Source organism: Sphaeramia orbicularis, chromosome 21 (assembly GCF_902148855.1).
Source record: "Sphaeramia orbicularis chromosome 21, fSphaOr1.1, whole genome shotgun sequence".
In the NCBI taxonomy this organism is placed as follows: Eukaryota; Metazoa; Chordata; class Actinopteri; order Kurtiformes; family Apogonidae; genus Sphaeramia; species Sphaeramia orbicularis.
In genome coordinates this window covers 40,968,812-41,112,990 of record NC_043977.1, presented here as the reverse complement: position 1 = coordinate 41,112,990, position 144,179 = coordinate 40,968,812, and the positions used below count along the sequence as shown (strand labels likewise).

The window sequence follows — 144,179 nt, the reverse complement described above, 5'->3', positions numbered from 1 at the left end:
AAAACTTGGATATAGTTTTTGTTTGTTTTGTTTGTTTGTTTTGTGTCAGAAAAGGATTAAAATAAAACAAAACAAAGCACTGAGCTTCAGGTTTAAACATGACCACTTGTCTCAGTATGTGAAAATACACATACATTATTATTCTGTAATATCCATCTCAAACTATTTCCTTCTAAGGTTTTCCTGTATCTGATGAAGTCAGACCTTGACTTTTAGTCTTTCTTCTTGCATTTATTCATATAATAGAGGCGTGTAAATATGAGATTTATTTATTTATTTATTTTATGGCTGTCAAAATTAATGCATTAACGCAAATTAATCTATCATCATGATTAATCTGATTAAAATTTTTGACTCATTTAACCCATCTGCAGCACAGAATCACTCTGAACGTCTGCCAATGCATTTGAGTAGAGTTAGTGTCATGCATGAATAAATGGGCAGCTGATCCTGTAGTGACAGGCAGCAGAACCAACCCATAAAGATAGAAGACACTAAACAGCACGTCGGCTCTCTGGATGGAAACATGAGAACAAAAAATAAGCCAAGATGGTACAGCTGTTTCAAGTTATTTTGTTGAAACTGTTGAAGGTGTTTTATAAAAATGTTAAGTGCATATGTATTCCCTTCTCTCTTGAGTTGGTGTGCTCATGCAAAATTAAACACAATTAATATAGATTAAAATGAATGATATTTAATCGTGATAAATTGAAATTAATCCACAGCAACCTTGTGATTAATGTGATTAAAAATTGTAATCATTTAACAGCACTAATTAAGTTAAATTATAATCAGGTTAGAATCCCCTGGTGGGAGTTTGTGTTCTTTGACTTCCTTATGAATATTTGTACTGTAAAATCCTACATTTGTGCTTTAAAATAAATAAAAAAATAAAAACCTTGAAGAATCCCCTGGAGTAGAATATGTGGTGTTTCACGTCTTGACACTTCCTGTTCGGTTCACTTCATTCACCTGTGCTGTTCAGTTCAGAGGGGGTGAATAAAGTAACAATTCAAGTCAACACCTACAGCTGAGCATGAAGTGAAGCAACGCACTGCTGAGACAGTATCTACATTCGAATCTTTTAAAATCATGATCTATTGCAGGTAAAACCCTGACTATGGACATTTACACTAATGCACTAATCGTTGTATTTGAGTTAAATAAATGAATGCCTCCCCTTCTGAGGCCTAACTAATGCCACACCAAAGAAAGAAATTATAGTAAATGAGCATCAATCACTGTTGATGTTGACTGGACCTGGAGATGAGCTTTATGGTAACTTACTAAAGTTACACTAACAAAACTATAAAATGACTCAGTTACATAATGTCTGATTAAGTTTACTATTTTACCATATCAGTGAGGTATCCTGTGACTAATACCACTGCTGCCCTATTTAAGTCCACATCTGTGGGCTCCACAACTTGGCCCCTTTTGCCCAAATATGGCGACTTCACAAAAAGCCAATATGGCAACTGCCAAATCAAAAACAACTGGTGTCCAAACAGTAGCTCAGTAACCAATGGGTGGGCGTCAGTGTTCCTCCATCCACTAGTTATGTACAATGTGTGGTATAAACACAGTTATTCTTGTTCTTCATTCCTGAAAAGGTCAGTGTTGCAATATTTATACATATCCCAAAAAATCCTGTTGATATCCATGTCTCTCATAATCTTTAAAAGTATGTATATTTCTCCTTGTATGGGCAGTTCTTTTAACCCATAAAGACCCAAACATCTACCATCAGCTAAAAGCATCTATTGATCTAAACTGTTGATCCACTAATCCTATCAATACATGTAACTAATTGTTGTAAAACACAGTTTGTCATCTTTTCATGGTCATCAGATATGACCCGTTTGGATGTTCAGAGGCTCTGTAGTGAACATGGAGACACCGTCATTTTCTACAACACTGATTCACTAGTAAAACCCATGGAGTTGGATCAATGACAGTGGATGGACATACTTGGTTTATGTCCAGTTAATGCTATATTTTACTGAAAAAGTCACCTTTTCTTCAATTTTTTTCTGTTTTGATATAATTACCTTTAACTTTACTCTGGGTTTTTATGGACGTCTTCATGATCTGTCAATTAATCAAAGGTAAACAGACAGTTTTCTCTGGAAAAATGCTAAGTTCAGAGGATAATATTAAAATAAATGGTGATAAATCCCTTAGGAAAGGTTAAATAAAGAGGAAAAAACAGTTTGGGAACTGCCACAAACATCATACTGAGTCCTTATAGGTTAATCGTGGATCTCTATCCAAACAACCACTGTAAAGTGTTTGTGTTTCTGCATAAAACACACAGAGTTGACATAAATAGGCAAGAGGCCAAGTGACACAAAATGCAGTAAAAACTGAGCAACTGAGACACATATTCTCCATATACATGTCCAAAGAATGCCTCTAAATCCTGAATAATACTGGCATATCCAACAGCTTCCCACAAGGCATGTGCAATATCTGACATATGTTTTACATATTTGTCCTTTGTTTTATGCATGTATTAACGTTCCTTGATGTCCCACTGTCTGGTGGCTTCATGTTGATTTATGCCGTTACAGCTGCATGTAGCACTACTGCCCGTGCCAAATATCCTTGCTGGGACAATAAACATATATTTTATGAAATATCCCAACATACCTTGACTCAATAACGTAGCCAGAGCTGGCTTTTTTACACTGGTGTCATATTGTATGACAGCCTTCTGTTCTGCATTACGTTGCTAAATACAACAGGGGCTTATAGAAGTCAGGTTAGGACTTCTTCACAAAACACGTTTAAGAATGAAATTTACAGTGAATATGTACATGCTGAACATGTACAGTGGTGTGTTTTTTGAAGTTTGTTTAGTTTTTATGGTGAGTCTCTGATGCTTCTTTGATGTTTTATGTGTTGGAACCATGTATGCAAATAAGTGCTTAAACTTTAACATGTTGTCCTGTGAATATGTCATTCTCTTCTGGGGGGGCAGCCATGGTCTAGATGGCTGGAGAGTCGGCTTGTGACTGAAGAGTTGCTGGTTCAATTCCCTGGACTGGCAGAGAGTTGTTGGCTGATGTGCCCTTGAGCAAGGCACCTAACCCCCCAATTTGCTCCCCGGGTACCTAACATGGCAAAGCCCACTGCTCCTAGTGTGCAGTGTGTGTGATGCATGATATAGTGACGGGTTAAAGGCAGAAGACAAATTTCAGTGTGTGGTGCATGTTTACGTGTGTGACAATAACTACTGCTGACAAAATAAAGATTCTATTCTATTCCTTTTCATTGATAATCCATCAATCAATCAATCAATCCATTAATCAAACAGAAAATCCAATTTGTTATACTGTCATATTCAGAATAACTTTGGACCATTCAACTGCATGTAAACGTGATATGTGGCTGCTTATCTTAAGCATATTTTAGGACTGGAAAACTGTGAAATTCATAAATATCATGACTATTTGCTGTTAATAACGGAAGGAAAATTTATAAAAATGAGTAAGCAAATAGATTTTTTTTAAAAATGAAAAAGCATTAGCCACATACTGAAATTCAGAGATTTCCTCTAATGGTTTGTTCGTCTGCTTATTTCCAGCTTCTACATTCCTCCATTGGGTTTATACAGCTGCCTTCACCGGCCTCAGCGACAAGGGATTCGCACCCGCAACCATCCGGGGGCAGCCTTGACAAGCCCCTGCTTACTGTCCGAACTCACCGAACCCACCCACATTAATTATAATTACATTTCCAGCTTCCTCCTCCTCGTCTTCTTCAGCTTACATCTGTTCAAAACAGCTCACTGTCACTTCATATAATTGCTTGAATCATGCACCAGTCTGTCATTAAAGGCAGTGATTTATCCACGTCAGGACGCTGCAGCAGGAATAATGTGCACTAACTGCTCATTGTTTTGTTTTAATTGACTTTGTTGGACAAGGGAAGGTGGGCAGCTACTTCTCGGCAATGTTTTATTAGTTTTTATCACTGCAAAGACAAGAACGTGTGGAGTGAAAGAAATATGACAGCGCGGGACGAGCCAGGAATCGAACACACACAGTCGGAGTACATTTTTCCAGGCTAGAGCAGAGGGGGGAGCGACACTTGTGCGGTCGATTTTGGACCGACTGACCGACCCAGGAGTTTAATCACTGGCTCATCAGTATGCTCTTTGTCAAGCAGTTGCACAGTTCCAGCTGTAAGGTCACATTTGCTCTTGCACTGGACTGTAAATTTGTTTATATGAAAACTGCAAACACATGTTCCTCTGTAAATCTGTCAATAGTCAACATGGTGAGAGCTGCCCTGAGCCCACATGAGCTTCACAATTTCAAGTGGATGGCAAATTTGAATTCCAGGGCTGATTTTAGAAGATGTAACTTAATCGCATGATATACTATGATTAATTGAAGCATGTAATGAATATGATATATATATATAGTAGCAATAACAAATTTTAATAAAAATGTAAAATCACAAGCACAAGGCAGTTCAGTGTCGTCGCCCCCCCTCCGATCACCACCAAAATTTTATCATTTATTCCTTGTGCCAGTATCAACATTTCCTGAAAATTTCATCAAAATCCGTCCATAACTTTTTTAGTTATCTTGCTAACAGACAAACAAACAGACAGACAAACAAACATAACCTCCTTGGCGGAATTAATGAAATATTTACATATTTAATTAATAGTATCTATAAACTTTAAATACAGATTATGTCCAGTGAACAACAAATTTCCGATAGAGCTATGAAGGGGATCAAAACTGGAACATTAAATATTTCAAATTACAAATACAGTACTGAACTAAAGTCTTAAGCCACCCTTTAGGTTTGTTGTTTTTATAGGGTTTTCTCATTCTCCTTCAGACACAACAAGAAAATACAGGTAAAATGTGCACAGCATTAAAACACACACAAAAAACCTGAACTAAATGGGTTGTAAAGGTTAAAGTCAGTATTTATTGTGACCCCATGACAAGAAACAGCACAAACAGCTGGAAACATCTGACATGTGCGGAATGAAAGCTGGCCTAAAACACCAGAAAACTGATGCGATAAATCTCGTATTGTCTGAACAAAAGGGTTAAAGACATGCTAACTACAAAGGAGAAAGTACACAGTAAATACTACCACTGTTCTTTTCTTTTTACTGCTGTACAAACTTCACATATATCCAGATTGGATCGTAATACAGAGACTGAGAACTAACAAATCTAATGTTGGCCTGGGAAATTCTGCACAGTACTGTATATGCATTTTGATAGTGACAGCATTTCTTTTTTTTTTTTTTGGATAATTTTTTAAATTTATATTCATTGTGCATCTCCGAAAGTAGAGTACAAAAAAAAAGAAAAAAGAAGGAAATTCACATTTTATGATACAAGATTTTGTGACACACAAAGTACAACCCCCTCCCTCCCCCAAGAACCAATGGCAACCCCCATACCAACCCAACCTGGATCTCACAATACGAAAACCACTAAAAAAAATGTATATAGATGAAAGAGAATATAATTTACAGATCTAAACAGACAGGTGATCAGGATAGTCATAGACGATTGTTGCAATATTGACAGCCCTTCTGTGTTCTGTCTAAATATCACCACTTTTGGGAAAGCATGCTGATATGCCACTTTTATCATTTTATTAAAAACTTGATGTTTTTTTTGTCATCAAGAGGTGTCATTGTTGACAACAAATTAAAAACCCAAAAATAATCCTAATATGACACATTATTATCATGCATTATTGTCATGACCCTACCCTCCTGGTCATGTGGGCTGTCCCATATGTTTATGTGCGGGTGGAGTTTTTTTTTTTTTTTTTCCTTTTCTGTCTCCCCCCCCCCCCCCCCCCTTAATCTTCTTTCTAAACTATTATTTAACCCTTTCATGCAGGAATTATGAGTACCTTAGTCAAGATTTTTTTCGTGAGTGTTTTTATTCCTCCTTGGGCATGAAAAAAACAATGCAATCAAGTTTTTTTTTTTTTTTCATTGCGTTAGAAAAATGTCCGTGCATTATATTTTTGAAGTAAAGAAACGTGTTTAAATCCCAATATCAGAAAGTGATATGAAAACAGTGAAATAAAAACATTTTTAATGCTGCTAATCTGATGTTTTCTCACATTTTAACATACTCTAATGCTAGTTATTACTCACTTCATGGAGATAATATGCAAAAAAAAAAGTCTAACAATTAACAACTGATTTACATTTAAACATGTTAGTGCAGATCAGGTTTATCAAGAACAGGCAAAGTTACAGTAATGGTATGAATTGCAGTGTTAGGGATGATGCATAAGTGTCCACTGGGTGGCTGATATGGAACTAAAACATCCAAACCCATAAATATACAACAGTTTTGAATAAATGTCCACTGTAGTGACCACTATGCATGAAAGAGTTAAAACCTTTTACTGATTTCTCATTTTTGTATACTCACATCTTTTGACCCTTTTACTTATTATCAGTTTTGTTTTCATTCCCTCTTCTGTCTCCACCTGAATATGCACAACCCACACAAAATAATCATAAATAATCACACACACACACACACACACACACACACACACACACACACACCTGTAAACAGCCCTCTGTTTGCGCCCATCCTTGTTTTGCTCCATGTCTATGAACTATTTTGTCTTCCCTGGTGTCTATGAATTAGTATGCCAGATGTTTTGTCTTGTATTTTTTTGTTACCCCTGTCATAATGTTTGTCTGGCACTAAATAAAAGGAAAAAATGATGCAATATGGCAGTGGTCTCAAACTTCTTACAGAGGAGTACCCTGAAATATACAGTTTTGGCCAAGCAACGCCAACTCTCTCAGCATTCAGCATTTTTGACTGAAAACAATTTGGCAAAATTTGTTCCTGTCAAATGTGTCTGTTTATATTTTCAAAACAAACATATTTTTAACTTTTGTGTGCAAAATATAAACTGAAAAGTGCCCTCTTTCATTGGTAAGAAAAATAAATAAATTGGTCATTAATTAATAAATGAACCTTTAATCAACAAAAAATAATTACTTTGCTACTCAAATAAACTCATTTTGAATAATATAAAATAGAAATGTTCTTCACCAAAGCTTAAACAAGATGATTAACAATAAAACTAATATATGAATGTATTTATTGTGTTTTATATTTCAGCATTAATTCTCATTATTTATTTTGTATTCAGTACGTGATGATTTATTTAATGTATTTTTCCCAAAAAATTTCAAGTACCCCCTGGGTTTCTTCCAAGTACCCCTGGGGGCACGCATACCCCACTTTGGGAACCCCTGCATTATGGTATGAATTATTACAAATCTGAACCACAATAACAAAAAAAAGTCCACATACTGTTGCCACAAAATATTGTCTTTCCACATCAAAGTGAAAAAGCACTGGAATCTTGGCCTTTACAAACCTGTATTAGTCAAATCCGTCGTCATACATGAGCTGTTTATGCCACACACACACACATGCAGACAGTGTACCTGGCAGTGAAACAGCAACAAACCATACACAGAAAACACAGACGTTCTGGAGGACTACCAGCTCTTTACATCCTCTGACCTTTCTGTTTTGTTTTTCCTTTTTTTCCCCTCCTCCCTCCATCATGTCAGAATCTATCGACAGCCTCCTCCGTCTCCCTCTTAGCTAGAAATGGAAAGAGGCTTGAGGCAAGCAGAGGAAAAAGAAGAAAGAGGAGGAGAAGAAGGAGGAGATGGAGATGAAGAAGCAGAAGAAGGAGAAGAAGGAGGAGGAAGAGAAGATGAAAAAGCAGAGGAAGGAGGAGGAGAAGAAGGAGAAGGAGGAGATGGAGATGAAGAAGGAGAAGAAGGAGGAGAAGACAAAAAAGCAGAGGAAGGAGGAGGAGGAGGAGGAGAAGAAGGAGAAGGAAGAGAAGAAGAGGGAGGAGGAGAAGGAGATGAAGAAGCAGAAGAAGGAGCAGAAGGAGGAGGAGAAGAAGGAGAAGGAGGAGATGGAGATGAAGGAGCAGAAGGAGAAGAAGGAGGAGGAGGAGGAGACAAAAAAGCAGAGGAAGGAGGAGGAGGAGAAGAAGAAGGCAAAGGAGGAGAAGGAGAAGACAAAGAGGCAGAAGAAGGAGGAGAAGGAGAGAAGATGAAGAAGCAGAAAAAGGAGGAGAAGAAGAAGAAGGAAGAGAAGGAGGAGAAGACGAAAAGCAGAAGAAGGAGGAAGAGGAGAAGAAGAAGGAGGAGGAGAAGGAGATGAAGAAGCAGAAGAAGGAGAAGAAGGAGAAGCAGAAGGTGAAGGAGGAGAAGAAGAAGAAGGAAGAGAAGGAGGAGAAGATGAAAAAGCAGAAGGAGGAGGAGAAGAAGGAGGCGAAGGAGGAACAGAAGAAGAAGAAGAAGAAGAAGAAGAAGAAGAAGACTGTGTGATTTGCCAAAGGCTGACAGACCTTTCCAGCCGTGGCCTCTGCTGTGCTGTAGTCAGGTTAAGGTGCCTCTAGTTCATGTGGAAGGCAAATACAAACACAAATCTCATGAGGCTTAACAACCTTCAGGCTGTGTTTGAGGTTGCAGACAGCTGCGTCCAGACTCCACATTCTACTAAGCTCCGATAAACAAGCATGAGATAGTTCTGGCAGCTGAAGCCTTAATGTGATTCAGGGGAACCATATCTGCCTGTCTTGTGTCCTTTGACCGTTCTTGTCCACTGTGTGACCCTGTTGTCAGTATTCGACATCATCCACAAGCCCCCGAACAGACACTTGAATTCAAATACTGAAATGTAAGCTCCTTAAATGGACTTCTTGCTTGTCTTTCACCATATCATCTTGCACTCTATACTGCACTACATTTTGTCACAGCTTTAGTTACTTTTCTGATAAGTCCAGGCAGAAACATGCATCTCAAAATGTGTCGACCTTACTGCTGAGGTGGAATGTATAAACTGGATGCTGTTTTTGGGGGGGATTCCAACCACTCTCATTTCTATGTATCATATATGATTCTTTTGTTTATGTATGATATGGCCCCATCCCCTGTCGTTTTTGTTGTTATGGTTGTTTATGTGCTTGTTTATAGTGGTTTGTGTCTGTATATGTGGCTGTTCATAATGACATGTTGTATATGTGTAGGAACAGAAACTGTATTTTATTTTGTCACATATGGCATAACCTTCCATTCATGTGTCTCCAGCCTCTTGCTTTATATTTGTATTTATTCTTTTTATTTTTTTGTGTTATATGAAAAACTCAATAAACATATTGACTGTTAAAAAAAAGTGTCAAAATTAAATGTTTAATAATGAGTTGAGAAAATGATGTTCATTTATTCATTTATCTATGTAGTGCTAAATCCTCAGGAGCATTCCAGGGATGATGGAGTCTTTTCCAACTACCAACAGGCAAAGGCAGCTACTCCCTGGATGTGTTACCACTTCATTGCAGGGCTAGAAAATTATCCTCTCTAAGCAATATGCAAAATAAATTAATAAAAAAAAATGCTGGAAAATGTATGGACTTCAAGCTGAAATCAGGTCTATTTTTCTGGGCTTTTGAAAAGCTGACTTTTTAAAAATACATGGTTTTCACAAGTCAGCGATGCTAAAAATATATGATGGTCCTATAAAATATGATGCATTTCTGAATATTGAATTGCACAACAACACATACATAGCTTGAGCTGAACCTTAAATGTCTTTTGCAGTTGAATATAACACACAGGAAGGCAGCAGTAAAATGAATCTAAAACCATCATATATAATCATAATAACATAATAGTAGTTGACACTTTAATTCAATAATTTGTATTACTAATAACACATCTGTTTAACTTCACTGTTGCACTTTTATTGTCTATTTATTGTCTCCTAAAACCCCTACTGTTTATTGTTATATTCTATGTTAATGTTATATTGTTTCTTGTTGTCACAGCCTGGCCCCTATTTTGTTACGACCCGGCTCAGAGGACGGACAAAATGTGTAGACCACATGAGTTCACAGTATAAATAAATGCATTTAACCCACAAAGACCCAGTGTGATATTTGTGGCAGTGCCCAAATGAATTGTCTCTATATTTAACCATCCTTTAGTGATTTATCACCATTTATTGTAACATTGTCTTCTGTATTTTGTGTTTTTTTTTCTGTGAAAATCTGGTATTTTCCTACATTTAATTTACTAATCATGCAGATGTTCATAAAACTGAGAGTAAATTTGAGGGTTATTATATCAAAAATAGAGAAAACTGAAGAAAAAGTGACTTTTTCAGTCAAATCTATCAATAGAATATAAACCCAGTGTGTCCATCCACTGTCATTGATCCAACTTCATGGAGTCTCTGAATGTTCAAATGGGTCATATCTGATGACCATGAAAAGATGACAAAGTGTATTGTACACTAATTATTTACACGTACTAATAGAATTAGTGGATCAACAGGTATTAAACACTTGATGACAGTAGATGATTTTGGTAGATGGTGGATGTTTGGGTCTTTATGGGTTAAATCAAAATTAACATATGGGGCAGCTGTGGCTCAGTTGGTAGAGCGGGTCGTCCAATGACCAAAGGGTCGACGATTTGAATCCTGGCTCTGACTGTCTACATGTCGAAGTGTCCTTGGGCAAGACACTGAACCCTGAATGCTCCCAGCAGGGCCAGGCCAGTCCATTTATCATATGAGAAGAATTAACTTGTAACTTACAATCAGTTTATCAGTAATGTTTGGGATGTGTAAACCTTTCAGTAAACAGAAACCCAAAACCAACCAGACAACCCAGAGAGAGAGAGTAAACGGCTGTCCATGCACCCATACATAGGCTTGAAACCACAGCCAACCCAGGTGACCTCCATCACCAATCAACCAGTCCCAGGTAACCACCACCAGCACGACAGTAAAGTAAAGGCACAGAGGTCTAAAGCCGTCACATTGTTTATGTTGGGTGGCTGTGGCTCAGTTGGTAGAGTGGGTCGTCTAATGACCAAAGGGTTGGTGGCTCAAATCCTGGCTCTGACTGTCCACATGTCAAAGTGTCCTTGGGCAAGACCCTAAATTACTCCCAGTAGACCTGGCAGCACGTTGGATGGCAGCAGCCACCCACTAATGGGTGAATGTGAGGCTTTGTAAAGTGCTTTGGGCACCATGAAGGTGTACAAAATGTGCTTTATAAGTGCAGTCCATTTATAGTTCTATTCTATTTTGTGTTTTTTCTACTATGTTCTACTATGTATGTGGGCCTTAGAGTTTTGTAATTTCAGTTTTCTGTATGTGATGTACATATGGCAAAACTGTCCATAATTCTGACTTTGACTTTGACTAAAACACCAACAGCAGCTCTTTCACTTCAGCTAAAAACCAGATTTGTTCTATCACTAAACTGGAAATTACTCAAAGGTCAAGTCAACCCAACAACAACTGTTTTTCCCGGGCATGTCTCCGCCTGCTGGAGAGAGTTTTCAGCCTTCACAATTTTCTCCCAAGCAGCTGCTCATCTCCAAAAAGAGAAGACAAGGAGAAACAATTAGAGGTCATGAATGAAGCTAACTACTTGTAACCGCACTGAGACAGCGGAGAGGTAATGAGTCCCAAGGATCGCACCGCAGTTCACGGGTGAACGAAAGGGAGCGAGCGATGCTAATGGAAACGATGCACGCTGATCAGTGCATAATGCGCACCCAGCATGAGGATTGAATATCATAAGGAAACCCATATGGGAGGAGGTGGAAGGCGAGGGGTTTATCGTTTCGAGAAGGTGCGTCGGAGTGACACCACATCTGTGCATCAGCAGCAAACTGTTCCATCAGAGAGATCCGTCGTCTTTGGGTTCTGCGCTAATCAAGGCCTGGGTAAGGAAAAAAAAGAAGCGATTCGGGTCATTGGATCAACGATGGTATAACAGAGCAACGTTGCCTTGGGAACCTGAACACAGCCGATGTAAATAATGTGATCTATTGGTGCCATCTGGAAAAGATTGGGCTGAAGGGTGCCTCTTTTTCTGCTTTTTTTCTTTGCTGTATGTGAGAGGATCCATTACTGTGTTTATTTACGCAGCTAAACCTTGGTCGACGAATAGGATTATGTAGTAGGGGATTGAGAGTAGATCCTACACAAACAGTGCTATTAAAGCTGGATTTCTGATATATCCTGAACAATAATGGATTTACAAGGCAAGAGTTTTCCCTCTCTCCTTCTCACAACCTCTTCATTTTCCAGAAATTGAAACCAGACCCACAGAGAGGAGCGCGGCTCTTCTGCTATGTGTGCAGAGAGAGTAAGAGGAAGCAAGCCAGATCTGTATTTATCATAGCTTTACAACATTTTATATATGAGGGAAAGAGGAAGTGGGAGACAGACAAAGAGACTGTGCTGTTAACTCTTAGCTTGAAAAGGTATTACTGGATGCAGCAGCAGGAAGTCAAAGTATTTTAACCATTTTCTCTCGCTGAAAAAACAAAATCGCTTTAAATGCTTTCTTGAATTCCCTTACAATAAAAATATTTCAAACCCATTCATTCATATTAATGACAAAAACCTCAGCATTTTCCTCCACCTGCTAGTTCACACAATTTACCTAAATGTTTCTAGTTGAACTGTAAAGATGGATACATTACATTTTCTGTGTGTAATTTAAGGTGATTTTTTTTTTTTTTCCAGTTATTTTTTTTTTTGTTGAATTTTTTTACAGCAATAGTGCAGGAAAATGTCGAAACAATAAGAATTGTTGCTTTCATAGAGAACAGAACATACACAAAACACAAATACAAAACCAAAAAAAATAATAGTAATTTGCTAAACAAGCCACCTATCCTCCTGGACAAAAGTGATTTTAATGGAATCCTATTTAGAGCTTTGTCCTATAAGCACAACATAAATGTTTGTTGTAATATATAACAGAACAAAATACATGAATATACAGTCAAATTTAATATGCGACTTTCTGAGAATAAATCTTTTCTTCTGTTCCTTCATTGTTGTAAGCTGTAAATAAGTAAATTAATAATAATAAAAAAAGGTTTAAGTTAGTTTTACTGTCCTGTCTACAAGAACATTTGTCAAGATTGGGAAAGAAAGCATAAGAGTTTAAGACCAAGTATTTAAAGAACCTGTTATTTTATAATGAAATATGGTAAAAATGACTGATTCTTGTGACAGTACTTTTGGTGTCTTTTATGCATGACATGAAAATCAGTCACAACACAAAACAGGGAAAAAACAACAACAAAGAATGAAAAATTCACAATTAGAGAAAATACTTGAGCAAATCGAGCTATTTCTTCTAAAATACAGGTTATTGCTGGATTCTCACAACTAAAATACACACAAATTAAGGAACACATATAAATCAATTTACTGACACTTGTTTATTCTCCCAGGATGTGAATTCATGTGTAAATGATTAGATGTTTTATAGTAACTGAAGGTGGAGTGGATGTGATTTCAGTGTCAATACCATCAGTATTATTATCAGAATGAGTATGAGTGGCCAATTAAATATGACGGATTACTGAATGAATAAATGATCAGGTCAGGATCTGCCTCCAGATCATGATCATGTTGACAGATACTGTAACGCAGTAAGTGTCAGATTTTTTTTTCCAGAGTAAACACCGCATCCATCACCTTGTGAAAACAAAAGAAATGTCTTAATGTGCCCAAAATGTAAAATCCTTTTCCAGATCTTCTATGTCCTGCATCTTCGAGGAGGAATGATAAACAACAGAGACCTACTGTGTGAAAAAAAGTCCAAATCTGAAGGTGCTGTAGATTTTGGGGTTCTAGGTGTAGACAGAAAAACCTGAGAGGAAAATGTGGAATAATATATAGGCTAGTTTATCACAAAGTAAGTAGATGTACCTCAAAGTAACCATGCAGAACTGATGCAGTATAACATGATACTTGACCACACAGAGAGCTATCATCAAGAATACAAGATGCTGGATCCATTACTGTTCTGATGTCCAGACATTTCTCAATCTGTATTTTAGCAGAAGACCACTGTATTTTAATCAGCTGTTTTGTTGTTTTCGGTATTCTGCAAAAACTGAATTGTCATATTTACTATATACAGTATACACATGCAGTTACCTCACAATGTGCTTCATGAAACTTGTTTGATCTAGCCTGATTCTTTTGTTTGGCCACAAATGCAAATGTTATACTTTGTGGGAAATATGCTCCTTTCTAAAGTATGCAAAACTTAACCTTGATGGAATGTCATAACCACCTTTTTTACATGTTTACATAAACGTAGGAAAATCCCAAAAAATGCCCACACAAAAACATAACTCCGTGAAAATAGAGGCTACTGTAAGAACAAATTGTATGGTTTCTCCATTTCAGGCATGACAAAAGTCCTGCTGTGAGCTGTACTGTAGCCCGAATCTCAAACCAACGCCACAGAACCAAAGGGTCGTTCTGTCTCTGTCTTGAATCCCCTCATCTCTGTCATCACCCGGCTGAGCTTTGTATATCATGTGCAGCAGTAGCCTATGTAAACGTCCTTGTGTATTCATGAATTTTTCATTCACTGTTAAGAGCAAAGGGGTTAGAGCCCCACTCACATAATGTACTGAACTGTTATTATTTTAGCTTGTACTAAAAAATAAAAATAATAGGTGGAATTTACATATGATGAAATTCAAAGCTATACAACCTGTACTACTTTTTCTCTCCACTTCCTGTTAGAATAATAATGACCAACATCTATTTAATTCTATTTCTACCCTAAGACTAGAAGTAGTATATTTCTTATACGTTGTTTTGCTTATGTGACCATACTGTAGCCTATAGTGGAGTGGTTCCCAACCTTTTTTGGCTTGTGACCCCATTTTAACATCACAAATTTCTGGCAACCTCAGATATTCAAAACGGAGACAGTTTTTTTTTTTGCTAAAATTAATTTGTTTTTGATCATGTAATAGTTTGCTATATTATGTTGCAAATAAACGTTAATTTTAGATGACATTTAGTCTGTATAATGTATATTATTATGGACAGAGGCAGAAAAGCCAGGTGTAGATTACTGCACAAAGTGAGAATTTGATTTTCCTTGGTCAGGATATGTACAGTCAGTCCAGCTTGGATTTACAAGGCTGACAATTAATACTGAACAAACAAGAACTCAAACTATGAATTATGTAAGAGCTGCAGCATCTGAAACTGACTACAATGAACATTTGAAAGATAAACAGTACCACAGTGCTTCAGTTTCAGCTTCACAGTTTGTCATGTCTTTTATGGATTTTGATTGTCTCTCTCAACTCACCATATATTTTTTATTAAGTCTTCTTTTTTTTTAATCAATTACTAGAAATTTCAGGCGACTCCAAGGTTAAAAAACACTGCTATAATGGCTGTGCGTGGTGTTGTTGATGATAAACTTGTCTGAAGCTTGGTCTAAAATTAGGTCAAATAAGATATAGTAAAATACTTTAAAAAACATTTTTTCAGGTATTATGGGTGTCACGATAAAGTGTAAGTAGTATGTTTTTGTGGTTTTAGTTTTTAATGTATAATATAAATATCAGTTATGTTTGACTACAGTCTATTACAAACTAACATACTTGCAACATGGTGATGCTTGGTAATGGCACCACATTTTAACACACAGTGTACCCACAGAATCAGAATCAGAATACGTTATTAATCCCAGGGGGAAATTATTGTGTTCCAGTTGCTCCTTTCAAGTATAATATAAAGTAGCAGGAAAGAAATTATCAATACAACAAAAAAAAGAAAAAAATGTACATATATAAAGCTCTGAATATACAAGCATATATTTATAGCTCTGAATATATAGAGCATTAATTTTTGGCATGTATGGGAGGTGTGACTTTGTAATGCATGAAGTACTAGAAAAGCAACTTCAAGAAGAACGGTCAGGGGAAATGTCTACAATAACAAATTCAAAGACAGAAAATAGAAAAATAAACAAACCATGAAATGGGAGATGAACTGCAGTCTGTTGTGGTCTCCATCCACCTCCTACTGAGCTTTTTGCTTCTCGACCACATCACCTGGACCCTGATACCAACTTCTGACATCTAAGGACATACATCACTCAATACATGAAAAACTGTCGAAAAGTGACAGTATCAGTGTAAAATGGGAGTTGAAAGCAGTTGTCAATTGGTCAGAAAGTGACAACTTGGAAGTGAGAACCTGTACCTGTACCTCGCCCATTCCCAAACAAACACCAGACAAACAAAACCCAACAAAAATGCTATTCTGAAGAAATAAATGATAATATGTGGCAGCATACACTGTCATGTAAAAAACATAACAAGTTAATTCTCCAGCCTTCTCCCAGACAGATTCACTGACTCAGATTTCCTCTGCTCTGTGCAGCGACGGCAAACTGTTCCTAATACCCTCAGGGTAGAATGTCACACAGACTGGGTCATAACCCAGAGGTGGGTCACAGGAGATATTATTTACAGCGTAAGTACATTTGCATTTCAAGTATTTCAAAAACATTTAGATATAGGCATGTTTTTGATGGAAGTTAAAATTATTATATTCTGATAATTGGACTCTATTGTACTCTCAAATACAAAAGAGTACCATAGATAGATACATAGATGTACTTTACTGAACCCAGACTGGGAAATGATAGAATCCGTTCCAAGGACAGAAAGAATTTGGCCTCTTTGGATGCAACTGTCATGAGCAGGATGATGAGGAAACAGACTGAACACCTCTGGATTTATAGATACATCAGTAATGAGAGGCTGAGACAGACCTGTAGATTAACTGTAAATTACCACCATATATGTAATGTCATTTAGTTTTACTGATAATGCAGTCTCCCAGTATGTGAAGCTTAGCTGAATTTCTCATGATATTAACAGTATACCTTCACCCAGATTTTCCCGTGGGGCATTTTCCACAGCACATGTCCCAAATGTAATGTGAAGCTGTGTCAGTGTGGTGCTGAATAAATATTTGATTCTTGTTGTAAGAGCTAAGACATTTATTTTTATTAAATTACACAACTACTCACTGTGTGCGGTGTGTGTAAAGTCAAGCATGAAAATATACAGTATGCTGATCTAGACGTGTGTATGGATGGAAATTGATGGAAGGTGAGACCAAAAGGCCTAACATGAGAAGACACTGACCAAGGTCATACACTGTAAAAAAAAAAATCAGTAATTTAACAGAATTTTCACTGTTTATTTTACAGATTTTTCCTGTATTTTCAAGATACAGGAAAATATCAATGAAATTACTAAAATAGGCTGTGATTTTACATGTCAAATGTAAAATAACATGAAAAAATTGTAACTGAATAACCAAAAAATTTCCATTTTTTAAAAGAAAATTTTTCTTTTTTTCACAGAAAAATACAGTTAAAATACATTTACAAATGTATCATAATTTCACAAATATTTCTTTTCTATTTATGAGATTAAACTGTTCATTTAAAGTTTAATACTGTAAAAAAAATAATAAAACGAGATAAAATTACTGACAATCAACCATAAAAGAAGTATTTGTTCTGTAAGTTTAACAAGACTTGTTTGTTAATTGATAAATGTCTTGTGTAATTTTGGGAGGTTTCACAACAAAAATGTTGAATAAATGTATTTTTGTGAATGTATAACATGTATAAGCACTGATAAACTGTCCAAATACAGTTTTTATCAGTGGATTGTACAACTTTGTCTCATTGAAAATGATTTATATATATATATATTTATAGGTAATTTGATTGTTTTAATACATGTAAATATTCTTTATTAAAAATTAAAAAGTTAAAAAAAAAAAAAAAAAAAATCTCATGTAAAGTTAGGGCAAAAAACTGTATTTTAATTATGGAAAATTACCGTATTTTTATGAGATGGTTATTTTCTGTTATTTAACAGTATTTTTTTTTTTCAGCACCCCTACTTCCGGAATATTACTGGGCTTTTTTTTACGTTTTTTTTTTTTTTTTTTTACACTGTAGGTAATAGTCATCATACTTTTATTTATTCATTTATTTGTTTTTGATTTTGATATTCTCTCTCTACCTGAGGCCATTTCATCTTTTTTAGATGATTTTTTTTAACCATCCCTGAAGTTCAGCGTCTTTTTAAATACTTAATATTAGAATCCAAATAAACAGCTTGTATATAAAACAGTCAGTTTCATTGTTAAGGCATTTGCACATGAAGTCCAAATTTTTTTTTATCTGCAACTGTCAACTAACATATTTGGATAGTACTAATTAAGATAAATTAAATCCATAAAGACAGGCCACTATCTACAAACAAAGGAAGCAACAGGTAAAAGCCCTTTAGTATCATACAGTATTTACATTTTACACAAGCCGAGCAACAAGTCTGTGTGTTGCAAGAGAATAAGAAATCAAGATTGAAAAGTGTATAAGTGAGATTAAACAGGACAAGACGCACATGATTGAAAGACAAGTGAGGGAGAAAGGAAAAGCTGGAAACTGTCCTCAAATCCACAACTGAGTCTGGCCTGTCAGCAGCACCATCACCCCTCGACCCAAAGAGAGAGGCAGAGCAGCTCCATGAACATCAACCAAAGTGAAGAAACCAGAGTAATCAAGACACACACACACATAAAAAAAAGAGACACACACACACACACACACACACACAATGATTATGAAGACTGCTGATTTCTGGTTGTCTTTCTCCGATGATCTGTGGTTAGCCATCATCTGGATTATATTTCAGCGCTGTAATCCAGCAGAAGAGGGAGGGAGATGGGAGGAGGTTAAGGAGATGTAGAGATAAGGCAGACAGAGTGAGAGATGAGAGAAGTATGACGGATGAGGTGGCGCTCAGTTCTTTCTTTCTTTGTTTCTTTCTTTCTCTAATTTGGCTTCCACTGCAGAGCCGAGAGGAAGTGGAGCTGCCATGTCTCCTTTCCCCCACAATCCCTCACCCCGGCTGGCAGCAGACCGCCCGGGGCTGGGCCTCCTCCCTCCGGAGCTCCCTCTGAGTGTGAGGTGCCAGCTCCAATCTCGACCATTTCACTTCACTGAGGCGGCTCTGCCTCAGGGACGAGCGAGGGGCTTTTTTCCCAACAGGGGAACCAGGATTCTCACGGTGGTTATCCCTCCTTAACAGTGTAAATGAGTTGGGATTGACCCTCCTCCTGTTTCGCATTATGTGCCGACTTGTTAATGTGATGCCTTTGTGCTGACATAGAGAAGATGCAGGGATACAGTATGTGCAAAGACCGGTGCTGGTGGGGAATTAAAGTTTTTAGATTGGAGAAAATACATGTTTCAACTAACAACTGTTACTGTATTTGTTTATCAGACAAGTGATGCCGTCCACTCTTCATCTAACACACTTCATACAAAACACTCACACATATTCATCTCCTTTAAAAACACCCTACCCAAATCAACCAGTTTGTAGACTATCACACAAAAGAAGAATATTATATTATTAGCATGTTTGTCTACACTGCAAAAACAAATATGGTCAGTGGTTATTAAAAGTGACACATAATACTACCGAATACATAAAAATATTAATTAAAATGCATTTACTTCATGCAGCTGGCATAAACTATATGGACAAAAGTATATTTAATTCAGGTGTTTAATATTTTAAATTTTGATCCTTTCAATAAATGATCATATTTTGTCTTTAGGGTAAATGTTGTTTACAGTCATCTACAGTTAAAAATGCTGCAGAGTTTTTTCTTAATTTCACGCACTTAATTTTACCATTGTAATTGTTTTAGATGTTCTACCTGTGGATTTCATCATGTTCTGAACATAAATACTTATTTTAAAATAATTAATTAATCAGCTGGTTTCTTCAACTCTGTCTTTGGCAAAAAAAAAAAAAAATCTGACATTTCTCTCTCTCACACACACACACACACACACACACACAGAGAGAGAGAGAGAGAGAGAGAGAGAGAGAGAGAGAGAAAGAGAGAGAGAGAGAGAGAGAGAGACAGAGAGAGAGAGAGAGAGAGAGAGAGAGAGAGAGAGAGACAGACTATCACACAAAAGACAAATACTTTGTATAATTGTATAATCTCTGCACTAACTGAACCAGAATTTTTGTGCATTGCTTGTTCACTTTGTGCATTCTTTCATTACCCTGCCTATTGGTTTTGGTTCAGTTTGTTTGTTAACACTTTAGCAGCAAAACTATTGGTTGAATTCGTACCAGATTGGGTTTATACACAAAGTGGGTCAAAGTTAAAACCTTTTTATGAATTAAAAAAAAAAAAAAAATCCCCATTTACTTATAATGGCTGAAATTTGTCTGTGTTGTCTATGTCTATGCTTTCTGCTGATTTTACATAGATCTAATATTTCATACAGTAGTGTTGAATAAGGATCCACATTGACAAATATGAGGAGACATGATGAGGACTGTGATTGATAGGAGTATCTTTAGTCTTTATTTAGGTCAATTTCCTCAATAATGAAGTCAAATTATTATACAGTGTTCGTACAGTCCATATTTACACTACTAGTCAAAAGTTTGGACTCGCCTAGTTTTTCTTTATTTTCATGAATATTTACATTGTAGATTCTCACTGAAGGCATCAAAACTATGAATGAACACATATGGAATTATGTAGTTAAAAAAAGTGTGACATAACTCAAAACATGAACAAACGGTAAAGTGGAATGCTGCATGGACCTCCAGGCAGTAATGAAAAATAGTCATGAAAAATGGTAAAAGAGGTGCTCTTTGGTGAAGGGACCGTCAATGCACAAAAAATACAAAAAACAAGACACTCTCTTATAATTTTAAAATGCCTTTATTAATTAAGGCATGTCTCAAAGGACCTCACTGAGTCCCAATGTGTTTCAGCCTGCTGGCCTTCATCAGGAGGACAAAACATAAATCAAAACATGTTTTATATTTTAATTTACTTCAAAATAGCCACTCTTTGCTTTGATTACTGCTTTGGACATTCTTGGCTTTCTCACGATGAGCTTCATGAGGTAGTCACCTGAAATGTTTTGCAGCAGTCTTGAAGGAGTTCCCAGTAATGCTGAGCACTTGTTGGCCATCTGCGGTCCATCTCATGTCATTTAAATGAGAAGGAGAGTCCAAACTTTTGACTGGTAGTGTATATCCTGCACTAAACAATATGGTACAAACACCCTAGGGGAAGTATAGAAGATGTGTTTTTTGTAGTCCATCTCTAGACTATTGTAGTTTTACCACAGGTGACCCACATAAGATGCCTCTAATGCAAAAGCCGCCAGATTCAAGCAGCACCAGGGTCTTTATTAATTCTCCTTTCCTTAGTTTCATGACTTTTCCACTGAGGTCAAGAAAAAGTCATTTGGAAAAGTAAATAGGAGGTTTTGTTTTTTTACTTTTTATACATACCCCTAATCTTCAGGTGGTGTTTTTATTAAATCATATCATGGACTCTTGCCATTACACAGTCTTTGCTCTTTTTCCTTCTCACACACACCTAATTTCATTCATACACACATACACATGCATTAACACCAGTGAATACGGTACATCTCACACACATGTGGCACAGACTTCTGAGGCAGATTGATGGTCCACATGTAGCATAGTGTCCTGATCCTCAACCTGCTGTACAGATGTATAGATGTGGGTGAGGATGAAGCACTGAGACAGAAACAAGCACAGAGAAAGCGTCGGGTGCAGTATTTCGGACTACAACACACTACAGAAGATAAAAGTCAAGATGTGAGGCTTTTTTGGCAGAGCTAGTGTCTGACACTTTTGTGAGCTTTGACATAAAAACCTCAAACTGAGATATAAAAATGGATAAAGAGAAAATCTGAGATAAGATCTGGGAAAACATCAGAGAAAAGGTTCATAAATGAAGCTGTAAACTTGTAAAGCCACATAATACCACTCAAATTACACTGATACATGCCAGTACAGAGCTTTTTTTTTGTGATGAAGATAAAGTAATGCCGCTTTATTTTCTGCCAGAAAGAACCTCTCATAAAGTATTCAAAGTGATGTTTTCTTTTTCATTTTCATTTACTCTATAAAATGTCAAAATGTTAATGATCTAAAAAAGAATTTTACCCGTTCTCCACTTATTATGAGCCGAGCTGTGAGGTGATGTTGGAATAGTGGACAAACCAGAGGGCTGCCATACATGGGGTTGTCACGTGGTGCAAATTGATTCAAAAAGCATTTACGCATGAGCACTTACGGTGATCAGCGGTCATCAGTGGAGTTTTCTGTTAGAGCCAAGAGCAGACGGAGAAGCAAAGAGAGGAAAATCTTCAACAGCTTTCAAACACAAAAAAATCCCAAACAAAAAAATATAGCTCTGATGCTACTGCTTGTGGTTTCTGCTGCAACAGAATAATATATTAACTTTGAATTCCTGTCAATATAGGTCAGTGGAATTTGAAAATTCAGATAGTTTCTTCATATAGTTGTTTTTCAGAACAATGGAAACCATAAAGTAGAATGCATGATGTTCCTGCAATAATTTATAAAACAGAAAAGAGGCCTCTTTAACGCATCTTATTCTACTAGTCACACGAGAGTTGAGTTTTCTACAAATGTGACAAATGTGTAAAGCAAACTTCAATAATGAGTATGGCCCCAGTTAGTATCAATAACTGCAAGAGTTCCTCTCCTATTATAAAACTATTCCGGTTGCATTGCAATTTGCTAGAGAAGCACAGTTGTGGAATGACTGATGTTCAGCCTTCTGGTTCCAACTCTGGGGCTGTAACTAGACTGAAGCAGACTGGTGGCCATGTTCCTCTATGGTTATGTCAACAGTGGCATCCTTTCCAATATTATATGCTGATATTTTTAACAAAGGGACCAGACGCCATTCAAGGATGGTCAGAATGGAGCTCAGACAATGAGTTTTATATTTAAACTTTAAACATTGGAGACTTTAAGCCCTTTTACCATCTACATATGTTGTTATTTTCGTAGTGAAGTCAGGCTGCAAATGTTAATGGTTAAGTATATAAAAGTAGCACAGGATGATCTAAATCAGGGGTATTAAACTCATTTTAGTTCAGGGGCCACACTCAGCTAAATTTGATCTGCAGTGGACTGAACCAGTAAAATAATAACATAATAATATATAAATAAGGTCAACTCCAAACTTTTCTTTATGCTTTACAGTAAAAAAAGTAAAATTGCATTATGAAAATGTTTACATCTACAAACTATTCTTTCAAACAATGTAAATAACATGAACAAACTGAAAAAAATTGTAATTTTAACACTATTATGCTTTAGTTTATCATTTCCACATGTACATTATAACGTACAGATCACAGTAACTCTACAGATACACAAAATATTTAGTAACAGGTGGAATATTATTAAAATTGCATTTCTCTTAAGACATTTCAGGTTGTTCATATTTATTCCCGTTATTCAGATTTTTTGCGAAATTATACTTTGTTTTAGTGTAATTACATGAAAACATTAAATTTACAAAGAGAAAAATTTAAGTTGTGAGTATTTATAGGTTATTATGAGATTGAATTAGTCTGAATGTGGAACCTGAACTAAAATGATTGTTAATGTCTTAGTGTAATTTTTTCATTTCACAAATTCATCCCAAGGGCCGGACTGGACCCTTTGGCGGGCCAGATTTGGCCCCGGGGCCGCATGTTTGACACCTGTGATCTAAATAAAGAGAGAAAATCACAATTTTGGCTGTTTCACCATTAATGAGAATGGGAAGACAACAGCTTTATACCTCCCATCACATGTATTACTATGAACTGACATAGGATCAGTTCTCAAACTCAACGTTTTCATTTGTGACAGTCTTGTGGAGCATATTTCTTGACTGTGGAGGTATGTTTTGGTGATATGTTCACACCCTGTTCACAAAAATACTGATGTTTTTCTAAACAGGTACATTAGGTACATAGTCTCTCCATAAAAAAAAGGACTTTCACTTTGCAAAATATTTCTGTACATACTAGAACACAAAAATAACCAGCTGCGGCTTAAGATTGTTTATGTTGGTCTTTTGAATGTAGATAATATTGAACTGAACAGATGCACTTTAGTTGCGCAGCAACAATTTGCAAACTTCAGTAATTCAACTTACAAAGGGCTCATTTTGGCTGTTAAAGTGTATTCTTCATATAACATTTGTACTTGCGTCTGTCTCTTACATGTGTCTGTGCTGATCTTGATCTTAAGTAATACCCTTAAGGCCGGATCTATCAAAAGTTTGCGTGTATTAAAATGTGTGCAAACTCATTTCACATGCAAAAAAATGTACAAACTGATTTACTAACAGTGCGCAATAAGGGTTGCATCTTTCAAAGGTGCAAAATAGCGTGCCTGCATCCAGTTAGTACATTTGCCACAATGAATATGCAATTTGGGGTGTTTACATGCAATTGTGTGTGTGTGCTGGGAGGAGAAAATGTAAATGTATTAATTTAGCACACGAAAAGTGATTTATCAAACCCAAAAGCAATTTTGCTCATAGAAACTCTGTCTATATTCAACACATCTCAAAAGGAGGTGCAAACGGTTTGGATGTGTAATTGCGCACACATGGAAGTGGTTAGGAGACATTGAAATGATGAAACGAGATGCAGAGAACGCATTTTTCAACCTCGTGTGAACATTTTTGGAGTGATAGAAGAAAAAATAATTGAGACATATGCGCCCCCCCTTCTATGACAAAACTCCTCCAACGTTACATTTCCGTGCGTCTGGATCATTTCAGTCTCTGTTCCCATCAGTGCTGGTGTATCCCAGAGCAGTTTTTACAGCGTATTGTCTCCAGTAGCGCACGTAAAACCCTCATTTATAAAGGGCGGTCTCCAAGACTTTGCACCTGTTGTAATTTGCACAAGCAATCTTTGTAAATCACCCGCAAATCGTGGTCACACCCTACACGCAAAATTCTAGATTGTGCAAGAAAATTACCACACACAAATTGGGATCTTAGTAGATCCGGCCCTTACTTTTGCATCTATATGACCTGCATTTGATGTTTCATGTTTCATGTTCATTACACAAAACATTATGCATGGGTGTGTTGGGGTTTGATGCCATCATTTTTTGTTGTCTTTGTTTTCCATGTCCACACAGACACACACAAAGTGGAGTTTTTAAAACAATGTTGTTCATGTGTAGACGAGAGGCCCTTTCCAAAATACCTGTATCAGTGTGGACTAGGCATTAGTGAGTGTGATTATTTCTACCTTTGGATTCAATGATGTAAAGAAGGGAAGAGAAGACTGTATGTAGAGCTGCTTTATCTGATTTGTATAGCCGTACAGGTTTGGACCTCCAGAACAGGAATCCAACCAGAGGACACTGATCTGACCTCCCACCTCCATCTGCAAAACAACAGTATTGTCTCCATTCATACAAGTTGTAGTAATCACTAACAACCCAGCAAAATAAAGAGTGGCTACCAATGAATAACAAGGAAAAGCATTTTATCACTGCACTAAATAGTTTGTCTGTATAGTCACAGATCAATGTAGCATCCATCATCTGCACTTGACCATAAAAAACAGTTTATTTTTATGATTTATTATTCAATATGTGTCATAACTCATGACCTAATGTGTAATCAAGTGAAAATACTGAACACAAAAATGATAAAAACCAGTTTGATGGTCTTATTTCCCAGCTCAGAACTTAATAGTTATCATTCTTTTCACATGTCCTCAGCATTTATTTTCTGCCATGTGTTGTGTTTTTAGAAACAAATCTCTGGATTTTGTTTACACAGAGTTGAATGGTTTGTTCAGTGTGGTGGTCAACACCAGAAAAGTTATTTTAATGACTACAAAAAGACCAGAACATCCTGATTTTACTCTCTGGGGCAACATCACAGCCTTGTGGCAATTTTCTAGCTCCATTCTGCTGCAGCAGTAAAATGTAGAACTTGTATGATGGCCACATCTTCAGTTAAACCAGCAGGGGAGTCTCAGTACTTCCCCCTGAAGCGTCCAGGGCTGGAGCAGCTCCCACTGAGGAGGAACCCTGTAGAGTCAGCGCTGTAACTCAGACAACCACTGGCACAAAGGCAGCCCCGGCCCTTTGTCTGCCTTCTATGTGGCATACATATGTGACTTGGATTTCAACACTTATAACAATAACAACAACAACTATAACAGCAACACATGGCTTATGCATGACAGGATCGCATGTCCTTTTCGAGAGCAGACTCCACATCAAAAAATCTGTAAATATAAAATGTGACAGTAATGTGAAATACAGACAGAATATTAAGATGAAACCCAAACTGGCAGCCGGTGTCATTGCTTTCTGCACAGTTGGTTGATCAGAGTGCCTTTAAGTAAACATCCACTCTTGGATGTCTAATAATGTGATGAGGTTCTGCCTGTCCAAAACTATTTTTACAAGGAGTTCAATGGGATTTTTTTTACCCTCTTAACATTTTAATAGAGCAGATCTTTTAGATCTTTCCTTCTCTTCCCACACACATATGTACGCGCATAAAGCTTCAGAGTTTTCCCATATTGTTTGATGGGAAATATAGATAAATATGAAGAGGGGAAGAGGCAAGAGGTCGAGGACATGAGTACATCTCATCTTGGAGAACGCTCAAGACTCTCTATCAAAGGCACTTTCCTTCCGCCCATAAATACCAGCACAATGAATAATATCCCCATGCCACGGTGCAGGCATCACAGATCTGCTCAACACATGAGAGGCATGATCATCACTACAAACTCAGGCCAATGTAAGAAAAACTTACAGCCCACACTATATGTATCATCAAAGAGCACTTACAGAGATGTGGGTTTTATTACAACATATAGTCTGGTCATTAAGATAAGGCTTAAAATGTACATCAAACCTGCTGTCTGACTATAGTTTAGAAGAACAGTAAAGTCCACCTGGACAAAAGAAGCTGGAAACAGCAGCAGGAAATAAAAGTATGAAACTAATGCTGAGAGAGCTGATATTACCAATAAGCTGAAAGTGTGAACCAAGCATCACATTTATACATTTCAACTTAAAATGCATTAAAAACACCACGATATGAACATTTAAGGATACCTGGCCATGGAGTGTATTCAGGAAGTCAGCTGACCTCACTTTTTGGACACATAATGTTACAGAACCTAGACCTGACCAACTGAATCAACCCCACACTACCCCCACAGGCTTGTACTGTAGGTACTAAGCATGATGGATAATTGCTTCATCCACCTCTCTTCTCAACCTAATGCATCACTCTGGAACAGGGTCAGTCTGGACTCATCAGACCACATGACCTTATTCCACTGAAACACAGTCCAGTCTTTATGCTCTGTTTAGAGGCTACTCACTCCATCAGTCAAAGAGTTAAACAACTTGTTACAGATAGAACACATGAATCAGTGGAATAACTATCCAATGAAAGGATCTAAACCATCTGCCAAGTTAAAGCCTGGTGAGGACTTCTTAGGGCCAGGCTCTGTGTTATGTTAGTGTCTTTAACAAATGAATAAACACTCTGCCTTTTGTGTCACATCCTAGATCTTCTCACATGAGGCCTGTTGACTTAACATTACAGACCAGTGAAAATGATACAGTCACATTCCTTTGCCGGATTCAATCTTTGTGATATACGAATCTGGTTTTCTAAAGAATACATTGCAGATATCATATCCGGACCTAAGCATCTGTGATGGATCAGACCTTCTTTGTTAACTTCATGATTATGTGACAGATCCATAAACTAATGGATGTTTCTGGATACTGGTCCTTTGAGGTCAGTGTTTAGAAACTCATACAGTAAGTAAATATAAAACTGTTGCAATAAAACTAAATGGGGAACATAAATTTTATCCAGAAAAGATCAGAAACTGCCTGTTTTTTTGGATTCATTTTAAATATGTGCACCGTCTGTACCATTCCCCAAAAACACTATAAGGTCACGGACAACTTTTACTAAGCCTAGATCAAAATTTCTGTAAAGACGACGATAAAGAATAGTCTAATTAGTTCTTGCTTTAATTTTTCTTTCTGCACATTGTTATTTCATCTGATTTTCCTCCTTGTCGTCCTTGTTCCCATGCATCACTTGTACTTCTGCCTCCAATCTCAGATGTAGTTTTGTACATTTGGCAGGGTCTCCCTCAAGGACCTATTTTCCTTTCACTTTGACTTATCCGTTTGACGCACTGTTGAACTGAAACTTAAGGTTATCATGAAAGAATCTGCCAGCTGGACCAAGTCAAACATCATTCTGCAGAGAGAAAGTCAAACATCTGACTGAATGAATAAGAGAAAGAATTTGTTTTTGGGTGGAGGGGAGGACTTGAGGGAGCGAAAAACATTTCATTGTCCATAAAGTGAATTCTGTACATGACCTAGACTAAAATAAGATGCATATAGGCCTTTGCCACCACCCTCCAACATGACCAATAGGAGTACATAGTCAGGTCCATACATACAGTCGTGGAAAAAAATAGACCACCCCTTGTTTTCTTCAATTTCTTGTTCATTTTAATGCCTGGTACAACTAAAGGTACATTTGTTTGGACAAATATAATGGTAACAACAAAAATAGCACATAACAGTTTAATTTCAGAGCTGATATCTATCCATTTTCCATGGCTTTCTTGATAATAACCAAAATCACTTCAGTTCTTCCATCAATAGCTATGGCATTGTACTGACAAAAACAGTGCTTTTAGGCATTCCTTGTCTTCTTTCCTGTCTGTTTTAGTCACATGATACGCATAGGAGTTAGTACTTGATTGCATAACCACTGTTTTTGATGACTTTTGATGGTCTAATAATTTTTTTCATGACTGTAGTATTTCAACAGTAACAATAATTATGTAATTTGCCTCATGCATCACCACAGAAATTAAATGGTCAAGAGGTGATTCATATTTTAGCTTTAATTCAAGGAGTTTAAAAAAAAAAATTGCATTACCTGAGATTATAGCCAGTTTTACCAATAAAGACCCAAACATCCATCATCGACCAAAACCATCCACTGATCTAAACTGTTTAATATCTGTTGATCCACTAATCCTACCAATACATGTAAATAATTGGTGTAAAATACAGTTTGTCATCTTTTCATAGTCATCAGATATGAACCATTTGGACATTCAGAGGCTCCGTAGTTACCACGGAAACACTGTCATCTTCTACAACATTGATTCACCAGTAAAACCCATGGAGTTGGATCAATGACAGTGAATGGACACACTTGTTTTAGCATTCAGTCTTTGAAATCTTCGCTGAAAAAGTCACTTTTCTTCAGTTTTCTCTGGTTTTGATATAATAACTCTCAATTTTAGTCTGAGCTTTTATAAACATATACATGATCATTGAATTAAATATAGAAAAATACATGATTTACATTGAAAAAACCCAAAAAACAAAGAATATTACAATAATAAATCTTGATAAACCACTTAGGAAAAGTCAAATAGGGGAAAACTATTTTGAGAGTGACACAAAAGCAGCACTGGGTCTTTATGGGTTAATCATAGTCCCTCCATTTTCAGACACTCGAAAGTATTTTGACCAACTAAGATTGTTTCTAATAATATGATGAAAATGCCATGTAGTCAATTGCTGCCTGAAGTCTAGAAGCCATGGACATCATCAAACACTGAGTTTCCTCTCACTGTAAAAAAAAAAAAAAAAAAAAAAACAACAGTATAAAACGTTATTATTCTGGCAGCAGGGGTGCCGAAAAAATATTGTTAAATAACAGAAAATAACCATCTCATAAAAATACAGTAATTTTCCATAATTAAAATACAGTTTTTGCCTTAAATTTACATGAGATTTTGCTTTTTTTTTTACTTTTTAATGTTTAATAAAGAATATTTACATGTATTAAAACAATCAAATTACCTACATATATATATATATATATATATATAATTTTCAGTGAGATTAAGTTGTACAATCCACTGATAAAAACTGTATTTGGACAGTTTATCACTGCTTATACATGTTATACATTCACAAAAATACATTTATTCAGCATTTTTGTTGTGAAACCTCCCATAATTACACAAGATATTTGTCAATTAACAAACAAGTCTTGTTAAACTTACAGAACTAATACTTCTTTTACGGTTAACTGTCAGTAATTTTATCCTGTTTTCTTTTTTTCTTTTTTTTTTTTTTTACAGTATTAAACTTTAAATTCACAGTTTAATATCATAAACAGAAAATAAATATTTGTGAAATTATGATACATTTGCAAATGTATTTTAACTGTATTTTTCTGTGAAAAAAAGAAAACATTTCTTTTAAAAAATTGAATTTTTTTGGTTATTCACACTTACAGTTTTTTTGTGTTATTTTCCATTTGACATGTAAAATCACAGTCTATCTTTGTCATTTCATTGATATTTTCCTGTATCTTAAAAATACAGGAAAAATCGAAGTGGAATCGAATGTTTTCACAAAAATTGTGGGTAAAGTTCCGATGATTTTCCTGATGACAAGTGCACTGATTAGACCTTTTGCTGTGGTGAAGTCGTGATGATTTGTGAATTTTTGAAAGCGAACACAAGGGGCTTTTGTGGCTAAAGAGCAGCTACTGGCCAGCTTCCAGGAAAGTGTTGATTTTGGGGGAAAAAATAACAAAACCCTGCATTGATAGATAAACTGTGGGTTATAGTCTCTGTAGCTCGGACTGTCACAAAGTGTGAAATTATTTTTTTTGACCGACATATTTCCAACTCCCCAGCGCGACCGCAGTCTTCTGCTGATCATTTCCAGTCGACCCACCTTACTCTAAGTGGTGGATTGTGGATTTTACACGAGAGATTTTGTGATTTTAGCGTGTGGGCAGGAAAAGGGGAATTCTTTAAGAGGTCTTCAGTAGTAAGCCACTGGCCTTAAATAGCCTGTCAGAGGATTAGGGCTGGATCTCCTCAGAGCTGGGATGACAGAGAAATATGGCTTCCAACACCTTCATGCTGCTTTTATCAAGCGTGGCAACTCAGGCGGGTACTTGGACTTTTTTTTTCCTCCTTCATTTCTCTTTCTCTGCCTTTTTTTTTGGGGAAGATGGGATGGGAGGTGAGGAGAGGCGTGGGGCAGCGTTCCTTCTTTCCATCCGAGATGCGGGGCTAAGGACTTCTGCCAGCGAGCAGAGCTTTGAAAGTGAAACGTAAGAATGGCAGATCACAGAGGCCAAAAGAAAAATGATATTCTCCTCGTTACGACTCCCCTGGCCAGGCCCTTTGTTGTGGGGGCTTCTGCTTTTAACTGGAAACAGGTCCAGGCGTCTCCTGCACTTTTACAGTGTCCCACACACACACACTCACATATATATTCGTGTGCACTGGGTGTACAGTATATTTGGGCACACATCGACACACATTCAAAGCCGCCATCATTCGTCAATCCCCTAAAGCCTGGTGACAGCTTGTTAAACCTGATGCCACATGCAAAGCCTCTCTCTCTGTAGGAATTGTGTCCTCACCTGTCAGTGAAGGCACCCAACGGCCAGGTGGTGGCGTCCTACCGCTAAAAGCAGGTGGAAACCGAGGAACGCGAGCCACGTTGCAGGTATGATAACAGAATTCAGCACAGAGGGAGAGGAGCCTCCAACATCCCTCCTCTACACATAAATCTGTCGACACCATCCTGTTCTCACTTTCTATTTTCTCCTGAAATGTATTTCACAACCTGAGATCTGAGTCCATCTGACCTGGTCAGTGTTTCTTTTTGGAAGTATTTTTTTGCCTGTATATTTTGCAGAAAAAGGTGCCAAAAAAGGATGGAAGGAAAAAGCTATACATAAACCTGCTGATTCTCTCTCCTCAGTCCATTTCAACAGAGATGTAAATCATACTAATATTTTGCTCCGGAAAACGTATTGTTATACTGGCGAAACTATTAAAAGGAAAAAAATATTAGACTGAAAGTGTGTTTTTTTTCCTATTTTTCTGTCAGATTAAAATGTAGTTTCTGATCCTTCAAGTCTGAGATTAAATTAACTCATAAAGACCCAGTACCACTTCTGTGGCAGTTCCCTAATGAAATTTTCTGTAGATGCAACCTTTCTTAAGTGATTTATCACCATTCATTGTAATACGTATTCTGCATTTTTTCAGTGAAACTTATGTATTTTCCTATATTTAATTTACTGATCATGTAGATGTTCATAAAAGCTCAGAGTAAATTCAAAGGTTATTATATCAAAAACAGAGAAAACTGATGAAAAAGTGACTTTTTCAACAAAATGTATCAGTAACTGAAAATAAACCAAGTGTTTCCATCCACTGTCATTTATCAAACTCCATCGGTTTTACTGGTGAATCAATGTTGTAGAATGTTCACTATGGAGCCTCTGAACGTCCAAATGGGTCATATCTGATGACCATGAAAAGATGACAAACAGCATTTTACACCAATTATTTACATGGATTGATAGGATTAGTGAATCAGAAGTTATTAAACATTTTAAATTAGCAGGTGATTTCGGTCGCCAGTGGCTGTTTGGGTCTTTATGGGTTAGTATGATGTTAATGGACCCAGAGTGGAAACGTCTGTGGTTAAAATAGTGGGTGAATATTTGCTGGACCAACAGGTTAACAAAAACAAAAAACTAGTAATGATTTGCTACCCTGTGAATCAACATGAGAGTCACAGGCTGTTACCATGGATACAGATGAGGTTTGCTTATGCAGGTTAGATGTACCACTTTTGTCACTGACTATTACACATTCTTGTTCGGACAAAGTTCACAAAATTCACATGTTCTTGGCCTTGAAGTTGAAGTGGCCCCTTAGGTCTGCTTTTAGGTCTTGGGTGTTTTGCCACTTCCTTTCATTTTTGGGTGAGCATTTCTTTTACACATTTCTTTTTTACTTTGTCACAGATGTAATGAAGGAAAAACATCTCACAGTAAACACACTTAAGTAAATGAAATAATGAATACAGTACTATTTTGAAAAAAGCACACAAAAATCTCCTTCAATACAGTAATGATAGTAATTGCAATGTGCAGTTTTCCCATGCAAATTAACTCATTACTCACCAAAACATCTCCTTGAGACAGTGGAGCCATGTTTTCATTTGCTGACATTGAGCTGCTGGTTGTTTACTGTTGATGGTGCACACTCAGCCTGAAGTCTAGGTTTGGGTGTCTATAGATACAAAAAACATAAAAAAAAAAAAAAAAGTTAGTAATAGAAAGATTCAGATAGGAACAGAAAATTTCTCAACAAAAGAGACAGTAAATGCACTTAATGAATTTGCAGATTCTGAATTGTATTAAACTGCTGCTTAATGTCGATACTTGATGGATTTCCTTTATAGAGACAGCACTCAAATGAAAGACCCTAGAACTGAGACAAATTACATAAGCACATCATCCTGCTTTGTCTACACCAGCAAAACACACACACACACACACACACAAAACTCAAAATACACTTGTGCTTTCCATTTGCTATCTGATATGGTGTGTTTTGGGGGATTTAAGGCTTTGTTGAATCCAACAGAAATTGTGTAAAACTAATGTGGCGCCACTTTGAATTTGCTAAATATGTCTTTTGTGCCCGTCACCCTGGTTCCATATTTTGGGCGGAGGGACCAACAGGCTTCAGAGTCAGCGCCAGAGCCTGTGGCGAGGTGGGCGTAACGCTAGCATGTGAGCACTCATCTTTTTGAAATTAAAGGAGGAGGTGACTGACAACTCTTAGTGATGGCCAGAGGGGAGATTCAGAGACCTTATTCTGTCTCACACACACACACACACACACACACACACACACACAAAACACAGGGATCCATATACACAGGAAAAACATGCACACACATCCCAAGCCAAGCAGTCCTAAGAAAAGCCCACAATTTGTCCAGATTTCATCAAAGTGGGAAAATGAGAGTTTAGCATTCTGTCTGTAACGCATAACAAATTCTTGGTTTCTTCTGCCAAACCATACAATCAAAGGACTAGAATTGACAAAAACAACTTTAGTCCTTTTATTGTAAAACCCAGTTATTTCAGGATAAAAGGGTCTTGGGTTTGTAGATACGGGGGCTGCAGTAAAACATATTTAACCTTCAACCTCTTTAATGCGTACTTGAAAGTCTGCTATTGTCTCTCTCTGGATTCGTATTGGCGGTGACACAGTCAGTCAGTAAAGTGATTCCCATGCCTCCTGCCTCCGCCTCGTTCCACATCTGCTGCATATCATTAAATGGAAAAATCCAGTAAAAATATTTACATCCCGCTCAGCTCTTTGAGCTAAATATACTTTTCCAGTTGTCTTCAAATTGATTAGGCCCTGAGAAATGGTTTAACTTTGAGCAGCAGTCACAAATAAGGTGTCTGATTTTCATCAGTTATGTCTATCCTGTGACAGATTAGCGTTGCAGTAAAAGGAATGAATCAACATGTAGACTGTTGCCTTTTGCCACTTACCTCCACACGCACACAGATTTAATTTTATTTAATTTAACACTAAATGTTACCTCAGCTCCTCATACCTGTCCCTGCCATGCATTAATGTTCACATTACAACCCCTTCTGCAGAGGATAATGCATTATGTTTTAGGTTTCACTACATTTTAGTCATTTCTCCAAAGCCTCAAATGAATCTCCTAAATGAGGCATGTTACTTCTCCATCACTTCAGTAATGGGGAGGATACATTTGGCTCAAACTTTCTTTTTTCCTCTGAATTACACTGCATAATGTATTTCCAAAGTAGCCTAACGCTGTGTGCTGCTCCACAAGGAACACATTATGCTAAGCATATTCACAGCTGCAGTATTTATTTGGATTTGCTTTCACATCAGTAGATAATTAGCTCCAGGGTGCAGGACTTTAGTGTGGGTTTTTAATAGATCTGCATGGTATCATGCTGGAATACTCCCAAAGTGTACGTTTCAAGCATAACTTCTACCTGCAAGAAACACAAATCAAATTAAATACCAAGAGTGAACTTCAGTTCAAGCACATAAATGTGTTGGAACAAAGAATGTTTTAATCTGGGGCAAACATTGAGTTCATCACAAAAACAAATCCAGGTTCATTCTTGTATTCAACTGCCCATAGACTGCATATAAAGATAAACATTGCTTCCTGCTAATACAGAAAGGTGAGGACAAAATATTTTTTGTTACATGGGCTGTTATGTTGATTCTGTGATTAATTTTGCACCAAAGTTTACACAGCAGATTAAATCATGTACAGACTGACAGATTGTTGTCCTACTTTGTGTCTTATGTTGCAACAGCAAATGTCATGGCATCTATCAATCCCTGCTTTTTACACCTTAAAAATAACATTTTAAAAACAGTTATGAGAAAGATGACAACTTCAGTATGAACTAGCCTGATGAAATCTGGCTAGACAGAAATGATTTTTGGGAAACTTTTATTGGACATGGTTTTATTGACCAACTTGAGGGGGTGGAGTCTATAAAGTACACCTTTGCCAGCCACCGGGGAAAGCGATGTTTTGTGGTTTCACTCTACACAGATGTCCTGCATCCTGCATCAGATTATAGCCAACCACACCTCTCCTCACCCTCCCCTACAGTGTTCACTAAAAACACAAAATCATCTGTGTGTTTTGGCTGTTCTAGGTCTTTTATTTGAGGGCAGTGATTCTCAAACTTCTTTAGCTTGAGATCCAAGGAAAATCAGCTTTGAGTCTTTTACTGACTTGTGCACTGTCAAAACAATCCATCACGGATATCAAGATAATGTCAACATTCACTTCTAACAATCACAATTACTGTCAGTTGGTGATTGTTACCAACGCATAAAACAATTCACATGCTAACATACAAAAACACAACTGGCACTTCCACTGCTAAAACAGTGTCTGAAAATCTCTTCATCTCATCATTTACATGTTTGTTGGTTTTAAGTATTTCATCATTTTCCTCTTGTGTTTTTCAGGCCCTTCTAGTGTTTTTACTTCATTTTCCTTGTGGTGTATCTTTTACAACTGTGGCCTCTGAATTTTACATACCCTTTTCTACTAAATCAGGAAAATTAATTCACATATATTATTACTTTCCATTTTAATCAGGCAACTGGACGCCCCATGATGATCTTTATATTCTGATCTCATGTTTGAAAAGGTACGGTCCTAATAAGTCAACACATAAAAATAGTATGGACAGTTATACCCTTTAACACTAGATGCCATCAACCATGAAATGGAAAAACAGAAGTTTGCTCTGAGCTTCTGTGCAACATGTGGTAAAGACCCACTCGTTCTATAGATATGAACAGCTCATTCTACGGTAACAAAAACACAACAGCTCTTACTTCCCAGTGGATGTAGCCTAATGGCACAGAATAATGAATATTATATTTCATTTCTGCAGTTAGATTACAGTAATTCTTACAAAATGACAAATAAAAACAAACTATGAACTACGAACTTTGTATCTAAATAACCCTGATCCTTCTAGCCCCATTTTACAAACACCTAAATAAAGCCTGGTCTTATGGTTCTGAAACAAACCAGACCTTTAAATACAGACAGTCCCCTGACCTTTGTTTTAGATTATCAAAGTGGAGGTTGGCCGGTTAAATCCCAGATGACATAGTTCTCTGGAATAAATTCTGGGTCTTCTGTATCAGGAGCTAAATCTCTGGGAGCCACAAGTAAAACCAAAGTGCCCAGCCAGCAAAGAAAACCAGGCTTTTTCACCATTAATATAGGTAATATTTATGTTTGCATGTCGCCATGGGCATATTCATACATTGCTATCTATTCAGCCATAGTCAGTTCTCGGCCAAGGGAACAAGGGAAGGTCAAACTCCAAATAAACAGCAGATGTAGACAATCAATTTGTATATTGGCACAATGCAGCCCAAAGCCGCATCCCCCAGTCATGTACTGTGCCATGTGTCTTTTCTTTCTCCCTTAACTGGCAAAAAAAGCAGCAGGAATGAATAAGGAGTCTGATTTTAATTGGTCAGGTTATTGCTCTGTGATTTGCATAATTTCTACGAAGGGCACGGGGAGGCTCGGAGAGAACTGATTAGAGAAGTTGTCACAGTGGATTCGCATTTCAGCAGCAACTGATTGGACATGAAGCTTTCCAAATGAGCCTCCAGGGTACATGAAAAGTTTCAGATGATGAGCAGGAAAGAAGAGAAAACATGGGAAAGGGGAAAAGAAAGTGAAGAAGAGGGCAAGCTGGACTGCATTGTTATCCCGTTCTTATTTCACAGAGGCATTAAATCAAAACTATCTGGATTTCCAATGATCAGAAAGAAGTATCCCAGCGTATTTATTACATATTATAAAGTAGAAGAACTGAACGGCAAGACTTTTATGTGATTTTTTTTATATACAGTACAATGTCTTTGTGTCCCCAAAGAAAGTTCAAGTATTCACCCCAGTAAAAGGGTTCAAAAAGCCAGGCTTGGAGGACACAAAGTTTTAGGCAGGCTATTATTGCTCCCCAAACTTCAAAGGATTTACTTTTATTATGGAAAGTCATTCACTCTTATGAAAGAAATAGAAAAATGAAATGACAACAGCAAAAGTGCTAACAGTCTATCTTTACTCAGTTACCATCGACACTTCAAACACCATTTAACAAGTGTAACAGACAAAAAAAGATGGCATTATTCTCCAAAGAATCCACATCCAGCCTTCATTAATGCCTGTTTATCCAATGCGACATCCTACGTGCTTCAAGAATTACTCATCCTTAATTGCATAATTCATTCAGAATCCAAGATTTTTTGTTTCTAAACCATAAAAAACCCATAAAACTCCACAAAATAACTTGAAAATTAAAGAGCCTTCCTCACATTGTTGCTCAACACAACAAACAGGTGAAGACATTTATAGTTCGAAGCAAAAGAAAGCTGAGAAAATATGTTTCCAGGAGAGGAAAAAGAAGTTCTACTTGGCTTCATAAAGTTCAGATGAATTGGAGTTGTTTAATACAACCAGATGCAGCTTTTGGTGGACACTTGTGAACACACACTCATTCACTTGGATGCTCAGTTTCCTTCAGGCTGCGTGCACTGATGGGGTATTTAGAAATCTCAAAAGATGAGGAACAAGATATCAATTATTGGTAATGAGAGATGACAGTGAACTCTAACAACATCGAGGTTGACTAAGACAACAAGAAGAACCGCCAGCTGTGTTGACTTTTGGCCGTCTGTCGCTGCAGATTTTTGAACTACATGTCAGAACTGTCAAAACTTAGATCATCATGATGTATTTTGTACATCCCCACTGAAGAAATACCTTAGAAGTGGTCAGTGATGCCATGTATTGTCTTGGTGATAGAGCAGTCATTGCCCATATCAATATGTATTAAAACTGATCACTATATACAGCGGTGGAAAAAAGTCTTTGGACGCCCCATGCATTTATGATTTATTGAATTAAGAATAATTATTAAGTCACTGAACTTTACAAAGTATGGTTCCATTCTCCAAACCCACATTCTTCCTTCTGCACGTGTTCTGTAGAGGTCAAAACTGGATGTTTAAGCAAGATAATGAAACATATCCAGGGCCTGACATGTTGAATCTGTTGAAAATTTAGTTTTGCTATTTTTTTCTTGCTAACCATAAACTAAAAAATCATTTGCAATCGTTTGTGTCTGTCTGATGCAGCTACACCTTTTGAAGCACAAAAAAGATTTTTCTGCAAATATGTCCCTATAATATTTGAGATTGTGTAAAATTTTAAGGGTGTCTAAAAACTTTTTTCCACTACTGTAGATTAAATTAAAGGCAACTCAAAGCGACACATACCAAAAATCAAATTATGACAGACAAGAGAGTGTGGAGACAGAGACTCTGACATATATGATACAAACCAGTTAATTTAACCATGGTAACATTAAAATAACGATCATCTTTGAGGTAATAAAACCTCTAAAAAGGGGGGAGGTATGTATTTTTCTTTTAGGTTTTTAACATGCAACCCGAGTCAAGAGTTGGGAAAACGTTTTACGTGAAAAGACTTTTTTCTTTTTTTTCCAAAATCACAGCTTTGATGTTAACCAATAAATCGGACATTGCAGAAGAAATTTAGTGATATTCCTGCAGTTGTGGTCTTGACCAGTCTTGAAATAAAATCTTGAGTCCTCTGTCCAAAACCAAGACAAGACAGAGCAAAAATGCAGTCGAGTCAAAGACAAGACCATGACCAAGCTTGAGTAATATGACAGTAGTGATCTGACATCCAGAATTATGGATTGTGTGTTAAATAGCTTTCATACTGTATTGAAAGGCATGAGTTTTTAGAAATAAGTCATAGTTGCTATACCTCACTCTAGGTGTTTGTTTCTACATTATCTGGCATATGGGATGTAAAACTTATGTAGACCATGACATCAGATAATTTAAAGTTGAAAAATTAAAATTAACTGAAAAAAAGAAGAAAAAAAAAAATCACACAGTTAAGATCCAGCATATAATGACCAATAAGCTGTCCTGAAGAGATGATACATTTTGAGGATGGCTAAATGAAGTTGTGACTTTCACGGCTTTACTTTTCACCAACCTGTTTATCTTCCCTTTTAATGTCATATCCAACTAATGCCTTTCAGGAAAACACATTTCTCTGGCTTATGCATGAGCCATGTATTCACATTCACATCATAAGATAGAGTACCAAACATCACATGAATAAAGAGAAAACATTCATGTTATCTAACAAAACTATAGTGTAAACTACATAGAATAACTAGATGTAAGTAATGCATGTTCAATTTAAAAGCATGAATAAGCCAAATCAATTAAATCAATCAAAAGTCTTGACAAACCCAATAAGGACACATGCATGATTCAGGCCAAAACTGAGGAAAAAATGAGACTCTGAGAATTTACGGACCATGAACTAAAACATAGTCTGAAACAGCATGAGTGTGGACTGTAAGTTATGTTCCGCTCTGTCCCAGACATCAAATACTCTGGACGTCCATCAATCAGCTGCTACATGACATTTACAGCCTCTGATGTGTTTGCTCCTTCGCCTTTGCTGTGGCTTTGATAGAGGTTTTAGCTGATGTAAAATATGTTAAAATACAGCAGTTACACACTCCAGAAACTGGAAAAACTAACTTTTCTAAAGTAGAAAGAGAATCAGTTGACTTAACGGCTACAGAAAATAAAATTTTATATATTTTATAGCATCCAAATAATTAATCCTTCATTATTTGGTATGTCTTAGTTTTTTTGTTTTTTATTATACTATTATATTTTGGGTATTTTAACATTTTTCACAGGATTCGAACTTCACCGTAACTAAATTAAAAATCTTTCACAGAGGTATATGAATATTTCTTAAACTATTGTTAAAGCAGACAAGATTTGAATATATTTTCATGTCTTAATTAATTGAGAAACAGGTTTTCTTCTCTTGTAATTATCTTTTATTACATCATGTCTGTCTCTCATCTTGACAATACTTGTCTGTTTCTGTTGCATCAGTTTTATATGCTCTACATCCAGCTCCCCTGACTTGGGTCTTGGCCATTTTATGGGCCTAGTGGTTAACTTGCTTTTATTTTGTGCCATACACTTTGTTCAATCATTTCATTATGCCATTTTATTGCTGCTTTGCCCTCCTCGTGTGGGAAAGCTGGAAACAGCTGAATCAGAGCCAGTAGGTAATGATATTTAGCCATTTGTTTCATTCATTCTATAAATACTGTGTGTCTTTCTTTTTCACTGTGTGTGAAAAAGACGATGAACAGTCAGCGCTGGTTGCTGTGTCGAATCAAGGACCCGTGTCTGTGGATGGGGCTGTATTTAGTCTGATAATAAACCTGGGAGAGACAGAGGCGGAGGAGCTCAGAGCCTCGCCAGGGCATGATAACACCTTGACAATTCAACACACATGTGCTGCGGCGTGCTGGGCCGCCGCCTCGGGGCAGAGCCTCAACCAGCATGTGGAAGAGGTTTTCCACTCAGCTGAACGTCCAGTACCTCAATACGGCGGCCCCGGAGCCAAATCCGACTCCGTGGTATTAAACATCGAGGCCAGCTGTGGATTAACACAATTTGCACCTCCTCTCGGTGCAGGTAACACCCACACCTCCCCATGGAGGTCCAGCTCGTCACATGTAGCCCTTGGCTTCACCTTCACAGCCTTTGTGTTAAAGCCAAAATAAAACTCCCAAATTCAAACACACATGCACCAAGACAGACATCTCTGGAGAAGCCAGGTTTTGTTACCGAAGATATTACATTTACAAAAAGTAAATCCAATTCGAGGACCATAATGGAATAAGAGCAAGAGAATCTAATTTAACTTCACTCCACTCCACCGCTGTTTTAAAATGCTTGAACAACTTCTCTGGGCGTTTTGTTTCATTCGCGGTGAGCTGAAACACTGTGGCATTCATACCATTTTCTCTCACATCCTGCCATCGATCCATCACTTACGAACGGGGACCCTAACATAACAAGCTCATGATATCAAAGGTTGGGACATCTGTGTTTTATATGCAAAGACCTTCAAAACACCTGTCAAAGACCCCTGAAAGGTTTGACATTTCCAGGAAGAGCCTCCCAGCTTTTGCTCCTTTGTTTTTTCAAGCCTTTGTCTCCTATTTATCAGATCATGTCTATTATTCTAAAGCTCTGTAAAAGGGTGAGCGACATATAATCTTGCATAATGTAAATGTATGGCCTCATAGTTAGTGTTGATAGATTGTAAATAAGGATTTTTCTACATTACTGTAATTAACTACACACTAGAGGTACTTGTATTTGAGTATTTACAAGTAATAATGCAACTCTGCACGTCTACTCCACTACATCTCAAAGTGAAATGCTGTACTTTTTAATCCACTACATTTGTCTGACAGCTGTAATTACTTTTAATTTTATAGTTTTTGAGAAACAGATAAATGTTATTTATCTACAGGGGGAAATCGTGTTTCCATCACCTCAAGAAAACAAAAAAATCCAAAACAAATAAAAATAAAATGATACAAGCAATCATCACTCTATTAGTATATGGTCCTGTCCTGTCCTTTGTTTTGTTTTATTTTATTTTATTTTATCCCTGCCATTTTAATTTTCCATGTTCCTTTCTGTTGTCCTCTGTACATATTTTTGGTATCTTTCCCTGCCTATTTTTGGGACATAACTGCATATTTTGTGTTTTATGTAATTCTTGAGAACAGTGATGTAAAAAACATGAGATATAACAAAATGAAAACATTCCTGTTGTTTCACATTTTATAATTTAGTTAAGTTTAGTTTTTTACATTTTTTACATTTTTAATAATGTTGGAAAGTATGCTGGCTTTTAAAACATTAAATTAAAATACAGAAAATGCAAAAGATTTTAGTATACTCTCTACAATAATATTATAAAGCTAAAATACCATAAAAATATGAATATGTTAAAAAAAAAAAAAAAAAAACACTAACATTGTGTTTTTCATGCATATGCAAACAAAGTAAATCCTGGAAAAAATTAAATAAAGAAGCTTACCATAAATTCCATTGAGATAAGACTAACCATTGATTTTTTTATTTTTTTTTTTCATTATTAAATGCAATAGTTACTATCAAAATTGTACAACCTAGATGTGTTCATAAACCCCCAGAATTAAGTGCCAAAACAAAAGTAGAAAGAGGATGAAAAAAGGAAAGATTGTGAGGGCAATGAGAGTGATATTTGTGAAGAAATATAGGCGAAATAAATTCCAGAGGAAAATTTGGGTGAGTAAGTGATAGAAAAACAAATGAAGGTAACAATGAACAAGGTGTGGAAGAAGCTGAGGAGATTAGAGGAACAATGAAGGGAGGAGGGAAGGAAGTAAAAAGGAGAGACGGTAGAAGGAAGGAAAGGCAGAAGGAAAGCAGGAGGTGTTTGTATCCTTTAATAAACGATTGACCTGCAGGTTTGGGTGTGATTTCAGCACAAAGAGAGGCCAGGGCCCAGAGTGCTGACAGAGAGGCTTAGCTGGTGTTGAGCCACAGTGGGCGGAGCATCACACTGAGAGGGGCGGGGGGATGCGGGAGGTCAGGGGGAGGTGGGGGAAGGAGTGGGTGGGGGGGCTGGGGTGCCCTCTGACACGACCCTGTCACATGAGAGCGGAACCATCACGTACCGCAGGCCGGCCAAACAGCTCAGGTTAAGGTAAGACGCTGATTCCATCCACTTTTGGTTTTGTATCCACTTGCACTTTTAATGGATTCTGATTTTTATTTATCATTTGGTTTGTTTTCCTGTATATACACAGACTGTGGTTCTTCACAAGAGAAATCCAGGTAGCACAAAATTGTCAGGATGTGTTTAAGGGCACTCCCACTGACATAACAACAGGTCCGAGTGATGTTATAAACCAAAACATCACACAGAAAGTGACAAAATGGATATCATGTGTAGCTTTGGCCACTAAATACCACACACCAGGTATTCTAGAAATTCACCTGGACAATGTGCACTCAGCAGCCATTGACTGACTCTAAATATTCACAGTCTACACAGGACAGAGGCTCACATTCAGTACGCACATTAAACCACGCTGAAAATGGAGTAAAAACACATACAAAGTCCAGGTAAGAAAATTATTAGAGCCTAAGAGTGTCAGCCAATGGTAAAATATGAGATACTTGTATTATATTTTACAAAAAAGGTTGAGTCAAATTACATATTTTTGATAAAAGTTGGAAAGGATGGATTGGGTTGAGGTAAAAGGAGCATCCGCTATATTAAAACTCACCTGATACGCATAGATTTAAGTTGTTTCTGTTGTTATTGTTGTCTTTGTTGTTGTTTGGTTCCATCTTGTTTAGGTTTGTGTGTGTTAAGCTACATTGCACACTTTAAGAGGCTTTGTACCAGATCATTTAGCATTTCAAACAAAAAAGAATATATTAAAAGTTGATTTTAAAAGCTGTCACGACAAACAAAATCCTACGTCAGATGTAGATTTGTAAATAATTCTAAAAATCTTGATAATCTTTGTTTTACTATCTTCAAGTGTTTGCATTAATTTCAGTACCATATGTAAATTAAAGTTATAAGAATGTTTTCCTGTTATCTACAAGGTAATATTAAAAGTACAAAAATCAGGACTGGACCTGAAATAGAGACTGATGGTGTCATTATGGTCTCAGTTTGAGTTTTCCTCCTTTTTGGTTGTTTTTGTCTAATATCTAGACTGTTCGTCAGGGAAAAAAATGTATGCTATTTGTGTCATTAATAAGGATCCCATTGATTATGTTAATATGTAAATATACAGTATAAACATATTCTATACTCACAGTACTATTTGTATGTTACACATAATTTGATAAAAACTCAGAAATTTTTTCCTGGTGCTATTTTTAATTCATTCCAAACACCCCCACTGAAAAAAACAAATATATCTGGACTTTTGAACACCCCTCCAATCTAATAAGGTGACAGACATCTGAAAGAAAGGTCGTATTATACATTGCACTGTGTTTACAACACCAGCACGTGTGACATCAGAGGTCATGCATGTTACTCTATAGTGACACAGCCTGTGTGGAGAGCACCACTGACAAAACACGCAATAAATGACAGCCTGTTTGTGTTTAGTTGCTTTACAGATGTTGAATGAATGGACTTTCATTCAGTATTGCGCTGCCCTCAAGTGTTCACAGCTGAAAGCACAGACTGCAGGACGTGCACTATCTGCACTTAAGTATAGTTATAAACATTACCATTATTATTATTATTATTATTATTATTTTGTTTTTGTGCATAAATTAAAGTATTGCACAAATATTGTACTGAATCTCTCACTCTTGATGGCCATTGATTAGCATCACCACAATCACAAAGATACATAGATAAGTACACAGAATTATCAGTGTAGTTAATAGTAGCCTGGTAAATCTGCACCACATGTATTTGTTGAACAGTTTGGTCTGTTCACAGGTTATGACTCTGCCAGGAGAGAAGTGTTGCTGAGAGAGAATGAGCATTTGTTACAGGTGAGTAAAAAAAAGAAGGAAAAAGTAAAAAAACTGTTACTATTTCTTTAGGTTTTAAATCTCTTAACACAATAGGATACAGTGATCTACTTTTACGACCAAAATATACAATATACAGGCTTATTTTTTCATTTTATATTACATAAAAATCTGGACTTATTTACATGGTATAGTTTTAAAGTACAATGTCTTTTAATTGTGTTTATAAGTTTTATAATTGCATATCAAAATCTCAAATGGACTTCTACATGGCTTTGTAAAAACAGACATTAAAATAGATTATTTTCATCGACATTAAAATCAAACATTGTTCTCTAAGACACCTGTAACCTTTGATTTACAACTTCACCTCATGATGATTTATAGTGAAATATACTGAACATCAAAAGAAATTTATCACATATTCTATGTGATTCCATTTCATTAAATATGAAAACAAATTCTTTCTTGTTCTTAAAAAACATTTAATTAACAAACAAAATACAACAAACAACAAAACAGTGGATGAGTAATGAGGATAATGTAAAACATGACAAAAGGTAGTTCAACAAAGTTCACATTTAGCAACAAGCAACATTATTAATCCACAGCAAGTCAAAGATTGACCAAAGGGTCCAGATCAGTGTCCTCAGTGCTGGGTCTGTCCTCCCTGAGCCCCAACGAAGGCTGTACACCTTTTGACCATTTGGTCAATCTTTGACTTGCTGTGGATTAATAATGTTGCTTATTGCTAAATGTGAACTTTGTTGAACGACCCTTTGTCATATTTTACATTATCCTCTGGATACTCATCCACTGTTTTGTTGTTTGTTGTATTTTGTTTGTTAATTAAATGTTTTTTAAGAACAAGAAAGAATTTGTTTTCATATTTAATGAAATGGTGTGAAATGGCATCACATAGAATATGTGATAAGTTGTTTTTTTTTTTTGATGTTCAGTTTAGTTACTTTAATAAAACTGGATTTGTTTAGTTTTGGTTTTTTATTTTTGGCTTTTTGGGTTTTTTCAAGGAAAGTCGATTAGAGAGAGATTAAAATCCTATTCACAAACACTAAGCCTTTGCCTCACATTGCTCTCCAAATAGGTTGTCCTTTTCCACCCTGTTTGTCCAAAGTACACACTGCTGCTGGGGCCAACACATACAGTACAAGTACTCAGAAGTACACAGATCTGTACCAGGGTTTCAAGGCGCATTGGAGACATTCTTACCTGTTGTGTTTCACTGACTGGAGCTCACCTGACAGGTACTCAGCTCGACTTCCCTACCATCCTCAGGTTAGGAAAAAACAAAACAGAAAAACTAGCTAACTAATGTTGTTTTCCGGCTAATGCTAAATCCGATATGCCTAGCTTGATTACAATGCGTATAAATTGAATAAACGCCATTCACGGTACAAGTAAGCTAGCTTTTGTAGTTTTTTGTATACATTTCTTCACACACCACACATATATTTGTAAATTTACACTTTATGGGGCAAATGTCCACGACTTGCAAGGTCACACTGAGACAACTTCTTGTTTCATAAATAATATGCAAAGCTAGGTAGTCCTGTAGCTAGGTTGGGTAATGTGTGTAGCATTTATATAATCCAGTTCTGTTGATGTATCTACAATGACCTCCCTTCTTTGGCCAAACAGCATTTTGTTTTCTCATTGATCTATTTTACTATTTAATTATTACTGGCCTTCGATACCTTTAAAGTTACATGCGTTTAAGATAATTCGTGTATCCACATTAAAGTATGACGAGTAAAAATACAATTTTGTTAACTACAATTACCATACTCATGCAAGCATTATGCTACAGACATCTGAGATGAGAATTATTTCTTCGTAAGAACTTAATTCCTATTGTAGATATGTAAAGTAAGACCTTTTACACATCAGATGTTGGATTTGTAAAAAGAAGCAGCACATGTGTTACTGATAATGACGACGATGGCTGAGTACCATTTAGTTTACCCAGAAGGCCTTGCAGTGAACCATCATGCAACATTACAAGCCTGAAACTGATACACCTAAACAGGACGCAGCCGCTTTAATGATACCACTTACACTTGTGTGTTTTCAGGCTGACGTCACATATTGTGCTGTGACAAAAAGATTATTGAAATACTAATACATTTTAATGGCAAAAGGGAAGTCATATGTACAATAATGTCATTGTTGCTATCTGAAATGTAAATTTCATTTAAGAGGAATATCTGAAATGTGTCCTTTAAAATACTCATACTGTTTAAGGATTTTTTTTTTTTTAGATATGTTACATTTAAATTTGATATCTAAGATGATTAGATAGATGATTAGATATCAAAGATGAAGGTGATCATGGCTATCTTTAATTATCTTCAGAAAGAATCAATCTGGACTAATGGTATAATGTCTAAGGTTCAATTGTAGGTATGAGAGTGGTACAAATAGATGTTAAAATAATAATAATAATAATAATAATAATAATAATAAATTCTTGCATTACACTACTGGTCCCTAGACATTTAACATGATTTCCATCCTCCTACCTGAAGCTCTAGTGTCTCAGGTAGTCACAAAAAGTACAAATCTTCATGTTCAGTGTTACTTATACCATATACTATGATTTGAAAGCCATCGTTAGAGAATCCACCCTCTGAATCAAGTTAGACTGACACAGCTTGTTGGTAAAAATTAACACAAATTAATCAATCTGTTAGTTTTTCAGAGTAAATTTGTTGCTAATGGGCGAATGTATTTTGAAGTAAAAGGTAATGCAGTATTACCCCTTGCAGAATAGTTCTATGCGATTGCATGTCATAGACATCAAAAGGATATCATTATTGTTTAACTCAGTAGTTTCATGAGTCTGAATAAGACACTGTCATGTTGATTTGGTCCTCAGTGAGAACCTGCTTTTTTTTTCCCATGAGTTTATTGTGAACTGTAACCTGAATTTGTGTACAACGTACATGTACGTTTAGCTTGTACGTCTTTGTGTACATAGTATGTAAATATGTACCTATATGGACCACTGCATCTGGACCACAGTATACTGTGTCAGACACCCCTTGTGCTCACTATAGTTGGAGTCACCATCAGCACATTTCAGCTTGTGTAAACACAATAAGAGTAGGGGTCAGCCCCAGGTCACATACAGTGTCAGTGGTTTTCATCGTGGCTCTATAAATGTTTGATTCTGACTGACACAAAACCAAAACTGTAAGGCATGAGGAAATATCCCTGTTAGGAGCAGCATATTAATTTAAAAAACCTGAGCGTTTCTTTTGGTAGCTCAGATGCCAAAGGGCAGATTCTCTGCTGGTGAGTTGTTTTCAAAGTGACTGCATTTGGGGCACAGGGTCAAGGTCAGTTAGAGTTGATGTTACGACTTCACGCACTTGTGTGTGTGAGGGATTTGTATTGTTTTTTTGTTGTTGTTTTTTTTTTGTTACAAATCAGTCAGTCATGGTAAGTTTTGAAGCTTTTTGTTGTGTAATGTTCAGTAGTTCTTCTGGACTTGAAGTGTGTGTTCACTGTTAGTGCCTGCATATTTTTTTTTCTCACATGAAAAACAACAAATCAGGTTTCCAGACGACACCAGAAGAGTCTGATTATTAGAAGACAAAGCAGGGTCTAGTAGTTACATCATCGCATTTTTTCTGTTAAAAAAAACTGGATGATTTTACTTATGTGTCAGATTTGAGTGTCTCTTTTTCTTCACTGTATGATACATAAATGATTGCTAGGCTTTGCATGCTAGTGTCATAAAATGAAAGGACTTAATGACATTTATTTCTATGACAAATAATCATCAACTTCAGTTATATTACTGTGCCAGCCTTAGTATTGAGTTGAGATGTTTCGAATGCTGTATATAATTATTAGTTAGGATTTTTAAATACTAAATTACTGAATAATAAGAAATTCTTGATCTTGTGACTATTCCGATGGAAGCATACATTGATGTTGAAATTCCACTTTTACTGTAAATTCCAATATGAGACAGTGACAAACAAATGACTAATGAGCTTTTTTCTACACAGAGAGGGAGGTCGTTGTGCAGAGATGGCTATGGTATGCCTGACAGATTTTGAGCAGTATGCTAAGGAGCATCTGTCAAAGGCCACCTGGGATTATTATGCGGCTGGAGCTGATGAATGCTGCACCAGGGATGATAATCTACTGGCTTACAAAAGGTACAGTGGGAAAGTGAATTACTTATTACATTACTTTCACTTACTTTGACATTTAAGTACACTCTATCCGGTAATATACCATCATAAGTGTCTTCAAGCAGAAGTGCACTTGGTGAGTGACAGGTACAGTTTATAAGTGTTGTAAGAAGTCCTCAGATTCTTTGCTAATGTAGAAATACTAATATCACAGTAACAGTGTTCACTGAGTCATAAGTGGTTCCCTCAGTATTTCACAATGATATCATATATGCTGTTTTTGGATTTATATTTTTGCTGCTCTCATGTGTTTTTCTGTAAATACTTTATATACTATTAGCTAGTTTAATCTATAACCAAGCATAATAATAGATACAGCTTAGAATCTTACAGGAAATTGTCTAAATTATGGCTTAGATAGAAACCAAGATGTACAGATACACACCTGTATACACAATGTACACTACTGTACACCAGTAACACTATCAGTGTGGTATTTGATTACTTGTGTTATATTTGTGCCTTATTTAATCTCTGTTTTCCTTTACTGTCCTTTACTAGTATTTCACTACAAACACTAAAATACATTCCATCTGGTGCTTGTGTATAATTGTAGGTATAGTTGCTACCATTCTGTGAAGTTAATTAATCTAATACTCACACTTTTTCTGGTGTTGCTGTCCTTTAAGAACCACATATCTATAAAAAGTCAGTTACATGAGCTCAATAGGCCTGTTTTCAGCTTTGTGACAAACATTTTCTAGCAAATCTGAGAGGGTTTTTTCAAAGAGTTTATTTATCTGAAGAAAGAGGAGAAAGATAACTCATCCCATAAAGGAAACACTACATCCTTCAGTTTATCACAAACCTTCAAAATCACCACATTTGGAGATACATGGTTTTCACTGGACTGAAAGGAGATGGAAAAACTAGTCAGTGAAAAGTAACTGAAGCTGTCAGACAAGTGGAGTAAAAAGTAGAATATTATCCCCTGACATGTAATGTATAAAACTGAATACTGAGAGTATCTACATTCCACCGCTGTCATTTCCATCTATTAATTTGCTTGTTCTAATACATCACTGCTGATCCTGCAGTGTTCCTTGCGCTCCCTGTTGTGACCGAGGAACTGTTTCCAAAGATGTATTACTGATGGATCAGAGACTCAGAGCCATGACTTTTTTTTTTACCTACCCAAAACTTTCCCTCATGTGTCTCCTCATACATTCCTCTCAGCTTTCCTAATCTCTTTTTTAAGACTGATGGACTGTTTTTCCTCTCTGTGATGCTGTTGTACATTTATGTTTGTGCTACAACAGGCCTGTTACCAAGGGCTTACTTACTGATGGGTCTAGGGTCAAGTTAGAGATTTTCCCCTGTAGGGATGAAGGTTGTGCTTTGGAAAGATTGTATTTAAATTTTTGGGAAAATATCTATCTTTACAGATACATGCCTTGTCATGTATCTGTAAATGTAGAACATGCCTTTAAGACATACTGTTTGCAGTCTCTGAGTATCAGCTTAGATGGTTCTTCTCAAAAGAATTGTTCCATTTGGCAGCCATTAATTCTTAAATGTATAAGTGCAGTAATTGAGCATAGTGGTGTTGTGTTTAAACTATACTAGAATATTCATTCATCTCTCACACAAACATGGGGAGAACATGTGCTGGAATTGAACCTTCTAGCTGTGAGGCGACAATGCTATCCACTGCACAACAATGTTGCCTCCATTCTATATGATCTTAAATCAGTGTGATATGAATTTAAGGATTAAATGTTTCTCCATAGGTTGAGTTCTCCTTAATCCTCATCTGTCATTACATTGTTGCCCATAGAGTTGGAATAACATTTGTATGTCTTCCCATGAAATGAGTGTGACAAATGTGATTTATTCTTGATAGATAAAGTGTTACTGGGACTCAGTATGTAATCATTTTACCTGGTCAAAGATGATACTGATGTGTATAATTTCTATTCCTAGAATAAAAATATGAATGTGTGTGAAAACAAAATTATTCCAACTTTATGGGCATTAGTGTATGTGGAAGATTTGCCCTGGTTAAGCCTGGCACAGACATATGTGTGTAAGATGGATCATTAACAGCCACAATACACAGATTTCTGCTTCATTGCTCCTCAGTCAGTCTCATAGTCACAAAACTAAAAAATAGTACTGCTTTTTCAAGCTAATTAAAATTAATTTATAGAATATAATGCATTTGTGTAGATTAGACTAACCAACCAAGCTCAACCTTGCACATCTGTAGCAAATTCATTATATACTTGAATACATCAGTAAAATAAATCCAAAAGTATCGTAGAAAAATACCAACAGAAAACATTTCATTGCACATTGATAATTTACGACTGTTAAAAAGTGCATTTTGTTGTTAGTGGTTTTGTAATACTTTACTTAATTACAGGCGTCAGTGCACTGCATCTGTAATAGAGTATCTTCACAGTGTAGTATCACTATTGGTACTTAAATAGCATCTGAATATTTCCTCCATCACTGTTTAAATGACAGAAAGTGTTTTTGTAGCAGTGGAGACTTTTCTTTATAACCCGTAATACGTTCATCTCCATCAGCACCTCAAACCTTTCATCTCATTTGATAAAATCATCGGATATTCTTGTCCTTTTCTTATTCAGAATCAGGCTAAGGCCACGGATCCTCAGGGATGTATCAGTGAGTGACACTCGGACCACAGTCCAGGGGACAGAAATCAGCTTCCCAGTTGGAATTGCACCGACTGCTTTTCACTGCCTGGCCTGGCATGAAGGAGAGGTGGCTACAGCCCGGGGTAAAGACTGTCTTGTCTGTGTCTGCTGGTGTTTGTGGGTCAGTGAGAGGTGATGTATTATTGAGAAGGAGCATCCCCTCTTCGATCAGAATGACATCATGTGGATCATGAAGACTGTCATGCATTCCTTCATCTGAAGGATAATGGGTTTTTCTTGAGTTGAAAAAATAATGTAAACTTTCAGTTCATTGGACTTATATAATCTCATCAAGAAGAATAATTTTTTTCTCAAACAAGATCATATATTAGAAATTCAGTTCTTTAAATCTTTGAAATTGAGAAAAGGCTTTATTTTTTTATTTCAAAGTGGAGGTTGTGACACTAGATGGCAGCACTAACATTGGCATAGTCTTGAAGATGAAAACACCATGTAGGAAGGAGGGTTTATCTTTGACTTAATCCATCAAGACAATAAAACTTGTAACATTCAGTTTTCTGCAACCTGTGTATAAGATATTTTTCAACAGATTTTTGGAATTGTGGAGGCCATTAGCAGCTTGAAATCATGTACTGGTTTTGACTAATTTCATCATGTTAGTGCAGAGAGTGTAAAGGGTGGTTACACATTACACATCAGGTCATTTAATTTCAGCTCAAACATAACTCAACTTTTCACACATCCACCTATTTCCTTCAACAATTCATGTGAAAAGTTTAGTTTGTGGGACATTTCAGAATCTTAATACTTTCTGCAGTGGCCCTCTGACCCAAATATCATCACTACTGTGTGTGTTTTCACATGTCAACAATTATTTATTTTTCATTGAATGCAACTGAAATTTGTTCTGAACATCTGTTAAACCCAAATGATCATTTGTCACATGTATTTATGAAAACAGTTTTCAATGAAATCCGAGAATATTTCGTTTTCAGAAATTGATATCACTTCTAGTTTCTTGTAACCAAATGATATCTCTTTGTGGGTTTTGGTTCTGTCACATCTAGAAGTTATTTGGTCCCGCTTGTTATGTCGGTGGACATAAGTCCTTCAAACCTTTTCATGGGGAAGTGCTAATATTCACTGTATGTGTATAAAAATTTAGAAACTGTAAACTGGTAAAACTGAGGTTTGTTGACATTGAAATGACCCTGAAGGTTTTACCCCTATTTAACTTAAAGTGACAGTAATAAAATGTAACCTCTGACTCACACACAGCCACCGAGGCTCTCAACACCTGCTACATCACCAGCACTTACTCCACCTGCTCAGTGGAGGAGATTGTAGCAGCAGCACCAAACGGATACCGCTGGTTCCAGTTGTATGTGTACCGGGACCGTAAGCTGTCAGAGCAGATTGTGCACCGTGTCGAGGCTCTCGGCTACAAGGCCCTGGTCCTCACAGTCGATGTGCCCTATACGGGAAAACGTCGCGACGACATCCGCAATCAGTTCAAGCTGCCACCACACCTCAAAGTCAAGAACTTTGATGGAGTGTTCCAGGTAATGGAATTTCTTTTTTCTTTCTTTAGTTGGCGGAGGGGCTTTATATAAGCAACATGACGTGTGACACAGGTAACAGGTATTATTTTAGAATAATTTTTTGCAAATGCGCACAAAGTTGTATGTTTTTGTAGTAGTAGTTTTTTTTAATGTATTTTTATTGAACCTTTATTTAACCCATAAAGACCCAAACAGCCACCAGTGACCAAAAGCATGTACTGATCTAAAATATGTAATACCTGCTGAAATACTAATCCTATCAATGCATGCAAATAATTGGTGTAAAATGCAGTTTGTCTTCTTTTCATGGTCCTCATATATGACCCATTTGGACGTTCAGAGGCTCCATAATGAACATGGAAACACCATCATCTTCTATAACATTGATTCACCAGTCAAATTTATGGAGTTTGATAAATGACAGTGGATGGAGACACTTGGTTTATGTTCGATTACTGATGTCTTCACTGAAAAATTCACTTTTTCTTCAGTTTTCTCTGTTTCTGATATAATAACCTTCACCTTTTATTCTAAGCTTTTATGAACATCTAGATGATCAGTACATTAAATATAGGAAAATACCTGATTTTCACTGAAAAACTGCAAAATACAGAGGATAATATCATAATAAATGGTGATAAATAACTTGAGAAAAGGCAAATATAGAGGAAAAAAAATATTTTGGAACTTCCAGATAAGTAGCACTGGGTCTTTATGGGTTAACCAGGTTGGTCCCATTAAGAAGGGGGTCTCTTTTTTAAAGGAGACCTGGCCAAGATGGCAGTGCTACAGTCACATAATTAGCTAGTAGTAATTGTACCTCAGTTCATGTTTATTGAAATCTTTGAAGGTGCACACTTAATTTTTTTGTTGTAGTTCTGTAGCAAGTCAGACACTAAAATCAGAGGCTTATTACATGTCAAGACAAGTTAGAAATACTCCTTAGTAGAAGACGTGCAAGAACTATCCATTTATCCACTTTTGTCATTGTAGACAATAGGGTCAGTTGAACCATAAGCAGAATTATTCAAAGTATTGGTGGTACAGACACATTACCACAACAGACATTAACAGCAGCTACACTTGATTCATTTACACGAAAAGCAGGAGACTGGAGGCCCAGAGGAGTATGGGATCCCAGCCAACACCTTGGATCCCTCCATCAGTTGGAAGGACGTGTACTGGCTGCAGTCCATCACCCGCCTGCCTATTATCATCAAGGGTATCCTGACTAAAGAGGACGCTGAGCTGGCTGTAGAGCACGGCGTCCAGGGCATCATTGTATCAAACCACGGGGGTAGGCAGCTGGACGGAGGCCCGGCCTCGGTAACCACATTTTGCCATTTTAGTGCTAATTTATGTCATGTTCAGTAACTAGTGGTTGAATATTGCCAAGTACATTAAGTCAAGCAATGTACTTCTTTCTACTTATGCTACATGAGGATATATTTCAGAAGCAAATGTTGCACTCCAGTACATTTATTTAACACCTGTAGTTATTTTTTAGATAATAGACACATGATGTTATTAAGACAGGATGTAACATTATACTAAACTACCCAGTTATGTACAAATACTCTTACATGTGTATGGTAGTGATTAAAACGTTAAATGTTTTACCTTTGCTACATTTTACCATCAACAACTTCTTTATTTTTTTACTTGCATAACATTTTCAATTCAGGACTTTTTCTTGTAATGAAGTGCTTTTACACTGCAGTATTTCTACTGACTAAAGTATCTGAATACTTCTTACACCTCTGCAGAAGCAAAATAACTAGCGTTATTTTATGTAGGAGTCATTGAAACAAAAGTCGTGCCTAAACTGAATCTGTTATGAAGTTCACATGTTGGGATAGTCACTTTTACTTGTAAAAAGTAAATTACAAACACATCTACACTTATCAGCCTGTGCACTGTTACATAAATAGTCTTGTGCATCCTTGGTGCTCACAGATTGATGCGCTGTCAGAGATCGTGGACACAGTCCAGGGCAGGATCGAGGTCTACGTGGATGGAGGAATAAGGACAGGAAGTGATGTGCTGAAAGCGCTGGCGCTGGGAGCCAAGTGTGTGTTCATTGGCCGACCAGCAGTGTGGGGTCTTGCATACAAGGTACAAATAGTACTATGTGAAGTTTTTTTTTTACACTCAGCAAGCTGGTGAAAACAGTTTTTTGTCTGTAACATCATGTACCACCTCTACTGTCCTTGGCGGCTACAGTTTAGTCCTGGAAGTCCTTGACACTGTCTGAGTTTGGGTTCTGGTGTAAGGTTTATGTGGTGTGAAGTCTGTAGTGTTTGCAATTTGCAGAGGTGTTTCCGGAATCATTAAAATTTCCACTGAAGCAATAATTCTCATTTATTTGCAGACTGAATTTTACAGAAACGTAAATATATATCTGAAAAATACATATCTTATCTTTATATCGTCCTCAATAAGCCAATAGAAATAACAGAATATCATGTCATACCAATAGTATATTGGGTAAAATATGAGCAAGAGCAGACATTTTTATTGAAACTAAAATCTATATGAAGACTGTTTGTAAGCAATTGTACATTTTAACAGGTTGTGATTGGTGTTTCATACTAGTTTTGCTGTCTTTCAGGGTGAAGAAGGAGTGAGGGAAGTGCTACAAATCTTAAATGACGAGTTTCGTTTGTCCATGGCTTTATCGGGTAAGTCAGAGAAGTTGAAGTCTCATTTAAAAACAGATAATGATCTCAAGGTGACTCAATAATGTGTCTGTGCCCAAATAAGTACAGCAATACTTTGTGTGGACCTCAACAAATACATTTTTTATATATATATATATATTTACCTTATCCAGGTTGCAGGAATGTGGCTGAAATCAACAGGAACCTCATTCAGTTCTCTAAACTCTAAGACACCAGCAGAGGGCAGCACTAATGAAAAAACAGGACTCACTACTGGACCAGGCAAATTGTCAAAGACCACATCACGAAAAAGAAACTGAAGACATTTGCTTCTTTATCATGAAACGGAAGCAAAAAACATGCAATTCATATTCTGAACTTATTTAATTTGGAATGCCTTTATAACGATGTCTGACATCCAAGACGTGTTCATGAAAGAGTGTACGAGTGTAAGAAAGGTGAGGGTGGTGAAAGTGAGTTTGGTGGCAAATTTGGTCAGTGAATAACAAATGTATTTTTGCATTTGGTTTGGAGGGGGTGGAGGTACTTTGTAAAAGTCTGGCTTTCTGGGGGGTTGATTGTAATAAGTACAATACACGTCAGTTCGTGGTTGAATAAAAGCCTGCTGAGGTGATGAAGACCTATTGATCTCCTCTGGATTTATTTTTACTATCATTATTATTATTATTATTATTATTATTATTATTATTATTATTATTATTATTAACTGTGTATGTGAAGCTAAAACATGAGTAACATATTTCTTGTTTTTGTTTTTTTTCTTTTTCTTCATTACTTAACTTTCTACTAGTGAAGTTGAAGTTACATCTAGAGCTTTAATGCCAGTTCACATACAATAACCTTAAAAAGGCACCAGATGTGTGCACACTTAGACAAAAAGGGCAATAAATGTTACAAGAAGAGAAAAAATGCTGCAAATTGTTAGGTTCTAAGTAGGTAATTTACTATAAAAGAGAAAAAAAAGAATTGTGCTGCTCTAAAAAGGTCCACTGTGTAACATTTAAGTGGATCTAATTGCAGAATAATCACATGGATGAAAAGAAAAAAAAAACCTCCCACGCTCTGTCTGCCTTTTCTTAACCTCAAAGCAATGTCTCATCCTTACCTAGGTCTACGGAACTTTTCTCTGAGTTTTTTCTCAAAGAATAATCACCATAAAATGATGAGAACCACTGTTTGTTTCTACCCTTTAGTGCAGGGGTGTCAAACTCATTTTAGTTCAGGGGTCACATTAAGCCAAATTTGATCTGAAGTGGGCCGGACCAGTGAAATAATAACGTAATAATATATAAATAATGTCAACTCCAAACTTTCCTCTATATTTTAGAGCAAAAAAAGTAAAATTATGCGATGAAAATGTTTACATCTACCAACTATCCTTTAAAACAATGTGAATAACATAAACAGACTGAAATTTCCTAAGAAAACTAAGTGCAATTTTAACAATATTATGTCTCAGTTTATCATTTACACATGTACATTACAACTTACAGATTACAGTGGATCAACAAATACACAAAACATTTAATAACAGGCAGAATATTGGTAAACTTGCACTTCAGACATTTCAAAATGTTCATATTTGTTCAGGTTATTCGCGTTTTTCTGAATTGATAGTTTGTTTTAGTGTAAATATAGTAAAATGACATGAAAATGTTTACTTTTACAAAGAGAAAAACTTGGAGTTGTGAGTATTTTGGTTATTATGACAGTATTTTACTAATCCGACCTGCTTGAGATTAAATTGGTCTGTATGTGGAACCTCAACTAAAATGACTAATATCTTCAGCGTCATTTTTGCATTTCACAAATTCATCGTACGGGCCAGACTGGACCCTTTGGTGGGCCGGATTTGGCCCCCGGGCTGCATGTTTGACACCTCTGCTTAGTGTACTGTTTATACCTACAGAGGCCTCCACTACCATGTTGTACCACAAGTTTCAGCTGCAGCTCAGATTAGACTTCCTCTTTTTCTCCTTTTTTACATTTTGTACCAGATGTCATTGTGGTGCATTACCATCACATACCATGTTCAAGTGCAGGCCAGAGTTAACATCACCTTAACTATATAATGCAAAACAGACAAACCAAACACTGGCTTTAAAAAAGGCCTTTCACAGTAGGGAACAATGATATAAGATTCAGCGTATCTGCTACTTTACTGCTACCTGCCACTAAATATTACACAATTCATGTTTAATGAGAATGTTTTAACAAGAGAAATAAATGACCTGTAAGGAGACTCACATTCAGAGGTCATCTCTCTGATTTATTTACTATTTAGAACACAGGTATCAAACATGCAGCCCGGGGGCCAAATCCGGCCCGCCAAAGGGTCCAATCCGGCCCTTGGGATGAATCTGTGAAATGCAAAAATTGCACTGAAGATATTAACAATCAGTTTTGTCAATATCATTTTAATTCAGGTTCCACATACAGACACATACAGTCCAATTAGATTTCAAGTGGGTCAGACCAGTAAAATATTATCATAATAACCTATAAATAATGACAACCCCAAATTCTCCCTTTGTTTTTACAAAAATTGTGAATAACCTGAACAAATATGAACAAACGGAAATGTCTTAAGAAAAGTAAATGTAATTTTACCAATATTCTGCCTGTTACTAAATGTTTTGTGCGATTGTAATGCACATGTGTAAATGATAAACTGATAAACCAAGGCATAATATTGTTAAAATTGCACTTGTTTTTCTTAAGACGATTCAAGTTGTTTATGTTGTTCAGATTTTTAAGGAAACTTTGTAGATGTAAACCTGCTAATATAATTTTACTTTTTTCACTGTTATTATTTTACTGGTCCGGGCCACTGGAGATCAGATTGGGCTGAATGTGGCCCCTGAACTAAAATGAGTTTGACACCCCTGATTTAGAACATAAATATTCACCAGTATCACAAAATCTTTAAAATGTCTCTGCTGTATACAATTGTATATGTTATATGTTTTTTTAACCAGAACAAACTGAAACCAACCATATAAATGAATGTACATGGTTGTGTATATAGACAAAATTTACAAAAACATCTATAAATTAGTAAAAGAAATGAACTCCTACAGTAAATGTCATTGACTACTATGTGTGGTGATTTTGATGATGATCATCAATGACTGTATCCATTACACTCACCTTTTACTTTAAGAACAGACTCATGAAAAACATCAGTGAATCAATAATATAATGTGATCACACCAGATAGTGAAACAGCAGCTACCTTAACCCTCACAAACCCAAACAGTTACTAGCAACCAAAATCATCTACTGATCTAAAATGTTTAATAACTTCTGAACCACTAAAACTATCAATAAACACTGAAATATCATCAGATATGACCCGTTTGGACATTCAGAGGTACGGTAGTGAATATGGAAATACCACCATCTTCTATAACATTGATTCACCAGTAAAACCCATGGAGTTTGACAAATGACAGTGGATGGAGACACTTGTTTTTACATTCAGTTATTGGTATCTTTGCTGATAAAGTCACTTTTTCTTCAGTTTTCTCTGTTTCTCATAAAATAATCGTCAACTTTAATCTGAGCTTTTATGAACATCTACATGACGGCTAAAATTTACTTAGGGGGTCAAATGAGTGGCCATTTTTGTCAAAAAAAAAAAAGTAAGAAATGCATAGAATTGTGTTGAAATAATGCTAATACATTTGTGCACAGACTACTGATATTATTTGACAGTGGAAGCTATATTTTCAGAAATATTGGATTTTGAATAGCACGTGTATGTGAAAACTTTTGCTGGTGGACGGACGTGACATTACCCATGATGATCTGGTCAGTACCAGTACTTTATTAGTAATAAACTTATAGACTTACTATTGCTATTTATCCTCTTATTCATAAATGTTAGTATTGTGGATCCAAAACAATAACAGCTGACACAAAAACACAAAATGTGGCAGTGGACGGATGTGACATGGTTGTTACAGATCCCATCATACTGATGCTCGGCAGCCATGTCACCGTTTCCACAAATGATCCCTGTGCAAAAACTAGTATCAGAATTATTTATTGTATAGTTTATCATCATACTAAAGAGTAAATAACAATATAGAATTGTTATTTCTTTATAAAAATGCTTATTATTAGAAAACTGTTGATTTAAAAAGTGATGTGTGACATTCTTAATGTATGTATTCACGTAACATAAGCAGGATGGATCAGCACCATACTCCATATTGAACCTGTAAAAATAAAACATGTGATATGTAGGATAGAATCTTGGAAGAAAAATTGGGGAATCTAAAAGAACAGAATATTTGTTTTTCAGGTAAATTCAGTTAAAATATAACTTGGCCATTTGTGACATGAAAATATAGCATTAATTGTGATGAAATTGGACATTTTTGACCTGAAAACATAGTTCATATGACCATCAACATGTTGCAACAGAACTGAAATCCTGTACATTTGCATAACTTGCATTTACCAACACAAAGTTCCTTTGGGGATTCACTTATATTGGTTTCTTATGCACAAAGACATAAATAAGACCTCTAAGCAAATTTTGGCTGATAACCAGTAAATGAAATGTAGGAAAATACATGATTTTCACTGAATAAATGCAAAATACAGAGGATATCATTACAATAAATGGTGATAATTCACTTAGGAAATGTTTAATATAGAGGAAAAATTCATTTGGGAACTACAAAGGTAACACTGGGTGGTTATGGGTTAAATTAACCTTAAATGAGCTTATGAATTGTTTTCTGTCTTAAACAATATCGTAAGTGCTGCGGGTTGGGGAGCACCGAGATGCGGAAAAAGACGCAGACTGCAAGAAAGAGAAGTAGCACAGGAAGTGACTGAGGTCTCGGTTAAGGCAACAAGAAACGGTGATGCTCATCCAGATGTGTCAACTCTCTACCCAGCTGGTGGTGTGCAGCAGACATTTTCTGTTCTCTGTTCTTCTCAGAGTACTGTTTGGTTAGACGAACAGGCTGGAGGGGAGCCTCGGATACAGCCTGTTGAGGAGGATTTCCACCAGGTAAGTCGCCGTCAGCCTTAAATACCGCTCTGTGTGTTCACTGTAGATCGAGGTGTGTGAGGAACCTGCAGCTCAGTGCATCACAGTCAGGGGCCACACACTGGGCTTCAGGGCATTTCACCAGATTATGCAGGAGGTGGACTGGAGGTTCAAGGTTTACTTGTTTACAGCATCAGTACAGACCTACATTATGGAAAATAACATGTTGGATCCCTTTATGTATTTAAGAAATGTTAATAATTTTGGACCCTGGATGGTCACATGGTCACATACACACTTAACCTACACATTTGTCAGTATATTGATGTGTCAGGAGCAGAGATAGTCACCGATTAAGGTTACAGGCACAAGAAAATACAAGGTTGCAGATAATTCAAGGAATCTAAAATGTGTTCCTTGGAATGTGGAGTAAGTTCATAAATATGAAATCCTTGGTAATTCCAGTAGATCAGACCAGTATAGCATTAAGATGACCTTTCTGTCCAATAACTGCAGCAATCAGCTTGACATCCTCTTTGAACTGAGTGTCAAAAGTGTTGAACTCTTACTTAATAGTCATATACTCTTACAGAATAGTGTGTTATCTGCTAGTTGGGAAGTGATGTGCAACAATTTTAAAACAGGTTTATAGTGTCAACAAGCAAAGCTTACACAAAAAAATGATCACAGAAACAATATTACTGTGGAACCTTTAAACAGCTCATGTTATACAACAATGATACGCTTGACTGGAAGGGGAATGGAGAAGTGTAAAAGGTGACGTGTTGTAGAAAATCATGTCTGATAAAAAAGGAAATGTAGTTTATTAATAAGTTAAAAAGTACAAATATAGTCTATGTATCATTTGCTCTTAAGAATGATGAATTCTTGTATACAAGCCTGTCAAAAAATAATTTCTGTCACTTATGACAAAGTTTATCTATCTATCTATCTATCTATCTATCTATCTATCTATCTATCTATCTATCTATCTATCTATCTATCTATCTATCTATCTATCTATCTATCTATCTATCTATCTATCTATCTATCTATCTATCTATCTATCTATCTATCTATCTATCTATCTAATTGGTAATATATCTTTATACACCACCAAATGTTTACAATATCAGCCACAAAGGTTGGGGATGCAGCTGATTTTATTTGCTAACATACTGACCTAACCAATGTCTCACTTTGCAGCACAGGGAGAGTGACTGCTGTTCAGCAAATTAGTAAACAATACCATACAAAGCAGGATTTTGCATATATCCACGAGTAATATCCCATTTAAGGCACAATTTTTGTTTTTTGTGAGAACAGATTTACTGTTTTTCAGAAGAAAAAAAATGAAGGATGTTTTTTTTACTGTGAACAAAAAAGGCTAGAACCAAAACCACCGACATATTACTGTACATGATGTGAAAAAGGGAGTGACAACAGAGTGGTGCCTCCATATAGAGGAAACTGATAGTCATCTCTGACAATTGCTGCATGACACAAAAATGGTTCAGAGATGAGTTGCAAAAGTGAAGACTACAACAAATGTTCAGCCTACGTACGTAGGACATCTGGGGTCAAAACAGTACAATCTACGTCTTAGTGATTGTGTGTTGTTCATTAGTTTAGTTTAGTTTAGATCCCAAGTAGCTATATCATTGCATCAGTAACTCTTTGAGGAGTCCAAAAAAATGACACATATACCCTACAGCAGGGGTCTCAAAGTCATTTTCTTGCAGGGGCCACATTCAGCCCGATTTGATCTCCAGTGGGCCGGACCAGTAAAATAATAGCATAATAACCTATAAATAATGACAATTCCAAATTTTTGTCTTTGTTTTAGTGCAAAAAACCCTCATTAAATTATGAAAATACTTACTTTTATAAACTATCCAAACAAAAAAGATGTGAATAACCTAAAAAAACTGAAATTTCTTAAGAAAAATAAGTGCAATTTTATCAATAATATGCCTCAACTTATCATTTATATATGTGCATTATGGATCAGATCTATAAAAACACTAAACACTTAGTAACAGGCAGAAAATAGTTAAAACTGTGCTTCATTTTTTTTAGACATTTCAGGTTGTTCATATTTGTTCAGGTTATTCACATTTTATTGTTTCAGGATAGTTTGTAAATGTAAATATTTTCATATTTTAATGTTATTTTTCGCACTAAAACAAAGACAAAAATTTGAAGTTGTCATTGTTTATAGGCATAGTGTAATATTATTTTTTTCACATCAAACTGAGAAGAAAATATGGAATCATTATTTTTTGTAGGTTTTTATGCTGTTATTATTTTACATGAGATCATATTGGTCTGTATGTAGAACCAGAACTAAAATGAGTTCGACAGCCACGGGCCGCATTGGAACCTTTGGCCCCCAGGCCACATGTTTGAGACCCCTGCCTTACAGTGTTACAAAATGTCCAAGACAATGACACAATAACCGAAAATACACAATGATACAACTACAGACAAAACAAGGTCCTGACAATGTAATCATTACATTATTATTATCATTATTATTATTATTATTATTATTGTTATTATTGTTATTATTATTATTATTATTATTATTATTATTATTATTACATTTATCACTGTATTCATCTGTTTTGCTCATTCATGAAGAGGATCACAACAAATTGACTGAGTTATTAAACTCAACCAAGATTTTCCTTCTTTCTTTCTCCTAAACATAACATATCATATCTTCTTTAATCACATTTTGAAAACTGACAAATTCTCATTACCTTATATTAACCTGAAAATGTGATGACTTTCACTCCATTTTCCAGACTCACAACACAAAAAACCCTATCATACAGTCCAGCTGTGTTTGACAGATGCTGTTTTAATAATGTTTAAAATCTAGTTGTGTGAGTTATTTTTCCTTACATGTGTTTTGGCCCATATTTACTCATGTTTTGTCTCTACTTAGGAGGTCTAACCGCCGTGACAACAGTCCTCAACCCAGAGAGCCCGATGAAATGGGGTAAGATGTTCATTTTTATCATACTACATGTAAAATGTGAGTGAATTATCCTTTAATAGCATGGAGTGTGGTTTAAGTTTGATGAACAAGAGAAGCCAAAAGTTTTGAAGTAATTAATAGTTTCATTGTCTGCATCTTCAATTCAAACAATACAGGGCAATAGACAACATGAGCAAGTTTATTACCTCTGCCAAGGAGGTTATTTTTCTGCCGGCGTTGGTCTGTCTGTCTGTCTGTCTGTCCGTGTGCAAGATAACTCAAAAAGTTATCGACGGATTTGGATGTAAATTTCAGGAAATATTGATACTGGCACAAGGAACAAATGATTAAATTTTGGTGGTAATGGGGGGGCACTGATCTGCCTTTGCAGAGGTCTGTGCCCTCCGAGTGCTTTTCTAGTTTTATTTATGTATATATCATATGTATATTTTTATTGACTGTATTAAAGATCAATCTGTAACATGATATACGCATAAATTTCTTGTAATAATTTATGTCTATGAATTGTCATTGGTAAGCTTTATAATGTTAGTGATGTTTTAAGGCTTTTCATGTACAGACTAGAAAAGCACTCGGAGAGCGCAGACCTCTGCCAAGGCAGACCAGTGCCCCCCCCACCATTACCACCAAAATTTAATCATTTGTTCCTTGTGCCAGTATCTACATTTCCTGAAATTTTCATCCAAATCCGTCCATAACTTTTTGAGTTATCTTGCACATGGACGGACAGACGGACGGACGGACGGACAGACAGACAAACCATTGCCGGCAAAAACATAACCTCCTTGGCAGAGGTAAATATATAGTCAAGTCCTGTGCTTAAATCTTTATGGTAGCTCTATATAAGGCTCATTTGCCATTGTAGATTAGTAAGATTAGTCATTACTTATCATCTTAGAGTGTTTTTTAGTCTTAAACTTCACTTTGTGGTATGTATGCAAACAGATGGTCTGGAAAAGATAACCCAGATTAGCTCTGCAATTGGTCTGGGTAATTGGTGTATAAGATATGAGAAAAGTAGAAAGAGTTCTTTGCAAAACTCAAGATTATCAAATGTCTTGTTTTGTGATCAACCTAAACATATTGACATTATTGTTATAATGAAGCAAAGAAACCAGAAAATTACAACTTTAACATCACCATCATCATTTGCCTTCATGGGCCAGAATAAAAGAAAGGAAAGGATTAAAATTTAACTGGAAACTGAATTTTTACTTTGAAAAAACAGATTGTCGATTATCAGAATAGCTGATGACTCATTTTATAGTTGACGTAGGAAAAATCAATCATGTGAAACCTTGAAAATAATGGATGTTTTGTGAGAACACCACATTTTTCCAAGCCTAAACCGAAGTCATGTTGACCACACTGGAGTTTCCAGGATTCCATCCTGATGATTCTCATTGTTCTGCTGCGTCTCCGTCACCTTCAGGGGCAGTGATAACAGCAGCCCGTGGAAGCTGAGCCTCAGACGGTCTCGACGGGGTGGCGGGAATCAGTCCAGGGACCCTCCTAGACCGCCTCCTGAACCGGAAAGACCTCCTCATGCACCGGACAGACCTGTGCTGCAAGGTGTGCGCTCACAGTTACTGGTCATGTGTTACAGAGAGATGAAAAAGATAAAAGTTGATGAGGTTTATAATGAATCAGGTTATTCATAAAACACAACTGAAACTAAAACAAGATTAATACACAGAAAAGTGTTGTGCACATAATTCCCATTTCCTTGAGGGATTAGTAAAAGGGTATAAAGGAGTGTGGAATAAGGGTCACAATAAGGCAGCATTGTATTTAGGCTGCATACAAAGAGGGAGACACAGCACATGGCAGAAGGTTCAAGCAGAAAGGCCTCCCCCACTGTATAAGGATGTCCTTCAGCCTTAACCATGACCTTTTCTAAACCTAGCCACATATTATACCACCAAAACCTAACCATACTGTGACTGAAAGCTGAAAATATTAAGGGAAAAATTACGAAGTCATGGTTTCACTCGGGACTCAAACCACAGTTTTCTGCATGACCACCCATTCATCCACCATCATCTTGTCCAGCTGTGGACCTTTTCTCTCTGCTGGGTCATGTGATGTCCTAAAGCTAACTAACCATGAATAGAATATATCCAATTTGCTGTAAAAATACATACATACATACATACATGTTAAAAAAAACAACAAAAAAAACAAAAACTAAAAGTAAGATATTGACATACTTACTCCCTAGATTTGGAATCTGCCATCATCAGGTGTTTTTAAGTCACTTAGGGTGAAGCAGATGTGATTTTAGTGATGGTGCTATTATCAGACTTAACCTTTTATAGGGCAGTCAGAAATACTCCAAAATTCAAAATTTAAACCTCAGTGAGTTATTGGAGAACATAACAAAACTTTATTACTCTTGTGGAATTTTTCAAATTTTTTTATTGCTATGTAGAAAATCAAGGTTAATGAAGTTACTATATTTAGTTCCTTACCCATAAGTGGCAAAAAACAAAATCCAAGAAGTAAAAAATTCAAGAAAAACATATGTAATGTGAAAGGAACATGTATTTTAAAACATTAGAACATCACTTTTAGAACATTACAAGAACATCAGTGCTGGTCCAGACCCCTGTCCACATCCACATTCTCCCTTTGAACATCATTCCTTACGTTAGTACCATTACTTCATGGTACCTAACAAAGCAGGTCCACTCACTGTTCATGCAGAGGTGGACCTTACAGACCCTGGAGACCACATTGGACCTGAGATTGTTGACTCACTGTCCTCACTGGAACTGTTGCTGTCACTGTCTTGTGATACACGTGAAAATGATCAAAAATAATCACTTGCCCAATAAAGGGTAAAGTAGAAATGCTCATTAAATGTGTCAGATTTAGATATCCAGTTAAACTCTTCTGAATCATATTAGGGCAAGAAACTAATCATAACATCATTACAGAGATGATTATGCAGCATGTCTGTGCCGTCATTTCCAAGAAAGTGACAAAGATGTGAAAAGGTGCCCTTCTTATGTAAGTAGATCAGCCATAACATTCTGACCACTGACAGACAAAGTGGTATTAATGTTGATTATCTCATTTCAATGGAACCCGTTAGTGGGTGGGATATATTATGCAACAGGTGAACATTTAGACCCCAAAGTTAGAGACAGCAAAATGGGCAAAATCCATGAGTCAGAGCATTTCCACATCTTGTTGTTCATTCCCAGTGTAAAGTGTTTAGTACCTACTAAAAGTATCTAAGGAACAACAACTGGATCTCAATCAATTGATCATCTATGGGAGCAGAACATTATTACCACCTATCTAATATTCTGTAGGTTCCCCTTTTTCCACTAAAGCAGCTCTGACTCAAGGCCTAGACTCCACCAGATGTAGAGAGGTGGACCTCCATGGATCAGATTTATTTATCCAACACCTCCCACAGATGAGGAAACGAGAGTAGGATGTCCTTCCTTAGTCCATTTTTGGTCAGTACTAACCACTGTAGACCAGGAACACCCAACAAGACCTGCAGTTGTGGAGATGTTCTGACCCAGTCTGACCTGGTCAGTCACAGTTTGTTATGTTCATCATTTTGCTGCTTCCAACACATCAGCTTCAACGACTAAATATTCACTCTCTACCGAATATATCCAACCCAGTGAAAGGTACCATTATATCAAAATAAGTTGTATCACATTCACTTCTCCTCTCATTGGGCATGTTATGGGTGATTGGTGTAACTTTGCTGTCTATATTCTGACTACCAGTTGATATACTGTCTGGAGAATGTCTAAAACCAATGCACCTGACTTTAACCTTGAACACATTCATTCTAAAACACTAATGACATGTGCATTAATCAAGACATTTTCATTTTCTCATCTTAGACATTCTTGTTCATAGCAGCTCCATCTTAAACCAGTGAATTTCCACAACAGCAGTAGATTAGAAGTTCTGTCTGTCTGTCTGAACAGTCTGTAAGGGTTAGGGTTAGGGTTAGAAAAAATAAGGTTAAGGTTAAAAAAAAAAAAGGCAGTTACAGTCTGTAATAGGAGGTAGTCATCTCCAGTAAGCTCTCTTCCTTTCCCTGGTAGATGACAGACTCTCTCCACCTGCTCCACCTCCACCAGTTCCAGTTCCGGTTCCTCTGCCCCCAACCACGGCGATGCCACCAAAACGACCCGACAAAGCCATGAAACCAAAACTTCCTCCTCGACCGCTGTGCAAAGTGTTCAGCAGCACTGAACATGGAGCATCTGTGTTGCAGGTATATGTGCATCTTATTTGTTAAAAGCCAGTTATCTTCCACTAAACTTAAGGTGCAAAAGTACTACCATTTACCTTACTGGAAAGTTTCCCTCGAAGCTAGTAAAAATAAAACACTATTTATTATTTCTTTTTTCCAAAGGGCTTTGATTCCTTTCGGACTAGTGATGTTCTCTGTGATGTGATCCTGGTTCCTGGGGACAGTAATGAAAGATTCCCAGTCCACAGAGTTATCATGGCTTCATCCAGTGACTACTTCAAGGCAATGTTCACAGGTGAGGCAACACAGGAAACTGGCATGGTGACATTGAGCACGTGCCAAAAAAACCCCACAAACTCCTTTGTGCAATGCAAACCAAGAAAAGTGCAATGACATCCATGTCCACGTCTGTTTAGATGGTGATAAAGAGCATTTTAGAAGCAGAAATATTTTTTGCTAATGTATTTTTTTTTTTAGATGACTGAAGATTAAGTCTGTTATGTCAAGAAAACAAAGCTCTTTTTCCTCCAGGTTAATTTGCCCTGTTATGAAAATGAAACAAGCTTAGTTGTCTTTTTTTTTATTTTTCTTTTATTTATTTGCACATCATGAACAGCAAGAGAAAAATTTAAAAAACAATTATCATGAAAGTGACACCATTGTGCAGGAGAGGATAGAAGCCAAAAAAGGCTTATGTAAATACTTCCCAGGAAATAAACAATTACACAGGAAATAAAAAAAAAAGAATTAAAAATACGATACAACTGAAATAATAATCTAAAGTAAAATAATGCAAAATACAAATCAAATGATAGGTATACAGCCTTACATTTTTCATAAATTAGAGTCCTTTTCAGATGCTTTTGAAATAATGATAAAGAAGTTATGGACTGAAGTTCAGGTTGTAGATTATTCCAAAAATGTTGAATCTTGAAATATATGATCAGCTGTTGAAGCAATAAGATTAGACTTGATTAATATCTCATCTTCCTACACAATAAAAGCCTTAAAAAGTCTTAAATTTGATTGTCCTAAGTCAGTGCCATAACTATCCTTAAAATTGACAATTAATCCTTAAATCTGGAAAATTGCATAAATGAAATTTGCCTTGGAAGTCTTTTTAAATAATTTGTCAAATTTGTGATTAGTGTTTTAGCATTTTATCTTAACAGATGGGAATGAGTGGAGTCACCAACAGTCATTGATGGGTGGAGGGGTTCAAGTATGAGCAAACATAGTGATGGAGAAATGGAAATGTAATGTTAGCCGGACTGAAATATGATTAAGACTGGTTCAAAGCAATAACTATGAGGCCTGTACTTTTATTTTTGTGAATGTACGGTCTTAAATTTGACCAATAACGCCTTGAAAACATCTTTAAAAGTCCTAAATTTGACTTCCTCATACCTGCAGATACCTCATTTATTCCAAGAGCTCCTGTTCATTTATCATTTCTACCAGTCATCAGGAAGAGTCAGGTGTGATAAAACAAACTGAACTCTCATTTTTGAGCTAATAACTTTCAAAAGACACATTGTTTTCTTGCAATAAATGATCTTGTTTTTATGAGAAATGTGCCTTTTGTTTTATTGAGAATAAAGTTAAAGGAGGCAGGTATCAGAAGAGGAACAAGCTTTGTTTAACTTACAAAATAATTCATTTCTGTTCTCATTTAAAAAGACTTTTGAAGTGAGTAAGTGTAAAATGAAATCCTAACATTAAGCCCAATAAGAAAATACACTTATTGGAGATCAGTTAAAAGATGAAATGATTAAAAGCTACTTCTCTTTTCTCCTCTTTCTCTTTTGTCATTTTTAACCCAAAGTGAAATGTACTGTATGTTCTGGGTTCACGGTGCCACTACTCTACACTAATGTACCGAAATAGTCACAAATAATAGAGGAAGTTTGTGTTGGCATGTTAACTGACTTCTGCTAAACACTTCCTTCAGTTACACCTTGAATGAATATTTTTTATTTTTCTACTCAAGGAATTAGAAAACATTCAGAATATGAAACTGAATTTCCCCCTGGGGTCATTAAAGTTCATCTGTATGTGTATGTTTTTTATCCAGTGAAGTGTATGCGTGTGAGCAGACAGGCTCTCTGGTATCAGCTCTAAGTATGTTAATAATAAAATACTGCAGAATCATGTTTCACCTTGTCTTTATCCCTTTGTACTCTTTGCTCAGGAGGCATGAGGGAGCAGGAGATGAAGGAGATTAAGCTGCATGGGGTCACTAAGTTGGGTTTAAGGAACATCATAGACTTCATTTACACATCCAAAGTCAGCCTCGACATGGGGAATCTTCAGGACACACTGGAAGCTGCGAACTTTCTGCAGGTCATGCCTGTTCTGAGCTTCTGTAATCAGCTGCTGAGCAGTGAGGTGAGAAGTGATTATCATGTCACCTTTCAATGGCAGGTTACTATATTCAGCTATATGGAAAATCTAGTTGACGTAGTTGTACATCTGCATCACAAATGAATGCTGCATTGTCCTTCCTACTGCTCATTGATGATTTTGCAGTATCGCATGAAGAATGTGAGCAACGTGTATCTTTGTTAGTAGCTTTCTCATTAAAATAGCATATTGGAAAACATGTGTATGATACTTAAAATATCTGTTTCGTTCTGCAGGTGACCATTGACAACTGTGTTGAGGTGGAGCGTATAGCCACAGACTTGCATTTGGAAGATGTTCAGCTGAACATAGGTGAGAAATTGGAAATGAACTGTAAGAGCATTGAAAAAAAGCATTGTTTCTCATAAATCAGGACAAATAAGGTGAGTGGTTCAACAAACCACTGAACCACTGAAAGGGGTTGATTCTTTCAAACCTTGACAAAAAACAATATATACTGAGAGTCAATAGAAACTTTGAGGTAGAAATGTATGCATGTTTGTACTTGTAGGGGGTTGTAGTTATTCATTGTGGATTTATTGATGACTTAGTGCTCGGGTAGTTGAGATAATGATGTGTTGTCATGTTGTCACGGTTCATTGCACATGGGTTGGTCTCTTTGCAAAAGTGGACCAAATACACATTGAGCAATACTCAGTGGGTATCTGCACGATTTGAGGATTGGTTTTGAAGGCCTATATAAAGGCCCAAAAAAAGGCCACCATTGTTAGTCCAGTGAACGGCATCATGCCACGTCTATCATGTGAACAACGTCTCCGGTCACTGGGTATGGTGGAGGCCGGTTTGAGCTACAGTCATATAGCCAGGCCTATGGGCTGTTCCCAACTCACAGTCAGAAACCTGGTTGAACGCCACAACACCACAGGCTCTGTTGACAATAGACCGCGTCCAGGGAGAGAAAGAGTGACAACTCCCGACCAGGACCAGTACATACCCGGTATTGACTGTTGTGACTTTGTGTTTGGCAGGTGCCATTTTCTTTTGTTAAGTTTTTTGTTTTGAAATTATTCTTGAAACTTTAGATTTTTGTTTCTGTATGCCAATATCCTAAACAAATGATTCATATGAAAAAATTTCAGTTTAGGGTTTCAAAATAAAAATGATGTCAAAAAATATGGTCTCAAAGTTTTCATTGACTGTGAGTGTACATTGAAACCCATCAACAGTAAGCCACTAGGGCATAAAAATGCAGTTTTTCTACACATAATGTCCCAGTCCATTCACATGAATAAAATGTTGCATTCTGTCATATCAACATTAATTGATATGTGCATGTTAGTGTCATAGTGGTTTAACCTCTCACATCTCCAAAATGAAATATATACATTGAAAACATTTGGATTAATGTCAGTCAAGATTTCATAGAGACAGGAATCCACATAGATGTAATATAAAGGATTTAAAGCATATTTACTCCTATATTGAGCCACAATCCTTTCCTAACCCTCTGCAGTTCACATGTCTGCTACCTATCAGTGAAAGCATAAAGTACAATACTCATCAATGACAAATTACATTGAGATTAAACTTATCTGAATGCAGTGACAAAACTTTATTCCGCCAATTGGTTTAAAAGTTTTTTTTAATGCTTTAATGTCGGCTTGTGTTAATTTCTCCCTCAGGTGAGTTTGTGAGCCAGAATCTCTCAGCTTTGAGGCAGTATGGACGCCACCTCCAGCTCTCGGAGACCAGCATGGCCAACGCTCTGTCCAGCAACTCTCTGAAGGGTTTCTCTGAAATGGAGCTGTACCAAATCGCCAGAGAATGGCTGGACCACGACCTTCCCAGCCGCCAGTCTTCTGTTTATACTCTGATGCGTCACATTCGCTTCCCTCTGATGAGCCCCAGTGAGCTGATTCAGATCTCCCAGGATGACGAAGAGGGAGGAGACACCCTGATGCGTTCTGAGACGGCCTGTGTCAACCTGCTGCTGGAGGCCAGCAACTACCAGATGATGCCGTTCATGCAGCCGGCCCTGCAAACTGAGCGCACACAAATCCGCTCAGACGACACACACATCCTGGCTCTGGGCGGTGTGATGAGACAGCAGCTGGTGGTGAGTCGGGAACTCCGGCTGTACGATGAGAAGACGGGCCACTGGAAAGCCCTGAAGCCCATGGAGGTGCCACGCTATCAGCATGGTGTGGCTCTTCTGGGAGGCTTCCTCTTCATTGTTGGAGGTCAGAGCATCTGCTGAACATGTTCATTGATCTTTGATCTTGAATTAAGACGTGCAAATCCTCATAGACTGTGATGATAAATTATGCTGGAGACAATAAAAAAAATGCAGTCCATGTAATGTTGGTTAATCAAATTCTGCATACTTTAAAAGCCTAACATGCACTAACCTAAACCTGTAAACAGGCACGTGGAGCCAAAAACAAAGACAAACCGACAAACATTCCACTTCTGTGTTTCACTGATCCCACTTATCACTAAAGTCTAATCTAATGTAATATAATATAATATAATTTTAATATAATATTAATATAATATAATATTAGAAAGTCCTAATATATATACTGTATATTAGTCATCTTTAGTGGTACATTATAATGTTTATATCACTAGAATAGAATAGAATAGAATAGAATAGAATAGAATAGAATAGAATAGAATAGAATAGAATTTTATTGTCACTGTCAATAACTGTGCTTCTGCTTACTTATTACTTTCTTACTATTACTCACTAACAACATTTGTCTAACAGCTTTAGTTACTTATATGTAGATTTGATACTGTTAATCAAACTAGCTTTTAACATACAGCACATTTTCAACCTTATTCTTGTCACATACAAAAAGCAGTGTGTAGTCAGGCTCATGTTTGAGAGGTTTATGAGTTGTTAATAGCAAACAGTGATTTTTCTCACTAAAGTCACATAGTTTTTGCAAATCATCTTGTATGTCACCCAAAAAAAAAAGTATTAGAGAAAAAGTCCAAAAATTTGACAGCAGGTTAGTGTATGAAATCATGTTTTTTCCTTCTTTACTTTCATATTAATCATGTGATAAGCCCAAAGTTCACAGTTCAAACTAACGCCTATTCCAGCGGCTCCAACACTAACATGCTGTTCATGCACTGATCCTTTACTAATACTTTAGATTTTATTGATAATCTAATGATTTCAGATATAAAACATACTTATATCAGTCCAGAGACCACACATTTTGCTTATGTGCTTCCTCTTGAATAGGATTTTGTCATGTAAGACTTGTCATGGACTTATTTTACAATGTTGTAGTGATGTTTTTTTGTTAAGAACAGGATCTGAATACTTTTTTTCTCTACTGTGTCACAGGCCAAAGTACTTATGACACCAAGGGTAAGACTGCCATAGACAGCGCCTACCGCTATGACCCACGCTTTGACAAATGGCTTCAGATTGCGTCACTGAATGAAAAGAGGACGTTCTTCCATCTGAGTGCTCTGAAAGGGAAACTGTTTGCAGTTGGTGGACGACATGCTTCAGGGGAGATTGGTGAGCAGGATTACTATGACTGCTATGATATTAACTGCAGCTAATGATGCTGATCTCAATACTGCTCTTCTTGTAGCTCACAGTACTTCAAATTATTTATTTTATTTTATTTATTTAACCTTTATTTAACCAGGAAGAAAATCCCATTGAGATTAAGAACCTCTTTTCCAAGGGAGTCCTGCCCAAGAGGCAGCACAACACATAGTTACAACATACAGTTACAACATACAGTAATTTACAGGACCAGTTAACCTATGTAAAACACATGCAAGTCATTGAGATATTCTCTAACACTCTGAGTTTGGATTTAAAAGCATTCAGAGAGATCAGTTCAGTCAGTTTCCAATTCCCAGATTGTAATGTCATCAGCTAATAAAGATGAAATGCATTTAGTTTCTAATAAATTCTAACATTTCTTTGATTAGACTCAGTGGAGTGCTACAACCTGAAGAAAAATGAGTGGACTTTTGTGAGCAATATGGCAGAGCCACACTATGGACATGCAGGAACAGTCCACGGGGGTCTCATGTACATTTCAGGTAATCGGTTTATACAATCCTCCATTGTGCTGCAACGACACAAACAAAATGGTTGTTTATTCAGTAGAAATTTTTGCACTGAGTTGTTTTTGTTTGGCCCAAACAGCCTCTATGGCAGTGGTTCCCAACCTTTTTTGGCTCATGACCCCATTTTAACATCACAAATTTCTGGAGACCCCAGACTTTATTTTGGTTGCTAATATTAATTTGTTTTTGATCATGTAATAGTTTGCTGTACTATGTTGGAAATAAATGTTGATTTTAGACGACATTAGACGACAGGCCGTATAATGTATATTATTATGGACGGAGGTAGAAAAGCCAAGTGTAGATTACTGCACAAAGGGAGAATTTTATTTTCCTTGGTCAGGATATGTACAGTCAGTCCAGTGTGGATTTACAAGGCTGACAATTAATACTGAACAAGCAAGAACTCAAACTATGAATTATGAAAGAGCTGTAGCATCTGAAACCGACCACAATGAACATTTGACAGATAAACAGTACCACAGTGCTTCAGTTTCAGCTTCACACTTTGGATTTTCTATATTGTGATTGTCTCTCAACTCACCAAATATTTTTTATTAGCAATTTTTTAATTTTTTTTTTTTTTTTTTTATTAACCACTAGAAATTTCAGGCGACCCCATTTGAATTCCAGGTGACCCCGACCCCAAGATTGAAAAACACTGCTCTATGGTATATCTATATATTATGTTTATGTTTATGCATTTAGCAGACGCTTTTTTCCAAAGCGACTTACAGGGGAAAACCAATCAAATCACTCAATCAATCAAATTTTATTTATATAGCGACAGATCACAACAAAAAAGTTATCTCATGACACTTTATATATAGAGTTGGTCAAAACCACACTGTAAGCCAATTTACAGAAACCCAACAGAATCCTCCTGGAGCAAACACTTGTGACTGGTGACAGTGGCGAGGAAAAACTTCCCTTTAACAGCAGAAACCTGGAGCAGACCCAGACTCCTGGACGATTGCCGTCTGCCTTGACCAGTTGGGGTTAAAGAGAGAGGGTAAAGAAAGATATTAAAACTATAAGCTAGATTTTCTATTATATAAAGTTATTTTCAGGGAGGAATACAGTTGTTTACACTTCAATTCTGTGGTCGAATTTTCAAAATAGATCCTACTTAAAAATTTGCTCAGAAGTTTTTGTAGGTTTCCCCTTGGCTCAGCTTGGGGCCTCACACTGCAACATAACGGCACATATCATGTACTGACACAGTAATGATTCTGGATCGACCAATCTGTGATCTCTGTGATTTTACGTCACAGTTAGTACTGCTTTGGCTCATTTGGCTCTTCAGTGAAGGTCATACTAGAAACAGTACCAGATACTAGCAGGTGGTTTCTGCCCTCAAACTGTGGAAACACTGAAACAAGCTGATGCAGTCAGTGGAAAAGCAGCACATGTTACCCTCAGACTAAAAAGGGGAGTTCGTCTATGTTGTTTGTTTTTAGTGCATCCTTTCTGACTGATCCTTGAGGTTTCCAGGAGCTGAAATTCTTTCTGTTTTATTCCACTCATTTCTTTTATTTCTCTTTTGTTTCTGTGTCTACTTCATGGATATTCATAAAAACCTGCTGCACATACTTTATCTTATCCTCAGATTACTGTATGTTAAGCTAATTCACATGGCAAACTAAAAGGGACAACACAGCACTTATACGTCCACAAAAACTCTTCAACCCTATGATTCAATCCAATGTCATGATCTCCCAATGTTAGAAGGTTAGTCAAGAATTACTGGAAGAAAAAAAAAAAAAGAGGAACTCTATTTTAAGCTACTCTAGAAACATGCTTGTGAAACATGATGGACTTAGTTATACACCAAGAAACACTTTCATTTTCTGTCATTTATTCCATTTGTGCAGTTACATCTAATTAAAACTTACATACTTTTAATATAAAAGGTATTGATCAGATTTGTGCATTTGTGAAGATAGAATCAAATAAGTGGCATTAACTGTTTGATTAAAAATCTTTAAAACAACTGACTAATTATCAAAATAGCTGCTCATTACATTTCTTCTGACTAATTGATTATGTTCCAGATGGTTTCATTTCTTATCACAGATTAATGAGGACATTGTGTACAAATAAAACACCTCTAGATCACATTGAACAATTCAGCCCACAGGAGGATTTAGGGGGATCTTCAGGTCTAGAATGTGTGTGTTCTCATGAAAACTGACTTCATTTGAATGATGTTATAAGAAAACAAAAGGTTAGATTTGTGCAGGCTGTATTTCTTTCTTTCTTTCTTTCTTTCTTTTTTTTTTTTTTTAAAGGCTGTATTTCAGTATGTTTGACAATGCGTGGCTGACCTATTTGACACCACATCCTGTTTAGCAGAAAACCCTTGTCTGCGCTCCCATGGTCGTATTATAAGGCTGTTTCTTAGCAACTTTGGACAGGAAATGGTTTCGCTCACTCAGAGAAGAAAGATGCTTCTCAGATATGACTGAGAACCAGGAAATGCTCAAACCTGTGGTTCATGTGGGTCACAGCAACTACTCTCATATCCACACGGTGTTATTATATTTACCAGAACACAACACATACTTCGACCTAACAAACTGCATTTTTTAAATTTATAAATTAATTTCAGTGGCTAAGTATTGAGATGTTTAAGACCTCCGCTGCATTACCCATCACCTGTAGGTATTTATGTCAAAAGTCTTAAATATCGAACTTAATTAACCCATAAAGTCCCAGTGCTACTGATGTGGCAGTTCCAAAATAGTTTTTCCTCAATATTTATCTTTTCTTAAGTGATTTTTCACCATTTATTATAATATTAGCCTATGTATTTTGTGCTTTTACAGTAAAAATGTGGTATTTTCTTCTATTTAATTCACTGATCATTTAAATGTTTATAAAACTTCAAGTTAAAGTTGAAGGATGTTATATCAAAAATAGAGAAAACTGAACAAAAAGTGACTTTTTGGTAAAATACTTACTGAACAAAAAAAATAAGCATCTCCATCCACTGTCATTGATCAACTCCACAGGTTTTATTGGTCAATCAATGTTGTAGTAGATGACGGTGTTTCCATGTTCACTACGAAGCCTCTGAACGACCAAATGGGTCATATCTGATTACCATGAAAAGATGACAAGCTACAGTTTACACCAATTATTTACATGTATTGATAGGATTAGTGGAACAACAGGTATTAAACAGTTTAGATCAGTAGATGGTTTTGGGCGTCAGTGGCTGCTTGGGTGGATGGGGTGGAGAGCAAGTTCACAACTTTTGTAAGAAATGCTTTAATGATGTCAATGTTGTTGACATGAAAAAATGATAAATAAAGTTGTAAAAAAAAAATAAATAAATAAAAGGCACAGAAAACTTTTGAAATGGAGAATTAATTTTTTTGTAACATTAATGATACAATGAATATATATTATAGGTTTATTTCCAAGTAAACATTTATATGAGAAATTATACAAAGAACTCCTTTCACTGGTCAATTATCACAAATATCATTAATAAATCAGGAAAAAACAATCTAACCACCAAGCCACTAACACAGATCCTGTGACAAGACAAAGTCCTGGCATCCCAGTCTTTCATCACAAGACTCAAATCCATCTTTATCTTTTCTGCCATTTAGGAAATTTTGCCTGGACAAAACAGGAGGGGAAAAGCCTCCAAATGTGTACACATACATGTGACGTATCCATAACAAAGAAACCTTGTTTTTTGAAGGCACATGATCGTCATGCAGCACTTTGATCCGAGTTATTTAACAATGAGCAAAGTTCATCTACTTAAATAACTATGTCAGCCAACAGTTGTTAATGATACATACTTGAATAAATGATAAACTGATTTTACAGTTATATGTTAAAATAAGGCTATAGCACATTATTTAACATTATCCATCCATCCATCCATCCATCCATCTTTTTCCTCTTAAGTGACTAGCTGGACAGAATTGATTCTTTTGACCTGTGGTAATTTACATCAATTGGCACAATAATAATCAATAACCAACAGTTAACCAATGTGTAAATGTAAACTTTAAATCATTTATAAATTAATATCTTAGTTAACATGAACACATTAGCAAATGATTACTAGACACATTAGTTAACTGTTAATTAATACGTATTACTGCATTGACAAATGTAATTTAATGCACCCTTATTGTTAAGTGTTTTTAATTTTGCTTTTGTATAAAGTAAACTCCACTGTATGTCCTTATCTGGACAAAAGAGACATTTGGGTGCTTCTCTGATAATCACTCTAACTATTATACAGAAGGAACCAGATCTGTGACTTTAAAATATATTAGCATTAATGTTATTATCCAATTCAGTGCATCTGAAAAATTTCTTTAGGCTTATTTTTTACCTCCGCCAAGGAGGTTATGTTTTTGCCAGGGTTTGTTTGTTTGTTTGTCTGTTTGTTTGTTTGTTTGTCTGTTTGTTTGTCTGTCCGTTAGTGTGCAACATAACTCAAAAAGTTATGGACAGATTTGGATGAAATTTTCAGGGTTTGTTGGAAATGGGATAAGGAAGAAATGATTAAATTTTGGTGGTGATCAGGGGTGGGGGGGCCCACGGGGGGCGCCACTGATCAGCCTTGGCGGAGGTCTGCGAGTCTCCGAGTGCTTCTAGTTTTGTTCTGCAACAGCTGGAAGGCTTTCATTAACTACATGTTTTACATTGACACACTAGGTCAGTTGCTAACAGATTTTACTGACTTTTAAAAAATATAAATCATATTGTATTAATTTTCTGTTGATACTGTTAAGGTTATTAATTGTTCATTTTATTTTGACATTTTAGAATGGAAACACACACAACCTATGACATTCACTGTTTCTGTTTCATTTCTGTAAAATGAAAATCTGGATCTTGACTTTAGGACATTTCCTGTCATTATGACACTTCCACAATAGGTGCTGTAAAAATGAGTTAATATAGACTGATGCGTAACAATCAAATATAAACAAAAATAAGTTTGCGTTGCCTTCAGAGTGTGACAGGAAATTGTCTGTTTAGTGTCTGCTCATCATGAAACCTCATTTCCCCCTCAACAGCTTTGATAAAAATGTTACATAATTTTTTCATAGATAAATAGTCTGACTTCTGCAGAAAGCACACATGTTTTTTAAAGTAACAAAACTTTTCTTCATGCAAATAAACTGTTTTCATTGGTTTCACTTGTTGCACTTCTCTCCTGTCTACCAAACCTGCTCAAAGGATTTCAACCGACTCATATAGACAGTCAGCTTATTAATAATTGTACAATATTATGACAGGACAGAACACCAAGAGCTCCCCAGGGGAGGTAGAAAGGCTTGCCAGGGGGGGCATGGGATTATTCCTGGGTGTTTTTTCTCTTCTTCTTCAGGTTAGAACATGTAGCAGGTGGAACTAATGTTTTAGTGTTGGAGCACCCAGGACTCATTTTAGGAACAACAAACAAATCTACTGCCATGGTGATCTGTGACTAGACTAGACAAAGAGTTCAGGTTTGGAGAATGGACAAGGATTGGACTGGAAAAGAAAAATGTGCAATGTTTCTGTTTTTGCACAGTTTGTATAATTTGCACTTTAATGTTCTGAAATGTGCAATGTAAAGTGGTTCATTGCAGCCACTGATATTGTTAAAAAGCTCATCTTTGTTATCAAAATTTGTTTGTTGTTCTAAAAAAAAAAAGTTACTTTATTGTCGTAGTTGCAAGATAATTGTGCATTTCCTATTTTTATTTGGAAAAATATTGTCTCAGGGAACAGTCATGTTGAGGTTATTTGTGTTATTCAAACAAAAATCTGTTATTTTCAATTTGCACAACAAATTATTCAAGGAAAAGCAAAAGGTATTGTTACAATATTGATGTTTCTTTCAATAAGTTATAATTGCATCACTGTTACAATGTTGCTGGGGTTGAGGGGGGCCTGGAGATTTTTCATCCTCCAAAGGGAGGCCTGACAAAAAAAGACTGGTTTAGAGTATTGTTGCATGAGGTTTTTTTTTTTTTTTTTTTTTTTTTTTTTTCATAATTATTGACAGTACTCACACAGATCATGTCCTGTACATCATAAATTGGACCGAATAATGAATGGAGAATACAAACATTAATCAAAATCTGTTCTTTTCCATCAAACAGGTGGCATTACTCGTGACACTTTCCAGAAGGAGCTGTGGTGTTACGACCCTGTAGCTGATACTTGGAGTCGACGGACTGACATGACAGAGCTCCGTGGGTTACACTGTATGTGCACCGTAGGAGACAGACTCTACGTTATGGGTGGGAATCACTTCCGCGGCAGCAGCGATTATGACGACGTCCTGGGCTGCGAGTACTACAGCCCTGAGACGGACCAGTGGACGGTGGTGGCGCCCATGCCTCGAGGCCAGAGCGACGTCGGTGTGACAGTGTTTAAGGAGCAGATCTATGTGGTGGGAGGTTACTCCTGGAACAGCCGGTGCATGGTGGACATTGTGCAGCGGTATGACCCTGAGCTGGACGTGTGGGACAGGGTGTTCAACGTCCTGGAGCCCCTGGGGGGGATTCGAGCTTGTACAATGACTGTTCACCTGCCGGAGGGCTCCGTGGACGAGGCTCAGATACAGGAGTGTCCACTGCCTACTGTTAAGAGCTGATGGAGCACTGCTGACGGGGGGGTTTCCACCTTTAGCCGCTGTCAGACCACAACATGCAACGCAATATTCACATTTAAAAAACAGAACAGGAACTAGTGTGGGTAGAATAGCAAGTGTAGGGTGCAAACGTGCTCATGTAGATATCATTGGTTTTCACAGTCAGTTTAACACCTCTGCCACAGCCATTCTTCTGTTTTTGTTGCCCTTTTTTGTCCATTCATTTCCTGCAAACAATGCAGCCTCACTCCTGCTCTGCTGCTGTAAAAGCCAGTTTCATATACCATTTACTGAGTGATGATCAATGATGTAAGACCCCTATCCAGCTCAAAACTTCTTTAGTTTGTTGTTAAAAACATCACAAACAGAGCAGTGAATATAAAGGCTGAGGAATATCAACAAATCCCATGAAAAGAGTGAAAAAGGACAAACCTTTCTTTAAGTCTGCCACCAATAATATGCCGTATAAAAGGCTAAACCTTATCAGTATGTCTTTATTGATTTGCAATCATTATTAAAATGTGTGTGATATTTAGAAGAATATAACTGCAGTAATATACTATGATATTCATAATTACTTTTTATTAGTGTATAATCAGTGGTGTTTTTTGTCCTGTTTATTACTTTTTCACCTCGCTATAGAAGAACAACGTCAAATGATCATTTAGAGCTGGAGTCCACTGAGTTGTTTCACACAAACTAGATGTTACTTCACTTTCTATCCTACAACTGGCAACCTTCTTGGCCCGTAAAATAATATTAGAATAAGACAAACATGATGTTGGCACAGTTGAAACAGGATTTTAAAAATGATTTGTCTCACTCCACTGACTGTTGGGGCAGACGGGGGACGAGGGGTGGGGGCTTTGGCTCTCCGTTAGCAGCCACTGTAGGGTGTATTCAGTTAGTTGTAATCTGCAACTTCACCACTACATGGCCCTAAATATCACATACTGAGCCTTTAATTAAATAATTTTCATTTAATCAAAACTCATTCTTTTTTCCTCAGAATAGTTACAGTGAATGAGTTAGTGAGGAAAACACCAACAAATGAAAAGACTGTAACCAACAATTTATTCACCCTTCCATCTCTCCTGCCAGAACATCATGTCAAACACCTACACTTTATCCATATGTCTTTATTGGCTTGGTATGATTACTAAGGTACATAAGAGGGAAAGACTAGTAGCTACAATGGCTTCATTTACATACACAAAATATTGTATATTTTGCCAGCATTCCAAAAATGACAATACTGTATTTAAGCTGTTTATGATAAAATTATACTAATATTTGTTTTTCCATGCAGTCATACATAGTCCTGGTGACCCAGGGTCAATCTTTCAAAGATAAGTAGGCTTATATTTGAAAGATTAACTGTTGGAGATTAGAATTATGCAGTTTTTCAAGATACAAAGAGTAGTATTCATAGAAGAAAATTCATCGGTTGTTACGGTGACACTCCCCTTATATACTACATGGAGTCTTTTCAACCCAAATATATGGAAACCGAAACTCCAATTTGCAGTGTAGTTCCACAAAGATGTCTGGTGCTGGTAAGTGTTTGGTTTATACATATTAAACAATGGCAACAAAACTGTTGTAACTTCAATGGAGATCTGAAGATCTGAACAAGGGACAAATATTCCAACAGATGGCTGGGGTTGGTCACCTTTTCATCCAAGTACAGACCCTCCAAAAGTGTGGAAATGTGTATCCAAAGTGAACGAACCCTGCATGAACTGTATCAAAAAATCAGAATAATGTCATGTTTGAAATTAAAGTGATTTATTGGTATGCATCTAATATTTATTGTATGTCTTGCAGGTTTTTGGGACAAATCATATCTTGTGTTGAATGAAAAAGACAAAGTTAAACCTTTTATCCTTTTAAAGTGACGGCTAAAGATTGTTGATGTTGTAAAATAAAAATTTAAATAAAGTGTTTATTTTTCAACGAAAAGTAGAAGAATCACTCATTATGTCCATGGGAATTTCCAGACAGATCCAGTAAATGAGCAAAATGTGTATGTTTTCAACAGCCCCACACAAACATTCACAGCCTTGAGACATCATCCTTCAACCTCCAGATAAGAAGACCAATGTTATCCCAAGGACTCAGAACAAGAGCCTCTACAGAGCAGGAATGGGATATTCCCAAAAGTAGAAAAAATGTGGTATCTGATGATTTGAGAACAAAAATATTCAGAACTTCCCATCGGTAGTAGTTTTTTTTTTTTTTTATAGCTAAAATGTGGCCTTGTGTTACTGCTGTGATGCTCAATCCAGAACTTGAAACATGGTGAAGTCCACAGCCTATTGTAATTATGAATGCTTATATAATATTGTTAAAGCAAAGGGTGACAGTAACTTAAAGGTCACAGAGACAAAAAAAAAACAAAACACATACACTCAAAGTTTCCATCAAATGCACAATTTACTGAACAAACCACAGGAAAAAGCGCTTCAGAACGCAGACTCATCTCACCTTGAATATCCAGGCTTGGTTTGTTTGTCTGACCTGGCCTTGTGCATGTCTCAGGACTGGAAAGTGTTTTCTTACATTGTTCATGTAATAGAGGACTGGCCTGGTTTACTCATCTGTACCCCTAAAATCCCCCCAGTGAATTTCTAAACAAAGTAGTGTTAAAAGAAAAAAAGACAAAATGAAATAAAGAAATGAAACACATGCACACTGCAGTTTTTTTTTTCCGGCATACAGCATGAAAAATAAGGCCAGGTTCAGAGTAAATGAAACAACATGCAGTGTTTAGTTCAGGGGCCACATTCAGCCCAATATGATCTGAAGTGGGACCAGTAAAATAATAACAGCAAAAAAAAAGTAAAATTATATTATGAAAGTGTTTACATCCACAAAATTTCCTTAAAAAAATGTATGATATGAACAACATGAAATTTATGAAAAAAATAAGTGTAATTTGAGCAATATTCTGCCTCTTTTTATCATTTACACATGTGCATTACAATGTACAGATCATAGTAGATCTACAAATATACAAAAGATTTAGTAACAGGCAGAATATTAGCCAAATGCACTTACTTCTCTTAAGACATTTAAAGTTGTTCATATTTGTTCTAGTTATTGTCATTTTCTGTGAAATGATAGTTTGTAAATGTAAACATTTTTATGGGATTTTACTGTTTTGTTTTGTTTTGTTTTTTTGCACTAAAAGAAAAAGGGAAAATTTGGAGTTGTCACTATTTATAGGTTATTTTCATAGTATTTTAACTCATAAAGACCCAAATATCCACCGTCAAACAAAAGCATGTGCTGATCTAAACTGTTCATCCATTAATCCTATCAATACATGTAAATAATTGATGCAAACTGCAGTTTGTCATCTTTTCATGGTCATCAGATATGACCCATTTGATCGTTCAGAGGCTCTGCACTGTAAAAAAAAAAAAAATCTGTAATTTAACAGAATTTTTACCATTTATTTTACAGATTTTTTTCTGTATTTTTAAGATACAGGAAAATATCAATGAAGTTACAAAAATAGACTGATTTTACATGTCAAATGCAAAATAACATGAAAAAACTGTAATTGTGAATAACCATAAAATTTCCATTTTTTAAAAGATTTTTTTTCTTTTTTCACAGAAAAATACAGTTAAAATACATTAGCAAATGTATTGTAATTTCACAAATATTTATTTTTTATTTATGAGATGAAACTGTTAATGTAAAGTTCAATACTGTAAAAACATAATAAAACGAGATAAAAAATTACTGACAATTAACCATAAAAGAAGTATTTGTTCTGTAAGTTTAACAAGACTTGTTTGTTAATTGACAAATATCTTATGTAATTATGGGAGGTTTCACAAAAAAATGTTGAATAAGTGTGTTTTTGTGGATGTATAACATGTAAGCCCTATTATTTGTTTTATAACAATGTTCGTCCATATTTATAGGTAATTTAATTGTTCTAATACATGTAAATATTCTTTATTAAACATTAAAAAGTAAAAAAAAAAAAAAAAAGCAAAATCTCATGTAAAGTTAGGTCAAAAACCTGTATTTTAATTATGGAAAATTACCGTATTTTTATGAGATGGTTATTTTCTGTTATTTAACAATATTTTTTTGGCACCCCTGCTGCCGGAATAATACAGTTTTTTACGTTTTTTTTTTTTTTTACAGTGTGTAGTGAATGTAGAAACACCGTCATCTTCTACAACACTGATTCACCAGTAAAACCCATGGAGTTGGATCAATGACAGTAGATGGGCACACTCGTCTTATATTCAGTTAATGACATATTTGACTGATAATGTCACTTATTCTTCAGTTTTTTTCTGTTTTGATACAATAACCTTTGACTTTACTCTGGGCTTTTATGAACATTTACATGAGCAGTCTATTAAACATAGGAATATAGACAATTTTCACTGGAAAAAATGCAAAATTCAGAGGATAATATTATAACGGATGGTAACAAATCACATTAAAAAAAAAGGAGGAAAAAAATTCAGTTGGGAAGTGCCACAGAAGTCACACTGGTTCCTTATGGGTTAATGGTCTAATCCACTTGAGATCATATTGGTCTGAATGTGGAACCTGAACGAAAATGATTTTGACAATATCTTCAGTGTAATTTGTTCATTTCACAAATTCATCCCAGGGGCCAGATTGGACCCTTTGGTGAGCCAGTTTTGGTCCATGGGCCATATGTTTAACACCTGTTTTACAACTACAGAGTGTATAAAAAAAACTATACATTTTGAAACATTGCCCCCAGTTCCACATTTGATAATTTTATGTTCTTTTATGGACGTTGGTAGGTAGGATATTGGTGGATAGGGTTAGGGTTTGGGTTAAGCTAACCCTAACCCTAACTTGGCCTGTCCTCAGTGACATTTTCAGGCCTAAACAAGTTGAATTCACATTGAAAGGCAGGAACAGCTGCCATGGGTAAAGAAATGAAACAGACATGGTGGCCAAAGTGTTAATGCTGTAACCTGGCAATTTTGTGGAAAACAAGATGGATGCCCATTGCCCCCTCCCAGGACCTTTGATTGGATTTAAATCCCACCGCTACTTTGCACAAACCAGTTTTAACTTGGATTGCACTATTCTCCCCTGCTCACTCATGTATGAAAACCTGGGTCTGTAAATTTGGACAAATATCCACCAATCCCCTACCTACTGACATCCATAAAAGAAAATTCCAAAAATGATCAAATGAGAAACCGGGAGTAATTTATCTTTTTTTTTTTTTTTATACACCCTGTATAAGACAAAAGTCCAAATTTCATCTCCAGTCATATTTGCCTCCTATAACAGGCCTATTAAATACAGTCTAGGCAAAAGTAAAGGTAGTATCTTGAACTGACCTTGGTGTATATAAATGTTTCAGCCTCTGTTTTGTCTGATTCCAGAGAAGCGTCACATTTCACCCTGAAGTGCTTGAGCCCACCCCTAATTTTCCACACTGACAAGTTGTAAATAATTAGTTTTCTCTGGCAGATTTTGTCAGGCATACAAAAGTGAGCAGACTGAGGCTGAGTGTGCAGAGGGTGCAGTCATTGTCCCACAGACTGAACCTGAAACAACACCAAAGATCTTTTTTTTTTTTTTTTTTTTAATTACGGCATTCTTTGAAGACCTGAGAGCACTTCAGCTGGTCACTAAAAAAAGAGCATTAGGAGCCTTTTATGTAATTATTCACTGTGGGGTGTTTTTCTCTTTGTACCTAAAGAGTATTAACCTACAATGTCTCTGAATGGTGATGTGTGCCTGGTGACGGGGGCCTGTGGATTCCTGGGGAAGAGGCTGGTGAGGCTGCTGCTGGAGGAGGAGAAAATGTCTGAGGTCCGACTGATGGACAAACACATACCGCTACAATTCATACGGAGTCTGGAGGGTAAAATCTATGAACAATTTATTCACCTCTATCTGGTTTTTGCACCTAATTTAAAGTATAAATGTAGTGTTAAAGCATGTTACTAAACCATTGAATTTCCCCATTGTGGGATCAATAAAGTCTAATCTAATCTAATCTAAATATGGGTAACACTTTATAATAAATACACACTATGAAGCATTAGTTAAGCATTAACAAATACTGAATTCATTATTTATGAAGCATATTTCTGACATAAATATTCATTAATATATGGTTTATAAGCACAGTTATAAATCATTCATAATCATTCATCATTCAGTCACGCAGTTTTTTTGATAATCCCATGTGCTCTGTCTTTCCTTTGTTAAAATAACTGACACTTTTGTGAGTCTTTAGGCATTGCCAACCTTTAAATCTCATTTGTAAATATTTTAGATGGCATAGATCGTCCATACTTTAGATGAGCTCACACCATATACTTAATGAGTAGTAAGTGCTTCATAACTACCTGAAATAATGAATTCCTGTATTAAGAACTGTTAATAGGACATCTTGCTGAGCCACATTATGTAATAAATTCCCATTATGTAATAAAAGTTCAAAATGTAATAAGAATGTCACGTCATCTTGTAATAAAGCCGCATTATGTAATAAACTAACGCATTTTGTAATAAACTACATCAGCGCATTATATAGTAAATTTTTTCACATTATGTAGTAAGTTAATACAATTTGAGAAATTTATTACAAAATGCACTTGACACATTTTTATTTTCAGGAAAATGTAATGTGCTAAATTAATCTTTAAACTGTGTGGTTAAAGTTCTGATTACATTACCTGTAGCTCCTGTGACTAATTTCTTCTAAATTGTTCTGAAATTATATTAATTTGGATTGTTATTACATCATGAACCATGTTGTTACATTTTTTTTGAATAAAAATGTGTCAAGTGCATTTTGTAATAAATTTCTCAAATTGTGATAACTTACTACATAATGTGAAAAAATTTACTATATAATGTGTTGACGTAGTTTATTACAAAATGTGCCAGCTTATTACATAATGTGGCTTTATTACAAGATGACGTGACATTCTTATTACATTTTGAACTTTTATTATATAATGGGACTTTATTACGTAATGCGGCTCAACACATCTATTGGAAAATAATTGTGTGAGTTAGTATAAAATACCCACTAAAATATTCACTAACCATTAGTGCATGTCTGAATAGTGTATGTGCGAGCATAAATGCGCGTCATAACTTGCTTGTAAGTGATGCAATACTAAATTTTTAAATACTGAATCCATAATTTACAAAGTATGAAAATACAATCATTAAGCACATTGTAGATGAGCTTATTAATGATTAGTAGAATATTTATAACTGTGCTTATAAACCATATATTAACTAGAAGCACTCGGAGAGCGCAGACCTCCGCCAAGGCTGATCAGTGGCCCCCCCCGTGGGCCCCCCCACCCCCGATCACCACCAAAATGTAATCATTTATTCCTTATCCCATTTCCAACAAACCCTGAAAATTTCATCCAAATCTGTCCATAACTTTTTGAGTTATGTTGCACACTAACGGACAGACAAACAAACAAACAGACAGACAAACAAACAAACAAACCCTGGCAAAAACATAACCTCCTTGGCGGAGGTAATGAGTATTCATGTCAGAAATATGCTTTATAAATGATGAATTCAGTATTTGTTAATGCTTAACTAATGCTTCATAGTGTGTACTTATTATAAAGTGTTACATAAATATGTCTTTAGATGACTCAGTTTCATGAGATAATAAATGAAGGCAGTTTTGAATACTGGTAATTTCCTTTATTTATGTTTTTATGTCTATCTGAACTAAGTACTAGTCTGGGGCTGAAATAAATACTGCCACCAACTGGTTTTTAAAGGACAACACATTTAACTTTTCATTGTACACATTTATTTTTTGTTTTCGTTTCTGATTTACTGTGTCAGACTGCAGAGGAAAGACAAAACTGAGTGTTTTCGAGGGTGATATACGGGACAGCGATCACTGTCGAAGAGCCTGTCAAGGTGTCTCCATCGTCTTCCACATCGCATCCATCATTGATGTTGTTGAACGTGTGGAGTACGATGAGATGTATGGGGTCAATGTCAAAGGTAAATTTTAAAAAATGTGCACAGTAATAGTTTTAATATACTCCAGAGACAGTGCATTCAAGTTTTATTAAGGACACAAAACTAGGTCCATAGGATTAGATAAAAACATACACAATAAAAAAAATTCTTACATTACAGACCATGTATCTCCAGAAGAGCTTCAGTGATCAATGGTATTGATTCTACTGACAGAATGAACACCAGTCCAACAAAAGATATTCCCCCAGTTTGTGTTTTAATGATGAAGGAGAAGAATGTCGTCTAAAATCTGCCATTGGTGTTCAATTGGGCTGAGATAGTAACTCATCCCTGATAAGGTCACAGTCATCTTAACAGAGTCTAATCCTATCAAAAAAAATTGTCAGTGAGCCTCCTTATGCATGTTTGTGACATCTAAGATACAGTGAATAATAAATGAAGAGGCTGTAGAGTTAGAAAACAGACAGACTGAATATTAAAGTCTGCTTAAAACACCCATGTTGGACATTACTGTTGATTATGTGACAAAACGTGCTCCATCAGTGATGGTGATGACAATGCTCTGCCTCATCTAATTCCAGTTCAATCAATTAAATTACCAAATGGTTTCTGTACTAGCCTTGCAGAATTCAGGATGATTACAACAAAAGCTGATGTGTTACCCATTATTTCCACTCATTTCAGTCAGGACACATTTGTCCTTATGAGGGGTAATGTTGTTCATGAGAAAAACATGTCACTAAAATATCAAAATTAAAATTTGTATTGACATGTTGTTGATGATAATGATGCTATTATTATAATTATAATAATAATAATAATAATAATAATAATAATAATAATAATAATAATAATAATAATAATTATTATTATTATTATTATTATTATTATTATTATTATTATTATTATTATTATTATTTTATCATTATTACTGTTAATAATAAATTATTTTTAACCATACAGTGGTGCACCGATAAGCACCATCGCCTCACATGTGGGCCTTTCTGTGGAGTTTGCATGTTCTCTCCTTATACTCCACCTTCCTCCCACTGTCCAAAGACATGCTACACCTTAACAGGTAAATCTAAATCAGTCTGTATATATCAGCCCTGTGATGAACTGACAATCAGTTCATGGGGCAGTACCCCACCTCCACCCACAGTTGGCATAAGCTCCAACAGCCCCGAGACCCTCACAAGGAATAAGCATATATAGGATGGATTATTGTTATTATTATCATTTAGTCTGCCATCTGAAACATATAATATTAATTTCAAGTGTCTGTCACTTCAGGAACACAGTTACTGCTAGAGGCCTGTATTCAAGAGAATGTGAAGTCCTTCATCTACACCAGTACTATTGAGGTAATGGGGCCAAACCCAAAGGGAGACCCAATAATCAATGGCACTGAGGACATGGCTTACGTCTCTTCTCTGAAGTTCACCTACAGCAAGACCAAGAAGGAGGCTGAGGACCGAACCCTGAAGGCCCACGGTGAGCTGCTTCCAAATGGAAGTCGAATGGCCACCTGCGCCCTCAGACCCATGTACATCTTTGGGGAGGGCTGCCGCTTCCTGCTGGGCCACATGGGGGATGGGATACGGAACAAAGATGTTCTGTATCGAATGTCTTTACCTGAGGCCTATGTGAATCCAGTCTATGTAGGCAACGTGGCTGTAGCCCACCTCCAAGCGGCCCGCAGCCTCAAAGATCCACAACAAAGAAAGGTTGTGGGTGGGAAGTTTTACTTCATATCTGATGACACTCCACACATCAGTTATTCAGACTTCAACCACGCTGTGATGGCCCCTCTGGGCTTCCACATCCAGGAGAAAATCATGGTGCCTCTGAGCTTCTTCTACATCTTCTGCTTCTTTATGGAGATGGTGTGCCTGATGCTTCTTCCTTTCACTCGTGTTGTCCCACCGATCAACCGGCAGCTTCTGACCATGTTGAACACACCGTTCAGCTTCTCCTACCAGAGGGCCAAGAAGGAGCTGGGATACACACCCAGGTACTCCTGGGAAGAAGCACGCAAACGCACCACTGAGTGGCTGGCTTCTGAGTTACCAAAGGAGAGGGAAAAAATAAGGTCAAAATAATTTCAGAGAGTATCCTGTGTGCATACATAACAAGCACATTTAAAATGAGGTAGACTGAGTGATCCAAACTGAGGTGAAACATTTTTCTCCATGACAGTTTTAAAGGTGTGGTTTAAGGTGTAGCACATGCTCGTGAGTCATAGACTGTGTGTCAAGATGTAACAGAGCTGCCTAAAAATGTTATTTGATGTTCTAAAATGGGTGATTGTCAGCTGTAATGACCAAAGAACAGATGATACATCTGTACATGACCAGGAACCAATCAGACTGAGCAGAATCTGGCTCCAAATTGTATCTCACAGTGAACATGGCAGCTCCTGTGACCACTGGAATATGACTTCATTTTTATACAGATGAAAGAAATGATGTCCATTTTCATACACAGGCTATGGTCAGAGTCTGTTCTGTTGGTATTAACTGCTTTTTGGGCATGTTTAGGCCCTGATAGTTTTTGTTGCAATTTTACAGACAAATGATGCACACAGAATCCTCACTGTAGAGGTTCAATATGTACCATTTACATGTGATAATATGAAGACTGTGTGTCTGTTTTGTGCTGTGAACAAGTTGTTTGATTTTAGGCTGATAACTGTCTAAGGTGCCTCTGTCCAGGATAAGATCTTATGTACTCATTTGTAAGGTGAGGCCTCAGGTTAGTTTTCTGCAAAATTCTCTCCCAATTTCTTCCATACTTCCACCAACCAGACTAAAATATACTGGAGAAATACAAGAGAAAGTAAACCAACTTAATAGATTTATCCACTTGTTTTCATTATCCGTATGTTCATACATTTTCCTTATGTCACTTCAGCAGACCTTCATTCATAACAAAAGCTTATATTAATTACTTTGACAATATTTGTTATTACCTGTTGTTACTGAGTGGTATTATGTTATGTACTATTAAAGAAAAAGATATTTGTGGTTGTTTTATTTTTATTGAAAGCCCATCTTTTCTGTTTACAACCAACACAGTAGTAAAGCATGTACAAGATATGTGCTCACTGATGAAGTGCAACAAAGTGATGTCTGATATTTTTGAGTAGATTTAAAGTCTGAAACATTTCAAACTAATTTTGAAAGTTGTTCAGATTGAGATGCATAGATATTTCTGAAAAAAAAAAAAATGTATTTAACACATGGGATTTAAGTCACTAATTCTGTAAAAATGAATGAATACATTTAATCTTTTTTTTTTTTAAGAAATAAAAAAATATCTTTTTTAGTCAAATAGTTATCTAAGATAGTCAGTTTTAGTGCAACAAAATTAGTTGTTAATACAAAAGAACTGAAATAAGTAAAATAAATACATTTTAATTACTCACATTTGTTGTTTTTACGACTGAGAGTAAATAATTGAGTAGGCAAGTAATAAATGACAGACTATGTTTAATTTAATGAATATTTTTTCAAACTGCCTGCCATCTATTTTATTCAGTATAGGTTTTGTTTTTATGTAAGTATTAATTCATCCCAGTTTCAGTTTTTCCAGTGACCAGCTGAACAGTGAGTTTTTTCACACTTTCACAGTCATTACTAATCTCTATAAATCACACTGAGATTAACACTGAGACACACAAAAATACTTCCAACTACAAGCAAACCCTTTGACCTGTTTTGCTTAAGAAGGATTAGATTTTTGTGCAATCACGTCCCTTAAAAACACAAAGTAAGACTGAGACAAACTGCAGCTTAAAACATCTCTGAGGGTGACCTGATTTAACCGTTAATGCATACACTCATACAACTGGAGTAAAATTCAGCATGTACAACATTATGTGCACAATGTAGCCTAGGTTTATCTGTCAGTGTATTTTGTCCTTTGTTGTTCCACCTTTTTAACGATCTAAGAGCTTGTTGTTAATGAACTAACCAATTACATGGCATAAAGGTTTCAAATAAAAACATGGAGTCTTTCCACTCTGGAAAAAATGTGCATTGCTGTAAGTTTACCATGTTAGCTAGTGTTAACTAACATATTATCTGTACTAAATAGTCAGGTTCAGCAGGAATATTCTGCATATTCAGATGTTTGTGCATGCATACTGCATAAGTCCTGCAACTGCAGCCAACACACAGAGAAACTTTTATAGCTAAAATAGGAAATGACAGTTTTTAGAATTCTACTTAACACTGCTCCTCCACAAAGATCCAACTTCTGCAAGAGGAACTATATAGACCAAGAGTGTCAAACTCATTTTAGTTCAGGGGCCACATTCAACCCAATTTAATCTAAAGTGGGCCAGACCAGTACAATAATAACAGTGAAAAAAGTAAAATTATATTCTAATCAGGTTTATGTCTACAAAATCTGAATAACATGAACATCTTGACTTGTCTTAAGAAAAACAAATGCGATTTTAACAATATTATGCCTCGGTTTATCAGTTCATCATTTACACATGTGTGTTACAATCGCACAAAACATTTAGTAACAGGCAGAATATTGGTAAAATTGCATTTACTTTTCTTAAGACAATTCCATTTAATCATATTTGTTCACGTTATTCATATTTTTTGTAAAAGTTTAGTTTGGTAATGTAAACATTTTCATGTAATTTTACTTTTTTTACACCAAAAAACAAAGAGAAAATTTGGGGTTGTCATTATTTATAGGTCATTATGATAATAATTTACTGGTTCTGACCCACTTGAAATCTAATTGGACTGTATGTGTCTGTATGTGGAACCTGAATTAAAATGATTTTGACACCATTGATTCGTAATATCTAAAGTGTAACTTTTGCATTTCACAAATTCATCCCGCGGGCCGGATTGGACCCTTTGGAGGGCCAGATTTGGCCCCCGGGCCGCATGTTTGACACCTGTGGTATAGACCTTATGATTCCTAGAGATGTTTTTTGTGTTTTCAACAAATGCATCCAAAGGATCAAATGTATTACCAATCTACGTTAGAGAAATAAATAATTTCCATTGTTTAACTAGTTTGCTTTCACTGTGACTTAGAAATGTGAACCCTGCTGTAGTGTAGTCATATCTTTTTATTTCTTATCTGTTATTTACAGTACTAGAATTGAACCTAATTCCTGCCTCTCCAAAAGTTTCCCATGGGACCTAGCTTTGGAAAAAAAAGAAAGATAAATACGTTTTTGATCCCATTTGAATTGTGCCATTTACACATATGATATTTATCGATGTTGTAGATAATTTTACAAGCCAAGGAAGTCGACATCCATGACAAAGATTTTAAAGACGTATCTAGTTTATGTTAAACAGTTAAATGGACTGTATATCTCATCGCACGTGGTGGTACACATCACCAATACTCAGATGAGTAGATGAGATGACAGAGATGCTGCTGTATTACATAAGTATTATTACGCAATAATGGAAAATTCAATCAGCTAATTATTGAACAGCCCCAGACAAAACAGTGTGACCCATCCTGACTTATCCTGACTTCCTCCCACACACACATAGTTCACAGATGACCCATGCACAAACCAGTGGACAATCAGGCCAGAGTCCAGCCTTTGTAAACAAGCAGCTATTGAACACCAATGAGGTCATGGATTCACTGCCAGGCAAAACAGAAAACCAGCTTAAGAATCAGAACAGTCTGGGGCTAAAAAACTAACTAATGTGATGACTGAACACGGAGAGGTTTGTCACAGATACATTCAGGTTTGAGCTTTGCATAAATCATGTAGGAAACTCTAAGGATCTTTAGAAACACTGGCTCTTCTGAGACCCTTTCAGGCCACTTCAGAGGGACTGGAGACTCGCTTTGTGTCCACTGTTTGACTGTTCAGGGCTGAGTAGTCACTCCAGAGTTACTGCACCGCACAGAGCTGGGATTTTCTCAAGCCGCCAATCTGGGGCTAAACGGAAAATCTGAGAACAGTTAAGCCCCAACAGAAGCTCTCCGGTCACCAGTCAGTACAGAAATGAACCGGGAACACACCATCATCCTCCTCTGTGTTTTCATCTCCATCACGTCAGTGGTAGTAGGTAAGTCCAGCTCATAATTTCAATAAGGTCCAATGCAGCATGTCCAAAGAGGTTTGTTATTTGTGTAAAATGTTTTTTCATGCACAATAATATGGTGCAATTATACTCAGAAGCAATAATTATGGAACAATTTAGCTGCAAAAGTAATTGATTTGAGTGTGAAAAAGTTATGACATTAAAAGATATGAGATGAATTTTGTGGTTCTGACTGTTTGTTTGTTTGTTTGTTTGTATCTTTCTTTCTTTCTGTGAACAAATTAATGTCAGTATGTTGCAAAACATTGATGTTTGCAGATTTAATTTTTGCTTTATTTATTTATTCTTTAATCTGTGTAATAAACCGAAAATTCACATGTGTATTTGTACATTACACAGATTTGTCAAAAAAGAGAAATTTGGCAGACATCAGTGTACAGTTTGCAGTTTTTCCACATGTAACCTTTTTATTATATATCTATTGTCAAGATGGAGAGAATGAACAGACTCAGTGCTGAAGGAGTAAAGGTGATTTATTACCTCCTCCAAGGAGGTTATGTTTTTGCCGGCATTGCTTTGTCTGTCTGTCTGTCTGTCTGTCTGTCTGTGTGCAAGATAACTCAAAAAGTTAGGGATGGATCTGGAGGAAAATTTCAGGAAATGTTGATACTGGCACAAGGAACAAAGTATTAAATTTTGGTGGTGATCGGGGGGTGGGGCACTGATCTGCCTTGGCAGAGGTCTGCGCTCTCTGAGTACTTTTGTAGTTAATCATAAAATAAACACAAACATGAATAAAAAAAAAAAACCTGAGAGTGGAAACAGTCAGAGTCCATAGTGTGGTGGCAGGAGTCCATGAGAATTTGTGATGGGCTGTGGGTGATCTGTGAAGATTCAAGATGGCAGAATGTTCCAGCACTGCATCTGAGCAGAGGAGCCACTTACATAGGCTCCTAATGGAGATCTGACTCAGGTGGCAGGTGAAGAGGGAGGGGTCTGTGGCAGCACAGGATTACACCATGACGTATATATGCAGAAAGTTGATTTTACAAGATCAAAATCCTTTAGACCCGTGTTTTTCAACCTTGGGTCGGGACCCCACGTGGGGTTGCCTGGAATTGAAATGGGGTTGCCTGAAATTTCTAGTAATTGAAATAAAAAATTTAAAAAAAGCCCAACTTACTAATAACAAATATATGGTGAGTTGACAGAGACAATCACAAAGCATAAAAGACATGACAAACTGTGAAGCTGAGACTGAAGCACTGTGGTTCTGTTTATCTTTCAAATGTTCATTGTGGTCGGTTTCAGATGCTGCAGCTCTTTCATAATTCATAGTTTGAGTTCTTGTTTGTTCAGTATTAATTGTCAGCCTTGTAAATCCAAGCTGGACTGACTGTACATATCCTGACCAAGGAAAATAAAATTCTCACTTTGTGCAGTAATCTACACCTGGCTTTTCTGCCTCCGTCCATAATAATATACATTATATAGACTAGATGTTGTCTAAAATTAACGTTTATTTGCAACATAGTTTACATGATTAAAAACAAATTAATTTTAGCAAAAAAAAAAAAAAGTCTCTGTTATGCATGTCTGGGGTCTCCAGAAATTTGTGATGTTAAAATGGGGTCACGAACCAAAAAAGGTTGGGAACCACTGCTTTAGACCCTCATTTGAGCCCATGCACAGTTTAATGTAAATGATACCATTGAAACATATACATATTACTTCAAATGTATGGCTCTTTTTAAGATGTCTTTCTGTTTGCGAATGCCTTTAATAAAAAAAAAATATGCATAAACTAAACTCATTACAGTTAAATAAATCTGTTGTTTTTCTGTTTGGCCTTAAATATTCACATGGGCTCAGTGTATCCTTCATCCAGTTTTGTCACATTTCATTTGACTTGTGAGTCATGTGAGTTTTTCATTATGATCATTGCATTCAATATTCAGGTGAGATCATCTTTTTAATCTGCAGGTGAAGGGGAAACTCAGAGAGAGGATGACTGCGCCGACCTGAACAACACAACATGGCAGGAGTATCGACAGCAGAGAGTCAAGCTGCAGGTCCAGTACCTGTTACTGACCAGGAAAAACATGGAATGTGCACGTGGCTTCAGCCAGGAGTCTCTCACCAAAACACAACAACCATCTGACTTCGACTTCTCCAAACCGACCAAAGTCATCATCCATGGGTACAGGTCAGAGGTCAACCCCTTCACTGGGAAACTTATGCTACGTAGGAAAGACGGCCCTAAACTGTAACTGATTTAGTAAAATAATAATAAGACTTACCTTGTGGTTTCACTAGACTGAAACTGACATGGCTTCTTGTTTGCCAGAAGCTGTTTGCAGTTACTAATTTCCCACAGTAAACTACCCCAAAACATTTATGACACACTATTTATTTATCATAGAAAACATACATGGTCAGATCAAGCACTTTCACCTCTTCACTTTCCATTGTCACTTCTTATTCTCATTATCTACGTACCATATAATCAGTGTTCAAGGTATTGTTTTTATTCATTTTACAGTGATAATTCAAGATAAATAATATTTCAGTCTCACAGAGATTTTTCCATAAATGAGCAAACTAATAAATGAAAAATTCCATTTATGATGGGAAAAGAAGTGATTCTGAGCAAAGAAAGACCCCAATTAAATACTGGAAAACAAACCTTCCAGTAGTGTCATCATAAGGTAACCTGCTGGTTGTTGGTAGCAGAATACTAAAAACACCCACATAGAATTATTTTGTTCCTCCAAAACAAAAAAAATTTCAAAATTCTTCAGTTTAAAAAATTATAATTTTTGTCACATATAAAAATAATTTGTCATCCCTTAATGAAGTTAAGTCAGATCAATGAATTGACCAGTTATAGCGGCTTTAAATCAGTCATAGGTGATAACAGATACAGATGACAGATCAGCTGATACTAGATTTTTTTCTATAAACAGATGCTTTCTTCATGATAGTTTCTTTTCCAATTTTGTTCTTTTGTGGGATCAACAGCACATATTGTAATGTTTTAAGAAAAAAGGAAACAACAACTAGGAAACGTCCATGGATTTGATTCCCAATCAGAGGTTTCTTTTTTAACCCCACTGATTCATGATCTAAGTCTGCATCTGACAGCAGAATGCATGCATCAACACATGGGGCGGCCATGGCTCAGATGGTAGAGCGGGTCGTCCAGTAACTGAAGGGTTGGCGGTTTGAATCCTGCTCTGTCCATGTGCTGTCGTGTCCTTGGACAAGACACTTTACCCTTCTTTCCTCCAGTGCTGCTACTCACACTGGTGTATAAATGCGTATGATTGGCAGCCACGCTTCCATCAATCTGCCCCAGGGCAGCTGTGGCTACAAATGTAGTTTACCACCACCAAAGTGTGAATGTGAGAGTGAATGAATAATGGATCCTCTGTACGCGCTTTGAGTATGTGTTTATAGAAAAGCACTATATAAATCTAATCCATTATTACATGTAAAAAAAAAAGAGAGAACAACATCCTGTCATCCCACCAGGGCCATGGGCAGTAAGCCGTCCTGGGTGAAGGAGCTGGCCAAGGCCCTGCTCAGGGTACAGGACGTGAATGTGATCCTGGTGGACTGGGTTTACGGAGCATCCTTCGCCTACAACCTGGTGGTGGAGAATTACAAAGAGGTGGCTGTGCAGATCTCTGTCCTCATCAACCAGCTGCAGGTGAGGAAGATGCTACAGACGTTCAGCTGATTTAAACAGAAAGTACCAGTGGAGGTTATATCATGTAGTTCATTCAGTCATTGTCTAATTCTGCTTTTAGAGCCAGATTTAGTAGCTTTTATTGACTTGAAGACTTATTAGTTGAACATTTTGTAGACAGAAAAAGATGATTCAAACAGAGAATTACATCATACAAGTAGATAAAATAAAAAATGTTACAAGATGGATTTTATCTAAGTTGAAAAATATTACCATGTCTTCAGCTCAAACAGATTAAATACCTTAGATCACAGGTGTCAAACATGCGGCCCGGAGGCCAAATCCGGCCTGCCAAAGGGTCCAATCTGACCCATACAATGAATTTGTGAAATGCAAAAATTACACTGAAGATATTAATCAATAGAACAAAAATCATGTTATTTCAGGTTCCATACGTACACATTTAAACCAATTAGATCTCAACTGGGTCAGACCAGAAAAATACTGTCATAATAACCTATAAATAATGACAACTGCAGATTTTATCTTTGTTTTAGTGTGAAAAAGTAAAATTACATGAAAATGTTTACATTAACAAACTATCCTTTAACAAAAAATGCGAATAACCTGAAGAAATATGAACAACGTGAAATGTCTTCAGAAAAATAATTGCAATTTCATCAATATTATACTCATTACTAAATGTTTTGTGTATTTATAATTGTAATGTAAGTTGTAGCGCACATGTGTAAATGATAAACTGAGGCAGAATATTGTTAAAAGTGCACTTGTTTTTTGTAAGACATTTGAAGTTGTTCACGCTATTCAGTTTTTTAAGGAAACTATGTAGATATAAACATTATCATAATGTAATTTTACTTTTTGCACTGGTATTATTTTACTGGTTCGGCCCACTTCAGATCATACTGGGGTGAATATGGCCCCTGAGCTAAAATGAGTTTGACACCACTGCCTTAGATTATAAACAATGGATTTAAAGCTGACCTGGAACTGTTTTAATGGCAACTTTTAAATTATTTTTTTCTCTACATTTAACCTTTCCTTAGTAATATGCCATATGTTTCAATGAAAATCAGGTATTTTCCTGTCTTTGATCCACTGACCATGTAGATGCTCAGAGTGAAATTCAAGGTGATTATATCAGAACAGAGAAAACTGAGTAACTTTTTTTGGTAAAATAATAAGTAACTGAACATAAAAATAAGTGCTTACAACCATTGTTATTTATCAAACTACATGGGTAATACTAGTGACTCAGTTCACAGAAAATGATGGTGTTTCCATGTTCATTATAGAGCCTCTGAACATCCAAATGGGTCATATCTGATAACGATGAAGAACTGAGAAACTGCATTTTACCTGAATTATTAGAATGTATTGATGAGATTAGTGGTTCTGAAGGTATTATCCCTTTATAGGACACTCATAGAAATCAACCTTAGTGTGTTATTGGAGGACTTATTGGATTACTTTTGTGAACTTTTTCACAATTTTTTATTGTTATGTAGAAAATCAAGGTCAGTGAAGTTATCGTATTTGGTTCCTTACTCGCGAGTGACAAAAAAAACAAACAAACAAACTAGAAGTATAGATTAAAAAATACAAGAAAAATGCATGTAAAGTGAAAGGAATATGACTTTTAGAACACTAGACCAACATCAGTGCTGAGCCAGACCCCTGTCCACATCCACATTCTCCCTTTGAACATCATTCCTTACATTAGTACCATTACTTCATGGTACCTAACAAAGCAGGTCCACTCACTGTTCATGCAGAGGTGGGCTTTACAGACCCTGTAGACCACATAGGACCTGAGAATGTTGACTCACTGTCCTCACTGGAGCTGATGCTGTCACTGTCTTGTAATGTATGTGAAAATTACCAAAAATACTCACTTGCCGGATAAAGGGTTAAACATTTTAGATTAGCAGAAGCTTCGGCTACTCCGGCTGCTGTTCAGGTCTTCGAGGGTTTAAATGCAGGATTTTAAATGAGCTTTTTCCTTCCCTGATAAGGAAAACCAACTGTACAGCCAGTAGAAATGATAAAGACTCTGACTGTTTTTGTGTCCAACAGAAACAGGGATGTAAACTGGAGTCGTTCCACTTCATTGGGGTCAGTCTTGGAGCACACGTCGCTGGTTTTGTGGGGACTCTTTTTGAGGGCAGGATTGGAAGAATCACAGGTGAGTCAAGGCCGCCTACGCAGATGTGCCACCAGGCAAGGTTATTATCGTTAACGAAAACTAGAATTGTAAAAACATTTTTGTTAACTGAAATAAATAAAAACTATAATTAAAAGAAAAAAAATGATAACTAACTGAAACTGTATTGTGTGTTTACAAAACTAACTAAAATGTATAAAATTTCTGGATAAAATTCCCTTCGTTTTCGTCTTTGTCAATGTCAGATTGATATAAAATCAATTTATTTCCCTCAAGCAGTTTTAGCCGCTGGCGCCATATGATATTTAACGGTCCGTCACTTCTCGTCACTTGTCGTTTAGTCGTCTTCTGGTCCCCATTCTACCTGGAAACATGGAGACTAAAGTTGGGAGAAAGCAGCAGAGTCCTGTCTGGGGTTTAAATACGATGATGAAGATAAAAGATACAACAAAACTGAAATTAATACTAAAACTAAACTAAAACTAAGCATTCACCAAAATAAATAAATATTAGCAAGCCTGCTCTAAAAACTATTAAAACTAACGGAACTAGAGGAAAAAAAGTCAAAACTAAATAAAACTAAACTATAGTGAAAAATCCCAAACTATTATAACCTTGCTACCAGATGTGCTTTCAGTATTTGCTTTTTATTATAATGGTCAGAAGGCATGGCTCATTTTATCATAATCTTTGCCAATAGTTTCAGTGATCAATAATTAATAATAATGGATTAGATTTCTATGACACTTTTCAAGGCACTTTACATTATTGATTCATTATTCGTTTGCTCACATATTCACACTCTGGTGGTGGCAAATTACATTTGTATCCATGTTGACGGAAGCATGGCTGCAATTCGCGCCAAACAGCCCCTCCTACCACTTTCAAACATTCACACACCAGTGTTAGTCATACTGGAGGCAAGGTGGGTGAGGTGTCATACCCAAGGACACATGATTGGGACAGAGCAGGATTTGAACCACCAACCCCTTGATTACTGAACAACCCACTCTACCTTCTGAGCCATGGCTGCCCCAATTATTGTTACCATTCATCATACAGTACTTCAAGTGGTCCAGGCTTGTGCACCTCCATTTGACTCAGGCTGTAGAGAATATGTGTTTTCATTGGGTAGAGGGCTGAATATGTGATTGACAGCTTTAATAACCAATCACTGATAAGTTTCCTCAGACTTGACTCAACTGCTGTAAATTGTGGCTGAAGACAGAAGCAACGTGGCAGCTCCCATAACCCTGATATTTTGACTTTGATATTTCCCATAACAGCATGAAACTCCACCAGGTCATTGATTTTCACATCTAAGCATTTGATTTGGACTAAGATTAGAGAGGAAGGAACAAAGGAAGGAGTTTATTTGGAATTTCTGATATTTTTCCCCCCATGATTTCTGGCTCCTGCAGCTTTAATCCAGTGACGGAAAATAAATTGTCCTCAGAATAAAATAAACTATTTAAAATAAATAATGGGTCCATCATATACAGAAAAAGTATCAGTTGTAATATGTGTAGAAAAGCAAGTGTTAATCATAAAGTAGACAAAACAGTTATACCGTAATCACGTTAGCCCATAATTTGGAAAAAAGTACCATTTTTAACAAAAGGTACCTAAAAAATTTCAAGATCAGGTAGTTTTTTTGTTTTTGTTTTTTTTTTCGTTTTTGTGTTTTGCTTATAAAACTTACGAGAACAGTTTAATTAGACATTAATGGAACAACTGTACCCAAAAAAAGTATTTATTAACCAATTAATTGATGGAAATATTGTCTAACTAGCGCGCTGACCCATGGGGAACAACATGTCATATTAAGACTGATATCTAGGGATTGAAGTCAGTAAATGCGTCGTTCCTGTTTTTAAACCTCATTTCCCATCATGCAGCATGGCACTGCACTTCCGGTCAACTGAGCAACGTGACTGTAAAGCTACTGCATTCCAAAAAGACAAAGATCTCCCAAAATATTGGTCCCATCAACTTGCCAACTATTCTTCAACTGTAGGTACCAAACTGGCCAATTAAAAATGTCTACATTTCTCAGAACTGTGCGGATACACACACATACACACACACAGACATTCTGAGACCTTCCAGTATTAGTAGATAATAACAATATAATAGCGCGCAATGGTTTGTGTTTCTGTGATTTTTCAGACCAAAATGAGAAACTCCTCTAAAGTTCATCTGCTCATTTGAAGCTGATAGGCCATAAGGTGACCCTTGAAAAGTGGCTAGAAAATGATTTTCGTTCCCATGTCTGGGCACTACTTTTTAAATGCATTTTTGTTTAGACTGTACCCTTATGGACTTTGGGTTAAAAGTTCTCCGCAATATATCATGCAGTTTTTTTGTCACAAGCCATAAATCTATATGAATATAAAATTAAAAAGCAAAATGGATAGCATATGATAGTAAATTTATGCCATCCAAAATTGACCAAAACTATAAATATTGGGTAACCAAGGGAGTTACAGCTTGGTGTGTTCTGGAAAATAATGGGAGGCTGGAGAGTTTCCAAACTTTGGCACAAAAATATCAATTTGAGAAACATGATTTTTTCTGTTATCTTCAAATGAGAGACTATTATAAAGGGGAAATACAGGTGGGACCCTCCATGGAAGAGAGCGATGTGGTTCAAATCATGACTAAAGCATATAAAGATAGTAATATTAGGATAATCTCAGCATTATATAAAGCCTTAATAAATCCCGATAAGCAAACAACTCACTATGTAAAAGTGAAATGGGAAAGAGAATTTGACATAGAAATTGATGATATAGATTGGTTAAACATGTGGAAATTACATCATACAACTACTAGCTCTCGGACATGGAGGGAATTTGCCTGGAAAAACCTTATAAGATTTTTTATTACACCCAAGTTTTAAAGTAAACAGTTACAGAGGCATCAGGAATGTTGGAGAGAATGCGGGGAGATGGATGTTGACCATTCTCATGTTTTTTGGAAATGTTCAAAACTTTTGGAATATTGGGAAATGATCTGCAATGTCCTATGTCAAGTATTAGGATACACAATTCCAAAGAAACCTGAAATTCTTTATTTATGCAACTTTGGTGATGACACTATACGTGAATACAATAAATATTTGGTAAAGGTGATGTTGATAGCTGCAAAAAAGTGTATAACAAGGAACTGGGGGAAGATGAACGTACCATCAAAGGATCAATGGATAACTACGATTGAGGACATATTTCTAATGGAAAAACTAACACACAGATTGAGACTACAAGAACCGCAAATGAACAAAAAGTGGAAAAGATGGACATTATATAAGCAAAATAACTGATAAGACTGTGCTACCCAGACTTATTTATTTATGTTGTTGTGTTTTTTTTATTGCTGTTGTTCTTTTAAAACTAATAAAACACAAGTTACAAACAAACAAAAAAAAAATTAAAAAGCGAAAATTCTGTGATGCTAGATTCACTTGTTTTATTTATCAACATTCATTTTAGCAACACAAAATCTCTCACGAATTGACATTTATACATATATAACATTGTAGACAAGTCTAGATGAATTATTACCATGCAATGGGAATTTAGACCATGAAATCTTGGAAATTTGTGGAAAAAAGCTTCTACTAATTTGAATATCTTTTGACTTTCAGAGAAAATGCATCTCTGATGGACTAACCTCCCGCTACACCAAGTAAATCACCCACAGTTCTTTACTAGACAATGAATGCATACATGTGGTGTGTTTTTGTGGGTAAAAATGAAATAACAATGAACAATACACAGCCTCTGTCATTCAGTGTCTTTTAGTGTAACCTTGAATATGTTAGCGGGGCTCTTCAAAGCTCAACAGCGCTTTGATAAGAGCCACTCTGAAGCTGTGTGCAGAGACACAATCCCCTTGTCCCTGAAAGCACCATCCGACACAATGCACCACTGTCCACTTGTTTATATCAGGTCTTTTTGTCTGAGTGGGGAGGTCTGCGCGAGTGTGAATGGAAGTGCAAATCAGAGGCTGCTGCCTGGAATGTGGACACAAAGACATCTTTTATTTCATGTAAAAAGTGATAATATTTACTGGTGCAAAATAAGTCTGTTAAAGGATGAATCAAAAACTAACCAGCTTTTAAAGATACAATATCCTTTTCACTGCAAACAAGTGTGGTAAAACTCCTTTTTTAGCACTAAAATGTAAGGTCTATTGCTTTAACTTTGTGTTCTGCTGCAGTTTTACCTGAAAAGCAGCTTCATTTCTCATAAAGTGATTGATGTTCAGTCATTATGGTCATGAACAATATCACCTCAACCTTAGAGACAGTAGTTATAGCATGTATGGAATAACACTATTAACCCTTTCATGCATGAATTATGAGAACCCTAATCAAGATTTTTTTCCTGAGTGTTTTTTTCCTCTTTAGGCATGAAAAAAGCAATACAATTGAAATGTTTTTATTAACCTATTTTTCATGGAGTTACAAAAATGTCCACTCAGCTGGACACCATATGTTTAATTTTTGAAGCAAAGAAACATGTATTTAAAACTCATCATCGGAAAGTGACATACTGTGTGAAAACAATGAAAAAAAACAAACATTTCTAATGCTGCTAATCTGATGTTTTCTCACATTTTATCCTACTCAAATACTAGTTATTACTCATTTCATGAAGATACTATCCTCCTGAGACCCAGGAAATTGACAATTTTAGCTTTTTTACACTAAAGAATTGTCTTGTTTGGAAACTGCATGATGCAACAGTTTTTTCAGATACATTTTTAAAATCATTTTTATTGATTGATTGATTTTTTTAATGGAATGTCCTTTGCAATGGACAGCATTTTAGTTATACTGTCAAACTTTTGTCCACTATAGAGGACAGAATTCATTGGTGGGTATGCAAAAAAAAAAAAATTCAGAAAACTGTTAATGACAATCTAATAACAATTAGCAATTGATTTACACAAAAACATGTCACTGCAGATCAGATTCATCAAGAGCAGCAACGTCACAGTAATTGCAGTATTTGAAATGATGGGTAAGAGTCCACTGTGTTGGCTGATATGGAACTAAAACAACAAAACCCATGAACATATAAAAGAACAGCTGTAGAATAACTGTCCACTGTAGTGACCACTGTGCATTAAAGGGTTAAAACAAAACTCCTCAAATGTCCAGCTTTTAGGTGTACTGTTGTATGTTACAAACTCTCACCAGCAGGGGGGGGGGGGGGGGGGCTCATGTACAAGAACATATTTATGACTACCCAAACCACCAACAAATCAACACTGTGTATGTTCAGACTGTATCACTCACTGAATAAAGTATAAAGACACATCTGTGTTATGGTATCATCCAGTTTTCTTCAAACTAAAACTCATAGTCGGATATTTTCACAGACGCTCAAAGTAACACTATCTTATAATCTTCAGGTGCTGCATCAGCTGATAGTTTACATTACAGTTCTGTTAGCTTAGCTCTGTTTTTTAGAAAGAAAACAGTCACAGTAAAACCTCTAATCACCTGTGTTTTTGTACAGTTTGTGTTGTCAGTAGCTGCACTAAAGATCTGTTTGGAATCATACAAACAAGGTCAGAACTGTCACCGTTTAGTCTGAACCTTGGATCAACAAACGGCAATTTAGCAAAAATAATTACATCATGTAACAACTTTGTACCATCATAAGCCTCATAATTTAATTTGATTTGATTTGATGTATTTATTTATTTCGAACATGCAAAGAAAAAAAATAAAACAAAACAAAATAAAACATTTAAATGGACAGAATCTATCTTCAAGTACATACAAGTCTGAATTTCTCATGATGGAAAAGGAGTAGGAAGAAGTATAAACTTATTTAATCCAACCCCTCAGTGCTTTTACACCTTTATCACTAACTTGATACAAGAATCAAACAATACTATTTTCCTAATTTTAGCATTGAACCACAACAAATACATAATGCAGTAACTGAATTATACACAACAATACGATCATGGCAGTACAGTCATACAAACAGACTCAACAATTCAACATTTTCTTCAAGAATTACAGCAGATTTATCAGTACATCATCCATAAACAAACAGGCCTCATTGTCATTATTAAATACTGGACCTCTCAAGAATCATTTCTTTATATCTTTTTTTAAACTGAATCATGTTTGATATTTGTTTTATCTCCACACACAATTTGTTCCACAATTTTACTCCGCAGAAATTGAAATCACAATCACAAATTAAACTCACAGGGGTGGAAGAAAAACTGTTATTTCAGCCTCAAACTCCATTAATTTCATTTAGAGTTGTGTCCAGTGTCCATCTAGATTTTCTCACTTTATTTGACACCAAAGGTTGTTTCTTAATGGTTCTCATCCCACATGGTCACTTCCAGATGCACAGAGACCACAGCATGGTGACTTTTGCTCTCTGGCAGAGTGACTCACTACTCCCTCTAATGGTCACATAAGTCTGTTGTTATGATTTTATTCAGTTCACATCTCTGCTTTCCAGTACACAGGGGTCTTTGGCATAACTTCAGAGCTCCCTGGTTTCAATCCCTCTAAGGCACAGGTGTCAAACATGCGGCCCGGGGGCCAAATCCGGCCTGCCAAAGGGTCCAGTCTGGCCCTTGGGATGAATTTGTGAAATGCAAAAAATTACACTAAGATATTAACAATTCTTTTATTTCAGGTTCTACATTCAGAACAATTCAATCTCAAGTGGGCAGGACCAGTCAAATACTATCATAATAACATATAAATAATGACAACTCCAAATGTTTCTCTTTGTAAATGTAAATATTTTCATGTATTTACTCTAAAACAACGTATAATTTTGCAAAAAATCTGAATAACCTGAACAAATTTGAACAACCTGAAATGTCTTAAGAGAAGTACAATTTTAACAAGATTCTGCCTGTTATTAAATATTTTGTGTATTTTTAGATCCACTGTGATCAGTAAGTTATAATGCACATGTGTAAATGATAAACTGAAGCATAATATTGTTAAAATTACAACAACAAAAAAAATCAGTTTGTTCATATTATTCACATTGTTGGAAAGGATAGTTTGTAGGTGCAAACATTTTCATCATGTAATTTTACTTTTTTCTCTCTAAAACATAGAGAAAAGTTTGGAGTTGACATTATTCATGTATTATTATATTATAATTTTACTGGTTCGGCCCACCTCAGATCAAATTTAGCTGAATGTGGCCCCTGAACTAAAATGAGTTGGACACCCCTGCTCTAAGGATAATACTGATAACTGATAAAACAGTATATGCATTAAAAAATAAAAACAATTCATTACAAAAGTAGTGAAGAGAAAATGATCCTCCTGAACTAACTTTTTCTACTGTTACGAAATCCATGCATGACTTTGACTCCTAATGATCACTTATTCCAATCTTTTTTTCCCAGGCCTCGATCCTGCTGGACCCATGTTTAAAGGAGCGGACACTTTTGACCGACTGGACCCATCTGACGCTCTGTTTGTTGACGCCATCCACACAGATTCTGACTGTGAGACATTGCTCATTTGTTTGTTAACTTTAAGAGTCTGCAGACATCTGGGTTACATCCATGTACAGTATCCTACTATATAATGCACGTTCTGTGTCCGATCAATCGATGTTGCAGCACAGGAGGGCGTTTGTACAGATTTTCCTCAGCCTTCACAGGCCCGATCACCGCCAAACTCACCAAATGAATAGAAACATTACCTGACTATCTACTAGGCACAATTTTATGTCCGTATTCAAATGTTGTAAGGTATGCTAGGCGATTTTAGCCTCTCTCTACTTTGAATTCTTCATCCCTGCTGCCATATTCCATTTTCGGAAGTGGTTATGCTGCCGTTCATGAAATTTCTACTGCTAGCAGACCATGCTAAAATGTGAAGGCAGCAGTTCACTACTACTGTATGAATTGAATCATGCTCAACAGGCCAAACAAATACATGCTCTTCCCTTCATGCCTCACATGTTGGCTCAAATTATTACCTGCACAATGCATGATTAGATGGTAGTTTACAAATGGATAGTGGTGGCAGACAAGTTCTACTTATCATGCTATCGTACAATGGCACCAAGGGTTCAGTGCCGCTAGTATAAGTAAAGTACAACAAACTGTGTTGTATCGAAGTTAATGTGAAGATAATAAAGTGGAACAGTAATGTGAGGTTTTACAATTCATTAAATGTGCGTTTTCTCCTGTGATCACATATTACAGGTTTTAGCAGTTGCACTATAGGTCAAAAGTTTTAGGACGCCTCCGTTTTTTCTAAAAGATTACCCACTGCTTTTAAGTCTGCCTATTTGATGTCAATTATCCTTTTCTCATCTTCATCTTCTGCAGAAATATTACTCTCTGCAGTGCAATATTATCCCAGTAAGGCCCAAAGTAGTGTAGGCTGTTCTAACACTGCTTTATATAGACAATAGGTGTGTGTAGTCAGCAAAAGTCAATTAAAAAACAGAAAAATATCTGCTGTTCTGAGAGGAAAGACAACATGTTAACCAAACAGTTTGAGTTTTTTTAAAAACAGGGGTCATCTGTGATTCGTGACGGTAGAGTTACATTTTCATTTCATCATTAAATAGATTTGTGTTGCATTTCTTTGAGCTTTTTTAACCTTTATTTTACAAGACAAGGCAAGATATTAAGAACAGGGTTTATGTCAAGAAAAAGCCACAGCATCTAAGTTAAGCCAAGGAAAACCCTGTTAATACGACTAGTTTTATTGTCATTAGTTTGAACATCTTATTTCTTTATTAAATTTTTTAAGCACAGCAGAAAAGGGAGATTTACAAGTCATGGAAAGAGTCTGTTTTCAGTGAGAGTAAGACTAGGAATATTTCCAAATCTGTGCATTTACTTTGTGTAAAGATCATAAATAGGTGCAGAATAATGTGTTAAGAGAGTAGGGATGCTTTGGAATGATTACTTCTACAGTTAGTCTAATGGCTTATAGTATTCAGTTGCAGAAAAAATTGTTTTGACCACCCCTTGCAACATCATCTCATTGTCATTAGGTACATTTAAGTCACTGTAAATGAGCGTTAGTGTAATTTGACTACAAATAGAAGAGCAGAATAGAGTGGTGTACAATAAGTAAATATACTTGTGATTTTAAATGTTATACATACAGTTGTGGAAAAAATTATTAGACCACCCCTTGCTTTCTTCAATTTCTTGTTCATTTTAATGCCTGGTACAACTAAAGCTACATTTGTTTGGACAAATATAATGATAACAACAATAATAGATTTTAATTTCAGAGCTGATATCTAACCATTTTCCATGTTTTCTTGATAATAACCAGAATCACTTCAGCTCTTCCATCAATAGCTATGGCATTGTACTGACAAAAACAGTGCTTTTAGGCATTCCGTGTTTCTTTTCTGTCTGTTTTAGTCACATGATACACACAGGAGTTAGTACTTGATTGCATAACCATTGTTTCTGATGACTTTTGATGGTTTAATATTTTTTCCTGTAATTGTATATAAGTAATTCCCTTAAACCCTTTCATGCATGAATTATGAGAACATTAACCAAGATTTTTTTCTTTATTCCTCTTTGGGCATTAAAAAAAACAATGCGATTTTTTTTTTTTTTTTTTTTTTTTTTTTAATGAAGCTATTTTTCACGGAGTTGCAAAAATGTCCACCAAGCTGGACACCATTTGTTTAATTTTTGAAGCAAAGAAACATGTATTTACTGATATACTGTGTGTAAACTATGAAATAAAAACATTAAATGCTGCTAATTTGATGTTTTCTCACATTTTAACATACAATACAAACAAAAAGTTATGGATATTTTTAATTTTCAGGCTATTTTTTTCAGTTAGGATTCTTGTACAATGCTTTTGACTTTTTTGTGTATGAATTGAATTGAAACATTTTTTTTTAATGACCAGACATAGTTTTATTTACAAATGGCAAAAATGACAAAAAAAAAAAAAAAAAAGAAATATCCTTAACTTTTTGTTTGCAGTGTACTCTAATACTAGTCATTACTCACTTCATGAACATAATATGCCGGAAAAAAAAAAAAAAAAAAAAAAAAAAAAACTTTTGTTGTTAATTACAGTCTAATAGCAATAACAAGGAATTGATTTACACTTGAACATGTCAGATCAGGTTTATCAAGAACAGCAAAGTTACAGTAATGTTTTCAATGGCAGTGTATGGGATGATGCATAAGTGTCCAATGTGTAGGCTGATATGAAACTAAAACAACAAATCCATGAATATACAAGAGAACAGCTGTAGAATAGCTGTCCACTGGAGTGACCAGTACGCATGAAAGGTTTAAACAGTGAATAATTGTGTCTTTTGCTTCAGATTTTGGGATCTCCATCCCAGTGGGTCACGTGGACTTCTTCCTGAACGGAGGGAAAGACCAGACTGGTTGTGCTCGCTCCAGGTTTGCCTCCAGTAAGCTAACCTCACCTAACAACTGAATATTTTAATTATAGAATGTGTTTTTGATTGTTGTGTCCTCTGCATAATAATTAAAACCTGTGCAGGATAAAATGACAAAATTAATATTTAACCCTAAACACTATAAAAGCTCACCAGTGCATCATGTTGACAGTGCTAGTGTCTTCACTGTCTGCTGCTTTAGTGTTTCTGTTTGTTGTCAGTTCTCATCTCCTTTCCAGTGTATGGCTATGTGATATGTGACCACATGAGGGCGCTGCACGTCTACATGAGCGCGTTAAACGGCTCGTGCCCTTTAACGGGGATCCCATGTGACAGCTATGAGGACTTCTTGAACGGACAATGTGTGGACTGTGGTGTTTTCAAGGGGAGATGTCCAACCATAGGTGAGAATACACTTGTACACACCTGCTCCTGACAGACTTTGAATGGTCTTTGTATTTCTACTGGTTATTTTTGGTTTATTTTTCTAATAGTCTACTTTCTGTTCCCTTCTATATCTGCCAGTTTAGTGCAATACAGCAGGTACAGTAAACCATAGTATTTATAGTTGTGTTCACACTCAAGTAAATATACTGTGGAAATACTCTACTACAAGTAAAAGTTTTGTATGACTAAATATTATCTGCAAAAGGTGTGTACAGTGTAAAAGTTAAACCAGTCACTGTACAGTAAAATGGTCCCAGTCAGTGTTTTATTATAAATGATGATTTTTTTTATTCATTTTATAGCTGTGTTAGTGTGTATCATATATTAATGATAATAATAAATATATTGCAGCTCTACAGGTTTTATTAGAAATCGGATTAATGTTACATCAGTTAATCTGAAACTAAACTTAATTTAAAATTAAATTAACTGTGGAAAAACGTGACTTTTTTCAACAGCAGGTCAAAAGAGTGCATTTTTTATGTAAGAGCTGATTAATTTTATTTGAGGTGGTGGGGGGGGGGTTCATGTTATACTTCATCAAGACATTGAAGTAACATTTGTGTCTTAAGTTCACTGATAGTTTAATGATTTATTCTGCACTCATAAAATTGATTAAAGACATGATAAAACAGTAAAAGTGCAGGGAGAGGCAGAAAGCTTAAAATGGCTTGTTTTAAAGCCTCCACCTTATAAATACATAAACATTATAAAAGTTATGACACTTCCATAGTCCATACACACTCAGAATTTATTAAACAAAGAAATAAAAAAAAAAAAAATATATATATATATATATATATATATATATATATATATATATATATATATATATATATATATATATATATATATATCAATACGATATCAAATTTGATTTCCTTAAAGTGCTGTGTATGTTAAATAAAGTCTGACAAAAATGCTTTACGTGTTCTAGAAAACTGAATGTTGTACATGTGGTTCATCCACTTCTAAGTTGGTTAGTTTGTTTTTTTCTCATTTGGGTGAAAGGCACACGTTTATAGACATTAAGAACAATCTACTTAAATTGGCTTAATTATTGGACTTATAAAAGTAATTAAAATGTCATTCCTGGATTTTAGGTGCCATTTTGATCAAGTCAGTACTTCCAAATGTTAGGTACTGACAGTTGAAACATTCTGTTATGATCATGTAGTTTAATCCACTGCAATACATCACATTCAGAAGAAGCAGAAGAACCTTTATTTATCAGTACATTGTACATGTGGTCATGCAAATTGACCATCTGCTTGTAACCCATCACTGGCTGAACATGCATGAACACACCACCCACCACAGACTAGGACCAGGGAGCAAATGTGCCTCGCTCAATTGCACATGAGCCAACGATCATATGTCATATTCAGTTATATAAGCTCATCACATGTTTGTAGTGTCACTGGCCTGTGAACTGGATGACACCAAAAAATAGGCTTGTTTGTATTTTTGTGACACTGGATTTTCCAGTGAATCCAAGAGTGTACTTTTAGTCCTAATGTAGCTGAAAACAGGAGAATTAAACTAATTAATACATTGGAGACTCACTTGACACTCGTTCTCACTGGACAGGAAACAGGTATAAAGCTGTAATATTAACATTTCAGATGGTCTTAGAAAAGTAGGCAGCGTAATTACTGTAATGTAATAGATTAATGCATGGAATTGTTATGTAAACGTCAAACCAGTGATTAGTGAACCACATCCGTACACAAAGTCAGTAAAAGCAAGTGGTGCCAGGCACAACAAACCCTGCTCCTTGCACATATTGTAGCTTATTTTGGCATTGATCCAGCTGATGTCAATATGTCTATGCATGTGCTGATGTCAGCACATGATTTGCCTCTATAAATGTGCCAAGTTTGAAGTAAATTGAAATAAAATTGATGTTTTAATCGACATGTGAAATTTCAGCCATTATAAGTAAATGGGAGAAGAAAAAAGATTTTAAAAATGCATGAAAATTTTGAACTTTGACCTACTCTTCCCAAAATATAATAACATCTATTCTGGGTCCCTGGCAATCTCTAAACCTAATTTGGTAAGAATTCAACCATTAGTTTTGTTGCTACAGACATTTGAAATTTTGCCCATTATAAGTAGATGGGGGGAAAAAAAAGATTTTAAAAATTCATAAAAAATGTGAACTTTGACCTTATTTTCCCAAAATGTAATCACATCTATTTTGGGTCACTGGCAATTGATAATCCAAATTTGGTATGAATTCAACTAATAGTTTTGCTGCTACGGACACTTGAAATTTTGCCCATTTTAAGTAAACGGGGGAAAAAAAAGATATAAAAATTTCATAAAAAATGTGAACTTTGACCTACTGTTCCCAAAATGTAATGAGATCTATTCTGGGTCACTGTCAATATATAAACCCAATTTGGTATGAATTCAACCAATAGTTTTGCTGCTAGAGTGTTAACAAACAAACAAAGAAACAAACAAACTGGACCAAAAACATTACCCCTTCGGGGGGCGGGGTAATAACAAATCAGTGACGCTGTTGTATTTAGATCTGTTTACAATCGTTCTTTTCAGCATTGTGACCAGGACTTGCCTGATTTAATAAAAGTTACAAAGATAAAGTAAAATAGCAATAACATTTCTTGCCCAAGGGTGGAGAGATACAGATACGATGAGTAATATCAAACGAACCCAGACTTAAAAATAGAAATGTAACTGTTTGTTTCCTTCTGTTCAGTCTCAGTATCACCTGGAACACTCGGCACTCATGCGGCAGCTCGGCTCTCGTCACACAGCAGCTTCTGGCAGCTTCTTATCGTTTCAGCTCCTTCATACGCTGATACAGTGACACAGTTACCGGACAAGGAGGCCTTTTGTAGTATGACAGTGTGACCCTCACTCACTGCATGTGTGTGTTTGTGTTTCAGGGTTATCAGACAACAGCGGGATAGCCATGTCGCCGATTCCCAAAGAGCAGAAGCTGTTTCTTCTAACAACTTCATTGCCGCCTTTCTGCAGTGAGTGTTGTGGTGTTTTTGTTTCAGGAAGATCAAGGTCCAAGGTTCAAGGTTACTTTATTTGTACCCGTGGGTAGATTTGTTTTGCAGTCGAGGTGATTACAGCGAGACATACACAACATACATTGAACATGTTAGGCAGGTACTTGATCGAGCTTACAGAAAAGACAAAAAGACAGGACAAAAAGTGTACAGTGTTCAACCATTCATCAGTATAGCAGCATGGATAAGTAAAAGAATAAAGTAAATAAATAAGATCAAATAAATAAAAACAAGATGCAACTAGAAGCACTCGGAGAGCGCAGACCTCCGCCAAGGCTGATCAGTGGCCCCCCCCCGTGGGCCCCCCCACGCCAAGGAGGTTATGTTTTTGCCAGGGTTTGTTTGTTTGTTTGTCTGTCTGTCTGTTTGTCTGTCCGTTAGTGTGCAACATAACTCAAAAAGTTATGGACAGATTTTGATGAAATTTTCTGGTCTGCGCCCCCCCCCGTGGGCCCCCCCACCTCCGATCACCACCAAAATTTAATCATTTCTTCCTTATCCCATTTCCAACAAACCCTGAAAATTTCATCAAAATCTGTCCATAACTTTTTGAGTTATGTTGCACACTAACGGACAGACAAACAGACAACAAACAACAAACTAAAAGCACTCGGAGAGCGCAGACCTCCGCCAAGGCTGATCAGTGGCCCCCCCTGTGGGCCCCCCCCACGCCAAGGAGGTTATGTTTTTGCCAGGGTTTGTTTGTTTGTCTGTCTGTCTGTTTGTTTGTTTGTCTGTCCGTTAGTGTGCAACATAACTCAAAAAGTTATGGACAGATTTTGATGAAATTTTCTGGTCTGCGCCCCCCCCGTGGGCCCCCCCCACCTCCGATCACCACCAAAATTTAATCATTTCTTCCTTATCCCATTTCCAACAAACCCTGAAAATTTCATCAAAATCTGTCCATAACTTTTTGAGTTATGTTGCACACTAACGGACAGACAAACAGACAAACAAACAAACAAACTAAAAGCACTCGGAGAGCGCAGACCTCCGCCAAGGCTGATCAGTGGCCCCCCCTGTGGGCCCCCCCACGCCAAGGAGGTTATGTTTTTGCCAGGGTTTGTTTGTTTGTCTGTCTGTCTGTTTGTTTGTTTGTCTGTCCGTTAGTGTGCAACATAACTCAAAAAGTTATGGACAGATTTTGATGAAATTTTCTGGTCTGCGCCCCCCCCGTGGGCCCCCCCACCTCCGATCACCACCAAAATTTAATCATTTCTTCCTTATCCCATTTCCAACAAACACTGAAAATTTCATCAAAATCTGTCCATAACTTTTTGAGTTATGTTGCACACTAACAGACAGACAAACAAACAAACAAACAGACAGACAAACAAACAAACCCTGGCAAAAACATAACCTCCTTGGCGGAGGTAATAAAACACAATAAAAACCCAGGAAAGATAAAAACAGTCTGGGATAAAAACCAGGATAAGAACATAAAATTTAAAAATTTGAAAATTTGGAGTCACAATAATAACTAGAAGCACTCGGAGAGCGCAGACCTCCACCAAGGCTGATCAGTGGCCCCCCCCGTGGGCCACCCCACCCCCGATCACCACCAAAATTTAATCATTTCTTCCTTATCCCATTTCCAACAAACCCTGAAAATTTCATCCAAATCTTTCCATAACTTTTTGAGTTATGTTGCACACTAACGGACAGACAAACAAACAAACAAACAAACAAACAGACAAACAAACAAACCCTGGCAAAAACATAACCTCCTTGGTGGAGGTAATAAATAGAGCAAAGAAATAGAATAAATAACTAAAAATAAGTTAATAAAGTGCAATGTCACTATTTCTTATTGAGCTCAGTGGTGGCGACAGGAACAAAGCTGTTTTTATAACGCTGTGTCCTGCACCTTGCGACTAAAAACCTTTGTCCAGAGGAAAGGAGCTGGAGTTCACCTCGTAAAGGAAGGATGGGAGTCATTATTAAGAACTGATGAAGCCATCCTCTACCTATTTAGTGTACAGGGAGGCGGGACAAGACTGGGACTCACCAATCAGGTGACTGGACCATCTAACTATTTGATTTAGATTGATTTAGTGAGTTTCTCTCTGCAACTGAGGTCTGACCGAACCACGCCACCAGGCAAAAAGATAAAACAGACTCAATAAAGGAACGATAAAACAAAGTTAAAATGGTTCGGTCGAATGTTGAAGCGTGCCAGTTTTCTAAGGCAGTGAAGGCGCTGATTATGGAAAAAGTGGATTACATACCCCTTAACACTGAAAATATGGGAAAGGAGTTACATTTACAAATACGGATACAGATTAACCCTTTCATGCATAGTGGTCACTACAGTGGACAGATATTCTCTAGCTGTTCTCTTGTGTGTTCATGAGTTTTGTTGTTTTAGTTCCATATCAGCCAACACAGTGGATGCTTATGCACCATCCCATACACTGTAATTGATACCATTACTGTAACTTTGCTGTTCTTGATAAACCTGATCTGCACTAACATGGTTGAGTAATTTTTTTTTTTTTTTTTATCTCCATGAAGTGAGTAATAGCTAGTATTAGAGTATGATCCCTAAGGCCTAAAATGAGACAAAACATCAAATTACCTGCATTAAAAATGTTTTTAATAGTTTTCACACAGTATATCACTTTCTAATATTGTGCTTAAATACATGTTTCTTTGCTTCAAAAATTAAAAACATGGTGTCCGGCTAAGTAGACATTTTGTAACTATGAAAAATAGCTTTGTTAAAAAAAAAGTTCAATTGCATTGTTTTTTTCAGGCCTACAGAGGAAAAAAAACACTCAGGAAAAAAATTGTGACTAAGGTTCTCATAATTCATGCATGAAAGGGTTAACATCATTCATAGATCAGTCATAGGGAGAATTTTAGTTTCCATTGACTAAAGAAAAGAAAAAATGAATAAAATTTAACAAGAATTCATCATCAGACTGAGGTTTCATACAGTCTGATGGTCATTAAAACTCAGAGACAGAAAACAGACCTGAACCCGCTGCCACACAGTTTTATTCAATGTTAACATAAAGTGTGTAAACTAGGGCTGTATGCAAAATTTGTGTGAATTTTACACACATTCTTTCAAGACATGAAGCTGCAGGAGCCAAAACCAGGACTCATTATAGTGGAAGCAATAATACACTGTTGCCCATAAAGTCAGAATAAATTAGTTTTACCTGTGACAATGTGATTTATTCTTGGTTTATTCTCAGTATGTAATCATTGTTCCTGGTCAGAGGTGATTACTGATGTGTATAAATAGGAAAAAGAAAGAGGAATGTGTCTGTAAACAATATTATATAAAGTTTAAGGGCAAGGGTTTATAATATTCCGATTTTTATTAATTAAATTTTAAAGAAAGTCACACTATAACCAAATGTATCAGTAGTGTTAATCAGCTTTTTTTTCCAGACTGGTGTCATTGAGTTCATTGTTAGAGTTTCAGTTTCCCATGATGCTGTTTTTGCCTCTTCTCATGAAATGATTGTGACAAGGTGATTTAGTCTTGGTGGATATAGTATACCTAGGACTTAGCATGTAATCATTGTACCTGGTCAAAGGTGATTATTGATGTGTATAAATAGGGAAAAAAAGAGGAATGTGTCTGAAATCAAATTATTTAAAGATTATAGGCAACAGTTTAAAATATTCAGATTTTTTTGAATTAAATTTTAAAGAAAGTCACATTATAACCAAATGTATCAGTAGTGTTAATCTTTTTCTTGCCCCAGACTGGTGTCATTGACTTCATTGTTAGAGTTTCAGTTTTCCGTGATGCTGTTTTTTTACTTCTTCTCATGAAATGATTGTGACAAGGTGATTTATTCTTGATGGATAAAGTGTAACTGGGACTCAGTATGTAATCATTGTACCTGGTCAAAGGTGATTACTGATGTGTATAAATAAGGGGAAAAAAAGAGGAATGTGTCTGAAATCAAAATTATTAAAAGATTATAGGCAATTGTTTATAATATTCAGATTTTTTTTAAATTAAATTTTAAAGAAAGTCACACGATAACCAAATGTATCTGTAGTGTTAATCAGCTTTTTCCCCCAGACTGGTGTCATTGAGTCCAGTTTTCCATGATGCTGTTTTTACTTCTTCTCATCAAATGATTGTGTCAAGGTGATTTATTCTTAATGGATAAAGTGTAACTGGGACTCAGTATGTAGTCATTGTGCCAGATCAAAGGTGATTACTGAATAAACAGAGGGATGTGTCTGAAATCAAAATTATTTAACCCTATAACACCAAACGTATCATATTTGATACATGAGTTTTGAAGCCCACTACATGATCAGTGTGACATTTTTTTCTTGAAAAACCTGATATACACCTGGTATACAATTAGATACATGCAATACCTGGATAATCCACCAGGGGGGAGGAATTCATTCACCAGTGACACTTCAAGATTTTCATTAAAGAAGAAGGAGGAAGAACTTTGCCAGTTTTGAAAAGGAATTACCAATATGTTAGACATGTTTGTGTTATGTTATGTTTTTGTTTGTTCAGAAATAATAATATTTGAGCATTGAGGCCCGATGTCTCAAATATGATACAAAAGTAAAACTCATACATGGAAATTGATATTTGAAAAAAAAAAAAAAAAAAAATTGGGTTGTTCAGAAGGACCAATAAAGGCTCCAATTTCAAAGAACTGGAATTTTCTGTCAATTATTTAATGGTTCAGGCTTTACAAGGTTAAAGATTATAGGCAACAGCTTATAATATTCAGATTTGTAGGAATTAAATTTTAAATGAAGTCATATTATTACCAAATGTATCAGTAGTGTTAATCATCTTTTATTCTGTTAGATATAAAATATGGACAATCATCTTTAGACTTGTATTATTGAGTCCATTGTTAGAGTTTCAGCTTTCCGTTCTAAGTTTATGCAAACAATCTAGATGCCAAGATGGATTTTTCAATGTAGCAAAGTAAAATTTGTTCTGTGCTCAGCTCATCACATCCTGTTGGAGCTGGAGGTTTCTCCTTTGGATAAGAGTGCCGAAGTGGAAGTAACGCTGATGACGGAGAATCTGAAAACAGAGCAGAGGCTCAGACTGTGAGTAAGCCCGGACTTCGTATTTACTAAAATGCTTTAATTACAATGTACTTAAATGATTTAAGTTTTATTACATTACTATAAAATGTTAAGTATATTCTACACTGTAAGCCCGGAATTTGTATTTTCTAAAATGCTTTAATTACAATGCACTTAAATGATTTAAGTTTTATGATGTTACTATAAAATGTTAAGTATATTCTACTAATTTGTAGACATAGTTGAAAGTACGAAAAAGTTTAAGTTGAATGGGATTAAATCACTAAGTTTTAGTCATGACCACACCTTTTTATCTTCGCATTGCATTGTGGGTATTGGGCATGTTGTTGAAAATGTGTTATTTTTATGTGCAGGGGTTCAGCGGGGTTGTGGTGTTAATGTTAATTTGGATTTAATGTGTGTATGGCAGTGTTTATTGGCTTTTTTGTGCTTGTTTTTGTATTTTTGTAGAGCTGCACCATGTGTCAGAGCCATAGGAAGAACAATGGCTTTCCTGTTCATCCAGAATTTATATAGCACAATGAAAAGCTTAGTTTTATCTAAATAATAGCACTTCTTGTACAGGCAAATGACAGCAAGTTAACTTCCATTCATGCTGCAACATATTAGATTGTACAATGTCTTAATTATTTAGGTCAGTAATAGGATTTTGGGTTTGAATGTTATAAAAAAGTTGCTTAATCAATGATAAATTCATCTGGCAGCAATTGAGGAAATTAGTCAGTGTAACCTAAAATGCTGAATTGAATGGTTGGACAGTGGGGTTGATTTTACAACAGATTTAAAGTACAAATAACTTGTCTTTTAGTCTTCTCTACTTAGTAGTTTAAGGTCAATACTTTTAGCATTAAAGTTGAACCTACTTAAATCAATTGATTAGTCGATCATTACTCAAATCATTTAAGTGCAATCACTTGCCTCAAATTTTATGAGTAAACTCTACTTATCTGGGCTTACAGTGTACGTCTCTGAGATCACACAGTTAAGTTTTATGTTTTTATTTATAAAATACACCACAGCTTATGTCAGAGGATAACTGAATGCATGTATTGACCACAATTAGAGGAATAATTACTTTGAAAATTAAAAAAGCAGTTCTGGCAGTGTACCAACAGAGGAACATCATAAAAAAAATCCACAATATTATTTTAGAGAAATGATTTTTGACACAGTATTAAAGAGTGTTTTTGTCATCATTAATAACTTTGAGATCAGCATAAACTTCCAGCTATGATGAAAACAAGAGGATTCTACTTTAATTGAGTCATCCGTCTTCATCACATCATTATCTTCTATATTTAGTTTGTAACTCTTGGTTTAAGTGGAGCAAAACTCCATCCCTTTATTCAGTGTCTGATGACAGACTCCAGCACATGTTCTCACTTCAGAAATCCTGCTGTGATGCTATTTTGTTTTTTGTTTTTTTACCAAGAAGAGGTGAGTGGGCAGTTTCTGTTTTGAGAACAGGTACTGTATGTGCAACTGTAAAAGCCAGACCAGGTGCAGGAACAATAGTGCACAATAATGTATGATGTTGAGGAAATGTGTGGTTGTGTGTTCAGGGTCAAATAAGTTGAGGAGATGTCAAGTGGTTTATTTAACAAAGCACGGACCTTATAATACTACTGCATTGCACCTCAGCATAAATACTGTAAACCCCAAACCAGAAAAAGTTGGAATGGTGCAAAAAAAGAAAATTAAACTGAACACAGTGATGTTAAAGTTTACTTTGACTTAGACAGCATGAACAGAACTTACTTCACATCTTGTCTGGTTGACTTCTTTTCATTTGTAAAATTTAAATTACAACATATTTAAGAAAAAGTTGTAATTGAAAAAAGTTCAGATGAAGCGCTGAAATGAGAAAGTGATTTGACACCAGTGACATGAACAGAAAACTGTAATCATGATTTAGCACAAAAGCAGCAGGAAAGGTCCAGTACTTCAGCAATAAAAGATGAACCAAGGGTCTCCAGTTTGTCAGAAATGTGAGTGTAAATTATCAAAATGTTCCTCAAAGAAAAAAAGGAGGAGAACTGGCTATTTTGGATTTTGAAGCAACATATGCTCCCTTCAAGACGCAACCAAATTCCAGGGACGCCCACGAAAATTTCAGCAGGATAATGCAAAACTACATTCTGCAAACATTATAAACATACGGGTGAAGAAGGAGAGAAGGCAGGTGCAGGAGTGTGCTGATGCAGTCACAACTTCCTCAAAAGAAAATGGGAGGCAATGACAACCAACTTATTTAAGACATTTATTTACTGGAAGAATGGTTTAAAATATTACCTGAGACACTGTGTGCATTCTGTCCTTGGAAAAGAAAAGAAAAGAAAAGAAAAGAAAAGAAAAGAAAGAAAAGAAAAAGAAAAGAAAAGAAAAGAAAAAGAAAAGAAAAGAAAAGAAAAGAAAAGAAAAGAAAAGAAAAGACGACAAAAATGCTGTTGTATTATATTCAGAACATTATTTAATACATGTCAAAAATAATTTACTAACCTCTGTTTTCAGATGCAGTTGTACTTTTTATCCACTGCATTTGTGTGACAGCTTTAATTACAAGTTCTTATCCCCTTCCTCTCCACTGACAACCATGCATCTCCAAATGTACTGATTATTTGTGGAATAGAATAGAATAGAATAGAATAGAATAGAATAGAATAGAATGTCTTTTTCCTCATTGTACAGGTACAATAAAATTTAAGAAGTGCAATCATCCTAGGTGCCATAAAAAGTATAAATAATGTATATATGAGAGTATAAAAACTAAAATATAAAAGAAAAACCCTGACGGCATAAATATCTAAAAAAAAAAAAAAAAAAAAAAGCCGCATAAAAAAGTGTAACTAGAACCTGAAGGATGGAGTTGAGTGGAACACTTTTCCTTTGTATTTTATTTATTGTCTTTTTATCCTTTGCTGTACAGTGTCCTTGGGATTTTTGAAAGGCACTTACAATTTCATTTTATAATTAGTATTAGTCTTAGTCTTAGTCTTAGTCTTAGTCTTAGTATTTGTATTTGTATTTGTATTTGTATTTGTATTAGTATCTTCCTGCTTAATCTAAATGAATTCTTCAAAAACCTATTTTGATTCACTGCAAATGCATTGTCAAAAGACCTACATTTACACACATTTCAGAACTGGTACCTTTACTTCTGTAAACAGTCTGAATTATTTTTCCATCGCTTCTGATTTCTTCATGAAATAATTTCCAACGTCCTCTTTGTGGATATTTTTATCCCTTTAATCTTAGATGTGCTTTTGCGCAATGGATAAAAGAAATCTAAGGGACTAAAAGAGCAAATACGCAAAACATAATATCATTTTGAATTTACTGACAGTTGTGTTTAGAAGCAATAAATGTATGAAATCTTAGTAATATATACAAAGGGTAATAAATGTCCTGTTTGATGAATGTGAATTACTGCAGTGCTTGTGTCTGTATAAGCTTGTGTGGCGCTGTCGTCATTTACATGCAGGTTGTGTGTATGTGTGTGTATGTGTGTGTGTGTGTGTGTTCCCTGCAGTCAGACAGATACGACAGTGTACAGGAAAGTGTTGACTCATCCCGTGGCTCTGTGTGAGATCGGTTCCATCAAGCTGAAGAACACAGGAGCCCGTTTCTACAGACAAGGAGACATCCACGTCAGATCAGTGTGTGTGTCCGAGTTACCCAGGTCTGTCTGCACACACATGTACTGATCACACTCCCACATGGCCCCCTGGTCCTGGTTCTGTTTATCCTCTGTATATTGTGGCTCATTTTAACAGGTTTGGCAAACTAAACATCTTGCTGGTCTGTTTCTGCTGAGGCTCCACATAAGGAGATTTATTACACAAGCAGTAAGAAGCTGAGACCAGTTTGTCATTTGGGTTCTCAACCCTTAAAGACCTAGATCTATTTTTGTAGAAGCTTCCTAATGTATTTTTCTCTACATTTTCTAAGTGATTTATCACAGTTTATGATATTATCCTCTGCATTTTGCATTTTTTAAATGTGAAAATCAGGTATTTTTCAGGTACATTTAAGTTACTGATTATGTAGATATGAATAAATACAGGGTGACACAAAAAAACGGGAACTTTTTAACAATCCAATAAAACCAAGAGTGATGGAAGAAAAATATTTTATTCACAGTAATTGAAACCTTAAACCATGCCATTTAAGAAACAATGATGGAATTTTCATTTTTTTAAAATTACTTCCTGTAGATGGCGTCCTCCTGTACGAATGCATTCTTGAAATCTGCTGGTGAGATTCCTCATTGACCGCTGCAACATCTCAGCTGGGATACTGTGAATTTCATCCTGAATTCTCTGTTTTAACTCATCCAGAGTTCTTGGTCGAGTCGTGTACACTTTACTCTTGAGATAGCCCCACAAGGAAAAATCACAAACCGACAAATCTGGCGATCTAGGGGGCCAGGGAACGTTACCGAATCTTGAGATCACACAGTTACCGAACAATTCTCGCACAGCCGCCAATGGTTACTATGGTCACCCTGTACAAGTACAAGTACAGGGTGACCCAAAAAAACGGGAATTTTTGAAGTGCGTACTGGCAGACATGAGCAAGTGGCAGCACTGCGAGACAGTGACCTTGAGCAAGTAAACACACCCCCATTTTAGTAACCACTGGCGGCTGGATGAGTTAAAACAGAGAATTCAGGATGAAATTCACAGTATCCCAGCTGAGATGTTGCAGCGGTCAATGAGGAATCTCAACAGCAGATTTCAAGAATGCATTCGTACAGGAGGACGCCATCTACAGGAAGTAATTTTTAAAAAATGAAAATTCCATCATTGTTTCTTAAATGGCATGTTTAAGGTTTCAATTACTATGAATAAAATATTTTTCTTCCATCACTCTTGGTTTTATTGGATTGTTAAAAAGTTCCCGTTTTTTTGTGTCACCCTGTACTATGCCAGGACAAAAAAAAAGTAAAAGTGACTTTTTACTTAATATATATCATTATCTGTAGAAAAACAAGCATCTACAACCACTGACATTTGTCAAACTACATGGTTTTATTCATGTTGCAGAAGATGACGGCGTTTCAGCGCTCTGATGATGAGGAGGAAAAGCTAAAAAATTGTTTTACCTGAATTATTTCAGTATCAGGGTTTCTGCAGGTATCAGCAAATCTAATTTAATGCTTTTGAATGCCACTTCAAACAAATGCAATGCCCATGTCCAACTGTAGTTACAGTTTTATATATAGTTTTATACATACATGACGGTTTACCGTTGACAGGCTTTAACCAGGTTCTGAACAGTTCCTCCTCCAACCACTTCTGCTGAAACTTGCATTTTCCCATTTTTCTGACATTTGCTAATATTCCCTCCACTCTTTCACCACAGCATAAGCACGTTCACACCACAGTGCATTCCAAGCATCTGGTGTTGATGACTTTGTGTATCAGCCATAAACAACAGCCAGTTAAAGGGTTCCACCTGTCAATCATCACACTGTACTTCCAATCAAAAGTATTAAATGTTTATACAATCAGAATAAATCATGAATAACAATGCTTGTTTTTCCATCAAGTGTATTTAATTTTTTTATTGCCTCTGGACATCAAATTTAATGCTTTTAAATGCCATTTAAGGCCTTAATTTTCACAAAGTCTATTTAATGACTTTTAATGCTTTCTAATGACCTGCATAAACCCTGAATATATTGATAGGATTAGTGATTTAGAAGTCATTAAACATTTAGACTTTTTAGGTATTTGAAGGTTAAGGGATATTCAGCTGTACACAGGTTGTATTTGTTAGCTTGAATAATGGTTTTAAAAAGTGTGTAGCCTTCTGATGGATTTTTAATAACAGTTTAGGAAGATGCACACAACAGTAAAGTTTATAGTCCAGTGTAGAGCGTCACGATAAAGATGTGATGAGTGATGAGCCCTGTGTGCAGTTGTACCATCCTGCTGGACCAATACCTCTTCAATTTCACAGTGTCACTGCACAGCACAATTTTGGGACGCCTTGTACTTGACCTGTACCCTGTATCTGTGTCAGAAAGAAGACGACCAAACAAACACAAATCAATAGAAATAGATCGGTGCCAATATGATGTATCAGCAGATCTTAGTGCTTGATGACGGATCTAAGGCTTCTATAATAAAAATGGGACAATAGCTCAAAGGGTACAAATAAGCTTATTGACTCAGATGTTCAGATAAACAGTTTTCTGACCTCTAATTAAAAGAAAGGTTGTTTCAGACATGCATAATTTATTTTCAGTGTCAATATTTACAAGAGGAGGGGTGGATGATAACAGCTTATTGATCAGCTGATGGCTTTTTTCTGCTCCAAACTATCGTATTACATCAGTCTGAAAATCTATCATCAGTCATCCTTAACAAACCAACACAAACACATGTAAAAACACATAAACTACATTAATAAAAGATGAATATGACCTGTCCTTTTAAGTCTATTATTTGCCCATTGAGGTTCATGACCTCTACTGATTGTATTATGTTTTATTTCACTCTTGCATTGTGTTAACACTTCAGTTTGTCTTAACCAATAAAGGCCCAAACATCCACCATCGACCAAAATTATCGATTGATCTAACCTGTTGATTCACTGATCCTATCAATACATGTACATAACTGGTGTAAAATACAGTTTTGCATCTTTTCATGGTCATCAGATATGACCCATTTGGACATTCAGAGGCTCTATAGTGAACGTGAAAACAGTGTCATATTCTACAACATTGATTCACCAGTAAAACCCATGGAGTTGGATCAATAACAGTGGATAGAGACACTTATTTTTATGTTCAATTAGTGATATCTTCAATGAAAAAGTGTATTTTTCTTCAGTTTTTTCTGTTTCTGATATAATAACCCTCACCTGTAATCTGCGCTTTCATGAACATCTACATGATCAGTAAATTAAATATTGGAAAATACCAGATTTTTACTGAAAAACCACAAAAAACAAAGGAGGTTAATGTTAGAATAAATGGTGATACATCACTTAAGAGAGGTTAAATAGAGAGAAAAATTCATTTGGGAACAGCCACTAAAGTAGCACTGGGTCTTTATGGGTTACTGATCGACAAACAATTGGACAGTGAAGCTGTTGTTCAGATTTCCTTACTGTCACTTCTACTAGAAAGGCCATGTGCACCATTCTTACATCAGTGTGCAGACAAGCACTAGGTTTGTTTTGCACAGTATAGCTTAGAAAGCTAAAATATTTCATCAGTTTTCACCAGTGCTTCACGTCATTGACAATACAGATATGATTTATAGCATTTATACTTTGTTTAAGTAGCATCCATGGGTGTGTGCAGTCATCACACACCTACATTTAACCGGTTTTTAAGGTCTGTTTTGCCATAATTTTTGTTTTTAGCAAATGTTACTATAGTATTATAGGTAAACATGTCCTAATGTGTGTGGTAAAAGACACTATTAAACTGAGGTGAAGTTTAAATAAATTCAACTAAATTACTGAATAAATGAATACAATTAGATCACATGTTTGCGGTATTTAAGAAATAAAAAATTAAAATAGAAAAGGTAATTTAATGGCCTCTAAGTCCTAATAATTGTAATAATTAATAATAAAGTGCACTTTCCCTGTGTCCACATACAATATGATAAGGTGATTCTATAGTTTATCTGCTCAGCCTGTTCCTGTAACAGTAATTTTGACACATTTTTGCAGATATAAGGATCTGACTGGTCTGACATTTGGTTGCTGTGATATTTTGTTAAAGTGCATTTAATTCATACGTAAATGTTTATTTTATTCCAGACAAGAGGAGCTTTCATAGAAGCTTGCCAATGTATATTTTTCTCTCCATTTTCTAAGTGATTTATCATCATTTATTTGCATTTTGCATGTTTTTTTTTTGTTGAAAATCTGGTATTTTCCTACATTTATGTTAAAAATAAACAAATTGAATAAATGCTTAATTGCCTCTAAGTCCTAATAATTGTAATAATTGATTATAAAGTGCACTTTCCCTGTGTCCGCATGCGATATGATCAAATGCTTCTATTGTTTATCTGCTCAGCCTGTTCCTATAACAGTAATTTTGACACATTTTTTCAGATGTAAGGATCTGAGTGGTCTTACCTTTTATTACTGTGATATTTTGTTAAAATACATTTAATTTAGACCTAAATGTTTATTTATTCCAGACGAGAGGAGCCAATCTGTGTGAACAACATTGACATCCATCGAGGAGCTCCGTGGTCACATGACTTTGTGCAAGTTTGTGGTATGTTCTGAAGAAACACAGATCGGTGACAAATTGAAGGAAGAACCAACATAAAGACTGTTAGTAAGGTGCTCTTCCACCATGTACCTCCAGAACATTGACATTAATTTTACAAGTCTGTAGAATCCACTGGAGGTTTTGATGATGGAGGCGGTGAGCGCTGTCTAACACATCGGTCCAAAATCTCCCGTAGGTGTTCAGTTTGGTTGAGATGTGGTGACTTTGCTGGCCTTAGCATATGATCCATGTCATTCTCATCAAACCCTTCATTGAACCTTCATATCTTATGGATGGAGGTCTTTAATTTGTCATCTGTCTGTGTATCTAAGCAATACACTGAAAGGAATAAACATGTTTTCATACATTTAAAGCATCTTTTTCACTTCAGTTAGAGGTGCATATTTCCAGGTCCATGTTTCCATATTTCTATTCTGGTACTGTACTGGAATAATTTGTCATGATTTACAGTTCAGTCTACTTTTATCTTCCTCATACCGGCCTGTCAGTCAGGCTTTATTCTGATTGGCCAGCTTCCATGAAGTCTGCCTAGCAACGGCACACAGCACATGTGAGCACCGTTCTGTTCTGGTCCCAGGAAATTGTATCACAAACCAGGATTAAGGGGTTAGCGTGGTGATGTTTCTAGTACCATAATAGTGGATTAAATCAGTGTGGTAATTCTGTTCGGGTTATGTTGAGGATAGTTGAACAAAACAAGTTTAAAAAATCGATCTATGGACCATTACTGACCTGTCCATTCTCCTAGAACAGGGCTGTCAAACTCATTTGAGTTCAGGGGCCACATTCAGCCTAATCAGATATAAAGTGGGCCGGACCAGTCAAATAATATAAATAATAGGATAAGAACTGATAAATAATGTCAATTCCAAAGTTTTTTGTTATATTTTTGAGTGAAAAAAGTCAAATTCCGTAATGAAAATGCTTACATCTATGAACTGTACTCGAACATAACACAAATATGAACAACCTGAAAATTCTAAAGAAAAAAAGTTTTTTTTAAGAATTTTAAGAATATTATGCCGTAATTTATCATTTACACATGTACATCACAGCTTACAGATCACAGTGGATCTACAAATACACAAAATATTTAGTAACAGGCAGAATGTTGGTAAAATTCCACATACTTAAGACATTTCAGGTTATTCACATTTTTTTGTAAAAGGCTAGTCTGTAAATGTAAACATTTTTGTGTAATTTTACCTTTTTTACACTAAAGCAAAGAGATAAATTTGTGGTTTTCTTTATTTATAGGTTATTATGATAGTATTTTACTGGTTCTGACCCACTTTAGACTGAATTGACCTAAAGTGATTTTAACATCATTGATCGTTAATAACTTCAGTGTAAATTTTGCATTTCAAAAATTCATCCCAGGGGGCCGCATTGGACCCTTTGGTGGGCCGGTTTTGGCCCCTGGGCTGCATGTTTGACACCTGTGTCCTAGAAGATCCCACTGTGCTTGGTACGTGGTTGAAAAAAAGAGGTGATACAGGAAAAAGCAGAACTCTGTGAGCACATCTGTGAGGAAATAAAGAGCCATGCAGGCCATCTAAACCCCTTAGCTTTCATTTTTCTAGTGATATTTAGTCAAATCTTAAAACAGAGACAAAGTTCTGAAGCCCTGGAGTTATTGACTTGGTACATATTTACAGAAAGGCTACAAAATGCACTGTTTTAATTCTGCTTTTATATTTGTTCTTTACTTTCTGACAGTTTAACAGCACCACAGTTACACCTAAAAGACTAAAAGACTCAAATTGTCTTGTAGGACATAGCGTTACATTACACAACTCAACTGAATATACACTTGTTAGGTATTTATAGTCCCATCCACACGTCACATGATATTAATTAGAATATTAGTTCACACCTTCACTCAGTGGACAGTTTGTTGTCAGTTTTCCTCCCAGGCTTTGGCTTCAATAGCCATGTTGCATTTAGGATGTTTTGTTTTCTTGGTTTGTTTTCTATATGAGGATCATCCATTGATTTTAGATCTGTCCATATTTATGACTTGTCATTTAGCAGAATCCGACAGCAACAACCTTGGCCTGCATAATGAAATGATAAACACCTTCATGAGAACACTTATTGGGGTTGTGATTTGAACACAAACAGGTCCTAGGTCTGTTGATTTGTGATACAGATTCTGTAAACAGTAGTTGGAACTTTCCTCATTCTGTATCCAAAACCTATTCCTCAACAAACATTAAAACAGCATGTCTCTGTTTTGTAAATATTTTATTCCTCACCTATTTGTTGTGACAGATAACAGTGGATATGACTTATTCATCTTCAGCAGTCACTACATTTGCCATTGTTAATGTGTGTGGGAAATAATATTCAAAGTGAAAACTTATATATGTTTGTACATGTTGTGTGTGTTGTGACAATTTCTGGACATGTGTGAAGAACTAATGCTGTTGGAAATGATGTTTTTAATAGATTAATAAAACATTAATTATTCTAAGCGTAAAATGTTACCTTAGTCTCTTGTCACTTTTTGCCTCCAACCTCTGAGAAGTTTTTGCAGGATAATAGGTGTGTTTTTACTATATATGCTCTCATCTTAATTTATTAAATCTGTCCAGTTTCTTTGATATTGTCTTGCAAGCTGTTTTAGCAATAAACATAAGAAAAACTCATTCAATAAACTCATTATTATGCTTCAGTTTTGTGTTTGTGTGATTACTGAGTGCAGTTTTGTGTCTAATACTGAAATTAATCAATGAACCCTTTTATACTCATCATCCAAAATGAATTTCGAAAAATCTGTAATATAAAGTGTGTAAGGAAAGACTTCATGAATAATGCATAGTCTTGAGCAAGATGACATGAAATAGACAATCACATCAACACCAAGCTTCATTTTCAGTACACACAAACAGTTTTATGGAGAAAATTTGGCCCCATGAAAATTTGTCAACAACACATCTACTTCAGTTTAGTCCCGTCACTCCAGTTTTATCAGTCGACAACAAACAAATAGCACAATTCACAGTTTACAGGTATGCATCAATGGAGCGGACAAGGCGCATCATGCAGGGCTGAGTTTCCATGGCGGAGTTGGAGATGAGACCCACACCGGTACCTGGTCTCACCTGGAGCACCTGTCAGATGACAGCGTCCACTTGAATGCAGAGGGAACTGGTGTTCTGCAGAACATCCCATGGGTGTTGGCTGAGGAATGTGGACGTTGATCACCACAAAGGCTCTTTTCAGAGCCACCAAACCCACAGTAAAGAGCACTACAGCCAGTTTCCCTCAGAAAAATAACTGAGACTTTTGCTAAATAAACTCAACCAGACTGCTCACTGTGACAATATTTTTTCCAAATAAAAATAATAAATGTGCAATTACCTTACAACTATCACAATAAAGTTACTTTTTTAGAACAACAAACAAATTTTGGTACCACAGATGAACATGTGACCAGTATCAGTGGGTCAGTGAGCCCGTTTCCATTGCACATCTCAGAACATTAAAGCCCAAACTGTCCAAACTGGTCCAAAACACAAACATGTCCCATGTGTCTTTTCCAGTCCAGTCCTTGTCCATTGTCCAAACCTCAACTCTTTGTCCAGTCTAGTGACAGTTCACCATGGCAGTAGATTGGTTTGGTGGACATCTGTAAAATGAGTCCAGGGTGCTCCAAACATCAAACATAAGTTCCACCTGATACATGTTCTAACCTGAAGAACCAAAAAAACATCCAGGACCGATCCCATGACCCCCCTGAAACTTCACACCCCCCAGTCTGACAAACACTGCACTAAAGGAACCAGTTTGTCAGTGGTGTAGTGGTCCCTGGAAAAGTGGGGATACTCTCAATTTTTGCTTTTTTTTTTTTTTTTTTTTTTTTTTTTGAGTAGTCCAGAAAAACACATGTTTTAGAAACAGTGACGTGGCAGACTGCTCTATTTAGTTTACCCAAAAATCCATCAGTAGTATTTGTTCACTATTACAAAATTAACATGACTTGATCAGGAGCAGTTTGTAGGTTTTACTGATCACACAAACAGCTGCATGAATGTAAATGTATTCAACATGAGGCAAACATAGGGTTACAGTTGTTTTTGAACATTTGTTTGAATAAAATTCTTAAATCTGAAGTTGACAATGCATCCTTGTTCATATTTCACCTTAAATAAATCATTCTCTTCCACACATCAAAGGCAATCAGATAAACTCAAAAGTGCACTGTCCACGATGTCCACGATGTGTGTGACGCAGGACGTAGAGCCCCACCCCTGGGTGAAACGCCTGGTTTTTAGTGAGTCCTCTGCCTGCACAGCCATTCAAAGCATTCTGTTTACTGCCCTCCACTTCCACGTGACTTTGAACTCCAACTGGACCGTACTGAGCATTATTTACTACCTGGTCTGCAGATGTCAGTATTTGGTCAGTAATTTTTGGTCTTTGGTCTGTAATTATAGTTACTCTGGCATACTGATAACCCAGTGGAATTGACTTTGCATGTATTTGGTAATTTAAACATGTAGTTTCTTATGTTTATTGCCATGTTAAGTTGGTGCAACTTAAAGTAGCTTCACATGTAGTCAGCTGCTTCTGCGGTGTTTGTGTGACTTAGCTCCTACATTTGACTGGGTGGTAGCTTCTGTGCAGTGAAGCTTCATTCTGGTAGCTTAGCTCACTACATTTTCCAAGTAGCTTGCCCAACACTGCTTAATACCAACACATTATTATCAACACCAGTCCCTATTTTTGCTGCATTGAAACATAGATCCCTGTTTATGCTGTTAGATGGGAGTTAGCTGATGTTTTTTCTAGCTAGGAAATGTTCCATGTGGTTCAGTCCACCTCTGTCCTCTGTTTGAACTGGACTGAGAGAAGCTGCTGTTGTGTCTGTGCATGTGTTCAGATTAAAGACAAGGTGCTACTGACTTTATCTGACTGGGTAACTGACTGGATGACCATTAACTCCTAGTGTGTGTGTGTGTGTGTGTGTGTGTGTGTGTGTGTGTGCAGACAGCCAGCCTCATCATGAACATACAATTGTTGTTGTTGTTTTGTTTTGTTTTGTTTTCTAAAAATAAATAAATAAATAAATAAAAAAGGTCCAGATTCAAGTAAGAGTGTAAGATCAACTTGTGTAACCTCATTTTCCACAGCAACCGAATATTCTATTACAGTGATGTTGTAAATTGGATAAATTTACCAGTTTGTATCTCTTATTAGATATAAAACACATTGTTTGGTTATTCGCCTTTTGGTTAAAGCACAAAGAGAGAGAGGGGAGCAGAGAGACTCTTAACATACACACTGGTCTACAGATTTTTAGAAATGATCTGCCTCAGAGATTACATGTGCTAAATGTGTTACATATTTTAATCAGATTAATTGGAAAACAAATGACAAAATTGCTGGTTTGCTGATGGTTTGATGATATATGATAAAGTGTTATTCCACATGTATATTAGCTTATGTACATTTATACAACAGATTTATTAATGTTCCACTGATAGAACCTGTAAACTGAATGTATTGTCACGTGCAGACAGTGTTTTGAAGTAGATCTGGTAGCTCTGACACTAACATTCCCCTGGAGTTAAACCCATTCTCTTGTAGATGTAGACATTGAGGAGCTGCTGTATCAAAGTGGAGGATTGTCTTCCACCAGAAATTAGGGTTAGGGTATATTTCTTTTATGATTCCAATCCATTCCTCTTTTACTGTGGCTCAACATTTAAATAACTTCAATCCTTTCATGCATGAATTATGGAACCTTTGTCAATATATTTTTCCTGAGTGTTTTTGTTCCTCTTTAGGCATGAAAAAACAATGTGATCAAGGCTTTTTTTTTGGAGGAGTTACAAAAATGTTCACTCAGCTGGAGATCATGCATTTAATTGCTGAAGCAAAGAAACATGTATTTAAAACCTAAAATCAGAAAGTGATATGAAAAACTATGCAATAAGAACGTTTTTAAATGCTGCTAATCAAATGTTTTCTCACATTTTAACATGCTGTAATACTATTTATTGTTCACTTCATGGAGATAATATGCAAAAAAAAAAAAAACCCAAAAACTTTTTGTGAAAAAAAAAAAAAACAGCCGTTAATTACAGTCTAGTAACAATTAACAATTGCTTTACACCCAAACATGTCACTGCAGATTAGGTTTATCAAGAACAGCAAAGTTACAGTAATGGACTGAACTGCAGTGTATGGGATGATGCATGAGCATCCACTGTGTTGGCTGATATGGAACTAAAACAACAAAACCCATGAATATACCAGAGAACAGCTGTTGAATAACTGTCCACTGGAATGACCACTATGCATGAAACGGTTACCTAGTTAAAACAAAATACAAAATTTGGGCAAAGTTTTCAATAAAGCAGAAAAAACCCCTGCAGTGTAGGTCATTTCTCTCCTCTCTCCATCTCTTAACATAATATACAGTAGGTGAACTGAATCTGCATGATAGCTTATTTACCTCAGAAATCTCCTACTTTCATTTTTAGTCTGATTCTTCCACTGAAGAAATTGTGCCTTCTCTTCTCTACAGACATCTGAGAGGTTTTGGCATCAGTTGCAGATGATAACTCCTTATCTGTTCTGTGAAAGCTTTTCCATTGACGTTTGACCATTAATTTCACATTGCAGTATCAACAGAAAATTCCCCCATCATGTAATGATGTACTTAAATTAAATTAAATTAAATTAAATGTAACCCTTTAGGTGCCTGAATTTTTTCCCCAAAAAATAATATATTTTGATATCAAGATTTCAAAATTTTACTCACTAAACCACACCTTTCAAACTTGACTTTGTTTTTCACTTTGAATAGATACATGCCCTGAAATAGTGTTTGGACTGAAGTGGCACATGTCCTCCATTTATTGGTTGGAGGTGTTAACAAGATTTGGCACTCTATGGAGCTATGAACTATTTCATTCAATTACCGTATGTTGTCGCAGTATTGCGCTGGAAGAATTGATTTAATTCAGCAAATTTATGTTTTTCCATGATAGTTCTAGTCAGTCACACACGGTCCAACTTTTGTCTCCAGATTTTGATTTTATATCGAGGTCCAGAACTATTTTAACAAATGTGGAAGCAGGTTCATTTCTATCCTTTAAATCACTTCAGTTTTGTAACATATTTCTACCTGATACAGAAGCTCTTTCCTTCTCTGTAGTGCAGGGTTACTTTCTTTGGTTGTTTCTTTCCTTTCAGTAGATACTGCTGTTATTTTGTTTCCTTCTCCATGGTCTTTCTGAGAGATCACCTGAACAATGAATACTTCACTGAACCAAGCAAGTTACCCATCATATACTGTTACCATCTGGTATCTGGGATTTTATACCCAGTGATAACATTAATAATGTTATTTTTGGATGTCTCAACCAAAACCTTTTTGCAAAATTATCTTTTTCTCTCATAATCCTACCTGTCAACTCATGAGTCAGCATTTGCAACACGTAGTGTTTCTATAATGTGGTTCTTCCATTTACTTGGAGCCTTTTCTCTCAAGGGACACTAGTCTTTTCCTCTGATTTTTATTGGAGTTCAATGTGCAAAGGCATTGCAATACTGCTCATTTTTCAAACCAAGACAAATATTATACTAACTTTGTAGGATATAATTTTTCCATCTGCAGTGTGGTGGCAAAAGTATTAATTTCAATCAGAATACCGCTGGTCAGTAATTTTAAATCAAGATTTGATTTTACTCCAGACCCTGCATTTAAGTCAATGCCTATTTTCTTTGCTCTGGAATAGGAATAAGTGTTCATCATGAGGCATTGATAGATTTAACTATTTGTGCTAAATGTCCACAGTTCACTGGGTTCATTTTTTTCAAGGGAGCTGACAACATTTTGGTTCATTATTGGAGCCTGGGAGGAACAAACTGAAAACATGTATTCCTGTGTTGTTCAGTCTAGGTTTGCTATAGTTGTCTTATGTTTTATGAATTGCCACCGTATGAGTAGACATGACAGGGAATCTAGGCTCTAGCTATTGGCGGTTAACACTATTTTGGATAGCAAACAAGACTTGATTTCTTTTATCACATATGCAAGTGAATTTGCATTTACTTATCTGATCCTACATCATTGACACTGTCTGGTTTTGACCTAACTAGCTAAAATAGCCAACAACTCTCCTTCCAAATAGAATATTTTCATTGTACATTTCTCACCAAGATATGACTTTAGGTGTTCTTTAGCTTTAGTCCATGAATAATAATAATAATTTCACAGGAGCAACTCTTCAAATTTAAAGAGTAAAAATGTGAGCCTAGATACATGTTTGGTTCAATTCTTAAAGCCCAGGCGTCATTAAGTGTGTTTTATTTCAGCATGTAGGTGGCTTTCCGTCCATTTCAGTTTAGTTTTGGTTGAAAACCTCTAACAGGAAATGATGACGCCCTACCATGGGATCATAGCTAACAGGGCAGTTAATCAGAAATCGTGAAATTATTTATTTCAAACAACATGTTTTGTATTTTAGATTTTCAGTCTGCTGGGTGAAATATTTACAAAACACAAGATATTCATGTCTGTAATTTGTAAAGCATGTATATTTGTAGATTAATTTGTAAGTACACAATCTAAATCCAACATTTGAGAGGTTACTTTTTTTTTTTATATAGTTTTATAGATATAGTCCAGGTTCAACCCTAAAGTCAGACAGATTTACTCAAATGCCTGCATTTAATTTGACTGCATATTACTTATAAAGTACTTATACTCTACTCATATATTGATGCCTTGTAAATGAACAGATAGTATTAGGTTAGATTTTTTTTTTAATTAAAAACTGACACAAAACAAAAGGTGCAAAAAAACAAGGTGCCTTGAGATTAAAAGGGAAATAAACATGTATGAAAGGTTCAGGCTTTTGGACCTGGGTCAGGATCAGCTGGTCCAGGAAAGCCAGTCTGGAACTCCATGCTCCCGGTCCCTTTTTCGCTTTCCAACTGGAAAAGTAATAAAAATGCTACAATGAATAACAGAACACATGATGACAGATTCCTACCAGTGTCTGGGTCTTCACTGGGGACAACAGATCCCCCCACTACCCCCTGTAATTTGAACTATGGAACAAAGTACTATCAAACAGAACACCAACATAACTACACCATAACATATCATATATCATATATTTTGAAATTTTTTTAAATATATTTTCAGCCCTGTGATGAGCTGGCAACATGTCCAGGGTGTACCCCACCTTTGCCCATAAGTAGCTGGGATAGGCTCCAGCGACCCCCATGACCCTAGTGAGGATAAAGTGGGTTCAGAAAATGAATGAATATATTTTTGAGTTATTTGAGTATGTCCATTGTATGTAACTTTATTTGCTGTTTCTGTATGTCTTAGTCAGACATTCTACTTTTCAAAGTTATTTTTTACACTACAGTTTTTCATCCTGTTTGTAACCATGTAAACCTGCATATATGATTAATAGACAAATAAAAACCTTTATATGTTAATATTTGCAACCTGTTTTACTTGTTAAACTTCCAAAAGAGATCAATAACCATGATTGTGGATTTCACTGAAATAAATTGTACATTTTTTTGTATTTTTGGGTCCAATATGTTATTAAAGTAAGATCAAGTCTGAAAAGAATTATCAGATCATATAGGTGAAATAATGCTGAGAAACATATACCAAACATGGGTATGGTTTAAAAAAAAGTATTGTGCTATATAAAGGTCAAATCAGTTTTGGAAGACAGCCAAAACAGGCTCAGACCCCTAAGGGTTAAACACTATCTTCCACTACGAACAAGCCCGGATTAACCATATGGGCAACTGGGCAATTGCCCAGGGGCCCGCGACCTCTGAAGGGCCCTGGGTAGCTCGGGCATAACCAAAATATCTGGTTATGTTTTGCTTATAAATGAAACTATCCGCTGCCCGGAGCCATTGCACTGCACAGAAACCCTGCTCCTGCTGTCTGTGACCGTGAGCTGAGACCCTCTCCTCATTGGTCAGTCCAAAAAGCGAATCAGCGGTGACGCAAATCAACGTGCGTGCACTGAGCGGGATGTGAGACGTCTGGAACTACGCGACATACGCAACGTACGCGAATCAAAACATTGGAAACATGGAGAAGCAGCTAAGTGGGAGCACCAAACGAAAATTAAAAAAGGAGAGGGACATTAAAAAACCTGAAAATTTAAAGAATGTAGTGTAGTGGTTTAATTTTAGATTATACTGATGCTAATGTGTTTTGTTTTCATATCATCATATGCAAGTTAGTAGCCTTAACAAGAGGCTATAGTGGTGCACTTGTAGTTCTACGAGCATTTACACATTTGTACATCAAAATGCATTTGATGATAGTTAGATATTGAAGTATGGGGTATATTTACATATATTCCTGTAACTTATTCTGTATTTTGCCAGATTATAGGGATCCTGGGGTTGTGATGATGGGGCCCTTGAATATTGTTGCCCAGGGTACAATGAAGTGTTAATCTGGCCCTGACTACGAACCACTAGATCAGTGAGGTACAATCCAAGCAATGACATGTTTGTTCAGGGTTTGTGATTTGGATTCTGTCATGTGCTGTGTCAGTTGGGATTCTGTTGTATTTTTGTAGTTTTTCTTCTGTGTATGGGTGTGTGTTCTTTGTCTTTCTCTCTCTACAGATAGTGGTTGAGTGAGGATGAGCTGCAGGTGTGGTCCTGGACTGCTGCTGCTCATTGGTTCCTCGGCGATGAGCAGGGAAATATAAAGCAGGATCACCGTACCTTCTAGGAGACTCCTCTCTTCCCATCCTCCTCATTTGTAAACAGCCATCTATCCTTTTTGCTGAGAGCTTTGTAGAATCAGTCGCAAAAGGAGGGAATCTTTTTCTTTAAGTTTTCTCCTGTTTTTTGTTAGGAGGGTAGGTAAGATGGATGTACTTTGGTTTCCTTGGTTTGTGTTTGTAGGTCAGCGTAGTGAGCTTGGAGTATGATTGTTTGTTATGTTTGTTACTTTGATTCCCTACCTGATTTAATTACCTCCACCAGGTATTATTGTGATCACTTTGCTTTGTGTGTTTGTTTGTTAGCAAAGTAACTCAAAAAGTTATGGACAAATTTTCATGAAATTTTCAGGAAATCTGGATATTGCTGGTCATTTAATTTTTTTTAGCTTGCTCCTGTTTAAGGGAGATGGAGGGAGGGGAGTCTCACACCATGTTACGTCTCAGCAACCCCTCGACCGAGCGTAACAATGTTCTATAAAACAAACTGAACCTCCATCTGGGGTCTTTTACAAAACAAGAATAAAAATGAAGTTTGTGCGGTTTAGTGCAGTTACAGTTTGAGGCAGAGGGGTCATTTTGGGTATGTTGGGAGGGTCTGGTCTGGGTGCTGGTCCTGGTCTCCCTCACAGGTCCATCACTGACGTCTCCTCCGATGTCATGTACGCCCACATCTAGAAATATCAAGACAGAATCATTGACACTGTGTGGATGAGGAAGAGTGATTTCAGGAAGTGATTTTGTAAATGTGGGTCTTCAGGAGATGGGAAGTGGATTTGTACCGACCTCTGGATCTACTGGTTCTGATGGAAAACGACCGCTGATGGATGAACGGCTCCATCAGACAGGCCTCCTCCTTCAGACAATCTGCATCGCTGTCTTTCCTGCAACACAGTCAAAATAAGACCCAGGTTATCCACTGTGACACCCACTGTCACACAACAACACAAACGTCCAGCTGTAGTGGACATTGTTTGGACAGTGTTTTTTTTACAGCAATTTGTTTTTTATTTTTATTTTCTGATTTTATTCTTTTTTGTAAGATTTATTTTTATTTTCAACATTTTTTTAAGTTTTGTTTTATTTTTTTTTGTTTTTTTAATATTTTTGTTTTTTGTGTAAAAATTTACTTTTCAATCCTTTTTGTTTTACCCGCCACCACCACCCCCTCTTCGGAGGACAACTTTTATTTTTAATTACAGCAGTTTGTTTTTTATTTTTATTTTCTAAAAATTTTTGTAACTTTTTCAGGTTGGTTTTTTTTTGTTTCTTTTACGTAAAAAAAAAAAAAAAATCTTTTTTTACTTTTACCCGCCACCATCCCCCCTCTTTGGAGGACAACTTTATTTTTAATTACAGCAGCTGGTTTGTTATTTTTATTTTCTAATTTTATTTTTTTTTTAAAGTTTTTTAATTTTTTTTATGTTTCTGTTCTTTGTTTTGCAAAATTATTTTTCTTTTACTTTTTTTTAAAATTCCTTTTCTTTTCCCCGCCACCACCACCCCTCTTCGGAGGACAACTTTATTTTTAATTACAGCAGTTTGTTTTATATTTTTATTTTCAAATTTTTTTTTAAGTTGTTTTTTTTTTATTTGTTTTGTTTATATATTTTTGTTTTTCTGTAATTTTTTTTTTTTACTTTTTATTCTAAATTTATTTTATTCTAAATTTTGTTGTAGGATTTTTGTTTGTTTTCTTGGAATTTTTGTTTTTTTTTTTAACTTTATTTTGCTTTTCTTTTACCCGCCACCACCACCCCTCTTTGGAGGACAACTTTATTTTTAATTACAGGAGCTGGTTTTTTATTTTTATTTTCTAATTTTTTTTTTTTTTTTTTTTTTTTTTTTAAGTTTTTTAGATTTTTTATGTTTCTGTTCTTTGTTTTGTAAAATTATTCTTCTTTTACTTTGTTTTAAAAATTCCTTTTCTTTACCCGCACCACCACCCCTCTTTGGAGGACAACTTTATTTTTAATTACGGCAATTTATTTTTTATTTTTATTTTCTCCCAATTTCTTTATTAGTTTTTTTTATGTTTTAGGGTTTTTTTTGTAATTTTTTTTTTTTTTTTTACTTTTATTTATTCCTTTTCTTTTACCCCCCCACCCCCCACCCCCACCCACCCCCTTCGGAGGACAACTTTATTTTTAATTACAGCAGTTTTTTTTTTTTTTTTTTTTACAGCAATTTGTTTTTTATTTTTATTTTCTAATTTTATTCTTTTTTAAGATTTTTTGGATTTTTGTTTCTGTTTTTTGTTCAGTAAAATTTTTCTCTTTAATTCCTTTTCTTTTTCCCACCACCACCCCCCCTCATCGGAGGACAACTTTATTTTTGATTACAGCAGTTTGTTTGTTTTTTTTTTGTTTTTTTTAAGTTTTATTTTTCCTTTTTTTTTGTTTTTTTAGGTTTTTTATTTTTTAATTATGTAATTTTTTGTTTTTTTATTTGTTTTTTTCAGTTATTGTTGTTTTTGTTTTTATCATCTGTTTTTTATTTTTTGTTTTTTTTATTTTTTGTTTTAAATTTTTGTTTTTATTTATTGTTTGTTTTTGTAATTTTTTGTATTTTTTATTATTTTTGGTGGTTGTTTTATTTTTTGTTTTTTACTTTGTTTTTTATTCATTTTTTTTACTTTTAACTTTTAGGTTTTTTTTTAGTTTTGTTTGCTTTTTATTATTTGTTTCTAATTTTTAATTTTTGTTTGTTTTATTTTTTGTTTTTTTTCAGCATTTTTTTTTATTTTTTATTTTTTATTATTTTTTTCTTTTTATATTTATTTTTTAATGTTTTTTTTTTTTCATTTTTTCATTTTTTGTTTTCTTTTTATGTAAAAACATTTTTCTGCATTTTTTGTAACTTTTTTGTTTTTATTTTTATTTTCTAATTTTATTCTTTTTTTTGTTAAGATTTTTTGGTTTATGGTTCTGTTTTTCGTTCTGTAAAATTTTTTTTTTTACTTTTTTTTTTTAAATTCCTTTTCTTTTCCCCGCCACCACCCCCCCCTCATCGGAGGACAACTTTATTTTTAATTACAGCAGTTTGTTTTTTATTTTTTTATTTATTTATTTATTTATTTTTAAGTTTTATTTTTATTCATTTTTTGGGTTTTTTTTTTTATGCATTTAATTTTTTTTTTTCATTTATTGTTGTTTTTATTATCTGTTTTTTTTTTGTTTGTTTTTATTTTGGGTTTTAGATTTTTTAATTTTTTTTGTTTTAAATTTTTTTTATTTATTTATTTATTTATTTATTTTTTAACTTTTTGATTTTGATTTTTTAAATTTTTAACCTGTTTGGGTTTTTTTTGTATTTTACTTTTTTATTTATTTTTATTTTTCATTTTTTATTTTAATTTTTTTTTTTTAAATTTTGTGTTTTTTTTTTATTTTTTTTTTTTTTTTATTTTTTTCTTTTATAATTTTTTCTTTTTTGAATTTTTTGGATTTTTTATGTCATTTTTTCATTTTTGTTGTTTTAGATTTTTGATTGGTTTTTTATTATTTGTTTTTTTCATTTTTTGATTTTTTTTATGTAAATTTGTTTTTGTATTTTTTTTTGTTTTTATTTTTAATTTTTTTTTTTGGTTTTTTTAATATTGTTTTTAGTTTTTTTAATCTTTTTGTTTTTGTTTTTTTTTATTATTTTTTGTGTTTTTTATGTGTTTTGTTTATTTTTTTGTTTTTTATTTTTATTTTTGTATTTTATTTTTTTTTATCTTTTTTTATGTTTTTGGGGTTTTTTTTATATTTTATTTGGTTTTTTGTTTATTTTTTCTTTTTTTTGTCTTTTTTTTTTGGTTTTTCTTTTTTCTGCTTTTCTTTATTTGTTTATTTTTTTTCTTGGTTTTTTTTAATTTTTTTTATAATTTTTTCTTTTTTAAATTTTTTTGATTTTTCTTATTGTGATCATAAAAAGGTCGGAAAATATGCTTTGAGTCGTTTTGTCAATTTTTGCAGACCACTTCGAACGTTCAATATTGCAATCACTTTTTGTTTTAATACTGTAATAACAATTTAAAATGACAAAAAACACAAAAACGGAATTAGTTTTTTTTTTTTTTTTTTTTTTTTTTTAGTTTTAGCAGAAAAACACTGAAATTAGACATGGATACAACATTTGAAAGTTAAATATGAACTTTAAAAGTATAAAAACTGTTTAAAACAAGCTGTGTGAGTATTTGCCTTTTATTGTGCAAAAACAGGGTTAAAATCCAAACTCTACAGGTGTGTCCCCCCCCACACATACACACACCACACACACACACACACACACACACACACACACACACACACACACACACAGGGCATTTGTCCGTTCTGTGTCTGCAGAGTGCCTTCATGTTCGTGGTTCTGCAGAAACAGTTGTGTCAGTTCACAGCTCTGATCCAGGCAGTGCTCCTATGGCACAGTCTGCACATGGAAAATAGTCTGTTGAAACCAAAAGTCCGTCCTCCTGTGGATGTGTTGAATGTCTGTGGTGTTTGGACTGATCATTATCAGGCTCTTCCTCCGTCCTTCATCTGTGTGTGGACTGTCTTCAGTCTCTGCTCTCATCACCAGAGCCTTTGCGCATCACTGTGACTTCTCTCTCTTCATCCTTGAATGTAACTACCGGTGGACACATGGAAAAATAACACACATAGAACAATGTATTAGACAAACAAAACAAGGTCAAATTGTACTATTGAAGAAAAAAAGTCACCGAACATCAGCGTATGCGCTCTTATTTTGGAGAGCGTCATGCGCACTTTTACGCACAGAAAGTCCAGCATACTCCAAACTAACACATACTCTACACGGTTCGTACTTTATTCTATAAAACCACGATGCAGTATAAGCGTCAGTTTACACATATACTAAAGTGAAACAAGTAAAAACTCCATAGAAAAAAGCAGACAGTGCTTCAGTCTTGTAGAAAATCCACTAAATGGAACTGGGTGAACTTTACCTTTCTTCTTCAGATGTTGCTCCATCAGTCGCTCCTTCGGTCACAAATCCATCCGTAAACCTCCAGGGGGGTCATGGGACTTGGGATATCCGTCTT

The 144,179-nt window shown here is 35.9% G+C and overlaps 4 protein-coding genes across 10 annotated transcripts; all 4 read left to right on the top strand.

Annotated features, from left to right (window-relative positions):
• The first annotated feature begins 42,893 nt into the window (after positions 1-42,893).
• Positions 42,894-56,490, top strand: hao2 (hydroxyacid oxidase 2 (long chain)). Of its 4 annotated transcripts, none has more exons than XM_030124009.1 (9): positions 42,894-42,970; positions 44,744-44,799; positions 48,816-48,968; positions 51,599-51,750; positions 52,907-53,190; positions 54,295-54,516; positions 55,147-55,305; positions 55,802-55,871; positions 56,024-56,490. In XM_030124009.1, the coding sequence occupies exons 2-9, from the start codon at positions 44,783-44,785 to the stop codon at positions 56,077-56,079; spliced, it is 1,113 nt and encodes a 370-aa protein (XP_029979869.1). In that variant the 5' UTR covers positions 42,894-42,970; positions 44,744-44,782; the 3' UTR covers positions 56,080-56,490. The 4 variants fall into 4 exon arrangements, with proteins under 4 accessions (XP_029979869.1, XP_029979870.1, XP_029979872.1 ...); XM_030124010.1 differs by lacking the exon at positions 42,894-42,970 and adding an exon at positions 43,283-43,392; XM_030124012.1 differs by lacking the exons at positions 42,894-42,970; positions 44,744-44,799 and adding an exon at positions 45,911-46,043.
• Positions 56,491-60,751: 4,261 nt separating this feature from the next.
• LOC115413047 (kelch-like protein 9) lies at positions 60,752-83,184 on the top strand. 2 transcript variants are annotated; one of them, XM_030125795.1, is made up of 11 exons: positions 60,752-60,900; positions 63,833-63,886; positions 65,319-65,458; positions 68,002-68,138; positions 68,280-68,412; positions 70,309-70,505; positions 70,757-70,832; positions 72,164-72,721; positions 73,843-74,022; positions 74,448-74,561; positions 80,717-83,184. In XM_030125795.1, exons 2-11 carry the CDS (start codon positions 63,882-63,884, stop codon positions 81,211-81,213), a joined length of 2,037 nt encoding a protein of 678 aa, XP_029981655.1. In that variant the 5' UTR covers positions 60,752-60,900; positions 63,833-63,881; the 3' UTR covers positions 81,214-83,184. The 2 variants fall into 2 exon arrangements, with proteins under 2 accessions (XP_029981655.1, XP_029981654.1); XM_030125794.1 differs by having other exon boundaries at positions 67,966-68,138.
• Positions 83,185-86,792: 3,608 nt separating this feature from the next.
• Positions 86,793-91,757, top strand: hsd3b1 (hydroxy-delta-5-steroid dehydrogenase, 3 beta- and steroid delta-isomerase 1). Its single transcript, XM_030124083.1, has 3 exons — positions 86,793-87,100; positions 89,071-89,235; positions 90,508-91,757. Exons 1-3 carry the CDS (start codon positions 86,950-86,952, stop codon positions 91,314-91,316), a joined length of 1,125 nt encoding a protein of 374 aa, XP_029979943.1. The 5' UTR covers positions 86,793-86,949; the 3' UTR covers positions 91,317-91,757.
• Positions 91,758-94,777: 3,020 nt separating this feature from the next.
• pla1a (phospholipase A1 member A) lies at positions 94,778-128,418 on the top strand. 3 transcript variants are annotated; one of them, XM_030125804.1, is made up of 11 exons: positions 94,778-95,288; positions 97,248-97,464; positions 98,799-98,976; positions 101,053-101,161; positions 108,554-108,655; positions 111,484-111,576; positions 111,786-111,968; positions 114,930-115,019; positions 120,017-120,122; positions 123,652-123,801; positions 128,297-128,418. In XM_030125804.1, exons 1-11 carry the CDS (start codon positions 95,225-95,227, stop codon positions 128,385-128,387), a joined length of 1,383 nt encoding a protein of 460 aa, XP_029981664.1. In that variant the 5' UTR covers positions 94,778-95,224; the 3' UTR covers positions 128,388-128,418. The 3 variants fall into 3 exon arrangements, with proteins under 3 accessions (XP_029981664.1, XP_029981665.1, XP_029981663.1); XM_030125805.1 differs by having other exon boundaries at positions 94,779-95,288; positions 97,248-97,470; positions 111,804-111,968; XM_030125803.1 differs by having other exon boundaries at positions 94,779-95,288; positions 97,248-97,470.
• Positions 128,419-144,179: the final 15,761 nt, after the last annotated feature.

Bases quoted from the DNA above. Each gene is read 5' to 3' on its own strand.
- hsd3b1 (XM_030124083.1), top strand. From the start codon at position 86,950: ATGTCTCTGAATGGTGATGTGTGCCTGGTGACGGGGGCCTGTGGATTC. The intron at 87,101-89,070 runs GTAAAATCTATG...TTACTGTGTCAG, and splicing joins ATTCATACGGAGTCTGGAGG to ACTGCAGAGGAAAGACAAAA. The intron at 89,236-90,507 runs GTAAATTTTAAA...CTGTCACTTCAG, and splicing joins GTATGGGGTCAATGTCAAAG to GAACACAGTTACTGCTAGAG.
- pla1a (XM_030125803.1), top strand. From the start codon at position 95,225: ATGAACCGGGAACACACCATCATCCTCCTCTGTGTTTTCATCTCCATC. The intron at 95,289-97,247 runs GTAAGTCCAGCT...TTTAATCTGCAG, and splicing joins CATCACGTCAGTGGTAGTAG to GTGAAGGGGAAACTCAGAGA. The intron at 115,020-120,016 runs GTGAGTGTTGTG...TTCTGTGCTCAG, and splicing joins TTCATTGCCGCCTTTCTGCA to CTCATCACATCCTGTTGGAG.
- LOC115413047 (XM_030125794.1), top strand. The intron at 65,459-67,965 runs GTGTGCGCTCAC...TTTCCCTGGTAG, and splicing joins GGACAGACCTGTGCTGCAAG to ATGACAGACTCTCTCCACCT. The intron at 74,023-74,447 runs GTGAGCAGGATT...TTCTTTGATTAG, and splicing joins ACATGCTTCAGGGGAGATTG to ACTCAGTGGAGTGCTACAAC.
- hao2 (XM_030124009.1), top strand. The intron at 48,969-51,598 runs GTACAGTGGGAA...TTTCTTATTCAG, and splicing joins AATCTACTGGCTTACAAAAG to AATCAGGCTAAGGCCACGGA. The intron at 55,872-56,023 runs GTAAGTCAGAGA...TACCTTATCCAG, and splicing joins TTTGTCCATGGCTTTATCGG to GTTGCAGGAATGTGGCTGAA.